Below are 140,000 nucleotides of genomic sequence, written 5' to 3'. Positions count from 1 at the left end.
GCTTTAACGCAACATTAAAACAGATGAAAGTTTAAACGTTCCAAAATGACGCAAACGAAACGCGTGAAAACGAAAGTCCAAAGTCTGCGCGGAAACGTCCAGGAAAACACATGACGTCACCGCCCAACCACGAGGAAAAACGCGTCTTTCCCCGGGACGTTCTTTTCACAGCGTCGCGTTAACGACCGCGGAGCACGACACGTAATAAACACGTAATACACATGTAATAAACACGTAATAGACAAAAAGAAGCCGCTTGTTCCGCGTTCAAGACGACACTCTTTGACGTCCCGCGCGCGCAAACCGCATTAACGTGACATTTCCCGCCGCGGCGCCGGTTCAAACGGCTCTTACCGTGACACGTTCACTCGTCCCGGGGGTTTTTGCCGCTGCGAAAGACGCGTTTTTGTTGAACCCAAACGTGACCCGAACACGGCTAGCAAAGACGGGCTAACGTGTCCGAGCTAACCACAACATGACGGGAAACGCGGGTTTAACGGCGAAAAGCCCCGCGGATCACGTGAAGGGCGCGTTGTCGCAGAGGAACGACCGTAAAACGTGCGCTAAAAGAGTCAAAGTGTGATAACAACAGTAATGTACAGATCTGTCAAGATCTGTCATCAGCCCGCAGCACTTTGTCCCGGGTTTAGTCTGTCAGGCTCACGGAACATGCTAATCCTGTGTTAGCATGTGCTGTAAACCTCTTATATGTTCTACTTTATCACGGGTTATGTTTAATCTATTGTATTAGTCTTTATAATTCGAATTTGAATCTATTTTATTAGTCTTTATTTTTAATCCACATTTTTTGTCTTTATTTTTCAGAATCAGAAAAGGTCATTGTCGATGAACAATATTCAAAAACATTAGAACTTGTCCTGGTGATTCAATGCAACACAAAACAATGAACAATGAATAAGTTATAAAAACAAGATAAAAATAGACTTAATATGTACCCAAATTTTTAATTACTTAAAGGCGGTATGGACGATTTTTCGGCGATTTGAGAACGCAGGCCGAAGTGCGCATGCGCCCTCCCCCGTGTGGACTGATACAACACACACGTGCGTTTGTTTATTAGCACAACGGAGCGCATCGCATCTCTCGTCTCCCGTAGATTTCTGTCCACTTCTGCGTCAGCTCGAACTGTCCTTCTCCGTCTTCATTTTGCCCCGTACACTGAGGGAACTATATTATGATAGATCCATGCGCTTAGGCACGCGGAAACGTGGGGACGAGCCTGACGCGGCTGCAGTTGAGCGGTAGGTGCGTTTTATGATTGATACGTGGCAGGACTAATGATTTATCCACGCCACGAGGAAATATGATAAAAAAAATTGCTGAAAAAAATCGTCCATACCACCTTTAATAAGGCTTTATTTTTAATCTACTTTGTTATTTTTTGTTTAATCTACTAAATTATTCTTTAATTTTAATCTAGTTTATTAGTCTTTATTTTTAGTCTACTTTATTTGTCTTCATTTCTAATTATCTTCTTTATGTTTAATCTACTTTATTAGTCTTTATTTTTAATCTAGTTTATTTTCAATCCGCATTATTATTATTATTATTATTATTTTTTAATCTAGTTTATTAGTCTTAATTTTTAATCTAGTCTATTAGCCTTTATTTTTAATCTAGTTTATTAGTCTTTATTTGCCGGTGCCTTTCAGTCAAACTCGCGGGAAAAGCGCGCGGGGCCTGAAGCCGGAAACCCCCCTGCCGTGTCCCGCACATGCGCAGTGACGTTTCCTCGCGGTGTTTTGGGGCGGACGAGCGGCAGAAATGATGCTCCGCGTGTTCGTGTCGCTCGTCATTCTCATCTTCGCGTGCGTTTCGCCCGCGCGCGGCTTGTACTTCCACATCGGGGAAACGGAGAAGAAATGCTTCATCGAGGAAATCCCGGACGAGACGATGGTGATCGGTGAGCCGGCTGTTAGCATTAGCATTAGCATCAGCAGCTGTTTCAGTCTGAGCCAGAGACAGCACAATATCTCCTTTAACATGTCATCACAACTGTCCAAAACTCCAGATTTACACGTCGTTATTACATTATTACACGTTATTATCAGAATATTACACATTATTACACGTTATTATCAGAATATTACACATTATTACACGTTATCAGAATATTACACATTATCAGATTATTACACATTATTACACGTTATTATCAGAATATTACACATTATTACACGTTATTATCAGAATATTACACATTATTACACGTTATCAGAATATTACACATTATCAGATTATTACACATTATTACACGTTATTATCAGAATATTACACGTTATTATCAGAATATTACACATTATTATCAGAATATTACACATTATTATCAGAATATTACACGTTATTACACGTTATTATCAGAATATTACACATTATTATCAGAATATTACACATTATTACACGTTATTATCAGAATATTACACGTTATTATCAGAATATTACACATTATTACACGTTAATATCAGATTACACATTATTACACGTTATCAGAATATTACACGTTATTATCAGAATATTACACGTTATTATCAGAATATTACACGTTATTATCAGAATATTACACATTATTACACATTATTATCAGAATATTACATGTTATTATCAGAATATTACACATTATTACACGTTATTACACATTATTATCAGAATATTACACGTTATTACACGTTATTATCAGAATATTACACGTTATTACACGTTATTATCAGAATATTACACATTATTATCAGATTATTACACATTATTACACGTTATTATCAGAATATTACACGTTATTACACGTTATTATCAGAATATTACACATTATCAGAATATTACACATTATTACACGTTATTATCAGAATATTACACGTTATTACACGTTATCAGAATATTACACATTATTACACGTTATTATCAGATTATTACACGTTATTACACATTATTATCAGAATATTACATGTTATTATCAGAATATTACACATTATTACACGTTATCAGATTATTACACATTATTACACGTTATTATCAGAATATTACACGTTATTACACGTTATTATCAGAATATTACACGTTATTATCAGAATATTACACGTTATTACACATTATCAGAATATTACACGTTATTACACATTATCAGAATATTACACATTATTATCAGAATATTACACATTATTACACGTTATTATCAGAATATTACACATTATTATCAGAATATTACACATTATTACACGTTATTATCAGAATATTACACGTTATTATCAGAATATTACACATTATTACACGTTAATATCAGATTACACATTATTACACGTTATCAGAATATTACACGTTATTATCAGAATATTACACGTTATTATCAGAATATTACACGTTATTATCAGAATATTACACATTACACATTATTATCAGAATATTACATGTTATTATCAGAATATTACACATTATTACACGTTATTATCAGATTATTACACGTTATTACACATTATTATCAGAATATTACACGTTATTACACGTTATTATCAGAATATTACACATTATTATCAGATTATTACACATTATTACACGTTATTATCAGAATATTACACATTATTATCAGATTATTACACATTATTACACGTTATTATCAGAATATTACACGTTATTACACGTTATTATCAGAATATTACACATTATCAGAATATTACACATTATTACACGTTATTATCAGAATATTACACGTTATTACACGTTATCAGAATATTACACATTATTACACGTTATTATCAGATTATTACACGTTATTACACATTATTATCAGAATATTACATGTTATTATCAGAATATTACACATTATTACACGTTATCAGATTATTACACATTATTACACGTTATTATCAGAATATTACACGTTATTACACGTTATTATCAGAATATTACACGTTATTATCAGAATATTACACGTTATTACACATTATCAGAATATTACACGTTATTACACATTATCAGAATATTACACATTATTATCAGAATATTACACATTACACGTTATTATCAGAATATTACACATTATTATCAGAATATTACACATTATTACACGTTATTATCAGAATATTACACGTTATTATCAGAATATTACACATTATTACACGTTAATATCAGATTACACATTATTACACGTTATCAGAATATTACACGTTATCAGAATATTACACGTTATTATCAGAATATTACACGTTATTATCAGAATATTACACATTATTACACATTATTATCAGAATATTACATGTTATTATCAGATTATTACACGTTATTACACATTATTATCAGAATATTACACGTTATTACACGTTATTATCAGAATATTACACATTATTATCAGATTATTACACATTATTACACGTTATTATCAGAATATTACACATTATTATCAGATTATTACACATTATTACACGTTATTATCAGAATATTACACGTTATTACACGTTATTATCAGAATATTACACATTATCAGAATATTACACATTATTACACGTTATTATCAGAATATTACACGTTATTACACGTTATCAGAATATTACACATTATTACACGTTATTATCAGATTATTACACGTTATTACACATTATTATCAGAATATTACATGTTATTATCAGAATATTACACATTATTACACGTTATCAGATTATTACACATTATTACACGTTATTATCAGAATATTACACGTTATTACACGTTATTATCAGAATATTACACGTTATTACACATTATCAGAATATTACACGTTATTACACATTATCAGAATATTACACATTATTATCAGAATATTACACATTATTACACGTTATTATCAGAATATTACACGTTATTATCAGAATATTACACGTTATTACACATTATCAGAATATTACACGTTATTACACATTATCAGAATATTACACATTATTATCAGAATATTACACATTATTACACGTTATTATCAGAATATTACACGTTATTATCAGAATATTACACGTTATTACACATTATCAGAATATTACATGTTATTATCAGAATATTACATGTTATCAGAATATTACATGTTATCAGATTATTACACATGATTACAAGTTATCAGAATATTACAAGTTATCAGAATATTACACATGATTACACATTATTCCACGTTATTACACTTTATTAAACGTTATAATCAGATTATTAAAATGCCAAAGTGTTTTAAAGCCATATCACTGCAAAAAATAACACATATAGAGTCACGTTCATTTGGAAGTTGATTGTCTCGTTTTGAGTGGTTTTATAGTTAATTACAGACATAATCTTGACTCATTTCTGCTCGATTCAGCTTCAACAACAGAACAAATGTTTGAATCTTACTCAGTTTGAGAAATATTTTGAACTAAAGTAAGTTTAGTTTATTTTGCAGCGCACAAATGTGAATCATATTTAGTCTTTTTCCACTTCTCCATCTGCTCATGTTGAAGAAACTCTTAGTTCAAGTCTTTTTAGAGTTATTTTAATATTTCTTCATTTACACAAACAAAAACACATTTAAACAGATGAAATGTTTTATTCACGTCCACAATTCAAAGTGAAAGACATTAATAAGATTTAAAAACACAACTTTCTTGAAGCTTCATGAACAGTGTCGTTCTTAAAGTTAAAGTGTGATATATTTGTAGATTAAAGTCTTGTGTTTAAATCATGTCCCACAAACCATCAAAGTCACATTATATACTTTATATTTATATTTAGGCCCGAGCCCCAGCAGGGCGGAGGGCCTATTGCTCCCGCAACGCTGCCTTTGGCAGCGTTGCAACTGTCTGACCAAACATGCGGGCGCAGCCCGCATGTTTGGTACCCCGTCGCCCCTGGCAAGTACAGTGAACTAGCCCATGCCGAAGGCATGGATCATGCATACTTACTCCTGCTATGACAGAAATAGTCAACAATTAGTGAATGGGCGTAGTCCATTCACTAATTGTTGACAACAGCAGCGCGAAGCGCTGCATTCCTCCAAAAACCCTCCTGGCATCGTCCCGTACGCGAGAATCCATGCCGCAGGCATGGGCCATGCTTGTATCTGCTCAAATCAATGGAAGTCTATGGGGAGTGGGCGGGGCATCCCGACGGAATAGGGAGTGACGACCGCGTAAGCGCTCGTAATGATGATTCCACCCCATGGCGGCATGGGGAAGGCTTAGAGCTTTCAAATGATGTATAATTTGTTGTTATAGTGGAAACGGCTATATTGTTTTTGCTAAAAATATTATTAGGCCCGAGCGCCACAAGCTGGCGAGAGGCCTATTAATCTCGTAAGGCCGTGCGAAGCACGGCTGCGAAAGTGCGCACGTAGTGCGCACGAAATCGAGCGCGAAGCGCTCGCCCACTTCCAAACACTCACTAACGCACTCCTCCACTCATGCACGCCCCGTGCATACTAATTAGTTGTAGGAAAATGGAACATTACCGTTGTAAACGGGCGAAGCCCGTGCAAAAGTTCGCACTAAACGAGCACTTTACATTGGGATGACGACCCCATATAAAGCACTCATTTGCGCTAAGTAGCTCACGAATACGTTCCCCATCTCTTGCATGTTCCGTGCATATAAGCATGTAATGCAAAAATTGAACATTATTACTGTATAGAGGGCCAAAAACACAAAGTGGGCGGAGCCCACTCAAAATTATCGAAAGTACCCGTCAGTGACCAGGGACCCACACCATGAGGTAGGAAAGCGCGAGCGCTTTCCGAAAATGTATAGTTTATGATATTTGAAAAATGGGAAACATTGTTTTCGCATCGGAATATTATTCTTTCTTTCTTTCTTTCTTTCTTTCTTCTTCTTCTCGGGACCAACCCCCCTATTTTTCACCCAGTGAACATTGACGAAAAGTCACAAAAATTTGCACACCTCTAAAAATCGTGCCTCTCTACATTCTGGCTATTTCCCTTTTCTAAAATAAAAAAAATTGGCGCGTCAGCGCCACCAAATGTACCAAAAATGCATTGAGAGATGGGAAATGACCCAAAAAAAATCTGATCGTAGAATCATGAAATTTGGCGCAGAGGTAGATGGTGACAAGAGAAGTAAAAAATATTATTACGGCAACGCCGTCCCCCGAACCAAATGTCGGCCATATTGCTTCAAAAATGGCTAAACATGACTTCGGAGTTTTTCCAAACGTCGTACTTTTACGAACTCCTCCCAGGGCGTTGGCCCTAAAAAGCTGAAATTTGGTGAAAATGCTACTGAGGAGTGGGACATCAAAAGTTATCCAAATTACATTGATACCTGTCACGGTCTCTGTGCGGCGAAGCCGCAAACTGTAGCTAAAATTTCAGAAATCTCCCATATTTAAAATTTCTGCCGTTTGTGCAGATAAAGTCCGAATTGCGTCAAATTAGAATCAGTTGTTAAACTCTTTGCCCTAAACCTACTTGAAGTGAAATAAATTCATTTGGCGCCACAGCGCCCCCTACAGATTTTATATGGAGGTTAAATGTTTAGTTTTGCGAAATTATATGAAATTTGACACACAACTCAATTTTAGCATCCCCATCAAAAAAGTCAATGAGACCCATGTCATAATTGTTATGGCGTTGCCGTAACGATGACCGAAACCTCCCATGTTATTCCAATGGGGCCAGAACATGTTTACACTTTAGACTTTCACAAACTCCTCCCAGGGCGTCAGCCCTATTAACCTGAAATTTGGTGAGACTCATCTTCAGGACCATCAAAAGTTATCCACATTTTCATTCAAAGAGTCACGGTGTCTGTGCGGCAAAGCCGCACATTTTGCCAAGAATTCAAAATAAAATTGCTTTTTGATGGTAAAACAAAGGGGAGAAGATGTGACAGCGTCACAGATTCAGCAGTAGGCGTGATAAAAGGACAATTGGGGCGCGTTAGCGCCCCCTCCTCTTGCGGCGTGGCGGCGGTGTGGCGGCGGCGTGGCGAGGGCCGATCATTGCCGCTTGCGGCTATATTTATTTTTATTATTATTTTTCTTGTTCTTCTGCTTTTTGAGCTCTAATTTGACCCCCTGAACATGCTCAAAAACTCACCAAACTTTGCCCAAAATTCAGAATCGGCGAAAAATTTGATTTTTTCTGGGCCATTTTTTTTTCCGTTTAAAAATGGCGCGACAGCGCCACCGACAAAAGTCAAAATATATTGCGCCTATGGGAGACGCCCCGAGGTCAACTTTGTCGTAGAGCTACGAAATTCGGGACACACATTCCTCTCGTGAGGACAAAAAAAAAATATTACTGTGGCCACGCCTCCAGACTTACCCTATGCCCGCCATCTTCCTTTGAAAATGAAAACACGCTGTGTTAGCCATTTTGTTCACGTCAAACTTTGACGAACTCCTCCTAGGGCGTTTTGCCCACCGACTTCAAAATCGGCGTACGTCCTCTGGACAAGTGGGGCATCTAAAGTTATTCAATTTTTTGAGATACCTTTTACGGTCTGTGTGCGGCGCGGCCGCAAAGTTGGACAACTTATTTTGGAATATTGCAGATCTAAAAATTGCTCCCTTTTGATCAAAACCAGTCCGATTAGGACCAAATTTGAATCAGTTGTTAAACTTTCTAGTTTGGACCAGTTTATGATGACAAAATTGAAATGGCCGCGATAGCGCCCCCTACAGAGTGACCTTTAAATTAACATTGAAGGTCAAAAATTAGTTTTACCAAAATTGTCTAAACTTTACCCAAAATTCTATTTTGCCATCCCGATCAAAAAAGCCAATCAGACAAATGCCTTATTTTTTACGGCGTAGTCGTAGCGATGACAGAAACCTCCCATGTTATCCCTATGGGAAAACAGCTAAATCTCTCAAATATCCACATTTTTATGTTTCACACTTTAACGAACTCCTCCTAGTGCGTTTTGCCCACCGACCTCAAAATCGGTGTACGTCCTCTAGACAAGTGGGGCATCTAAAGTTATCAAAATTTTAAGGATAGCTTTTACGGTCTCTGTGCGACGGAGCCGCAAACGTTTCCCAGAATTCTGACTATTTGGCCTTCAGAGTGGCCTATAAACAATAGAGTTTTTCCAAATGACATGATATTTTGAACAAAATTCTAATTTGCCATCCTGATCATAAAAGTATGAGAGCCAAAGTCATATTTTGTACGGCGTAACCGTAGCGATGACAGAAACATCCCATGTTATCCTTATGGGAAAATCGCAGAATCGCTCAAATCACCACATTTTTACGCTTCACACTTTAACGAACTCCTCCTAGGGCGATTGTCCGATCAAGTTCATATTTGGAGAATATCATCTACACAAGCGGGGCATCAAAACTTATACATATTTTGATTTTAAGTGCTACGGTCTCTGTGTGGCGGACCCGCAAATATATGTCAGAAATGGGAAAACAGCGAAATCTCTAAAATCACCACATTTTTACGCTTCACACTTTAACAAACTCCTCCTAGGGCGATTGCCCGATCAAGCTCATATTTGGGGAAAATCATCTACACAAGCGGGGCATCAAAAGTTAGTCATATTTTGATTTTAAGTGGTACGGTCTCTGTGCCGTGGAGCTGCAAATATACTGTCACAAATGGGAAAACGCCAAATCTTTGAAATGTTCAAATTTACGCTTCACACTTTAACAAACTCCTCCGTGGGCAATAGCTCGATCAAGCTTTACTTTGGGAAATATCATCTACACAAGCGCGGCATCAAAAGTTATCCATATTTATATTCTAAGTGCTAAGGTCTCTGTGCGGCGGCGCAGCAAATTTGACTGACACTTGTGTTCATTTGCACTGGATTGGCCATGTCCAATGTGTCGCCGTCTGTCAAGTTCTTTTTTAATTCAACACACAATAAGGGCGCCATCTTTATCAAGTCGAAAGCGCAGAGTCGGAAGGCCAGCGGCCCGCGAGGGCCGTTGGATGCCGCTTGCGGCTTTAATTATTATTATATTTGTCTTTGTCTTTGTGACGGTTAAAGAAGCGATAAACGAGTCGTAGAAGGTTTCATTCAGAACACAACGTTTATCAAAGAACAAAGACCTGGACCAGAACCTGGACCAGAACCTGGACCAGAACCTGGACCTGGACCTGGACCAGGACCTGGACCAGGACCTGGACCAGGACCTGGACCTGGACCAGGACCTGGACCTGGACCAGGACCGGTCCAGGTCCAGGTCCAGGTTCTGGTCCAGGGCCTAAGGCTAAATGAGGCTCAGAGCCATAACAGTGTGTGTCCCTCAGGTAAATACAGGACTCAGCTCTGGGACAAACAGTCCAGCTCCTTCTTGCCGTCCACTCCAGGTCTGGGGATGCACGTGGAGATAAAGGACCCGGACACAAAGGTCAGATGCCCTTCCTTCTGTAGCTCTAGAGTTTATGCTGACCACGTCACCACACGCAGGGGTGACGTGGTCAAACCTTCTCACATTTCTGACCCCTCTGTGACCGCTCTGTGACCGAGCTCCTGACCCCTCTGTGACCGCTCTGTGACCGAGCTCCTGACCCCTCTGTGACCGCTCTGTGACCGAGCTCCTGACCCCTCTGTGACCGCTCTGTGACCGAGCTCATGACCCCTCTGTGACCGCTCTGTGACCGAGCTCCTGACCCCTCTGTGACCGCTCTGTGACCGAGCTCCTGACCCCTCTGTGACCGCTCTGTCTCCTTCAGATGATTCTGTCCCGTCAGTACGGGTCAGACGGCCGCTTCACCTTCACGTCTCACACTCCTGGAGAACATCAGATCTGTCTTCACTCCAACTCCACCAAGATGGCGCTGTTCGCCGGAGGAAAACTGGTACGTCCTGAATGTCTGTCCCGTCCCTCTGTCTCTCTGTCCTGTCCCTCTGTCCCGTCCCTCTGTCTCTCTGTCCCGTCCCTCTGTCTCTCTGTCCTGTCCCTCTGTCCCGTCCCTCTGTCTCTCTGTCCCGTCCCTCTGTCTCTCTGTCCTGTCCCTCTGTCCCGTCCCTCTGTCTCTCTGTCCTGTCCCTCTGTCCCGTCCCTCTGTCTCTCTGTCCCGTCCCTCTGTCTCTCTGTCCCGTCCCTCTGTCCCGTCCCTCTTTCTCTCTGTCCCGTCCCTCTGTCTCTCTGTCCTGTCTCTCTGTCCTGTCCCTCTGTCCCGTCCCTCTGTCTCTCTGTCCCGTCCCTCTGTCTCTCTGTCCTGTCCCTCTGTCCCGTCCCTCTGTCTCTCTGTCCTGTCCCTCTGTCCCGTCCCTCTGTCTCTCTGTCCCGTCCCTCTGTCCCGTCCCTCTTTCTCTCTGTCCCGTCCCTCTGTCTCTCTGTCCTGTCTCTCTGTCCTGTCCCTCTGTCCCGTCCCTCTGTCCCGTCCCTCTGTCTCTCTGTCCCGTCCCTCTGTCTCTCTGTCCTGTCTCTCTGTCCTGTCCCTCTGTCCCGTCCCTCTGTCTCTCTGTCCCGTCCCTCTGTCTCTCTGTCCCGTCTCTGTCGTGACATGAGGACATTATGTGTCCTTGACTCTGTTGCATGTGTCTTTTGGGTGCAGAGAGTGCATCTGGACATTCAGGTGGGCGAACACACCAATAATTACCCTGAGATCGCGGCCAAAGACAAACTGACGGAGCTGCAGCTGCGAGTGAGACAGCTCCTGGACCAAGTGGAGCAGATCCAGAAGGAGCAGAACTACCAGAGGGTCAGAGACTAGATCCACCTGCACCATGGCTCTTTAAGCCTCCCTAAAGCCGCTCTAAAGCCGCTCTAAAGCCGCTCTCTGGCCTCCCTAAAGCCGCTCTAAAGCCGCTCTCTGGCCTCTCTAAAGCCGCTCTCTGGCCGCTCTAAAGCCGCTCTCTGGCCTCTCTAAAGCCGCTCTAAAGCTGCTCTCTGGCCTCTCTAAAGCCGCTCTCTGGCCGCTCTAAAGCCGCTCTCTGGCCTCTCTAAAGCTGCTCTCTGGCCTCTCTAAAGCCGCTCTAAAGCCGCTCTCTGGCCTCTCTAAAGCCGCTCTAAAGCTGCTCTCTGGCCTCTCTAAAGCCGCTCTCTGGCCGCTCTAAAACCGCTCTCTGGCCTCTCTAAAGCCGCTCTCTAAAGCCTCCCTAAAGCCGCTCTAAAGCCGCTCTCTGGCCTCTCTAAAGCCGCTCTCTGGCCTCTCTAAAGCCGCTCTCTGGCCTCTCTAAAGCCGCTCTCTTGCCTCTCTAAAGCCACTCCCTGGCCTCTCTAAAGCCTCCCTAAAGCCGCTCTAAAGCCGCTCTCTGGCCTCTCTAAAGCCGCTCTCTGGCCTCTCTAAAGCCGCTCTCTGGCCTCTCTAAAGCCTCTCTAAAGCCGCTCTCTGGCCTCTCTAAAGCCGCTCTAAAGCCGCTCTCTGGCCTCTCTAAAGCCGCTCTCTGGCCTCTCTAAAGCCGCTCTAAAGCCGCTCTCTGGCCTCTCTAAAGCCGCTCTCTGGCCTCTCTAAAGCCGCTCTCTGGCCTCTCTAAAGCCGCTCTCTGGCCTCTCTAAAGCCGCTCTCTGGCCGCTCTAAAGCCGCTCTCTGGCCTCTCTAAAGCCGCTCTCTGGCCTCTCTAAAGCCGCTCTCTGGCCTCTCTAAAGCCGCTCTAAAGCCGCTCTCTGGCCTCTCTAAAGCCGCTCTCTGGCCGCTCTAAAGCCGCTCTCTGGCCGCTCTAAAGCCGCTCTCTGGCCTCTCTAAAGCCGCTCTCTGGCCTCTCTAAAGCCGCTCTCTGGCCTCTCTAAAGCCGCTCTAAAGCCGCTCTCTGGCCTCTCTAAAGCCGCTCTCTGGCCTCTCTAAAGCCGCTCTAAAGCCGCTCTCTGGCCTCTCTAAAGCCGCTCTCTGGCCTCTCTAAAGCCGCTCTAAAGCCGCTCTCTGGCCTCTCTAAAGCCGCTCTCTGGCCTCTCTAAAGCCGCTCTCTGGCCTCTCTAAAGCCGCTCTAAAGCCGCTCTCTGGCCTCTCTAAAGCCGCTCTAAAGCCGCTCTCTGGCCTCTCTAAAGCCGCTCTCTGGCCTCTCTAAAGCCGCTCTCTGGCCGCTCTAAAGCCGCTCTCTGGCCTCTCTAAAGCCGCTCTCTAAAGCCTCCCTAAAGCCGCTCTAAAGCCGCTCTCTGGCCTCTCTAAAGCCGCTCTCTGGCCTCTCTAAAGCCGCTCTCTGGCCTCTCTAAAGCCGCTCTCTTGCCTCTCTAAAGCCACTCCCTGGCCTCTCTAAAGCCTCCCTAAAGCCGCTCTCTGGCCTCTCTAAAGCCGCTCTCTGGCCTCTCTAAAGCCGCTCTCTGGCCGCTCTAAAGCCGCTCTCTGGCCTCTCTAAAGCCGCTCTCTAAAGCCTCCCTAAAGCCGCTCTAAAGCCGCTCTCTGGCCTCTCTAAAGCCGCTCTCTGGCCTCTCTAAAGCCGCTCTCTGGCCTCTCTAAAGCCTCTCTAAAGCCGCTCTCTGGCCTCTCTAAAGCCGCTCTAAAGCCGCTCTCTGGCCTCTCTAAAGCCGCTCTCTGGCCTCTCTAAAGCCGCTCTAAAGCCGCTCTCTGGCCTCTCTAAAGCCGCTCTCTGGCCTCTCTAAAGCCGCTCTCTGGCCTCTCTAAAGCCGCTCTCTGGCCTCTCTAAAGCCTCTCTAAAGCCGCTCTCTGGCCGCTCTAAAGCCGCTCTCTGGCCTCTCTAAAGCCGCTCTCTGGCCTCTCTAAAGCCGCTCTCTGGCCTCTCTAAAGCCGCTCTAAAGCCGCTCTCTGGCCTCTCTAAAGCCGCTCTCTGGCCGCTCTAAAGCCGCTCTCTGGCCGCTCTAAAGCCGCTCTCTGGCCTCTCTAAAGCCGCTCTAAAGCCGCTCTCTGGCCTCTCTAAAGCCGCTCTCTGGCCTCTCTAAAGCCGCTCTAAAGCCGCTCTCTGGCCTCTCTAAAGCCGCTCTCTGGCCTCTCTAAAGCCGCTCTCTGGCCTCTCTAAAGCCGCTCTAAAGCCGCTCTCTGGCCTCTCTAAAGCCGCTCTCTGGCCTCTCTAAAGCCGCTCTCTGGCCTCTCTAAAGCCTCTCTAAAGCCGCTCTCTGGCCGCTCTAAAGCCGCTCTCTGGCCTCTCTAAAGCCGCTCTCTGGCCTCTCTAAAGCCGCTCTCTGGCCTCTCTAAAGCCGCTCTAAAGCCGCTCTCTGGCCTCTCTAAAGCCGCTCTCTGGCCTCTCTAAAGCCGCTCTAAAGCCGCTCTCTGGCCTCTCTAAAGCCGCTCTCTGGCCGCTCTAAAGCCGCTCTCTGGCCGCTCTAAAGCCGCTCTCTGGCCGCTCTAAAGCCGCTCTCTGGCCTCTCTAAAGCCGCTCTCTGGCCTCTCTAAAGCCGCTCTCTGGCCTCTCTAAAGCCGCTCTAAAGCCGCTCTCTGGCCTCTCTAAAGCCGCTCTCTGGCCTCTCTAAAGCCGCTCTAAAGCCGCTCTCTGGCCTCTCTAAAGCCGCTCTCTGGCCTCTCTAAAGCCGCTCTCTGGCCTCTCTAAAGCCGCTCTAAAGCCGCTCTCTGGCCTCTCTAAAGCCGCTCTAAAGCCGCTCTCTGGCCTCTCTAAAGCCACTCTCTGGCCTCTCTAAAGCCGCTCTCTGGCCTCTCTAAAGCCGCTCTCTGGCCTCTCTAAAGCCGCTCTCTGGCCTCTCAAGCCGCTCTAAAGCCGCTCTCTCCCCTCAGTACCGGGAGGAGCGCTTCAGGATGACCAGCGAGAGCACCAATCAGAGGGTCCTGTGGTGGTCCATCGCTCAGACGCTCATCCTCCTCCTCACTGGGATCTGGCAGATGAAACATCTCAAGAGCTTCTTCGAGGCCAAGAAACTCGTCTAGAGGCTCCAGCTGCCGAGGCCGCAGAGGTGGTGGAGGTCGTGAAGGTCGTGGAGGTCGTGAAGGTCGTGGAGGTGGTGGTCGTTGAGGTGGTGGAGGTCGTGAAGGTCGTGGAGGTGGTGGTCGTTGAGGTGGTGGAGGTCGTGAAGGTCGTGGAGGTGGTGGTCGTTGAGGTGGTGGAGGTCGTGAAGGTCGTGGAGGTGGTGGTCGTTGAGGTGGTGGAGGTCGTGAAGGTCGTGGAGGTGGTGGTCGTTGAGGTGGTGGAGGTCGTGAAGGTCGTGGAGGTGGTGGAGGTCGTGAAGGTCGTGGAGGTGGTGGAGGTCGTGAAGGTCGTGGAGGTGGTGGTCGTTGAGGTGGTGGAGGTCGTGGAGGTGGTGGAGGTCGTGAAGGTCGTGGAGGTGGTGGAGGTCGTGAAGGTCGTGGAGGTGGTGGTCGTTGAGGTGGTGGTCGTGGAGGTGGTGGAGGTCGTGAAGGTCGTGGAGGTGGTGGAGGTCGTGAAGGTCGTGGAGGTGGTGGAGGTCGTGGAGGTGGTGGTCGTTGAGGTGGTGGAGGTCGTGGAGGTGGTGGAGGTCGTGAAGGTCGTGGAGGTCGTGAAGGTCGTGGAGGTGGTGGTCGTTGAGGTGGTGGAGGTCGTGGAGGTCGTGAAGGTCGTGGAGGTCGTGAAGGTCGTGGAGGTGGTGGAGGTCGTGAAGGTCGTGGAGGTGGTGGTCGTTGAGGTGGTGGAGGTCGTGGAGGTGGTGGAGGTCGTGAAGGTCGTGGAGGTCGTGAAGGTGGTGGAGGTGGTGGAGGTCGTGAAGGTCGTGGAGGCGGTCTCGCTCTGGAACGGGTCAGATCTGTTTTGGCCTCATTTCAGACACTGAGGCCAAAACGTCTCACATTTGGGCCGTTTCAGGGTGAAAAATGGGCGGAGCCGGGTCAAAGGTCGAGCTCTGAAAAGTGTTAAATTCCCTGTTTTTTGTCGAACACTGAACGTCCTCGATATTTATATTTATTCTGATTGTGAAGCTGGTTAACGCCGCGTCATGAACTCATATTTCACACTTTGATGCATTTGTCACTTTCTCATCATTTCAACTTCTTTTGTTTCATGAAGTCGTTTTAGGACCAATAAAAACATCATTCCTGAAAAAAGTCTTCGTTCTGTTTCTCACTTTGGTCAGAAAAGGATGAAATTTGACCAAATAAACTCAAAACGCTCTGTTCCAGCATCTCCTCTGTGTTTTTAACGCTCACCTCAGTCCTACACTCAGCTACTGTGTTTAGCCTCGTTTGAACTGACTCACATCGAGTCGTACCATCTGCGTTCTGATTGGACGATAGGCACAATACAGACAAAGTGAAAGTACTTTTACCACTCCAAATGGGCAGAGGGTCCTTGTTCTCTCCAGGTGGGTGGGGGTCATTGTTCTCTCCAGGTGGGTGGAGGGTCCTTGTTCTCTCCAGGTGGGTGGAGGGTCCTTGTTCTCTCCAGGTGGGTGGAGGGTCCTTGTTCTCTCCAGGTGGGTGGGGGTCATTGTTCTCTCCAGGTGGGTGGGGGGTCCTTGTTCTCTCCAGGTGGGTGGGGGGTCATTGTTCTCTCCAGGTGGGTGGGGGGTCATTGTTCTCTCCAGGTGGGTGGAGGGTCCTTGTTCTCTCCAGGTGGGTGGAGGGTCCTTGTTCTCTGCAGGTGGGTGGGGGGTCATTGTTCTCTCCAGGTGGGTGGGGGGTCATTGTTCTCTCCAGGTGGGTGGGGGGTCATTGTTCTCTCCAGGTGGGTGGGGGGTCATTGTTCTCTCCAGGTGGGTGGGGGGTCCTTGTTCTCTCCAGGTGGGTGGGGGGTCATTGTTCTCTCCAGGTGGGTGGGGGGTCATTGTTCTCTCCAGGTGGGTGGGGGGTCATTGTTCTCTCCAGGTGGGTGGGGGGTCCTTGTTCTCTCCAGGTGGGTGGGGGGTCCTTGTTCTCTCCAGGTGGGTGGGGGGTCATTGTTCTCTCCAGGTGGGTGGGGGGTCATTGTTCTCTCCAGGTGGGTGGGGGGTCATTGTTCTCTCCAGGTGGGTGGGGGGTCCTTGTTCTCTGCAGGTGGGTGGGGGGTCCTTGTTCTCTCCAGGTGGGTGGGGGGTCCTTCAAATATCTCGGGGTCTTGTTCACGAGTGAGTGAAGGATGGAGCGTGTGATTGACAGTTGGACTGAGTCCAAAGACAAAGCTCTGGATTTACTGGTCACTCACGTTCTGACCTCACCTATGGTCATGAGCTTTAATGACCCAAAGGACAAGATCACGATAAAAGCAGTTGAAATGAGTTTCCTCCGCCGGGGGCGGGGCGCTCCCTTAGAGATAGGGGGAGGAGCTCAGTCACACGAGCTCGGAGTAGAGCCCCTGCTCCTCCTGGGCTCCTCCCTGGGGAGGAGTTTCGGGCGTGTCCCACCAGGAAGACCCAGGACACGCTGGAGGGACTGTCTCTGGCCTGGGAACGCTTCGGGAGGAGGAGGAGCTGGAGGAAGTGTCTGGGGAGGGGTAAGTCTGGGAGTCCCTGCTCAGACTGCTGCTCCTGCGACTGGAGGAGAAGAAGGTTCTGAAGCTCCAGATCCTTCTAGAACTTGTATTTTTTATATTGTGAAACTGAACCTGAACATCTGAACACGTCCTGAACATCTGAACACGTCCTGAACATCTGAACATGTCCAGAACATCTGAACACGTCCTGAACATCTGAACATGTCCTGAACATCTGAACACGTCCTGAACATCTGAACATGTCCTGAACATCTTAACATGTCCTGAACATCTGAACACGTCCTGAACATCTGAACACGTCCTGAACATCTGAACACGTCCTGAACATCTGAACATGTCCTGAACATCTGAACATGTCCTGAACATCTGAACACGTCCTGAACATCTGAACATGTCCTGAACATCTGAACATGTCCTGAACATCTGAACACGTCCTGAACATCTGAACATGTCCTGAACATCTGAACATGTCCTGAACACGTCCTGAACACCTGAACATGTCCTGAACACGTCCTGAACACGTCCTGAACACGTCCTGAACACGTCCTGAACATCAAAGACAAAGAAAAGAACGAGCCGTCAAAGACCTTAAAATCTTTTATTTTGACACGAGTTGAGACGGTGTTGAGTTCTGGACGATCGTGTCCATCTTTGCATAAGCTCAACACCGCGGACAGAACCACTGAACACCGGACACTTCCACTGCACGGCTCCTTTTCATATCAAGAATAGAGATTTGACCACAAGACTTTACAAAAGAAACACTAAAGGGATTTGTTTGTGACGGAAGTGGAAGACGTGACGTTTATTCAGACTTTAAGACGCTGTCGGCCAATCAGAACACAGCGTTCGAAACACACAAACAGAACCTTGAGTCGTGTTTTCAGTGTCGGAAAAGTCTGGTGTTTGTAAGTGTAACGCCTCATTCGTCCAGCAGAGGGACAAACATGAACCCTGCAGCTGTTAAACTGAAGTCGCGGTCTCCTCTCGATCAAAGTCGCGGTCTCCTCTCGCTCAAAGTCGCGGTCTCCTCTCGATCAAAGTCGCGGTCTCCTCTCGATCAAAGTCGCGGTCTCCTCTCGATCAAAGTCGCGGTCTCCTCTCGCTCAAAGTCGCGGTCTCCTCTCGATCAAAGTCGCGGTCTCCTCTAGATCAGTCGCGGTCTCCTCTCGCTCAAAGTTGCGGTCTCCTCTCGCTCAAAGTCGCGGTCTCCTCTCGATCAAAGTCGCGGTCTCCTCTCGCTCAAAGTCGCGGTCTCCTCTCGCTCAAAGTCGCGGTCTCCTCTCGATCAAAGTCGCGGTCTCCTCTCGATCAAAGTCGCGGTCTCCTCTCGATCAAAGTCGCGGTCTCCTCTAGATCAGTCGCGGTCTCCTCTCGCTCAAAGTCGCGGTCTCCTCTCGATCAAAGTCGCGGTCTCCTCTCGATCAAAGTCGCGGTCTCCTCTCGCTCAAAGTCGCGGTCTCCTCTCGCTCAAAGTCGCGGTCTCCTCTCGATCAAAGTCGCGGTCTCCTCTCGATCAAAGTCGCGGTCTCCTCTCGCTCAAAGTCGCGGTCTCCTCTCGCTCAAAGTCGCGGTCTCCTCTCGATCAAAGTCGCGGTCTCCTCTAGATCAGTCGCGGTCTCCTCTCGCTCAAAGTCGCGGTCTCCTCTCGCTCAAAGTCGCGGTCTCCTCTCGATCAAAGTCGCGGTCTCCTCTCGCTCAAAGTCGCGGTCTCCTCTCGATCAAAGTCGCGGTCTCCTCTCGATCAAAGTCGCGGTCTCCTCTCGATCAAAGTCGCGGTCTCCTCTCGATCAAAGTCGCGGTCTCCTCTCGATCAAAGTCGCGGTCTCCTCTCGATCAAAGTCGCGGTCTCCTCTCGATCAAAGTCGCGGTCTCCTCTCGATCAAAGTCGCGGTCTCCTCTCGATCAAAGTCGCGGTCTCCTCTCGATCAAAGTCGCGGTCTCCTCTCGATCAAAGTCGCGGTCTCCTCTAGATCAGTCGCGGTCTCCTCTCGCTCAAAGTCGCGGTCTCCTCTCGATCAAAGTCGCGGTCTCCTCTCGATCAAAGTCGCGGTCTCCTCTCGATCAAAGTCGCGGTCTCCTCTCGCTCAAAGTCGCGGTCTCCTCTAGATCAGTCGCGGTCTCCTCTCGCTCAAAGTCGCGGTCTCCTCTCGATCAAAGTCGCGGTCTCCTCTCGATCAAAGTCGCGGTCTCCTCTCGATCAAAGTCGCGGTCTCCTCTAGATCAGTCGCGGTCTCCTCTCGCTCAAAGTCGCGGTCTCCTCTAGATCAGTCGCGGTCTCCTCTCGCTCAAAGTCGCGGTCTCCTCTCGATCAAAGTCGCGGTCTCCTCTCGATCAAAGTCGCGGTCTCCTCTCGCTCAAAGTCGCGGTCTCCTCTCGATCAAAGATGAGAAATATTGTCACATCTTCCACTTCGGAGCTGCACAACAAAGTACTTTATCGATATCGCAATAACACAAATGTCTGACTCAAATGTGCAGTTTTAATTTAAAAACGTGGGGGATCTTTTCAGTCTAAATCAGCCTCGGGTTTTGTAAAGTTTTTATTTCGACTAAAACAAAGACATGAACATGAAATATATTCAAATATCGCCCTATCGATAAATCTACACGTTTCATGTCCCATATTGTGCAGCCCGAGCCACGCCCACGTATAAAACTCACACATTACGTTAAATCAGACGAGTGCGTGAGTCGGATGCCCTCCCGCCCTATCACAAAGTCTGATGGACCATCGTAACGGAGCCTTTCAGGCTCTTTTACTGCTGTACAACAAAAACAGAGCTCTGGTTCAAATCCAGCCGACTCCCAACATTTGACACCAGGACGTTTCTTTTACACCATCTACAAAACGCAGCGTCTCCACGGCGACGGAACACAACAGAGCACTTCCTGCTTTTCTGCTCAAAGTCCAGAGTCTTCAGGTGGTTTGACCTTAAACTAGAAAAGTCACTCGTTAAGTCAAGTCACTCGTTGGCTTTAGGTAAATCTAGACAAATTTAAGGTGGAAGATTTCAGCCGTAAAGAAAAGCTTTAGTTGCGGGTCAGAAGAGGTGAAACGAGCTGGACGGGTCAGAAGAGGTGAAACGAGCTGGACGGGTCAGAAGAGGTGAAACGAGCTGGACGGGTCAGAAGAGGTGAAACGAGCTGGACGGGTCAGAGACGTCATGAGTTTATTTAGTGAAAAGAACGAGTTAAGATTCTATGACTGACATAAAAACGTTCATAATGTCGTGAAAAGCGATTATTCGTGGCTTTGAAATGTAAATATAATCTTCAGAAGGGCAAAGGTCGTTTGCCTGAAAACACAAACTCATGAATTCAAATGTGAATTATTCATATTAAAATGTGTTGTTGTTGTTGTTGTTGTTGTTGTTGTTGTTGTTGTTAGACGATCAGATTGTTTAAATAAATGAGAAAAATGACAATTGTATCAATTCTTTTCAAAACGATAACATAAAAATGTAAATCGTGACCTCACTGAACCTCCTGCAGGCTCCGCCCCCTCCTGCAGGCTCCGCCCAGTGGCTTCAGTCAAGTTATGTTTAGTTTGTGTTTATATACAGGGTCAGTGGCCGGGTCAGTGGCCGGGTCAGTGGCCGGGTCAGTGGCCGGGTCAGTGGCCGGGTCAGTGGCCGGGTCAGTGGCCGGGTCAGTGGCCGGGTCAGTGGTCAGACACGGTCAGGTGCTGTCTCATCTTCTGAGCTGCTTCTTCACACAGAACGTTGGAGGTTTTCTCCGGGCTGGGCGTGGGCGTGTTCGCCGCGCTGTTCGGATAATCTCTGTTTCCAAAGATGACGCTCCCGACGCGAACGTTTGTGGAGCCGACTTCAATCTGAGGAAAGAGTAATACATGTCAGTACACAGAGTCCACAGAGTACACACAGTGTACAGAGTACACAGAGTACACACAGTGTACAGAGTACACAGAGTACACAGAGTACACACAGTGTACAGAGTACACACAGTACACAGAGTCCACAGAGTACACACAGTGTACAGAGTACACAGAGTACACACAGTGTACAGAGTACACAGAGTCCACAGAGTACACACAGTGTACAGAGTACACAGAGTACACACAGTGTACAGAGTACACAGAGTACACACAGTGTACAGAGTACACAGAGTACACAGAGTACACACAGTACACAGAGTACACACAGTACACACAGTACACAGAGTACACACAGTACACACAGTACACAGAGTACACACAGTACACACAGTACACAGAGTACACACAGTACACACAGTACACAGAGTACACACAGTACACAGAGTACAGAGTACACACAGTACACAGAGTACACAGAGTACACAGAGTACACACAGTACACAGAGTACACAGTACACAGAGTACACAGAGTACAGAGTACACACAGTACACAGAGTACACACAGTACACAGAGTACACAGAGTACACACAGTACACAGAGTACACACAGTACACAGAGTACACACAGTACACAGAGTACACAGAAAAGTGAGTTCACGCTGCAGCGTCCAGTTTATATTGAAACTCCACCAGGAGAACAACGAAAACAGCAGCACCATGTTCTGACCGCCGCACTGGACGCGGTGGTCAGAACTCGGACACTGGACGCGGCGGTCAGAACTCGGACACTGGACGCGGCGGTCAGAACTCGGACACTGGACGCGGCGGTCAGAACTCGGACACTGGACGCGGCGGTCAGAAGTGGTTCATGGAGCTGGACTCACTGCGTGCTCGAAGTCGGTGGACATGCCCATGCTGAGCTCCACCTGGTCCACAGGAAGCTTCAGACTCTCACACAGCTCCTGCCGACGACTCAGCAGCATCTGGAAGCACACGCACACTCAGATGCCCTCCCATCCTGCTCAGGTCCAGCTCCAGCTCCTGTGTCTTACCTCGAAGTCGGGGTTTGGTCCCAGGTCCAGGTCGTAGCCGTAGCGACCGATGGTCATGAGGCCGGTGAAGTGAAGCGCGCTGCAGCGAGACGAGATGTGCTTGACCGCGAGAACCGTTTCCTCAGGAGGAAGTCCATGTTTACCTGAAACAAACACACGTGAGGCTCAAACCTCTCATCATACTATACGTATTAGTGTATTTATATACATATATTCATACAGTTTTAGTATTTATATGGTTCATATCGTTATTAGTATTTATATAGTTGATATATAGTTAGTATAAAGTTTGTCAGAACATGAGTGACACTCACTTGGGCCAAATTAGGGCCGGGTTTGGCCCGCGGGCCACACTTTGTGCACCCCTGCTCTAGCCTGACTCCTGGAGGCCGATCGGTGCCACTGCAGCTTCAACACGAGAAGCTGAGGGTTCTTTACTCACTCTGTTCTCCGCTGGTGGAACATGTTCCGGAGGGTTCTTTACTCACTCTGTTCTCCGCTGGTGGAACATGTTCCGGAGGGTTCTTTACTCACTCTGTTCTCCGCTGGTGGAACATGTTCCGGAGGGTTCTTTACTCACTCTGTTCTCCGCTGGTGGAACATGTTCCGGAGGGTTCTTTACTCACTCTGTTCTCCGCTGGTGGAACATGTTCCGGAGGGTTCTTTACTCACTCTGTTCTCCGCTGGTGGAACATGTTCCGGAGGGTTCTTTACTCACTCTGTTCTCCGCTGGTGGAACATGTTCCGGAGGGTTCTTTACTCACTCTGTTCTCCGCTGGTGGAACATGTTCCGGAGGGTTCTTTACTCACTCTGTTCTCCGCTGGTGGAACATGTTCCGGAGGGTTCTTTACTCACTCTGTTCTCCGCTGGTGGAACATGTTCCGGAGGGTTCTTTACTCACTCTGTTCTCCGCTGGTGGAACATGTTCCGGAGGGTTCTTTACTCACTCTGTTCTCCGCTGGTGTTGATCTGGACCATGATCTGGAGCTTTCGGGCGTTCCCTCCTCGGATTCTCTCCCATGAACTGTTGACTTTGTCGGCGAGCTTCACTGAGTCGACCGTCTCCACCAGGAACAGGTTCGGAACGCCTGAAACAGACACAGGAGTGAGACAGGGCTGTGCTCGGTCCCCTCCATTGTTTGCTTCAGAATCCTCGGGTCAAATCTGTGCTCACAACATGGAAGGAGCTGAAGCTTTGATGGAGTTTACTCACCTAAGAGTTTGTTGACATTGTTCTTCTGCAGATGTCCAATAAAGTGCCATTTAATGTCCGGACACGATTCCAAAATCTGAAACAAAGAAATGCAAATGACGTCATGTGTCAAAACAAGACCAAAGGTAAAGGTCATTAAAGGTCAACGTCTCAAACTTACGAGAGGATCTGACGCTTTGTCCACAAGTTCATTCACCTGGAATCACACGCAAAGGACACAATGAGTGACCACTGAGAGTGACCGCTGTGTTCAGAGTGACCACTGAGAGTGACCGCTGTGTTCAGAGTGACCACTGAGAGTGACCGCTGTGTTCAGAGTGACCACTGTGTTCAGAGTGACCACTGAGAGTGACCGCTGTGTTCAGAGTGACCACTGTGTTCAGAGTGACCGCTGTGTTCAGAGTGACCACTGTGTTCAGAGTGACCACTGTGTTCAGAGTGACCGCTGTGTTCAGAGTGACCGCTGTGTTCAGAGTGACCACTGTGTTCAGAGTGACCACTGAGAGTGACCGCTGTGTTCAGAGTGACCGCTGTGTTCAGAGTGACCACTGTGTTCAGAGTGACCACTGAGAGTGACCGCTGTGTTCAGAGTGACCGCTGTGTTCAGAGTGACCACTGTGTTCAGAGTGACCACTGAGAGTGACCGCTGTGTTCAGAGTGACCGCTGTGTTCAGAGTGACCACTGAGAGTGACCGCTGTGTTCAGAGTGACCACTGAATAACATCAGGAGCTGTGGAGGATCATCTTGAGCCCGACCCACTGACCCACTGACCCACTGACCCACTGACCCACTGACCAAGAGCCAGTTTTAACACTAAAGCTTTGGTGGAGTTTTGCCTAGAACAGTTAGTTTAGTGAAAAATAAATCTAGGGCGGGGCAGACGAGACTGGGCGTGTCGTTAAAGATACAAAGCTCCACCCATAAGGAGGAGGCGTGGTCAAAGATACAGACGTGTGCAGAGGCCATGGATGTATTATAATATCTGGATAGGCCACGCCCCCTCTGCCTCTGGCTCCAAATTGAGTAGTGGCCACTTCGCAGAATGCAGCCTTTTGGTCGGACCATTTCAAGAGTTCGGCCTCTAAAATTACCAAACATGCGAAATTGTTTTTTGTCTAAAAATAAAATAGAAGGAATTTCACTCTTCAACTGTTTCTAAAATACTTAAAAAATACATTTTTAACCTTCCGGTGAACGGTGTACGCGCACCGAGCGCGCACGTGACCCTCATGAACGAGCCTCGGGAGAACACGTGACGGAAACTAAACACAAACAGAAGAACACGTGACGAGACGAGACACGTAAGTTGTTTGTATGTCATTCCTCACGTTTCACACATCGTTCCATATGAAGTGTAAAACAACGATTACACAGTTAACACAAGTTAACACAAGTTAACACGAGCTAACACGAGCTAACGTAAGCTAAAGTTTAGCTACACAAAGATGCAACAACACGTCACGATGGCTCGTGCTTCTGCAAATAAATAACTAATTATTTCTCTTACTAAATGTTCTAAGAGACAAAAGGTTAAGCACAGATCAAGGAAAACTAGAGAAAGAAGGAAATAAAGTGATGTTTGTATTATGTGCTATAAAAAACAACCAATAATTCAAATATAACCTGCTATAATGACCGCGGTGAAGTTAGTTTCACGTTGGACGTTGGACATTCGCCTCCGCAACTAGAGCGGGAGCTTCCTCTGAGTGTGCCCCGCCTGCAGTAGCTCGACGCGGGGAGCTGCGCGCTGAAGTGCCGCTTGGTGCGCCAGTTAGGGACCAACTCTAAAGTACCGTTTGTTTAAAAATGTGTTGTCTTAAAAAATATCAAACGTATTTATATTTAAAAAAAAAAACAATATTGAGCATGAATCCAAGTTGCTAATATTAGATGCAATAGTCCTTTTGGGCTGAAAAATTAACCCTTTGTAGATTTTTAAAGAATATTTTTTGTCAAAAATCAAGGATTCTTATCAATAGCTCCTAAGTCAGCTAGCCTAGATAGTAAACGCTAAGTGATTATAATAGTTTGAGTCTCCAGGTATCACGCACACCTTTTACTTTTTCAAATTAACCCTTTATAGATTTTTAAAGATTTTTTTTCCGTCAAAAATCAAGGATTCTTTTCAATAGCTCCTAAGTCAGCTGACCTAGAAAGTGAAACCCAAGTTATTATAGTAGTTGTGGTCTCCAGGTATCACGCACACCTTTTACTTTTTCAAATTAACCCTTTATAGATTTTTAAGGAATATTTTTCGTCAAAAAACAAGGATTCTTTTCAATAGCTCCTAAGTTGGCAAACCTAGATAGTAAACGCTAAGTGAATAGTAGTTGTGGTCTCCAGGTATCACGCACACCTTTTACTTTTTCAAATTAACCCTTTGTAGATTTTTAAGGAATATTTTTCGTCAAAAAACAAGAATTCTTTTCAATAGCTCCTAAGTTGTCGGTGTAATCCCTCATTCGTCCAGGCGTGTTCCATAGTAGAAAAAGCTTCAGTTGTAGTCATCTGGACTCAGTTTGAAAAAATAGACGTTTCGACTCTCATCCAAGAGTCATTGTCAATAAAAGAATTTAGATCGAGAACTCCGATATTGAAGCTTTTTCTACTATGGAACACGCCTGGACGAATGAGGGATTACACCGACATATTTCCAAGAATTTTGGGCCTAAAACCTTGGATTTAGTTCGGGAACTCGAATCTGTAGCCAGGAAACTAGCAGACAACAGGAATCACTTGAGGTTCAATCTTAGATGCAGACAGAACAACATGATCCCGAAGAGCCTGCAGATCAAATCACCGGTCAGAGGACACAGAGCAGAGAAGATTTGGAGAAGGAGCCTTATGCAGATGCTCAGTGAAAGGATCCAGGAAAACAACGTCAGAATTGATAAATTGAAAGACAGAACAGGAACTTTACAGGAGAAATTAACCAGCATTCTCCCTGAAGAAGCTTTCAAAAGAGTGCTGGAGTTTACACAGACAGCACAAGAAGCACAGCACAGGAAGAGCAAAGAACGCCAAATCAAGAAGTTCAACATTCTTTTGAACAAAAAGAATGCAGGTGAGGTCGAGCTAGACATTAGGACTGAGACAGACAAATTAGCGACCAGCAAAAACAATTGGATTAAGAACCTATCAGATCGTGTTCTGACACAGGCAGAAAAGGAGGTGCTCTCTAAAGGTCTCAACTTTTCTGTCACCTCTAAACACATCCCTACAGAGGACTACATCACAGCCACTGAAACAGCAATTAGGAACAACAAAATGACTGAATCGGAGGCTACAGACCTGAGGTTACGTGTCACAGCGACCCTGAAGAGTGCCAAACCACCGCCTTCAAATATCACAGCTGAAGAGAGGAAAGCACTTTCAGCACTGGAAAAAGATCATAGCATCAACATCCTCCCAGCAGACAGGGGGCGCTGCACTGTGATTCTCAACGCAGCTGATTACGAAGCCAAAGTCCACACCCTCCTCGAGGACACGACCACATACGAGCGCTTGAAAAGAGATCCGACCAGTGGCTACAAGAAGAAAGTGATAGACTGTTTACAAAGGCTGGAAAAAGAGGAAGTGATAGACCGGCCTCTGTATTACAGACTGTATCCTGGTGAAGCCATGCCTTGCATTTATGGCCTTCCAAAAATACACAAAAAGGATGTTCCACTCAGACCCATAGTGTGCAGCACAGATTCCATCACTTACAATGTGGCCAAGCATTTAACAACTATATTGGCTCCGCTTGTGGGGAATTCGGAACATCATGTGGAAAACACGCACAACTTTGTGGATAAAGTGAAACATCTCCAACTGGACCCAGATGACCTCATGGTTTCATATGATGTTGTGTCCCTGTTCACCTGCATCCCGACCTCTGATGCAGTAGCAGCAGTGAGGATCAGACTGCAGGAAGACGCCACCCTACAGGAAAGGACCAAACTGACACCTGAACACATATGCAAACTGTTGGACATCTGTCTGAACACCACTTACTTTCAATTCCGGGGACAATTTTACAGACAGATTCATGGCTGTGCCATGGGCTCGCCCGTCTCTCCCATAGTGGCCAACCTGTACATGGAGCACTTTGAGAAGAAGGCACTGTCCTCATTCTCAGGCATAGCTCCAAAACTGTGGCTCCGCTATGTCGATGATACTTTTGTAACAATTAAGAAACAAGAGCTGGAAACCTTCTCTGATCACATCAATGCTGTGGTCCCACATATCAGGTTTACAAGAGAAGACGCTAAGGAGAATCGCTTGGCCTTTCTTGATTGTTCCACGATCAGAGGAGAGGACGGAAAACTCCAAATAGAAGTATATAGGAAACCTACACACACGGACCAGTATCTGCTCTTTGGTTCCAACCACCCACTACAGCACAAGCTGGGTGTGATCAGAACCTTACAACACAGAGCTCAAGGTGTGCCCACCAGCTCAGAGGGCAAGAAGAAAGAGGAAAAACATGTCCGTAATGCCCTCTCAGCCTGTGGTTACCCCGCTTGGGCTCTCAACAGAGTGAAGAGAACCAAGAAGCAGGACAAAAGGGAAACTGAACAGAGAAGGAAGGGTGTTTCTATCCCTTATGTGTCTGGCCTGTCGGAAAAACTGCAGAGAATTTTTAGACAACACGAAGTCCCTGTTTATTTTAAACCAGGAAACACTTTAAGACAAAAACTGGTTCACCCAAAGGACAAATTGCCGACTCAAAAACAGAGCAATGTAGTTTATTCGATCCAATGCAGTGAAGAAAGCTGTAAAGAACGGTACATAGGTGAGACAAAACAGCCTCTACATAAGAGGCTCTATCAGCACAGAAGAAATACTAGTTCAGGACCTCAGAGCGCCGTGCATCTCCATCTTGAAGCCTCTAATCACTCGTTTGAAGACGGTGAGGTGAAGGTTTTAAGCAGGGAGAAAAGATGGTTTGAAAGAGGAGTTAAGGAAGCTATTTTTGTTAAAAAAGAAAGACCTTCTTTAAACAGAAATGGAGGGCTAAGGTTTAATCTTCCTGTTATTTATAATGGAATACTGAACCCCTGGAAAGGTAGAGGACCAAGGAATTTAGATGCTAATCAGGTCCTCAGGGTGGTTGAGCCAGGGTCTCACAAAGACAAAGAGGATTCTAATAGCCCATTAAAATTCTGAATAGGCTCTGTAGATACAAGGGGGGAGTTTCTGTTGAAACAAACAACTCTTTCTACTTCAGGAAGGCTCCTCCCAATGGGCGGGTCTTACCACAGAACAGTATTAATATCGGAGTTCTCGATCTAAATTCTTTTATTGACAATGACTCTTGGATGAGAGTCAAAACGTCTATTTTTTCAAACTGAGTCCAGATGACTACAACTGAAGCTTTTTCTACTAAAGCTCCTAAGTTAGCAAACCTAGATACTAAACGCTAAGTGATTATAGTAGTTGTGGTCTCCAGGTATCACGCACACCTTTTACTTTTTCAATTTAACCCTTTGTTGATTTTTAAGGAATATTTTTCGTCAAAAAACAAGGATTCTTTTCAATAGCTTCTAAATCAGCTGACCTAGAAAGTCAAACCCAAGTTATTATAATAGTAGGCGAAATAAGATCAAAATAGGGACAAAACAGGAACAAAACGGGACGGCAAAATAGGCACAATACAGGATCAGAACAGAGCAGGAACAAAACAAAAAGAAGCCAAGAAGGAACTAAACAGCAGAGGGGGGCGTGCCCAAGCCGCTGCGGACCACCACAGGAGACCTGCAATATTACCAGTGGAATTACTACATTCAATCGAAACTGATCAAAATAAATTCTCGGCACATACCGGGCATGGTTGACGGAGTAGCACACGATACTTCCTTAGCTGCTCAATGGGATCGCTCCACACCACAGGCTGCATCCAAACTGAGTGGACCAGCGCATGCAACGTTGGCCAGCTGTTGCCGCACAACAGCGCCTTCGCCGCAATCTGCGGCACGTGGTCATGGACAAGGCGTTAAAAGCCAAACGGGTGTACTTGACCGGTGTATCTGGGGCAAACCGGGATTTAGGAGCGTTGAAACTGAATGACTGAGGAGAATTGGGAGTTCATTACCTGCTAGGTGATTTGCCAGAGCCCCGGACCGGATTATGGGTGCCTGTGGCACTGCAGCGGCACTACCGGAAGAATTTAATTCATGAATTTGTGAAATGAATCGAAGCCGCGGGATTGTCATTACCTTGAATGGAGGACGGAGTGGCCAACAACCAAGGCCCGGAAGAGCGTGTGGGTGAAACGAGAGGCGGATGAGGAGGGCGCGCTTAAAGTGTCTGCCAGCTGAGCGCCACGGAGCGGCAGGTAAGTGTACCCTCAGCACAGGCCTCTACAGCCCATATTGCCACATTCCACCCCCCCCCCGAAATGCATCGTCGCCCCGACGATGAAACACAACTTAACACCAAGGCCTAAAAACTACTTGTGTCAGCCTGGAGGATGACACAGGAGCACCTTGGCCGGATGGTTGTTCAACTAGGGACCTTGGAATACGGTGGGGATTTAGGTATTGGCCAGCGGTCGTGCGAGTGGACCGGCGTACAGATGCCTCGCTGAAGCCAGGATTGGCCACAGCGTCAATTGCTGGCGGAGCCTGGTCAGTGACCACGGTGGGGAGAGCAACTAATGGTTCTTGAGCACTCGGCACGTGTAATGGGACGTGGGAGGAGTTTTGGGGCACAACTGTTGGCTGCCGCACCGGCGGCTGTAAAAACAAATCATCCTCAAATGACTCTACGATTGGTGCTACAGGTGCATCCGGAGGATTCACACCAGGGACAGTGGCAGGGGAGTCACTGCAAAGCAGGGCCTTCAACGGGGATCGGTGGACCCTTTTTACCTTGGTTTGTTGATCCACAGGAGCCACCGTGTACACCACACCATCTTCCCTTGGGGCTTGCAGGACAACATAGGTTGAGGACCCCACAGGTCTTGGGTCTTCCGACAACCCCTAGCACTGTATTCGCGAAGTAGCACCAGCTGGCCTTCCTTAAATGGCACATCTATGACCCGTTGGTCATGATTTGCCTTTCTGCGTGAGGCCGCCAGACGCAATCTTTCTCTTGCCCCGTTGAAAGCCACCTGAAGACGCGTCTGGTGCTCTTTTCACCCACTGTTACGAACCTAGGGATTCTGTAGGGGTGTCAGCTCCCTGGGCAGTGGGAGTCAGCACCCTCTCCTGGTTGCCAGGTGATTCTCTCCACTGCAGGTCCCTCCTAACACACCTTAGGATCGTTTGGCTTGAGTGGAGCCAGCCTGGATATAAGGGAGGCTGGTGGGAGCGGTCTCTCTCTCTCGCCGCGCCCCAAGACTGGTTGCTGTACTGTGTGGCAGCACAGTTTAATTCTGTTTATTTTTGCACATTTTCATTGCAACGATACATATCACACTACACTTATTTAGTTGCCATCTACACAGATACATTAGTTTCTTTTGCAGGGCCTGATTATTTATAATAAAAATATACTATTAATTATTGTGAGTGCTGTGTGGACTCCCCTCTTTGTTTGGCTGCCGTTGAGCCGGGTGGTCGTAACACCCACTCATGCACACTTCCCCCCCCCCCGGGGTCTTGCACCCTACCCAACAAGCAATCAATAGGCAGACGTGGTTCTTGCCCAAACATCAGGAAGAATGGAGACTCACCAGTGGACTGGTGGAGAGTGGTGTTATATGCGTAGAGCACCTGGGGTAAGCAACCACTCCAGTCCCCCTTACGGGATGCAGGAAGAGCACGCAACATATTGTGAAGTGTTCGATTGAACCGCTCACACTGCCCATTTCCTGCTGGGTGGTACGGAGTAAGATAAGACAAGATAAGATATTCCTTTATTGTCCCACATGGGGAAATTTCATTGATGCAACGCAGGTAGATACAGAGGTAGATACAGAAGAAAAGAACAGATCACTTATAGGAAGTTTGAAAAACACTTTCAGTAGAAGATCTCTTATAAACAAAAACTCACATTACCCAACAAGGGATGGAGGGGAAAAATAATAAAGATAAAAATAAATACATAAATACATAAATACCATTGCACGTGATCACGACAGTAATTGCACATGAATATGTGTCATGACGGCACATATTGCACATATGACGGAATTGCACATTGTTAAGTCAGTATTGCGAGTGTTCAGGACTAACAGTGTTTGTTATAAAGTCTGATAGCAACAGGAAGGAAAGACCTGCGAAACCTCTCCTTCACACAGCGAGGGTGGATCAGTCTCTCACTGAAGCTGCTCTCCAGAGCGGAGAGAGTGTCCTGCAGGGGGTGGCACTCATGGTCCAGCATAGATGTGAATCCAGCCAGGACCCTTCTGTCCCCCACCTCCTGCACCGAGTCCAGAGCGCAGCCCAGGACGGAGCTGGACTTCTTGATGACTTTGTCCAGCCTCCTCCTCTCCCTCTCTGCGATGCTGCTGCTCCAGCAGGCCACACCGTTCAGGAGGGCTGATGCCACCACAGAGTCATAGAAGGTCTTCAGGAGTGGCCCTGTCACTCCAAAAGACCTGAGTCTCCTCAGGAGGTAGAGCCAACTCTGGCTCTTCCTGTACAGTGCGTCTGTGTTATGAGTCCAGTCCAGTTTGTGGTTCAGATGAACACCCAGGTACTTGTATGAGTCCACTCTCTCAATGTCCCTTCCCTGGATGTTCACTGGTGAGGGGGCAGTGGGGTGGCGTCTGCGGAAATCCACCACCATCTTCTTGGTCTTCCCCGCGTTGATGAGGAGCTGGTTCCGCTAACACCAGTCCACAAAGTCCTGCGCCAGTCCCCTGTACTCTGCATCATCATCGTCCGTGATGAGTCCGATGATGGCAGAGTCGTCAGAGAACTTCTGCAGTGTCGTGTCTGAAGTCTGCAGTGTAAAGGGTGAAGAGAAAGGGTGCGAGGACAGTGCCCTGGGGCGCCCCCACACTGCAGGTCCGAGTGTCAGACACACAGTCCCGTGCTCTCACAAACTGGGGTTGGTCCGTGAGGTAGTCCAGGATCCACTCTGCCAGGTCATACTCCACACCAGCCGTCTCCAGCTTGTCCCTCAGGAGCTGATGGTGTTGAAGGCACTGGAAAGATCGAAGAACAGGAACCTCACAGAGCTGCCAGGCTTTTCCAGGTGAGAGAGAGCGGTGCAGCAGGGAGATGATGGCGACCTCCACTCCAATGCAAGGCCGGTATGCAAACTGCAGCGGGTCCATGACTGAGCTCACGGTGGAGCGGAGGTGGTCCAGGACCAGCCGCTCCAGTGTCTTCATCAGATGGGACGTGAGAGCCACCGGCCTGAAGCTGTTGAGGTCTTTGGCGCGCGGTGTCTTGGGCACAGGTACCAGACAGGAGGTCTTCCAGACCTGTGTTACCACCCTCAGCTTCAGGCTCATGTTGAAGACATGCTCCATAACTCCACACAGTTCATCTGCGCAGGACTTAAGGAGCCTGGGGCTGATGCCGTCAGGTCCTGCTGCCTTCCTCACTTTAATCCTCTTCCGCTCACTCCTCACCTGTGCTGCTGTGACAGTCAGTGGTTGGCAGGGGGACTGTGTGCTGGGGGGATGGGTGAATCCAGGCGAAGTGGGGAGCTGATGGTCCGGGGCGTAGAAATGAAGAGGAACGGATGCAGGGCATTGTCCAGCTGTGGAAGAGGGCGCATGCAGCTGTGCAGGGGGAGGGGCGGGTGACCAATCAAATCTCAAGAAGTGAGCATTTAAATCATTCACCCACTATAGATCCCCCTCTGTCTGGGCAGGGGAGATTTTGAAGCCCAAGATGGTTTTCAGGCTTCTCCACACTCCCTGAATGTTCTTCTGCTGCAGCTGCTCCTCCATCCTCCTCTTGTAGCCGGCTTCAGCCTGCCTGATCTTCCTCCTCAGCTTTTTCTGCACAGTCCTCAGCTCCTCCTTGTTCCCTGACCTGAAGGCTCTCTTCTTCTCCTTCAGCAGAGCCTTCAGTTCACGGGTAATCCATGGCTTGTTGTTTGGAAAACACCGCACCGTCCGGGAGGGAACAATGTTCTCAAAACAGAAGTTGATGTAGTCCGTGATGCACTCTCTGATGGTGTTGATGTCCTCCCCATGGCCGTAAAGCTCAGTCCAGACAGTGGTGCTGAAGCAGTCCCTCAGAGCCTCCTCGCTCTCAGCAGACCACATCCTCACCACACGGGACACCACAGGCTGCCTGCGCATGATGGGTTCATACACAGGCCTCAGATGTACAAGGTTGTGGTCCGAGCTGCCCAGGGGAGGGAGGGGGGAAGAAGAATAAGCCTCTTTGGTGTTGGCAAAAAACAAGTCCAATGTTCTATTGTTTCTGGTGGGGCAGGTGACATACTGGGTGTATGTTGGTAGAACAGAAGAGGGAGAAGCGTGGTTAAAGTCACCAGAGATGAGGAAGAGAGCCTGTGGATGCTGTGTTTGCAGCCTACAAGTGCAGGAGAGCAGTGCTTCACAAGCATATTCAGCATTGGCAGACGGGGCCACATAGACTACGATCAAAATCACATGCGAGAACTCCCGGGGCAGATAATATGGCCTCATGCCAATAGCCAATAGTTCAATATCCGAGACTTTGTAATCTCATACAGCTTACACAACTGCTGGATGAGAGGGCTCTCAAAGTTTCGTCCCTGGTCCGAGTGTATGCGTGCCGGAACACCAAACTTTGCAAACCACTCTGTGACCAGGACTTGCGCCACAGTGGAAGCGTGCTTGTTGCGGGTTGGAACTACAAGTGTGTATTTGCTAAAAACGTCAGTCATGAACAGCACGTTTTCCAGACCAGTGGAGGTCTGCTCTAACAGGGTAAAGTCGATAGCAAGGATCTCGTTTGGCTGTGAAGCCAGTAAGTGGCCCATAAAGGCGTGAGGAACCGATTGGTTGTCCTTTGCATGCTGACATCTCTCACAAGCCTGGCACCATTGGGCTACCTCCCGTGACATACCTGGCCAATAGCACCGGGAACACAGCAAGGCCAGAGTCCTCTCTATTCCTTGGTGTCCATGCTCCTGATGGACCTGGGTGAGGACATTCTGGACCAAGGCTTTAGGCAGAAGGAGTTGATACACAGCCCCACCACCGTCAGGACGAAACACCTGCCAATACAGCAGCCCCTCTAACTCTACCAGGCGGTCCCACTGGGCCAGCACTAAGAGGGCAGTCGAAGAGAGGGCTCGTCGCTCTTCACGAGTGGGCTGTCGATTTTGTTGCCAAAAGGTCAGGATCTCCGCTCGCGGAGGTCAGCAGGGGCAACTTGCGGTAGAAAAGTCACAAGGACTGTGTTGCCTGTGTAACCATTCCTTGTAGGGCTTGTTTTAACTGCCCAGGCAGACATGTGCCCCAAGTTCCCGGTGCCACTTCCTGTAAGGAAGTGCCAGGCTGGCGAGACAAAGTGTCAGCATTTTGGTTACACTTACCTGAACGATATTTTAATTCAAAATCAAAAGAGGCCAACTGGGCGGCCCAGCGCTGCTCAACAGCTCCCAGTGTGTCTGAGGAGGGATGACTCAGGGGATTGTTGTCCATATAGATCACGCATTTGTGTCCTAGCAGTTACTCCCTGAATTTCTCAGTCAGGGCCCACTTAAGGGCCAACAACTCTAGCTTCATGGAGCTGTAGTTGGACATGTTGCGCTCAGAATGAATGGGAGGGAGAAGTCAGCGTAGGCAAAGTACCGGGGCCGTGGTGAGCTTGGCTTTTAAGGCCTCAAAGCTCTGCTGACATTCTGTGGTCCAGGGTCCAGTAGCACAGGCCGTTTCCTTGACTGTTTACCAGTCAGTTCAGCAACTCTACGGTGTTTGCTAACTGCTAAAATAATCCTTGATTTTTGGCGGAAAACATTCCTTAAAATTCAAAAAGGGTTAAATTGAAAAAGTAAAAGGTGTTACCTGGAGACTCAATCTACTATAATCACTTGGGTTTGACTTTCTAGGTCAGCTGACTTAGGAGCTATTGAAAAGAATCCTGTTCTTTTGACAAAAAATATTCCTTAAAAATCTATAAAGGGTTAATTTGAAAAAGTAAAAGGTGTGCGTGATACCTGGAGACCACAACTACTATAATCACTTGGGTTTGACTTTCTAGGTCAGTTGACTTAGGAGCTATTGTAAAGAATCCTTGTTTTTTGACTAAAAATATTCTTTAAAAATCTACAAAGGGTTAATTTTTTAGCCCAAAAGGACTATGACATCTAGGATTAGCAACTTGGATTCATGCTCAATGTTGTTGTTTTTTTTTGTTTTTTTTATAAATATGTTTATATTTTTTAAGATAACAAACGGTACTTTAGAGACGGTCCCTAACTGGCGCACCAAGCGGCACTTCAGCGCGCAGCTCCCCGCGTCGAGCTACTGCAGGCGGGGCACACTCAGAGGAAGCTCCCGCTCTAGTTGCGGAGGCGAATATCCAACGTCCAACGTGAAACTAACTTCACCGCGGTCTATAATGGGTCATATCTTACATATATAAATGTAAAGGTGTTTAAAAGTGACAGTCCTGTACTTACAGGGGCTGAGACCACATTTGAGGTTTTATTACCCATTTAATAATGACGTGTGCTGTGTTTAAACAGCAAAGCACACGCTTGTTTTGTATAGGAATGTCATGGATTTACTTCCATGGAATATGTAGATTTAGCAAACATGTCAGTTATGTTCTAACTTCTAAGGTTTAAACTTATGCATAAGTAAATGACTTTTGGTTCTAGCTTTAAAAATTAATGTGAAAAGAGGAACTTTTGTGTTACAGAGCGAAATGTAAATCTGTCAATAACATATTCCAGCTTTTCTCTGTTAAATGTGCAGAATATATCAATGTTCTAATGAGTATCTTTCTCATCTTCAGAGCTGACCAGTGAGTTTAGTCTGTCTGTGCTGACCAGAGCTCTACAGGTCACTACAGGTCACTGCAGGTCACTACAGGTCACTGCAGGTCACTGCAGGTCACTACAGGTCACTACAGGTCACTGCAGGTCACTGCAGGTCACTACAGGTCACTACAGGTCACTACAGGTCACTACAGGTCACTACAGGTCACTACAGGTCACTGCAGGTCACTACAGGTCACTGCAGGTCACTACAGGTCACTACAGGTCACTACAGGTCACTGCAGGTCACTACAGGTCACTGCAGGTCACTGCAGGTCACTGCAGGTCACTACAGGTCACTACAGGTCACTACAGGTCACTGCAGGTCACTACTGGTCACTACAGGTCACTACAGGTCACTACAGGTCACTGCAGGTCACTACAGGTCACTACAGGTCACTGCAGGTCACTGCAGGTCACTGCAGGTCACTGCAGGTCACTGCAGGTCACTACAGGTCACTACAGGTCACTACAGGTCACTGCAGGTCACTACTGGTCACTACAGGTCACTACAGGTCACTACAGGTCACTACAGGTCACTGCAGACACAGAGTCATCTCAAGTAAACTCCTGACGACTCCAAAGCAAAAGGTATTTTAATAATAACTTCTGCCTCGACTAAAAGTAAACAGTAGAATCAGTATTTTGAATTTATAAAATGTCTGTTTTGTTATGACCAAAAAAACTAAATGATAATTGTTCTTCAAAAGAGCCACTGATGTGTCACATGTGTCTGTGAAGCAGCTTCAGGACAAACATATGAAGTGTATGTTATATGACTTTTATAATCTAAAACATGTGAAGTGTATGTTATATGACTTGTATAATCTAAACATGTGAAGTGTATGTTATATGACTTGTATAATCTAAACATATGAAGTGTATGTTATATGACTTGTATTAATCTAAACATATGAAGTGTATGTTATATGACTTGTATAATCTAAACATGTGAAGTGTATGTTATATGACTTGTATAATCTAAACATGTGAAGTGTATGTTATATGACTTGTATTAATCTAAACATATGAAGTGTATGTTATATGACTTGTATTAATCTAAACATATGAAGTGTATGTTATATGACTTGTATTAATCTAAACATGTGAAGTGTATGTTATATGACTTGTATTAATCTAAACATATGAAGTGTATGTTATATGACTTGTATTAATCTAAACATATGAAGTGTATGTTATATGACTTGTATAATCTAAACATGTGAAGTGTATGTTATATGACTTGTATTAATCTAAACATATGAAGTGTATGTTATATGACTTGTATAATCTAAAACATATGAAGTGTATGTTATATGACTTGTATCATCTAAACATATGAAGTGTATGTTATATGACTTGTATCATCTAAACATATGAAGTGTATGTTATATGACTTGTATAATCTAAACATGTGAAGTGTATGTTATATGACTTGTATAATCTAAACATATGAAGTGTGTGTTATATGACTTGTATAATCTAAACATATGAAGTGTATGTTATATGACTTGTATAATCTAAACATATGAAGTGTATGTTATATGACTTGTATAATCTAAACATGTGAAGTGTATGTTATATGACTTGTATAATCTAAACATGTGAAGTGTATGTTATATGACTTGTATTAATCTAAACATATGAAGTGTATGTTATATGACTTGTATTAATCTAAACATATGAAGTGTATGTTATATGACTTGTATTAATCTAAACATATGAAGTGTATGTTATATGACTTGTATTAATCTAAACATATGAAGTGTATGTTATATGACTTGTATTAATCTAAACATGTGAAGTGTATGTTATATGACTTGTATAATCTAAACATGTGAAGTGTATGTTATATGACTTGTATAATCTAAACATATGAAGTGTATGTTATATGACTTGTATAATCTAAACATGTGAAGTGTATGTTATATGACTTGTATAATCTAAACATATGAAGTGTATGTTATATGACTTGTATAATCTAAACATATGAAGTGTATGTTATATGACTTGTATTAATCTAAACATGTGAAGTGTATGTTATATGACTTGTATTAATCTAAACATATGAAGTGTATGTTATATGACTTGTATTAATATAAACATGTGAAGTGTATGTTATATGACTTGTATAATCTAAACATGTGAAGTGTATGTTATATGACTTGTATAATCTAAACATGTGAAGTGTATGTTATATGACTTGTATTAATCTAAACATATGAAGTGTATGTTATATGACTTGTATTAATCTAAACATGTGAAGTGTATGTTATATGACTTGTATTAATCTAAACATATGAAGTGTATGTTATATGACTTGTATTAATATAAACATGTGAAGTGTATGTTATATGACTTGTATAATCTAAACATGTGAAGTGTATGTTATATGACTTGTATAATCTAAACATGTGAAGTGTATGTTATATGACTTGTATAATCTAAACATGTGAAGTGTATGTTATATGACTTGTATTAATCTAAACATATGAAGTGTATGTTATATGACTTGTATTAATCTAAACATGTGAAGTGTATGTTATATGACTTGTATAATCTAAACATATGAAGTGTATGTTATATGACTTGTATAATCTAAACATATGAAGTGTATGTTATATGACTTGTATTAATCTAAACATGTGAAGTGTATGTTATATGACTTGTATCATCTAAACATGTGAAGTGTATGTTATATGACTTGTATCATCTAAACATGTGAAGTGTATGTTATATGACTTGTATAATCTAAACATGTGAAGTGTATGTTATATGACTTGTATAATCTAAACATGTGAAGTGTATGTTATATGACTTGTATAATCTAAACATATGAAGTGTATGTTATATGACTTGTATAATCTAAACATGTGAAGTGTATGTTATATGACTTGTATAATCTAAACATGTGAAGTGTATGTTATATGACTTGTATAATCTAAAGCTGTGACATGTTCTGTTTGTCTCAGTCATACGATGGAGCTGAACGGTGCAGTTACTGAAGTACAGAAGACTGCGTAGCCATGGAAACAAAGTCTTGTTAAATACTGAGATATTCAGTATTTAACGCAATAATGTCACATTCATGTGCATATAACTGATGTAAAAAGAGTGTTTATTTTACCATTATTATTAGTATTATTTTGTCTTATGCTGTTTTTATTTTATCTTTATCTTTATTTCCCCCTCCATTCTTTATTAAGGTGTGAGAGGTTCTGTCTAGAGGAGTTTTTGTTTATAAGAGTTCTTCTATTAAGATCGATCTATTAAGTTTTCTGTTCTTTTCCTCTGGATCTACTGTGTTGCAGCAACGAAATTTCCTCATGTGTGGACAATAAAAGAATATCTTATCTTATTCAGTTTGTTCTATTTGACTTATACAGGTTGTTTTATCATTGTTAATATTTTTATGTTGCACTGAATCACCAAAGCAAGTTCCACTGTTTGTGAATTCTGTTCTTTGACAATGGCAATACATTTTCTGATTCTATTAATGATGATAATAATAATGAACATTACACAGACTCAAACTCCTTAATAAGGGACTCCCACATTGTAGCTTTAAAACTCAACTAAAACTGGCTAAAATCAATTTATCATTTGTAGTTATAATCAGATTTGCATTTATTGAACAAGTTCATTCATGTTCATTATTCGTATTAAATACATTAATAAACAAATGTGTTTTGTATTTATTAAAGATTGACATGATACAAAAAACGACACAAAAGGAAACTGAATATAATTAAATACTGCTTAACTCAATTATGTAACAGAATCGATGATTATATTTTATATTTCTTCTCATCTGATTAAAAAAATGCATATTGGCCAAATTATATTATGTAAATTAATAACTGAAAAGTTAATAACAAAATAAATACCCAAACCAAAAACTACAGAAAATGATGAGGACGTTATTAAACCTCTAAATGTAATTCATTGTCATTAAACCAGACTTTTTTATCTTAACACTTCTTTATAATTCTCTTAAATATCAGAGCTTTACAACATGATACATGTATATTTATAGATGGATATAACAATTCATCATTATACGTTACGTAAACAGACTATTTCAAGCCGAATTATTCCAAAAGTCCGTGTTGACTCTTCTCAGTCTGTCGCGCTGCTGTGACGTGCGCGCTCCCGACGCCAAAGCCTCACGGCGATGACCTCACAAAAGTGGGAGGAGATATACCAGTATACAGGAAGTAATGCGGAACTAAAACACGTTTTTGGAACCATGAGCCAATGAGCAGCTCCATAGGCTTCAATGGCGGCCATCTTGGCTTCCGGGGGCTTGGCAGAGGCAGATAATGCGCTGATATGGGACAGAATCAATCTAAAAGTGATGTGTCCATCAGAGACGCCTGTCACCATGACAACGCCACATAAACATGGGAAAGAGTGTGTGTCATGTGTGTGTGTCATGTGTGTGTCATGTGTGTGTCATGTGTGTCATGTGTGTGTCATGTGTGTGTCATGTGTGTGTCATTTGTGTCATGTGTGTGTCATGTGTGTGTCATGTGTGTGTGTCATGTGTGTGTCATGTGTGTGTCATGTGTGTGTCATGTGTGTGTCATTTGTGTCATGTGTGTGTCATGTGTGTGTCATGTGTGTGTGTCATGTGTGTGTCATGTGTGTGTGTCATGTGTGTGTGTCATGTGTGTGTCATGTGTGTGTGTCATGTGTGTGTCATGTGTGTGTGTCATGTGTGTGTCATGTGTGTGTCATGTGTGTCATGTGTGTGTGTCATGTGTGTGTGTCATGTGTGTGCCATGTGTGTGTGTCATGTGTGTGTGTCATGTGTGTGTGTCATGTGTGTGTGTCATGTGTGTTTCATGTGTGTGTGTCATGTGTGTGTGTCATGTGTGTGTTTCATGTGTGTGTCATGTGTGTGTGTCATGTGTGTGTCATGTGTGTGTGTCATGTGTGTGTGTCATGTGTGTGCCATGTGTGTGTGTCATGTGTGTGTGTCATGTGTGTGTCATGTGTGTGTGTCATGTGTGTGTGTGTCATGTGTGTGTGTGTCATGTGTGTGTGTCATGTGTGTGTGTCATGTGTGTGTGTCATGTGTGTGTGTCATGTGTGTGTCATGTGTGTGTCATGTGTGTGTGTCATATGTGTGTGTCATGTGTGTGTGTCATGTGTGTGTGTCATGTGTGTGTGTCATGTGTGTGTGTCATGTGTGTGTGTCATGTGTGTGTCATGTGTGTGTCATGTGTGTGTGTCATGTGTGTGTGTCATGTGTGTGTGTCATGTGTGTGTGTCATGTGTGTGTCATGTGTGTGTGTCATATGTGTGTGTCATGTGTGTGTGTCATGTGTGTGTGTCATGTGTGTGTGTCATGTGTGTGTCATGTGTGTGTTTCATGTGTGTGTGTCATATGTGTGTCATGTGTGTGTGTCATGTGTGTGTGTCATGTGTGTGTGTCATGTGTGTGTGTCATGTGTGTGTTTCATGTGTGTGTGTCATATGTGTGTCATGTGTGTGTGTCATGTGTGTGTGTCATGTGTGTGTGTCATGTGTGTGTGTCATGTGTGTGTGTCATGTGTGTGTCATGTGTGTGTGTCATGTGTGTGTTTCATGTGTGTGTGTCATATGTGTCTCATGTGTGTGTGTCATATGTGTCTCATGTGTGTGTGTCATATGTGTGTCATGTGTGTGTTCTTCATGTTTATGAAAATGTGACTCACGTAGTTTTCTCCAAAGTTGCGTTGTCCGTGTCTGTACGCTTCCACCACCATCTCAGGAGGTTTGGTTTTACTGACGGCCACGAGGCGCGGCGCCACCGACGGCAGCGTCTGAGGGTCAAGAGAAGGTCAAGAGAGGGTCAAGAGAGGGTCAAGCAAGAGAGGGTCAAGAGAGGGTCAAGAGAGGGTCAAGCAAGAGAGGGTCAAAAGAGGGTCAAGAGAGGGTCAAGCAAGAGAGGGTCAAGAGAGGGTCAAGAGAGGGTCCATCGGTAAAACATGCTCCTGGCGATCAGAGTCGCCCGCTCTGCTGTCGCCTTGCACTAGTCTACTGACAGTTCCTCTGAGGTCTACTGACAGTTCCTCTGAGGTCTACTGACAGTTCCTCTGAGGTCTACTGACAGTTCCTCTGAGGTCTACTGACAGTTCCTCTGAGGTCTACTGACAGTTCCTCTGAGGTCTACTGACAGTTCCTGAGGTCTACTGACAGTTCCTCTGAGGTCTACTGACAGTTCCTGAGGTCTACTGACAGTTCCTCTGAGGTCTACTGACAGTTCCTGAGGTCTACTGACAGTTCCTCTGAGGTCTACTGACAGTTCCTGAGGTCTACTGACAGTTCCTGAGGTCTACAGACAGTTCCTCTGAGGTCTACTGACAGTTCCTGAGGTCTACTGACAGTTCCTGAGGTCTACTGACAGTTCCCCTGAGGTCTACTGACAGTTCCTCTGAGGTCTACAGACAGTTCCCCTGAGGTCTACTGACAGTTCCTCTGAGGTCTACTGACAGTTCCTCTGAGGTCTACAGACAGTTCCTCTGAGGTCTACTGACAGTTCCCCTGAGGTCTACTGACAGTTCCTCTGAGGTCTACTGACAGTTCCTCTGAGGTCTACTGACAGTTCCTCTGAGGTCTACTAACAGTTCCTCTGAGGTCTACTGACAGTTCCCCTGAGGTCTACTGACAGTTCCCCTGAGGTTTACTGACAGTTCCCCTGAGGTCTACAGACAGTTCCCCTGAGGTCTACTGACAGTTCCCCTGAGGTCTACTGACAGTTCCCCTGAGGTCTACTGACAGTTCCTCTGAGGTCTACTGACAGTTCCTCTGAGGTCTACTGACAGTTCCTCTGAGGTCTACTGACAGTTCCTGAGGTCTACTGACAGTTCCTCTGAGGTCTACTGACAGTTCCTGAGGTCTACTGACAGTTCCTGAGGTCTACTGACAGTTCCTCTGAGGTCTACTGACAGTTCCTGAGGTCTACTGACAGTTCCTGAGGTCTACTGACAGTTCCTGAGGTCTACTGACAGTTCATGAGGTCTACAGACAGTTCCCCTGAGGTCTACTGACAGTTCCTGAGGTCTACTGACAGTTCCTGAGGTCTACTGACAGTTCCTCTGAGGTCTACTGACAGTTCCTGAGGTCTACAGACAGTTCCCCTGAGGTCTACTGACAGTTCCTGAGGTCTACTGACAGTTCCTCTGAGGTCTACAGACAGTTCCCCTGAGGTCTACTGACAGTTCCCCTGAGGTCTACTGACAGTTCCTCTGAGGTCTACTGACAGTTCCCCTGAGGTCTACTGACAGTTCCCCTGAGGTCTACAGACAGTTCCCCTGAGGTCTACTGACAGTTCCTCTGAGGTCTACTGACAGTTCCTCTGAGGTCTACTGACAGTTCCCTTGAGGTCTACAGACAGTTCCCTTGAGGTCTACTGACAGTTCCCCTGAGGTCTACTGACAGTTCCCTTGAGGTCTACTGACAGTTCCCCTGAGGTTTACTGACAGTTCCCTTGAGGTCTACAGACAGTTCCCTTGAGGTCTACTGACAGTTCCCCTGAGGTTTACTGACAGTTCCCCTGAGGTCTACAGACAGTTCCCTTGAGGTCTACTGACAGTCCCCTTGAGGTCTACTGACAGTTCCCCTGAGGTCTACTGACAGTTCCTCTGAGGTCTACTGACAGTTCCTCTGAGGTCTACTGACAGTTCCCCTGAGGTCTACTGACAGTTCCTCTGAGGTCTACTGACAGTTCCCCTGAGGTCTACAGACAGTTCCCCTGAGGTCTACTGACAGTTCCCCTGAGGTCTACAGACAGTTCCCCTGAGGTCTACAGACAGTTCCTCTGAGGTCTACAGACAGTTCCTCTGAGGTCTACTGAAAGTTCCCCTGAGGTCTACTGACAGTTCCCCTGAGCTCTACAGACAGTTCCCCTGAGGTCTACTGACAGTTCCTCTGAGGTCTACAGACAGTTCCCCTGAGGTCTACTGACAGTTCCTCTGAGGTCTACAGAGTTCCCCTGAGGTCTACAGACAGTTCCCCTGAGGTCTACAGACAGTTCCTCTGAGGTCTACTGAAAGTTCCCCTGAGGTCTACTGACAGTTCCCCTGAGCTCTACAGACAGTTCCCCTGAGGTCTACTGACAGTTCCTCTGAGGTCTACAGACAGTTCCCCTGAGGTCTACAGACAGTTCCCCTGAGGTCTACAGAGTTCCCCTGAGGTCTACAGACAGTTCCTCTGAGGTCTACTGACAGTTCCCCTGAGCTCTACAGACAGTTCCTCTGAGGTCTACTGACAGTTCCCCTGAGGTTTACAGACAGTTCCTCTGAGGTCTACTGACAGTTCCTCTGAGGTCTACTGACAGTTCCTCTGAGGTCTACTGACAGTTCCTCTGAGGTCTACTGACAGTTCCTCTGAGGTCTACAGACAGTTCCTCTGAGGTCTACTGACAGTTCCCCTGAGGTCTACTGACAGTTCCCCTGAGGTTTACTGACAGTTCCCCTGAGGTCTACAGACAGTTCCCCTGAGGTCTACTGACAGTTCCCCTGAGGTCTACTGACAGTTCCCCTGAGGTCTACTGACAGTTCCTCTGAGGTCTACTGACAGTTCCTCTGAGGTCTACTGACAGTTCCCCTGAGGTCTACTGACAGTTCCCCTGAGGTCTACTGACAGTTCCTCTGAGGTCTACTGACAGTTCCTCTGAGGTCTACTGACAGTTCCTCTGAGGTCTACTGACAGTTCCCCTGAGGTCTACTGACAGTTCCCCTGAGGTCTACAGACAGTTCCCCTGAGGTCTACTGACAGTTCCCCTGAGGTCTACAGACAGTTCCTCTGAGGTCTATAGACAGTTCCTCTGAGGTCTACAGACAGTTCCTCTGAGGTCTACTGACAGTTCCTCTGAGGTCTACTGACAGTTCCTCTGAGGTCTACTGACAGTTCCTGAGGTCTACTGACAGTTCCTCTGAGGTCTACTGACAGTTCCTGAGGTCTACTGACAGTTCCTGAGGTCTACTGACAGTTCCTCTGAGGTCTACTGACAGTTCCTGAGGTCTACTGACAGTTCCTGAGGTCTACTGACAGTTCCTGAGGTCTACTGACAGTTCATGAGGTCTACAGACAGTTCCCCTGAGGTCTACTGACAGTTCCTGAGGTCTACTGACAGTTCCTGAGGTCTACTGACAGTTCCTCTGAGGTCTACTGACAGTTCCTGAGGTCTACAGACAGTTCCCCTGAGGTCTACTGACAGTTCCTGAGGTCTACTGACAGTTCCTCTGAGGTCTACAGACAGTTCCCCTGAGGTCTACTGACAGTTCCCCTGAGGTCTACTGACAGTTCCTCTGAGGTCTACTGACAGTTCCCCTGAGGTCTACTGACAGTTCCTCTGAGGTCTACTGACAGTTCCTCTGAGGTCTACTGACAGTTCCCCTGAGGTCTACAGACAGTTCCCCTGAGGTCTACTGACAGTTCCTCTGAGGTCTACTGACAGTTCCTCTGAGGTCTACTGACAGTTCCCTTGAGGTCTACAGACAGTTCCCTTGAGGTCTACTGACAGTTCCCCTGAGGTCTACTGACAGTTCCCTTGAGGTCTACTGACAGTTCCCCTGAGGTTTACTGACAGTTCCCTTGAGGTCTACAGACAGTTCCCTTGAGGTCTACTGACAGTTCCCCTGAGGTTTACTGACAGTTCCCCTGAGGTCTACAGACAGTTCCCTTGAGGTCTACTGACAGTCCCCTTGAGGTCTACTGACAGTTCCCCTGAGGTCTACTGACAGTTCCTCTGAGGTCTACTGACAGTTCCCCTGAGGTCTACTGACAGTTCCCCTGAGGTCTACTGACAGTTCCTCTGAGGTCTACTGACAGTTCCCCTGAGGTCTACAGACAGTTCCCCTGAGGTCTACTGACAGTTCCCCTGAGGTCTACAGACAGTTCCCCTGAGGTCTACAGACAGTTCCTCTGAGGTCTACAGACAGTTCCTCTGAGGTCTACTGAAAGTTCCCCTGAGGTCTACTGACAGTTCCCCTGAGCTCTACAGACAGTTCCCCTGAGCTCTACAGACAGTTCCCCTGAGGTCTACTGACAGTTCCTCTGAGGTCTACAGACAGTTCCCCTGAGGTCTACTGACAGTTCCTCTGAGGTCTACAGAGTTCCCCTGAGGTCTACAGACAGTTCCCCTGAGGTCTACAGACAGTTCCTCTGAGGTCTACTGAAAGTTCCCCTGAGGTCTACTGACAGTTCCCCTGAGCTCTACAGACAGTTCCCCTGAGGTCTACTGACAGTTCCTCTGAGGTCTACAGACAGTTCCCCTGAGGTCTACAGACAGTTCCCCTGAGGTCTACAGAGTTCCCCTGAGGTCTACAGACAGTTCCTCTGAGGTCTACTGACAGTTCCCCTGAGCTCTACAGACAGTTCCTCTGAGGTCTACTGACAGTTCCCCTGAGGTTTACAGACAGTTCCTCTGAGGTCTACTGACAGTTCCTCTGAGGTCTACTGACAGTTCCTCTGAGGTCTACTGACAGTTCCTCTGAGGTCTACTGACAGTTCCTCTGAGGTCTACTGACAGTTCCTCTGAGGTCTACTGACAGTTCCTCTGAGGTCTACAGACAGTTCCTCTGAGGTCTACTGACAGTTCCCCTGAGGTCTACTGACAGTTCCCCTGAGGTTTACTGACAGTTCCCCTGAGGTCTACAGACAGTTCCCCTGAGGTCTACTGACAGTTCCCCTGAGGTCTACTGACAGTTCCCCTGAGGTCTACTGACAGTTCCTCTGAGGTCTACTGACAGTTCCTCTGAGGTCTACTGACAGTTCCCCTGAGGTCTACTGACAGTTCCCCTGAGGTCTACTGACAGTTCCTCTGAGGTCTACTGACAGTTCCTCTGAGGTCTACTGACAGTTCCTCTGAGGTCTACTGACAGTTCCCCTGAGGTCTACTGACAGTTCCCCTGAGGTCTACAGACAGTTCCCCTGAGGTCTACTGACAGTTCCTGAGCTCTACAGACAGTTCCCCTGAGGTCTACTGACAGTTCCTCTGAGGTCTACAGACAGTTCCCCTGAGGTCTACAGACAGTTCCCCTGAGGTCTACAGAGTTCCCCTGAGGTCTACAGACAGTTCCTCTGAGGTCTACTGACAGTTCCCCTGAGGTTTACAGACAGTTCCTCTGAGGTTTACAGACAGTTCCTCTGAGGTCTACTGACAGTTCCTCTGAGGTCTACAGACAGTTCCTCTGAGGTCTACTGACAGTTCCCCTGAGGTCTACTGACAGTTCCCCTGAGGTCTACAGACAGTTCCTCTGAGGTCTACAGACAGTTCCTCTGAGGTCTACAGACAGTTCCCCTGAGGTCTACTGACAGTTCCCCTGAGGTCTACTGACAGTTCCCCTGAGCTCTACAGACAGTTCCCCTGAGGTCTACTGACAGTTCCTCTGAGGTCTACAGACAGTTCCCCTGAGGTCTACAGACAGTTCCCCTGAGGTCTACAGAGTTCCCCTGAGGTCTACAGACAGTTCCTCTGAGGTCTACTGACAGTTCCCCTGAGGTTTACAGACAGTTCCTCTGAGGTCTACTGACAGTTCCTCTGAGGTCTACAGACAGTTCCCCTGAGGTCTACAGACAGTTCCCCTGAGGTCTACAGACAGTTCCTCTGAGGTCTACTGACAGTTCCCCTGAGGTTTACAGACAGTTCCTCTGAGGTCTACAGACAGTTCCTCTGAGGTCTACTGACAGTTCCTCTGAGGTCTACTGACAGTTCCCCTGAGGTCTACTGACAGTTCCCCTGAGGTCTACAGACAGTTCCTCTGAGCTCTACAGACAGTTCCTCTGAGCTCTACTGACAGTTCCCCTGAGGTCTACTGACAGTTCCCCTGAGGTCTACAGACAGTTCCTCTGAGGTCTACTGACAGTTCCCCTGAGGTTTACAGACAGTTCCTCTGAGGTCTACTGACAGTTCCTCTGAGGTCTACTGACAGTTCCTCTGAGGTCTACAGACAGTTCCTCTGAGGTCTACTGACAGTTCCCCTGAGGTCTACAGACAGTTCCTCTGAGGTCTACAGACAGTTCCTCTGAGGTCTACAGACAGTTCCTCTGAGCTCTACAGACAGTTCCTCTGAGGTCTATCGTGTTCTCAGAATAATCATGAATAATGGTTACATCGTGACACTCACAGGACAAACTACAGTCTGAGCTTCACAAACATCTCCAGCTTCACAAACATCTCCAGCACAAACATCTCCAGCTTCACAAACATCTCCAGCACAAACATCTCCAGCTTCACAAACATCTCCAGCTTCACAAACATCTCCAGCTTCACAAACATCTCCAGCTTCACAAACATCTCCAGCACAAACATCTCCAGCACAAACATCTCCAGCTTCACAAACATCTCCAGCTTCACAAACATCTCCAGCTTCACAAACATCTCCAGCTTCACAAACATCTCCAGCTTCACAAACATCTCCAGCTTCACAAACATCTCGTTTGTCGCGTGTAAATGTCATACATAAGCGGCGTGAGTGAAGCCGCGTGCAGCCGCGTCTTCCCCGGCAAAGGGTGAAGTGTTCCCGGGCTTATGTAACGCCTCGTGCCGCCGGAGCCGCTCCAGGATCAGCGGGACGCGGTGCTGTCGCTGCCCGGGCCACACTCACCTTGAGCCGGCGAGCCGCTGCCTGTTTCACCCGCTCGGACACGGACTGGAGCGCCTTTCCAACCTCCTCCGACATTGTCACGGCTCTCCACATAACGTCTGACGTCAGCGCACGCGACAAGTGACGTAAAGCGACGTGCGCAGTGACATCGTGCGCCTTCAAAATAAAAGGTTTAGTCCGTTTATTTTGGGACAATAAGAGCACAAATTAGAGTATTTATATTCTGAATGAGTCTGGAATAAAAGTGCAATATCACTTAACAGTTCGACTAATGAGACTATAATAAAAAACTTAATTCATAAAGCTTCAGTCAGACTTAAAGTTTTACTTGTTTAAAATGTGTTTGACAGGAAAGATACTGCAGAAGACTATACATAATGTGTATATATATATACACATTATGTATATAATGTATATATATACACATGTATATAATGTATATATATACACATATATATATATAATGTATATATAAATATATATACACACATACATATTATATAAACTACAGAATGAATGTATTTCATCACAGATCTGACCTTTAATACTGTAGAACATTTCAGGCAGATTGTGACATAGTGAATCTTTAACTTTAGTCTTAAATATGTGTAAATGTTTTATATTAATCCCTATATTTTAGTATCGTTTCCTGAGCAACATGCTAAATACAACATGATAAAGAGTTTAAAGTTTAAACTCAGACGTCACTAAAACACGTTCAATAAACGATTCTTTTACAAAAAAAAGATTTATTCAAGAAAAACACATTATTCAAATTATTCAAAGTACAAGTAAGTAAAAAACAAAAACATGGTCTTTTGTCAGACGCGTTCCAGAGCCTCCACCATGATGATGCTGTTCCCCCGGATCACCTGTAGTACAAGTACAAGTACTTCAGACACACACCAGTACTTCAGACACACACCAGTACTTCAGACACACACCAGTACTTCAGACACACACCAGTACTTCAGACACACACCAGTACTTCAGACACACACCAGTACTTCAGACACACACCAGTACTTCAGACACACACCAGTACTTCAGACACACACCAGTACTTCAGACACACACCAGTACTTCAGACACACACCAGTACTTCAGACACACACCAGTACTTCAGACACACACCAGTACTTCAGACACACACCAGTACTTCAGACACACACCAGTACTTCAGACACACCAGTACTTCAGACACACACCAGTACTTCAGACACACACCAGTACTTCAGACACACACCAGTACTTCAGACACACACCAGTACTTCAGACACACACCAGTACTTCAGACACACACCAGTACTTCAGACACACACCAGTACTTCAGACACACACCAGTACTTCAGACACACACCAGTACTTCAGACACACACCAGTACTTCAGACACACACTCCCCAGGCCCCGCCCTCACACTGACCACCATCCCGACGGTGTTCTGCTGTCCTCCTGGTCCCATCTCCACAGAGTCGTCCACCACCAGGTTCATGAAGGGGTCAAAGCCACGAAGGATTCCCTGGACGTGACGACCGCCGTTCAGCTTCACTGAGACGAACACGCAACAGTCGGAACACGCAACAGTCGGAACACGCAACAGTCGGAACACGCAACAGTCGGAACACGCAACAGTCGGAACACGCAACAGTCGGAACACGCAACAGTCGGAACACGCAACAGTCGGAACACGCAACAGTCAGAACACGCAACAGTCAGAGCTCGTGTAGCGGTTACCCCCCACTGGTCTGAAGGTTCACTGGTCAGAAGGTTCACTGGTCTGAAGGTTCACTGGTCAGAAGGTTCACTGGTCTGAAGGTTCACTGGTCAGAAGGTTCACTGGTCAGAAGGTTCACTGGTCAGAAGGTTCACTGGTCAGAAGGTTCACTGGTCTGAAGGTTCACTGGTCTGAAGGTTCACTGGTCTGAAGGTTCACTGGTCAGAAGGTTCACTGGTCAGAAGGTTCACTGGTCTGAAGGTTCACTGGTCAGAAGGTTCACTGGTCAGAAGGTTCACTGGTCTGAAGGTTCACTGGTCAGAAGGTTCACTGGTCTGAAGGTTCACTGGTCAGAAGGTTCACTGGTCAGAAGGTTCACTGGTCAGAAGGTTCACTGGTCTGAAGGTTCACTGGTCAGAAGGTTCACTGGTCAGAAGGTTCACTGGTCAGAAGGTTCACTGGTCTGAAGGTTCACTGGTCTGAAGGTTCACTGGTCTGAAGGTTCACTGGTCTGAAGGTTCACTGGTCAGAAGGTTCACTGGTCAGAGCTCTCCTCCTGAAACTGCTGTTATTTGAGTTCATTCAGTAAAAACAGGATGAGAAGCTCATTCACAGAAACAAGTCTGTTCTGGAAAATACGTGAGTTTAATCATAAAGTTCATCAACACTAGAACATGAGTCTTAAAAGTGTGTGGAGCAAAGGGAGGAGGAGCCAACTGAGGACGCAACTTCAAACTTAACAACCAAGGACTTACTTTAGAGCCTCAGCAGTACTTTACAGCCTCAGCAGTACTTTAGAGCTGTACTTTAGAGCCTCAGCAGTACTTTAGAGCCTCAGCAGTACTTTAGAGCCTCAGCAGTACTTTAGAGCTGTACTTTAGAGCCTCAGCAGTACTTTAGAGCTGTACTTTAGAGCCTCAGCAGTACTTTAGAGCCTCAGCAGTACTTTACAGCCTCAGCAGTACTTTAGAGCTGTACTTTAGAGCCTCAGCAGTACTTTAGAGCCTCAGCAGTAGTTTACAGCCTCAGCAGTACTTTAGAGCTGTACTTTAGAGCCTCAGCAGTACTTTAGAGCCTCAGCAGTAGTTTACAGCCTCAGCAGTACTTTAGAGCTGTACTTTAGAGCCTCACTTTAGAGCCTCCACATCTTTAAGTATTAATATTATACAACATTAGATTCAGGTTATGACAGAATCTGCAAAATTTTACACTAAATCTTATGGTTGTTTGGGCCAGAGCCTGAGGGCCACATTTGGCCCCCGGGCCACACTTTGGACCTGCTGGTTTTAGAAGCTGGACTTTAGTGACGTCAAGAGGAGTTTAAAGTGCGTTTGTTTGACTCACGTGACAGCTTCTTGTCCATGAACCTGCAACAGAAACACACGTTAGCTCGTAGTGAATGAGGCTAATGCTAACAGCGGCTCCGGGCTCGTGATTCCCGCACTCTCACGCGCGGTCACGCTCTCTCACGCGCGGTCACTCACTTCTTCAGCTCCGGGGGATGCGCTTTACTCATGATTTTCTTCGTTCAGAGACACAAACGCGACACAAACGCGAACACAACGGATTCACAAAGTCGCGGAAGGAAAGCGTGCAGCGGAGCCGGAAGTGACGTGAGGCTGGGGGCATGCGCAGTGTCGCCCTCTGTCTGCGGGGAGCGGAAGTGCGCGGACTAAAAGCACTGACGTCATCAAGAAATTAATAGAACCATTTGAACCAGAAGAATATGATGTAAAATAATAATACAAAATAAATAAATAAAAAGAAGCGGAAACTGGACCAAATGTTTGTGATGTAGAGAATATCAGAACATTTAACTGTACATTTTGTGTACATTATATTTAAATAGATGTCTGTTTTATGTTGTTTGTGAATTGTGACATTCAGATCTGTAATAAACTAAATGGTGTTAGCGTTAGCATACGTCATGTAGCTGAAGGTGTTCGCGTTAGCATACGTCATGTAGCTGAAGTTGCTAGCGATAGCATACGTCGTGTAGCTGAAGGTGCTAGCGTTAGCATACGTCATGTAGCTGAAGGTGCTAGCGTTAGCATACGTCATGTAGCTGAAGGTGCTAGTGTTAGCATACGTCATGTAGCTGAAGGTGTTAGCGTTACCATACGTCATGTAGCTGAAGGTGCTAGTGTTAGCATACGTCGTGTAGCTGAAGGTGCTAGCGTTAGCATACGTCATGTAGCTGAATGTGCTAGCGTTAGCATACATCATGTAGCTGAAAGTGTTAGCGTTAGCATACGTCATGTAGATGAAGGTGCTAGCGATAGCATACGTCGTGTAGCTGAAGGTGCTAGCGTTAGCATACATCATGTAGCTGAAAGTGTTAGCGTTAGCATACGTCATGTAGCTGAATGTGCTAGCGTTAGCATGTCATGTAGCTGAAGGTGTTAGCGTTAGCATACGTCATGTAGCTGAAGGTGCTAGCGTTAGCATACGTTGTGTACCTGAAGGTGCTAGCGTTAGCATACGTCATGTAGCTGAAGGTGCTAGCATTAGCATACGTCATGTAGCTGATGGTGCTAGTGTTAGCATACGTCGTGTAGCTGAAGGTGCTAGCGTTAGCATACGTCATGTAGCTAAAGGTGCTAGCGTTAGCATGTCATGTAGCTGAAGGTGTTAGCGTTAGCGTACATCATGTAGCTGAAGGTGCTAGTGTTAGCATAGGTCGTGTAGCTGAAGGTGCTAGCGTTAGCATACATCGTGTAGCTGAAGGTACTGGCGTTAGCATACGTCATGTAGCTGAAGGTGCTAGCGTTAGCATACGTCGTGTAGCTGAAGGTGCTAGCGTTAGCATACGTCGTGTAGCTGAAGGTGCTAGCGTTAGCATTTGTTGTGTAGCTGAAGGTGCTAGCGTTAGCATACGTACACCTGTTCATGTTCTCTCATCTGTTATTTTAAACTGCATTTGGCTCGTGCGACTTAATCATTTTTTTAAATAAAAAAAAAGGAAACTCGAGAACAACTGCGACAGAAACAAGTTCAAATTCACTTTTAATAAAACAAATGTAAAAATCCAGAGAAGTCAAGAACATCACATCATCGGTTGTTTTTCAGTCGTTTCTCGCCTCTTGTTCTTTCCGCAGACGTTTCCCGTAAAAGTCAGAGCGTCAAACTCTAAAGTTCAGAAACACGAGCTCAGATCCTCGTTCAAGCTGGAGTTTAAGTGATAAACGCGGGAGCAGCGGCTGACACGACGAGCGCCAGGCCACGCCCCCTTCAGGACGTTCCATTTACAGGTGGAAAAAGCATACAAATTCACCGTGTTTTCATTCCATTTCGTCTCGTTTTACACTCGCACGACTTTAAACTTCATCCAAAACGACGGCAGCCATCTCAGATTTTGCTGAATGTCTCACTTTATTCGCTAACCTTCTGCTTCAGTCACTAAGTTCACACTTTGATATAGAACGTTCTTAAGCAGACGTTTGTTAAGAGAAAAGCCCTGATAAAGTCGCTCCGCCTCCACGGCCCCGCCCCCACGCGGCCCCGCCTCCGCTCAAGCGTCCGGCGCCGCCTCCTCGTCCACCTTGGCCTTCAGGTGGCCCTGGCAGTGCGACAGGAAGAGGTCGAGCGTGGTGAAGCCGCGTTGGCAGAGAGCGCAGTGGTACAGCCTGGGACGCTTGGCCCCGCCCCAGTTGGACGAGTCCATGTCGCAGGAGCAGACGCCGCACTTGCCCCGCGTCGCCGCCGTCTGGTGCAGCTCCGAGTGCGTCACCAGGTCGGCGAGCTGGGAGAAGACCTCGGGACACGAGGGGCACGGGAACTCCGCCTCCTCCTCCTCGTTCTCCTCGGGCGCCGTCTCACGTTCCGACGGTTTCAAGGTCGTCGCGAATTTGGGGATTTTGTGCAGCTTGAGCACGACGTCTTTCTTGCCCAACGACACTTCTTTGGTCCAAACGCTTTTCCGAATCGTTATTTTGAGCGGCGCCACTTTCTTTTCCGTGGCGGGCGTGTCCGACTTGCCCGTGGCGTTTGCAGCGGCGCCGGCGTCTTCCCCGTTGATCCTCGCCGGATGCTTCCGTGAATGCGCCCAGAGCGATAAGTGATGCAGGAAGACGGCGCTGCAGATCTGGCAGGTGTAGTTCCTGTTCGGGCGCTTGTGCTTCCTCTTGGCGAGCGGCGGCGCCTCCATGAACTGCACGCCGCGGCTGTGCGTCTCTTTGCGGTGGTGGTACAGTTTGGCGGTGCAGTTGAAGACCATGTCGCACGAGCGGCAGCTGAAGCCGTCTCTCTTGGACTTCCGGGGTCGGGGGTCGGCGCTGTTCAGACCCGTTTCCTTCTTATCGCAGCGTTTCATCTGTTTGTGTCGGTGAAACGCCGCCACGTCCTGAAACGTCCTGGAGCAGAACTTACACACGCTCTCCAGAGCGCACGACGAGTTGGAAGACGACGAGGACGACTCGCCTTCGGAAACGACAGCGTCGGCGGTGCCGGGGCGGTCCGAGCGGCGCGGCGAGCGCGTCGCGTCGCACCCGGCCTGCTGGTGGTGCAAGAGAGCCTGCTTGTGAGTGAAGCCCCTCCCACACGGCGCACAGGCGTAAGCGGCGGCGTCCACCGCACCGGGAAACGCCGAGGAGTGCGTGGGGTTTGGGCCGATGTTTGTCAGCGACGTGGCGTAAGTGGGACCGTCACTCGCTCGCCCTGGGAAGGCGTGGCAGTTGTGCATTTGTAATGACGACTTGAGCGAGAACTCGTGGCGACAGCGAGCGCATCGGTGAGGTTTGGGCAGCTGGGCGTGCTGAGCGTCCTGGTGCAGCAGCAGCTCCGTGCCAAAGGTGAAGCTCAGGCCGCACTCGCTGCAGCTGAAGGGCGGCGGCGAGGGCGGCGAGTGCAGCGGCGAGTGCAGCGGCGCCGGCTGGTGGGTCCGGCTCAGGCCCGGCTTGGACTCGGCGCGGGCGATGAAGCTGGCGAGGCGCGTCAGGGTGTCGGCGGCGGTGCTCGGGCGCTTGAAGGCCTCAGGACACGGCGTCGGGCTCCAGCTCACGTCCATCACGCCCCCTCTGTCCTGGACAGGAAGTGCAACAGCAGCGTTATAATCGACTCATTATGACGAGAATGAACAATGAAAACACAAAATAAACACTTGGTTCATAATTCTTCTCGACGCTTCAGGTCATGTGACTCTAAAGCAGGTCATGTGACTCTAAAGCAGGTCATGTGACTCTAAAGCAGGTCATGTGACTCTAAAGCAGGTCATGTGACTCTAAAGGTTCAATAGAAATAATCACAAAGAAGTCGATGAGTAAAATAATAATAATTTGCAGCTTTAAAACAAACTATTGCATAAAAGCTAAAACAAAGTTTATTCATGTTGATCAAACCTGGTTTAGGGGAATAAAAGCTGTCAAACCCGAGACAAACGTCACAGTTTATATTTTATAAAGAGAAAAAACCTGGAATTTCAAACATTGATTTGTTTTTATTGTTAAATCTTCTTCTTTGGTGTTTTACGTGTCTGTACGTCACTGTAAAGACTTGATTCTAAACGTAATGTAACTTTATTGTTCTAATGTGTTTACGCGAGTTTGATTCCGTGTCGTCATCACGTCATGACGTCACGATGTAACGCTGACTTTAAAACATTTCTAATTAAAACATGAAATAAAAGCCGCGCGGCTGAAGTTTGTGACTGAAAAACACAATTTTGATATTTTCGAGTTTGATAAAGAGTCTGAAATATAAAGCTCTAAACACGTTAGTTTCCCGTCCTGACCTCTGACCCTCGCTGACCCTCGCTGACCCTCGCTGACCCTCGCTGACCACCGCCACTGGCGCTTAAAAGGCTCAAATAAACAGATAAAATAACTCTGGTGTGAACTCCTGCTGTGGCTAACGTTAGCTCGGTGCTAAGCATGCTAGCTGCAGGCTAACCCTCCAGAGCCGCGCGGAGCTCACCTGGAGCCGCTCTCTCCGCGGCGCTGCGGCGGCGTCATGCGGGGAAAAGGCGGCGCTGTCCCGGGGAGAAATCCACGATGTTCCGCAGAGATTCAGGGCGTGAAAGTGAAGTGACTGTGAAGTTCATGGAGCTTCCATCATTCACACTGAACTACTTCCGCCGCGTCTTCTTCACTTCCGGCAGAGTAGAGCCCGCTTGGCGCAGTGCTGCCCCCTCTGCAAAGACCAGGAACTGCACCAACAACTGAAGGACAAACGTTTGATTTATGATTCAGAAGCAGCTCGAGGTCATGACGTCATGACGGCCCTGACAAAACAACTCTTTTACGTCTTTAACTGTGATTTGACTTTGAACTGTTTTGTGTTCGAACTGTGCTCTACAAATGAGCCTAAGCATGACCCTTGACCCACATGTCTGAGTCTGGCGTGAGTCGGGCGTGAATCCGACGTGAGTTTGTGTAATAAAGAAAAAACAGGAGAAACAAATGAAATCAGTTTATTTGTAACTGACTTGGACAAAAACAGCGTCTGGAGCTGAAACGTCTCAGCTTTTGGCTCCGACTGAAACTCTTTCATTTACAATCGTCAAAAGAATAAAAACAATTAAGGCTAAAAAAAAAAGACTAAAAACAGTTTAAGGCTCAGTTACATTCATCAAAATAAACTCACACACAGATCCACACTCCAATGTCTGCGATTATCGTCTTCACTTGAAACAAACCAAACGCAGAACTAATAAGACTGTAAAACAATTAAAACACAGAAGAGACTTTATGAGTCAGAGATTATATTGAATGATTATTTATATTGAATTTTGAGACTTTTTAAAACAGATTTTAACCAAATAAAAGGTGTAAATCTGAAGCTTTTGGAAAGAATTAAAGTTTTAAAACCGTTTTTGATTGTTTTAGACTCAGTTTAGTCCAGATAAAGATGATCAAATGACTTATCATTTTAACAGTCGATTGATCAAAAATGAAGCAAAGGATCATGGTCTATGTAGTTTCCTCTGCTCTAACGCTTCACCTCATTTGCATCTCATTTGCATCTCATTTGCATACACATGACTATTTAAATGTCATGTTGAAAGTCAGAAGCTGGAGTCACGTTTCAAACACAAACGTCACAAATAAAAACACACATTTGGTTTGTTTTGACAGAAATATGACAAATTATGAACCGTTCAAAACCGTTTAAAGTGAAACAAAGTCGTCGAGCGGCAGAATCTTCTCAAATATCATGTTTTTAGTCCTTTTGATTGTGACTGAATGTGTTTTTATGGAGTATTTTGAATTGAACATGTCACTTTGGTCTTTTCTTTAAACTAATATTACTTTGTGTTTGAGTTTTAATGCGTTTTTGTTGTGTTAAAAATTAGTCTAAAAACTCTATAACTAATAACGTCTGACTTTGAGCAAATTCTGAAAAGACTGAAAATAAATCCTTCGATAGAAAATGTACAACAAAATATTCTTACCACAGCGTTATTTTCACAAACGAGTCTAAACGTGTCACAGTCGAAGAAACGATGCTACTTTATACCACACTTTCCCTTTTGTGCTTTTCTAACACCTTTATTCCAGTGTTTTCTCCTTTTTCTCTTTTCCAGACAAACTGATTGTTCTCTGCAGGTTTGAAACACACGCGTGTTTGTGAGCGCTTTAGCGTGTTTGTGAGCGCTTTAGCGTGTTCGAGAGAGCTTTAGCGTGTTCAGAGCGCTCGCTTTAGTGTGTTCGTGTGCGCTTTAGCGTGTTCGGGGAGCGCTTTAGCGTGTTCGAGAGTGCTTTAGCGTGTTCAGAGCGCTCGCTTTAGCGTGTTTGTGAGCGCTTTAGCGTGTTTGTGAGCGCTTTAGCGTGTTTGTGAGCGCTTTAGCGTGTTCAGAGCGCTTTAGTGTGTTCAGAATGAGCGCTTTAGCGTGTTCAGAACGCTTTAGCGTGTTCAGAGCGCTTTAGCGTGTTCGTGAGCGTTTTAGCGTCTTCAGAGCGCTTTAGCGTGTTTTTGAGCGCTTTAGCGTGTTGGTGAGCGCTTTAGCGTGTTGGAGAGCGTTTTAGCGTGTTGGAGAGCGTTTTAGCGTGTTGGAGAGCGCTTTGGCGTGTTCGAGAGCGCTTTTGGGTGTTTGTGAGCGCTTTAGCATGTTCGTGAGCGTTTTAGCGTGTTTGTGAGTATTCAAGAGCGCTATAGCGTGTTTGTGAGCGCTTTAGCGTGTTTGTGAGTATTCAAGAGCGTTATAGCGTGTTCGTGAGCGCTTTAGCGTGTTTGTGAGTATTCAAGAGCGCTATAGCGTGTTCGTGAGCGTTTTAGCGTGTTTGTGAGTGTTCGAGAGCGCTATAGCGTGTTCGTGAGCGCTTTAGCGTGTTTGTGAGTATTCAAGAGCGCTATAGCGTGTTCGTGAGCGCTTTAGCGTGTTTGTGAGTATTCAAGAGCGCTATAGCGTGTTCGTGAGCGTTTTAGCGTGTTTGTGAGTGTTCGAGAGCGCTATAGCGTGTTCGTGAGCGCTTTAGCGTGTTTGTGAGTGTTCGAGAGCGCTATAGCGTGTTCGTGAGCGCTTTAGCGTGTTTGTGAGTGTTCGAGAGCGCTATAGCGTGTTTGTGAGTGTTCAAGAGCGCTATAGCGTGTTCGTGAGCGCTTTAGCGTGTTTGTGAGTGTTCGAGAGTGCTATAGCGTGTTCGTGAGCGCTTTAGCGTGTTTGTGAGTGTTCGAGAGCGCTATAGCGTGTTCGTGAGCGCTTTAGCGTGTTTGTGAGTATTCAAGAGCGCTATAGCGTGTTCGTGAGCGCTTTAGCATGTTTGTGAGTATTCAAGAGCGCTATAGCGTGTTCGTGAGCGTTTTAGCGTGTTTGTGAGTGTTCGAGAGCGCTATAGCGTGTTCGTGAGCGCTTTAGCGTGTTTGTGAGTGTTCGAGAGCGCTATAGCGTGTTCGTGAGCGCTTTAGCGTGTTTGTGAGTGTTCGAGAGCGCTATAGCGTGTTCGTGAGCGCTTTAGCGTGTTTGTGAGTGTTCGAGAGCGCTATAGCGTGTTCGTGAGCGCTATAGCGTGTTCGTGAGCGCTATAGCGTGTTCGTGAGCGCTTTAGCGTGTTCGAGAGCGCTTTAGCGTGTTCGAGAGCGCTTTAGCGTGTTCGAGAGCGCTTTAGCGTGTTCAGAGCGCTTTAGCGTGTTCCTGGTCACGTGAGCAGACAGTTTTCACGTGTTTAAACTTGCAGCGCGCGAACAGAGTCTGAGTTCCACTTTATATTTATGAGATTCAAACTAAGAAAGGAGGAAAACAACATATTTAAACGGTCCAAATGTGTCAGAATAAAGCAGTTGGAGCGGCGTTTCCAGGACGATCTGAGACTGTGGGACACGCGTGTGCATAATATGTCACTTTGTGGAGTTTGATCGTTACATTTGGGTTTCAAACGTCACTGAATCTGTGAGAAAAACAGAAAACTCGTGTGTGGATTGACCTTGTGAAAAAAGAAGGTTTAATCTCATGTTATTCTTCAGACTTTAGAATAAGTGAGATAATGAGTCGCTCGGTCAAAGCCGATGGAACGAGCAAAACAAATGGTGTTTTAGACGAGGATAAAATCAGATAAATATGATTCAAACACGTCAGAATCTTGTGTTTTTTGTCTTCTTCATCAGCGGCTGTGAGACGTTTGCTTTAAACTCTGGGACGTGAGCCAGACTGAGAAAAAAGAAGCAAACACGAACTAAATGTAGTTTTCTCACATTTTTGCTACTTTTTTCAGGCAAATTTTCATTTACAAAATATTGCACATTTTTACTCACACTTTTTTCTGGCAGATTTGCACGTTTAAAGTCATAAAAAGGCGTTTCTATTTCCCCTTTATCTAAGAGTGTCCCTAAAACGCCGCCGTGAGAGAAAAGGCTCAGAGTCTGTGGTCGTCATGGAGACAAACACTCATGTCTCCATGTGTTTTCGTGAGGCTCAGAGACGACGAGCAACTCCAGAAGAACTTAAATCTGCATCATTTAAGTCGTAGTGGTCAAAGAGAAACAAATAACAAAGTAAAATGAGAGTTAATAAAAACTAGAGCTCAACATTATTGTGTTAAACGTTCAGCCGTTAGAACAAACCCGAGAAAAACCTGCAAAATGTGGTTATGACTTTGTGGTTTACATGTATAATTCCATTGTTTAATATATTGGGCCAAGTGCAAAGCAAACAGGAGGAGGGACGAGGCACAGCCCTGTCTCACCCCTGTAATCAGGAGGAGGGACGAGGCACAGCCCTGTCTCACCCCTGTAAACAGGAGGAGGGACCAGGCACAGCCCTGTCGCACCCCTGTAAACAGGAGGAGGGACCAGGCACAGCCCTGTCTCTCTAGCGTCATGTGACCATAGGTTATAATTCTCGGTCCATCATAAAGAGTCATAAATATTCTTTATTCTCAAGTCGTTGAGTTGAAATCTTTAAAAGTTTGTTTTGTTGGTTGAACCGCCTCCAACAGCGAGGTGGAATCCTCTCTGCCTCACGTGTGCTTCACGTGTGCTTCACGTGTGCTTCACGTGTGCTTCACGTGTGCTTCACGTGTGGCTTCACGTGTGCTTCACGTGTGCCTCACGTGTGGCTCACGTGTTCTTCACGTGTGGCTCACGTGTGCTTCACATGTGGCTCACGTGTGGCTCACGTGTGCTTCACGTGTGGCTCACGTGTGCTTCACATGTGGCTCACGTGTGGCCCACGTGTGCTTCACGTGTGACTCACGTGTGCTTCACGTGTGACTCACGTGTGCTTCACGTGTGGCTCACGTGAGCCACACGTGTGCTTCACGTGTGGCTCACGTGAGCCACACGTGTGCTTCACGTGTGGCTTCACGTGTGGCTTAAGTGAGCCACACGTGTGCTTCACGTGTGGCTCACGTGAGCCACACGTGTGCTTCACGTGTGGCTTCACGTGTGGCTTACGTGAGCCACACGTGTGCTTCACGTGTGGCTCACGTGAGCCACACGTGTGCTTCACGTGTGGCTCACGTGAGCCACACGTGTGCTTCACGTGTGGCTTCTCGTGTGCATCACGTGTGCTTCACGTGTGACTCACGTGTGCTTCACGTTTGGCTCACGTGAGCCACACGTGTGCTTCACGTGTGGCTCACGTGTGCTTCACGTGTGGCTTCTCGTGTGCTTCACGTGTGCTTCACGTGTTCATCTCTTGTAGTGACTCGGAGCGTCTGCAAACATGTACTTCAGTCTGTAAGCCTCAGCCAATAGCAGCCCCACTTCCTCGTTGCCCCAGTGGATTGTGGGAAGGTTCTGCAGCAGCATCAGGAGACCCTGAAACACCCACACTCAAGGTCAGAGAAACGTTCAAGGTCAAGTAACAGACAAAGTTAAGGATTTATGATGTTTAAAGCCGCTCTGACATCACAGCGCCTCCTGGAGGACACGCCCCCTGGAGGACACGCCCCCTGGAGGACGCTCACATGTGTCTGAGGACACGCCCCCTGGAGGACACGCCCCCTGGAGGACGCTCACATGTGTCTGAGGACACGCCCCCTGGAGGACACGCCCCCTGGAGGACGCTCACATGTGTCTGAGGACACGCCCCCTGGAGGACACGCCCCCTGGAGGACGCTCACATGTGTCTGTGGACACGCCCCCTGGAGGACACGCCCCCTGGAGGACATGCCCCCTGGAGGACGCTCACATGTGTCTGAGGACACGCCCCCTGGAGGACACGCCCCCTGGAGGACATGCCCCCTGGAGGACGCTCACATGTGTCTGAGGACACGCCCCCTGGAGGACATGCCCCCTGGAGGACGCTCACATGTGTCTGAGGACACGCCCCCTGGAGGACATGCCCCCTGGAGGACGCTCACATGTGTCTGAGGACACGCCCCCTGGAGGACATGCCCCCTGGAGGACGCTCACATGTGTCTGAGGACACGCCCCCTGGAGGACATGCCCCCTGGAGGACGCTCACATGTGTCTGAGGACACGCCCCCTGGAGGACATGCCCCCTGGAGGACGCTCACATGTGTCTGAGGACACGCCCCCTGGAGGACACGCCCCCTGGAGGACATGCCCCCTGGAGGACGCTCACATGTGTCTGAGGACACGCCCCCTGGAGGACATGCCCCCTGGAGGACGCTCACATGTGTCTGAGGACACGCCCCCTGGAGGACATGCCCCCTGGAGGACGCTCACATGTGTCTGAGGACACGCCCCCTGGAGGACATGCCCCCTGGAGGACGCTCACATGTGTCTGAGGACACGCCCCCTGGAGGACATGCCCCCTGGAGGACGCTCACATGTGTCTGAGGACACGCCCCCTGGAGGACACGCCCCCTGGAGGACATGCCCCCTGGAGGACGCTCACATGTGTCTGAGGACACGCCCCCTGGAGGACATGCCCCCTGGAGGACGCTCACATGTGTCTGAGGACACGCCCCCTGGAGGACATGCCCCCTGGAGGACGCTCACATGTGTCTGAGGACACGCCCCCTGGAGGACGCTCTCATAGGTTTGTACCTGGAAGTCTGCGATGGAGAGGATTTCTTTCCGCCATTTGATGAGGAAGGCGGCGCAGACGTACAAGTGGAAGTGTGAGAAGCCCTCGGACTCGGCCTGGACACAAACAACAACAAGGGTCACAAAGAAGATCATCCTAACGACTTGAACATAGTTTCATAAGCTTCAACAATATTCACAGATGTATGTACTATCAGAGTGTCATTGTTCCTCACACAGATCTTCAGAGTGTCATTGTTCCTCACACAGATCTTCAGTGTGTCATTGTTCCTCACACAGATCTTCAGAGTGTCATTGTTCCTCACACAGATCTTCAGCATGTCATTGTTCCTCACACAGATCTTCGGAGTGTCATTGTTCCTCACACAGATCTTCAGGGTGTCATTGTTCCTCACACAGATCTTCAGTGTCATTGTTCCTCACACAGATCTTCAGTGTCATTGTTCCTCACACAGATCTTCAGTGTCATTGTTCCTCACACAGATCTTCAGGGTGTCATTGTTCCTCACACAGATCTTCAGGGTGTCATTGTTCCTCACACAGATGTCATTGTTCCTCACACAGATCTTCAGAGTGTCATTGTTCCTCACACAGATCTTCAGTGTCATTGTTCCTCACACAGATCTTCAGGGTGTCATTGTTCCTCACACAGATGTCATTGTTCCCCCTGTGTTTTACCTGGTAAGTGTCCCAGAGGCGGATGGTGCAGCGCAGAGGAAGTTCTCGCATCAGCAGATTATTCATCCAGCGAAACGCAAACTGTAAATACTCCACTTCGTATCGACGGAAGTGAACGTGGACTTCCTCTGCAGCAGGAGAACATGAGAACATGAGGAGAACATGAGGAGAACATGAGAACATGAGAAGAACATGAGAACATGAGGAGAACATGAGGAGAACATGAGGAGAACATGAGGAGAACATGAGAACATGAGGAGAACATGAGAACATGAGGAGAACATGAGAACATGATGAGAACATGAGAACATGAGAACATGAGAACATGAGGTGAACATGAGGAGAACATGAGAACATGAGGAGAACATGAGGAGAACATGAGAACATGAGGAGAACATGAGAACATGAGGAGAACATGAGGAGAACATGAGAACATGAGGAGAACATGAGAACATGAGGAGAACATGAGAACATGAGAACATGAGGAGAACATGAGGAGAACATGAGAACATGAGGAGAACATGAGGAGAACATGAGGAGAACATGAGAACATGAGGAGAACATGAGAACATGAGAAGAACATGAGAACATGAGAAGAACATGAGAACATGAGTAGAACATGAGGAGAACATGAGAACATGATGAGAACATGAGGAGAACATGAGAAGAACATGAGAACATGAGGAGAACATGAGAACATGAGGAGAACATGAGGAGAACATGAGGAGAACATGAGAACATGAGGAGAACATGAGAACATGAGAACATGAGGAGAACATGAGAACATGAGGAGAACATGAGGAGAATATGAGAACATGAGGAGAACATGAGAATATGAGAACATGAGAACATGAGGAGAACATGAGAACATGAGGAGAACATGAGGAGAACATGAGAATATGAGAACATGAGGAGAACATGAGAACATGAGGAGAACATGAGGAGAACATGAGAACATGATGAGAACATGAGGAGAACATGAGAACATGAGGAGAACATGAGGAGAACATGATTATGAAGAGAACATGAGGAAAACATGATTATGAAGAGAACATGAGGAGAACATGTTTATGAAGAGAACATGAGGAGAACATGTTTATGAAGAGAACATGAGGAGAACATGTTTATGAAGAGAACATGAGAACATGTTTATGAAGAGAACATGGAGAACATGAGGAGAACATTATTATGAAGAGAACATGAGGAGAACATGAGAACATGAGGAGAACATGTTTATGAAGAGAACATGAGGAGAACATGATTATGAAGAGAACATGAGGAGAACATGAGAACATGAGGAGAACATGTTCATGAAGAGAACATGAGGAGAACATGAGGAGAACATGTTTATGAAGAGAACATGAGGAGAACATGTTTATGAAGAGAACATGAGGAGAACATGATTATGAAGAGAACATGAGGAGAACATGATTATGAAGAGAACATGGGGAGAACATGATTATGAAGAGAACATGAGGAGAACATGATTATGAAGAGAACATGATTATGAAGAGAACATGAGGAGAACATGATTATGAAGAGAACATGAGAACATGTTTATGAAGAGAACATGGGGAGAACATGATTATGAAGAGAACATGAGGAGAACATGATTATGAAGAGAACATGAGGAGAACATGATTATGAAGAGAACATGAGAACATGAGAAGATGTTCATGAAGAGAACATGAGGAGAACATGTTTATGAAGAGAACATGTTTATGAAGAGAACATGAGGAGAACATGAGGAGAACATGAGGAGAACATGTTCATGAAGAGAACATGAGGAGAACATGTTTATGAAGAGAACATGAGGAGAACATGATTATGAAGAGAACATGAGAACATGTTTATGAAGAGAACATGGAGAACATGAGGAGAACATGAGGAGAACATGAGGAGAACATGAGATCATGATTATGAAGAGAACATGAGAACATGTTTATGAAGAGAACATGAGAACATGTTTATGAAGAGAACATGAGGAGAACATGAGGAGAACATGATTATGAAGAGAACATGGGGAGAACATGATTATGAAGAGAACATGAGGAGAACATGATTATGAAGAGAACATGAGGAGAACATGATTATGAAGAGAACATGAGAACATGAGAAGATGTTCATGAAGAGAACATGAGGAGAACATGTTTATGAAGAGAACATGTTTATGAAGAGAACATGAGGAGAACATGAGGAGAACATGTTTATGAAGAGAACATGTTTATGAAGAGAACATGATTATGAAGAGAACATGAGGAGAACATGATTATGAAGAGAACATGATTATGAAGAGAACATGAGGAGAACATGTTCATGAAGAGAACATGAGGAGAACATGAAGAGAACATGAGGAGAACATGTTTATGAAGAGAACATGATTATGAAGAGAACATGAGGAGAACATGATTATGAAGAGAACATGAGGAGAACATGAGGAGAACATGAGGAGAACATGAGGAGAACATGAGATCATGATTATGAAGAGAACATGAGAACATGTTTATGAAGAGAACATGAGAACATGTTTATGAAGAGAACATGAGAACATGAGGAGAACATGAGGAGAACATGTTTATGAAGAGAACATGAGAACATGTTTATGAAGAGAACATGAGAACATGAGGAGAACATGATTATGAAGAGAACATGAGGAGAACATGTTTATGAAGAGAACATGATTATGAAGAGAACATGAGGAGAACATGTTTATGAAGAGAACATGATTATGAAGAGAACATGAGGAGAACATGTTTATGAAGAGAACATGATTATGAAGAGAACATGAGGAGAACATGATTATGAAGAGAACATGAGGAGAACATGATTATGAAGAGAACATGAGAACATGTTTATGAAGAGAACATGAGAACATGAGGAGAACATGATTATGAAGAGAACATGAGGAGAACATGATTATGAAGAGAACATGAGGAGAACATGTTTATGAAGAGAACATGATTATGAAGAGAACATGAGGAGAACATGATTATGAAGAGAACATGAGGAGAACATGATTATGAAGAGAACATGAGGAGAACATGATTATGAAGAGAACATGATTATGAAGAGAACATGATTATGAAGAGAACATGAGGAGAACATGATTATGAAGAGAACATGAGGAGAACATGTTTATGAAGAGAACATGAGGAGAACATGATTATGAAGAGAACATGAGGAGAACATGAGAACATGAGGAGAACATGTTTATGAAGAGAACATGAGGAGAACATGATTATGAAGAGAACGTGGAGAAGAATATATTCACGAGGAGGTTCGATCACAGAAACAAAGCTCAGAACAAACCGTCGATTCTGCCAACGAGCTCCTCCAGAGCCTTCACTTTGTTTTGGATTCCCGGCTGAGCGAAAGTGTAGTTGTCCTGAAAAAGATCAAAAAGACTTCTTCAGCGTCGTGTTCGAGTCTGGAGGATTCAGCAGAAGCAACGGACCAGCCACACGTCACAGACATGCTCCTCGAAACGTCCCTCCAGGTCCTCCAGAGGACCTCATCCAGAGGACCTCCTCCAGAAGACCTCCTCCAGAGGACCTTCTCCAGAGGACCTTCTCCAGAGGACCTCATCAAGAGGACCTCATCTAGAAGACCTCCTCCAGAAGACCTTCTCCAGAGGACCTCCTCCAGAGGGCCTTCTCCAGAGGGCCTTCTCCAGAGGGCCTTCTCCAGAGGGCCTCCTCCAGAGGGCCTTCTCCAGAGGGCCTCCTCCAGAGGGCCTTCTCCAGAGGGCCTTCTCCAGAGGGCCTTCTCCAGAGGACCTCCTTCAGAGGCCCTCCTCCAGAGGGCCTTCTCCAGAATACAAGGTCTTCCAGAGGACCTTTTCCAGAGGACCTTCTCCAGGAGGCTTCTTCTGTCCACCACAAGTACAAACCTGCTGCATCTACCAGAGCGTTTGAGCAGCAGAAGTGTGAGAATAAAAGGGCGTGTCAGACCTGGATCCCGTCCAGTAACTTGCTCATGCACCAGAAGCTGTCGGCCTCGATGTTCCTCCGCGTCTCAAGGGGAAGAGCCGCCACGTCGAAGTTCTCCATGTCGTCCTCTGAAAGCACAGCAAAGGTTCAGGCTCGGGCTCAGGGTCAGGGTCAGGGTCAGGCTCAGGCTCAGGGTCAGGCTCAGGGTCAGGCTCAGGGTCAGGCTCAGGGTCAGGCTCAGGGTCAGGCTCAGGCTGGCGGTCATTCTCTTGACCGCTCAATCACAGTCGAGAACAAACGGGACGGACGTGAAGATGAAACACGCCATCGAGTTACGAGCTACATACGGACGTGAGGACCATGTGACGGGTTCTTCTGTTTGTCACATTAAAGGGCCCATGACTGTCACATTAAAGGGCCCATGATTGTCACATTAAAGGGCCCATGATTGTCACATTAAAGGGCCCATGACTGTCACATTAAAGGGCCCATGATTGTCACATTAAAGGGCCCATGATTGTCACATTAAAGGGCCCATGATTGTCACATTAAAGGGCCCATGACTGTCACATTAAAGGGCCCATGATTGTCACATTAAAGGGCCCATGATTGTCACATTAAAGGGCCCGTGACTGTCACATTAAAGGGCCCATGATTGTCACATTAAAGGGCCCATGACTGTCACATTAAAGGGCCCATGATTGTCACATTAAAGGGCCCATGACTGTCACATTAAAGGGCCCATGATTGTCACATTAAAGGGCCCATGACTGTCACATTAAAGGGCCCATGATTGTCACATTAAAGGGCCCATGATTGTCACATTAAAGGGCCCATGACTGTCACATTAAAGGGCCCATGATTGTCACATTAAAGGGCCCATGACTGTTACATTAAAGGGCCCATGATTGTCACATTAAAGGGCCCATGATTGTCACATTAAAGGGCCCATGACTGTCACATTAAAGGGCCCGTGATTGTCACATTAAAGGGCCCGTGATTGTCACATTAAAGGGCCCGTGATTGTCACTTTCAGGGCCCGTGACTGTCACATTAAAGGGCCCGTGACTGTCACATTAAAGGGCCCATGATTGTCACATTAAAGGGCCCGTGATTGTCACTTTAAGGGCCCGTGACTGTAACATTAAAGGGCCCGTGATTGTCACATTAAAGGGCCCGTGACTGTCACATTAAAGGGCCCGTGACTGTCAGATTAAAGGGCCCGTGACTGTCACATTAAAGGGTCCATGATTGTCACATTAAAGGGCCCGTGACTGTCACATTAAAGGGCCCGTGACTGTCACATTAAAGGGCCCGTGACTGTCACATTAAAGGGCCCGTGACTGTCACATTAAAGGGCCCATGACTGTCACATTAAAGGGCCCATGACTGTCACATTAAAGGGCCCATGACTGTCACATTAAAGGGCCCATGATTGTCACATTAAAGGGCCCACGACTGTCACATTAAAGGGCCCACGATTGTCACATTAAAGGGCCCATGATTGTCACATTAAAGGGCCCATGATTGTCACATTAAAGGGCCCATGATTGTCACATTAAAGGGCCCACGACTGTCACATTAAAGGGCCCACGACTGTCACATTAAAAGGGCCCACGACTGTCACATTAAAGGGCCCATGACTGTCACATTAAAGGGCCCATGACTGTCACATTAAAGGGCCCATGACTGTCACATTAAAGGGCCCATGACTGTCACATTAAAGGGCCCATGACTGTCACATTAAAGGGCCCATGATTGTCACATTAAAGGGCCCACGACTGTCACATTAAAGGGCCCACGATTGTCACATTAAAGGGCCCATGATTGTCACATTAAAGGGCCCATGATTGTCACATTAAAGGGCCCATGATTGTCACATTAAAGGGCCCACGACTGTCACATTAAAGGGCCCACGACTGTCACATTAAAAGGGCCCACGACTGTCACATTAAAGGGCCCATGACTGTCACCTTAAAGGGCCCATGATTGTCACATTAAAGGGCCCATGACTGTCACATTAAAGGGCCCATGACTGTCACATTAAAGGGCCCATGACTGTCACATTAAAGGGCCCATGACTGTCACCTTAAAGGGCCCATGATTGTCACATTAAAGGGCCCATGACTGTCACATTAAAGGGCCCATGACTGTCACATTAAAGGGCCCATGACTGTCACATTAAAGGGCCCATGACTGTCACATTAAAGGGCCCATGACTGTCACATTAAAGGGCCCATGATTGTCACATTAAAGGGCCCATGACAGGTTTTTACGATTGTCTAATTTTGACTTTATTTGGTGTAATAGTGACATTAGATGAGTTTTGGCCCAGTGTTTTCTGGGTAATTAACTAGTGTGATGTCATCAATTACAAACAGGAAGTGAAATTATAAAACTAAAACATTTGCTATTCTGGAATGAAATGTTTATCATTTTTAGCAAAAATTCTAAATATATTTACCGTATTTTACTATAAGCACATTTTGACATAGTTTTGGCCGAGGTGCGACTTATACTTATATTTATACTTATATACTTATACTCTGGAGCGACTTATATGGGATATTATTTGTTATCACACTTGTAACTGCATTTCATACTCCAGTGCCACTTGAATATGTTTTTTTCTTCTCTATTATGCATTTTTTGACTTATACTCTATCTTCACTACATTTTAGTTCAGTCATTCGACCTGTAGGGGGCGCTTTACGCTTTCGCCATTTCTCGTTGCGTCGACTGTTGAAAACACAAACGGAGCGAGCGGACGTGTTCTCCGAGCGCCGCATCGACTCACCCACGAACTCGGACAGGAACACCACGAAGAAGGGCGTGACCAGGTCGTTGATGCCCTGCACGTACCCGGACGCCGGGTGGCGAATGGCCCAGATGAACAGGATCCGCTCGAACACCTGCGCGGCCGTTTGGACACGTGTTAGTCCAGAGTTTATCAGGCACTTTTACCTCAGAATATAAACACAATCTGATCGTTCGAATGACCCGCAGACAGAGCCACGCACACTTCCTCTTTCGCTTCCTCTTTTACTTCCTCTTTCATCCTTCACTTCCTCCAAGAAAAACAGAACTTCATAAAAAGGAAACGTGACTTTGGAATGTATATTTAGCTCTAGAATACGTGTGAAATACTCTTGGATACTCGTGAAATACTCTAGAATACGTGTGAAATACTCTTGGATACTCGTGAAATACTCTAGAATACGCGTGAAATACTCTACAATACGCGTGAAATACTCTACAATACGCGTGAAATACTCTTGGAGACGCGTGAAATACTCTAGAATACGTGTGAAATACTCTTGGATACTCGTGAAATACTCTAGAATACGCGTGAAATACTCTACAATACGCGTGAAATACTCTACAATACGCGTGAAATACTCTTGGAGACGCGTGAAATACTCTAGAATACGTGTGAAATACTCTTGGATACTCGTGAAATACTCTAGAATACGCGTGAAATACTCTACAATACGCGTGAAATACTCTACAATACGCGTGAAATACTCTACAATACGCGTGAAATACTCTTGGAGACGCGTGAAATACTCTTGAATATGCGTGGAATACTCTTGAATACGCGTGGAATACTCTTAAATACTCTTGAATACGCGTGGAATACTCTTGAATACGCGTGGAATACTCTTGAATACGCGTGGAATACTCTTGAATACGCGTGGAACACTCTTGAATACGCGTGGAACACTCTTGAATACGCGTGGAGTACTCTTGTACCTCTTGCACGGCCGGCTGCTGGAACAGAGGGATCAGGGGGTTGGTCCGTGGGATGTCGATGTGAATCTGGCAACAACAACGTGAAGAACTCAGGACAAAATAAACATAATTACACAAACTGAATTTTGCTTAAAATGATAAAACATTATCCCAGAATAGCACGTTTTTAGGTTTATAATATCACTTCCTGTTTGTAATTGATGACATCACACTAGGGAATTACCCAGCAAAAACTGGGCCAAAACTCATCTAATGCCATAATATTTTTTTTATTTGACAAATAAAAATTATATGAGCGACTTTATTTTGTTGAATTAACTTCCTGTTTGAGTGTCCCTGGTGTGATGTCACTTCCTGTATGAGTGTCCCTGGTGTGATGTCACTTCCTGTATGAGTGTCCCTGGTGTGATGTCACTTCCTGTATGAGTGTCCCTGGTGTGATGTCACTTCCTGTCATTTTCCACAGATTTTTTTAAGTTTTCTGCACAAATACCTGCTCGATCGGTGTAAAACTATCATTTACATGTACGACAGGTATAAATACACCAAATAAAGTCAAAGTAAGGTAAAAATCTGTCACAGACCTTTTAAAAAGGTGTAAATCTGAAGCTTTTTGAGTGTTTTATTGATAATTTATTCTTCTTAGAGTCATTAATGTCCCGGTCTTTGTGATAAAAGATCTTTCCATGTGTTTTAGAGTCTGTAGAGTCTAGATTATGTTTTAAAGTCCACTAATCGCTGCAGCTCTACACATTATCACATGATGCTATGGAAACGGGTAAAACGACTAAAGACATGCTCTTCCTCCGAGTCACATGTCCTGGTCACGAGCCAATCAGCACTCACCTGTCTGTACGTGTCTCTGTGCGGCTCCTCGCTCCGGGAGTCGTAATACTGCTCGATGAAGCCAAAGTACTCCTCACGTTTCCTCTGCAGAACGTGCTCGCGCCGCTCTTTGTTCGCCGGTAGGTAACCCTGGAAACAAGGCACACGCAGCGCCGCCTTCAGCTTCGGAGAGGAACTACAAAGACCATGATCCTTTGCTCCATTTCAACTGCTCCAAACTAGAGACTTATTCCAAGCACTTATTAGACCATCATCGTGCACCGTATACCGTCTATCCTTTATCGTAATATGTATCTTACATCGTTCGTTGTGTATCGTGTACCATAGTGTGAGATTGCAGTATTGTGTATCGTGTATCGTAGTATGAGATTGCAGTATTGTGTATTGTGTATCGTGTATCGCAGTGTGAGATTGCAGTATCGAGTATCGTGTATCGTGTATGGCAGTGTGAGATTGCAGTATCGAGTATCGTGTATCGTGTATGGCAGTGTGAGATTGCAGTATCGAGTATCGTGTATCGTGTATGGCAGTGTGAGATTGCAGTATCGAGTATCGTGTATCGTGTATGGCAGTGTGAGATTGCAGTATCGAGTATCGTGTATCGTGTATGGCAGTGTGAGATTGCAGTATCGAGTATCGTGTATCGTGTATGGCAGTGTGAGATTGCAGTATCGTGTATCGTGTATATGGCAGTGTGAGATTGCAGTATCGAGTATCGTGTATCGTGTATGGCAGTGTGAGATTGCAGTATCGAGTATCGTGTATCGTGTATGGCAGTGTGAGATTGCAGTATCGAGTATCGTGTATCGTGTATGGCAGTGTGAGATTGCAGTATCGAGTATCGTGTATCGTGTATGGCAGTGTGAGATTGCAGTATCGAGTATCGTGTATCGTGTATGGCAGTGTGAGATTGCAGTATCGAGTATCGTGTATCGTGTATGGCAGTGTGAGATTGCAGTATCGAGTATCGTGTATCGTGTATGGCAGTGTGAGATTGCAGTATCGTGTATCGTGTATGGCAGTGTGAGATTGCAGTATCGAGTATCGTGTATCGTGTATGGCAGTGTGAGATTGCAGTATCGTGTATCGTGTATGGCAGTGTGAGATTGCAGTATCGAGTATCGTGTATCGTGTATGGCAGTGTGAGATTGCAGTATCGAGTATCGTGTATCGTGTATGGCAGTGTGAGATTGCAGTATCGAGTATCGTGTATCGTGTATGGCAGTGTGAGATTGCAGTATCGTGTATCGTGTATGGCAGTGTGAGATTGCAGTATCGAGTATCGTGTATCGTGTATGGCAGTGTGAGATTGCAGTATCGAGTATCGTGTATCGTGTATCGTGTATGGCAGTGTGAGATTGCAGTATCGAGTATCGTGTATCGTGTATGGCAGTGTGAGATTGCAGTATCGAGTATCGTGTATCGTGTATGGCAGTGTGAGATTGCAGTATCGAGTATCGTGTATCGTGTATGGCAGTGTGAGATTGCAGTATTGTGTATCGTGTATGGCAGTGTGAGATTGCAGTATCGAGTATCGTGTATCGTGTATGGCAGTGTGAGATTGCAGTATCGTGTATCGTGTATGGCAGTGTGAGATTGCAGTATCGAGTATCGTGTATCGTGTATGGCAGTGTGAGATTGCAGTATCGAGTATCGTGTATCGTGTATGGCAGTGTGAGATTGCAGTATTGAGTATCGTGTATCGTGTATGGCAGTGTGAGATTGCAGTATCGAGTATCGTGTATCGTGTATGGCAGTGTGAGATTGCAGTATCGTGTATCGTGTATGGCAGTGTGAGATTGCAGTATCGAGTATCGTGTATCGTGTATGGCAGTGTGAGATTGCAGTATCGAGTATCGTGTATCGTGTATGGCAGTGTGAGATTGCAGTATCGAGTATCGTGTATCGTGTATGGCAGTGTGAGATTGCAGTATCGAGTATCGTGTATCGTGTATGGCAGTGTGAGATTGCAGTATCGAGTATCGTGTATCGTGTATGGCAGTGTGAGATTGCAGTATCGAGTATCGTGTATCGTGTATGGCAGTGTGAGATTGCAGTGGTGAAGTGCGTGATGCTGGACGCTGAAGAGAGACTGACCAGGAGCAGTCTCCAGGTGACCGGCCGGACCTCCCGTGGAATCCCTGACCAGCTGTGCTTCCGGAGCTCGTCTGAAAACAGAGACGTTTCAGTCAGTTCAACATTTAGAGAATTCCAAAAGTATCGTGTCCTTTAATGACTGTGGGCGTGTTCATGTGGGCGTGTTCATGTGGGCCTGTTTATGTGTGGGCGTGTTCACGTGGGCCTGTTTATGTGTGGGCGTGTTCGTGTGTGGGCGTGTTCGTGTGGGCGTGTTCGTGTGGGCGTGTTCGTGTGGGCGTGTTCGTGTGGGCGTGTTCGTGTGGGCGTGTTCATGTGTGGGCGTGTTCATGTGTGGGCGTGTTCATGTGTGGGCGTGTTCATGTGTGGGCGTGTTCGTGTGGGCGTGTTCGTGTGGGCGTGTTCGTGTGGGCGTGTTCGTGTGGGCGTGTTCATGTGTGGGCGTGTTCATGTGTGGGCGTGTTCGTGTGGGCGTGTTCGTGTGGGCGTGTTCGTGTGGGCGTGTTTATGTGGGCGTGTTTATGTGGGCGTGTTTATGTGGGCGTGTTTATGGTGTGTTTATGTGTGGGCGTGTTCATGTGGGCGTGTTCATGTGGGCGTGTTTATGTGTGGGCGTGTTCATGTGGGCCTGTTTATGTGTGGGCGTGTTCATGTGTGGGCGTGTTCGTGTGGGCGTGTTCATGTGGGCCTGTTCATGTGTGGGCGTGTTCGTGTGGGTGTGTTCATGTGTGGGCGTGTTCGTGTGGGTGTGTTCATGTGGGCCTGTTTATGTGTGGGCGTGTTCATGTGTGGGCGTGTTCGTGTGGGCGTGTTTATGTGGGCGTATTTATGTGGGCGTGTTTATGGCGTGTTTATGTGGCGTGTTTATGGCGTGTTTATGTGGCGTGTTTATGTGTGGGCGTGTTCATGTGGGCGTGTTCATGTGGGCCTGTTTATGTGTGGGCGTGTTCATGTGGGCTTGTTTATGTGTGGGCGTGTTCATGTGTGGGCGTGTTCGTGTGGGTGTGTTCGTGTGGGTGTGTTCATGTGGGCGTGTTCATGTGTGGGCGTGTTCGTGTGGGCGTGTTCATGTGGGCCTGTTTATGTGTGGGTGTGTTTGTGTGGGCGTGTTCATGTGGCGTGTTCATGTGTGGGCGTGTTCGTGTGGGCGTGTTCGTGTGGGCGTGTTCATGTGGGCGTGTTTATGGCGTGTTTATGTGGTGTGTTTATGTGGCGTGTTTATGTGGCGTGTTTATGTGGGCGTGTTTATGGTGTGTTTATGTGGCGTGTTCATGTGGGCCTGTTTATGTGTGGGCGTGTTCGTGTGGGCGTGTTCGTGTGGGCGTGTTTATGTGGGCGTATTTATGTGGGCGTGTTTATGGCGTGTTTATGTGGCGTGTTTATGTGGCGTGTTTATGTGGGCCTGTTTATGTGTGGGCGTGTTCGTGTGGGCGTGTTCGTGTGGGCGTGTTCGTGTGGGCGTGTTTATGTGGGCGTATTTATGTGGGCGTGTTTATGGCGTGTTTATGTGGCGTGTTTATGTGGCGTGTTCATGTGGGCGTGTTCATGTGGGCCTGTTTATGTGTGGGCGTGTTCATGTGGGCTTGTTTATGTGTGGGCGTGTTCATGTGTGGGCGTGTTCGTGTGGGTGTGTTCATGTGGGCGTGTTCATGTGTGGGCGTGTTCGTGTGGGCGTGTTCATGTGGGCCTGTTTATGTGTGGGCGTGTTCATGTGGCGTGTTCATGTGTGGGCGTGTTCGTGTGGGCGTGTTCGTGTGGGCGTGTTCATGTGGGCGTGTTTATGGCGTGTTTATGTGGCGTGTTTATGTGGCGTGTTTATGTGGGCGTGTTTATGTGGCGTGTTTATGTGGCGTGTTTATGTGGGCGTGTTTATGTGGCGTGTTTATGTGGCGTGTTTATGTGGGCGTGTTTATGGCGTGTTTATGTGGCGTGTTTATGTGGGCTTGTTTATGTGGGCGTGTTTATGTGGGCGTGTTTATGTGGCGTGTTTATGTGGGCTTGTTTATGTGGGCGTGTTTATGTGGCGTGTTTATGTGGGCGTGTTTATGTGGGCGTGTTTATGTGGCGTGTTTATGTGGGCGTGTTTATGTGGCGTGTTTATGTGGGCTTGTTTATGTGGGCGTGTTTATGTGGGCGTGTTTATGTGGGCGTGTTTATGTGGGCGTGTTTATGTGGGCGTGTTTATGTGGGCTTGTTTATGTGGGCACTCTCTCTCAGTGACCTGCAGGGGCGCTCTCACAGTGACCTGCAGGGGGCGCTCTCTCTCAGTGACCTGCAGGGGCGCTCTCACAGTGACCTGCAGGGGGCGCTCTCACAGTGACCTGCAGGGGCGCTCTCACAGTGACCTGCAGGGGCGCTCTCACAGGGGGCGCTCTCACAGTGACTTGCAGGGGCGCTCTCTCACAGTGACCTGCAGGGGCGCTCTCACAGTGACCTGCAGGGGGCGCTCTCTCTCAGTGACCTGCAGGGGGCGCTCTCTCTCAGTGACCTGCAGGGGCGCTCTCTCTCAGTGACCTGCAGGGGCGCTCTCGCAGGGGGCGCTCTCTCACAGTGACCTGCAGGGGGCGCTCTCTCTCAGTGACCTGCAGGGGCGCTCTCGCAGGGGGCGCTCTCTCACAGTGACCTGCAGGGGGCGCTCTCTCACAGTGACCTGCAGGGGGCGCTCTCTCACAGTGACCTGCAGGGGCGCTCTCTCACAGTGACCTGCAGGGGGCGCTCTCACAGTGACCTGCAGGGGGCGCTCTCTGGCGTGTCGTACCCAGCTCGGTGTTGGCCGCACACAGCAGCGTTCTGAACTTGTCGAGGCGGCTCTTCTCGCGGACCGTCATGGGCGGAGCTCCGGACGAGTTCTGGTCCGAGATCCGAGCGACGAGAGGAATGATTGGTCGGCACGGCAACGGCCTCGGGGGCGAGGGGCGCTCTGGACCTGAAGGAGCACAAAGAACATCTGAAAACATGACACCTGAGGTCCTGCAGGTTACCGACCCGAGTACCCGAGTCCTGCAGGTCACCGACCCGAGTCCTGCAGGTCGTGACCTGAGTACCCGATTCCCGCAGGTTGCTGACCCGAGTACCTGATTCCTGCAGGTCGCTGACCCGAGTACCCAAGTCCTGCAGGTCACCGACCCGAGTACCCAAGTCCTGCAGGTCGTGACCCGAGTACCCGAGTCCTGCAGGTCGTGACCCGAGTCCTGCAGGTCGTGACCCGAGTACCCGAGTCCTGCAGGTCGTGACCCGAGTACCCGATTCCCGCAGGTCGCTGACCCGAGTCCTGCAGGTCGTGACCCGAGTACCCGAGTCCTGCAGGTCGTGACCTGAGTACCCGATTCCCGCAGGTCGCTGACCCGAGTACCCGAGTCCTGCAGGTCGTGACCTGAGTACCCAATTCCCGCAGGTCGCTGACCCGAGTACCTGATTCCTGCAGGTCGCTGACCCGAGTACCCAAGTCCTGCAGGTCGCCGACCCGAGTACCCGAGTCCTGCAGGTCGTGACCCGAGTACCCGAGTCCTGCAGGTCGTGACCCGAGTACCCGATTCCCGCAGGTCACTAACCCGAGTACCTGATACCTGCAGGTTGCTGACCCGAGTACCCAAGTCCTGCAGGTCGCCGACCCGAGTACCCGAGTCCTGCAGGTCGTGACCCGAGTACCCGAGTCCTGCAGGTCGTGACCGGAGTCCTGCAGGTCGTGACCCGAGTACCCGATTCCCGCAGGTCGCTGACCCGAGTACCTGATTCCTGCAGGTCGCTGACCCGAGTACCCGAGTCCTGCAGGTCGCCAACCCGAGTACCCGAGTCCTGCAGGTCGCCAACCCGAGTACCCGAGTCCTGCAGGTCGTTGAACCGAGTACTCGAGTCCTGCAAGTCACCGACCCGAGTACCCGTGTCCTGCAGGTCGTCGAACCGAGTACCCGAGTCCTGCAGGTCGTGACCCGAGTACCCGAGTCCTGCAGGTCGTGACCCGAGTACCCGATTCCCGCAGGTCGCTAACCCGAGTACCTGATACCTGCAGGTCGCCGACCCGAGTACCCGAGTCCTGCAGGTCGCCGACCCGAGTACCCGAGTCCTGCAGGTCGTGACCCGAGTACCCGAGTCCTGCAGGTCGTGACCGGAGTCCTGCAGGTCGTGACCCGAGTACCCGATTCCCGCAGGTCGCTGACCCGAGTACCTGATTCCTGCAGGTCGCTGAACCGAGTACCCGAGTCCTGCAGGTCGCCAACCCGAGTACCCGAGTCCTGCAGGTCGCCAACCCGAGTATCCGAGTCCTGCAGGTCGTTGAACCGAGTACTCGAGTCCTGCAAGTCACCGATCCGAGTACCCGTGTCCTGCAGGTCGTGACCCGAGTACCTGAGTCCTGCAGGTCGTACCCGAGTACCTGAGTCCTGCAGGTCGTGAGTACCTGAGTCCTGCAGGTCGTGAGTACCCAAGTCCTGCAGGTCGTCACCCGAGTACTTGAGTCCTGCAAGTCGTGAGTCCAGCAGGTCGTGAGTACCCGAGTCCTGCAGGTCGTCACCCGAGTACCCGAGTCCTGCAGGTCGTCACCCGAGTACCTGAGTCCTGTAGGTCGTGAGTACCTGAGTCCTGTAGGTCGTGAGTACCTGAGTCCTGCAGGTACCTGAGTCCTGCAGGTCGTGAGTACCTGAGTCCTGCAGGTCATGAGTACCTGAGTCCTGCAGGTCGTGAGTACCTGAGTCCTGCAGGTCGTGAGTACCTGAGTCCTGTAGGTCGTGAGTACCCGAGTCCTGCAGGTCGTGAATACCCGAGTCCTGCAGGTCGTGAGTACCCGAGTCCTGCAGGTGGTGAGTACCCGAGTCCTGCAGGTCGTGAGTACCCGAGTCCTGCAGGTCGTGAGTACCCGAGTCCTGCAGGTCATGAGTACCCGAGTCCTGCAGGTCATGAGTACCCGAGTCCTGCAGGTCATGAGTACCCGAGTCCTGCAGGTCGTGAGTACCCGAGTCCTGCAGGTCGTGAGTACCCGAGTCCTGTAGGTCGTGAGTACCCGAGTCCTGCAGGTCGTGAATACCCGAGTCCTGCAGGTCGTGAGTACCCGAGTCCTGTAGGTCGTGAGTACCTGAGTCCTGCAGGTACCTGAGTCCTGCAGGTCGTGAGTACCTGAGTCCTGCAGGTCATGAGTACCTGAGTCCTGCAGGTCGTGAGTACCTGAGTCCTGCAGGTCGTGAGTACCTGAGTCCTGTAGGTCGTGAGTACCCGAGTCCTGCAGGTCGTGAATACCCGAGTCCTGCAGGTCGTGAGTACCCGAGTCCTGCAGGTGGTGAGTACCCGAGTCCTGCAGGTCGTGAGTACCCGAGTCCTGCAGGTCGTGAGTACCCGAGTCCTGCAGGTCATGAGTACCCGAGTCCTGCAGGTCATGAGTACCCGAGTCCTGCAGGTCATGAGTACCCGAGTCCTGCAGGTCGTGAGTACCCGAGTCCTGCAGGTCGTGAGTACAGTCCTGCAGGTCATGAGTACCTGAGTCCTGCAGGTCATGAGTACCTGAGTCCTGCAGGTCGTGAGTACCTGAGTCCTGCAGGTTGTGAGTACCTGAGTCCTGCAGGTCGCTGTCACTGATGGTCCCGTTGTAAACCACATCGTCGTCTTCAGGAGAAACGCTCTGCGGCAGCGATGAGACCGTCGAGCTGCTCCGAGCCTGAACACAGACACAAGAAGCTGAACACACACTTGAACACAGACCTGAACACGGACCTGAACACACACCTGAACACAGACACAAGGACCTGAACACACACTTGAACACAGACCTGAACACGGACCTGAACACACACCTGAACACAGACACAAGGACCTGAACACACACTTGAACACAGACCTGAACACGGACCTGAACACACACCTGAACACAGACACAAGGACCTGAACACACACTTGAACACAGACCTGAACACGGACCTGAACACACACCTGAACACAGACACAAGGACCTGAACACACACTTGAACACGGACCTGAACACGGACCTGAACACACACCTGAACACAGACACAAGGACCTGAACACACACTTGAACACAGACCTGAACACGGACCTGAACACACACCTGAACACAGACACAAGGACCTGAACACACACTTGAACACGGACCTGAACACGGACCTGAACACAGACACAAGGACCTGAACACACACTGAACACGGACCTGAACACACACCTGAACACAGACCTGAACACGGACCTGAACACACACTTGAACACAGACCTGAACACGGACCTGAACACAGACCTGAACACGGACCTGAACACACACCTGAACACAGACACAAGGACCTGAACACACACTTGAACACGGACCTGAACACACACCTGAACACGGACCTGAACACACACCTGAACAGACAGGACCTGAACACACACCTGAACACAGACAGGACCTGAACACACACACACCTGAACACACACACACACACCTGAACACACAGGACCTGAACACAGACATGAACACGGACATGAACACACACACACCTGAACACACGCCTGAACACAGACAGGACCTGAACACATACCTGAACACACACCTGAACACAGACAGGACCTGAACACAGACATACCTGAACACACACCTGAACACAGACAGGACCTGAACACAGACAGGACCTGGACACACACCTGAACACAGACAGGACCTGAACACTGACAGACCTGAACACACACCTGAACACAGACAGGACCTGAACACACACCTGAACACAGACAGGACCTGAACACAGACAGGACCTGAACACACACCTGAACACAGACAGGACCTGAACACAGACAGGACCTGGACACACACCTGAACACAGACAGGACCTGAACACTGACAGACCTGAACACACACCTGAACACAGACAGGACCTGAACACACACCTGAACACAGACAGGACCTGAACACAGACAGGACCTGAACACACACCTGAACACAGACAGGACCTGAACACAGACAGGACCTGAACACTGACAGACCTGAACACACACCTGAACACAGACAGGACCTGAACACACACCTGAACACAGACAGGACCTGAACACAGACAGGACCTGAACACACACCTGAACACAGACAGGACCTGAACACAGACAGGACCTGAACACACACCTGAACACAGACAGGACCTGAACACTGACACACCTGAACACACACCTGAACACAGACAGGACCTGAACACTGACAGACCTGAACACACACCTGAACACAGACAGGACCTGAACACACACCTGAACACAGACAGGACCTGAACACACACCTGAACACACACCTGGCTCTGAGCGCACAGTGACGGCATGGCAGGAGGCCCCGCCTCCTCGTCCTCCTCGTCCTCGATGTCCCAGGCGTCGCTGGTGCTTCGGGCGAACTCGTGGAAACTCGAGGCCTTCTTCGTCTTCAGACTGTTCAGATTCAGCTTGGATTCCTTCAGATATCTGCACACAGATCACACGGCATGTCAGGGCGTGTCACGTCAGGGCGTGTCACGTGTGGACGACGCCCACGTGACATGATCATTAAAACAAGCCAAACTTAACGAGCAAACGAGACGGAAATGAACATTTAAAGGGGAAAATACAACAAAAGATGGTTCAAATCAGCACAAAAACAGTTACATATTGAACATGAATTTAAAGGTGCGTCATGTTATTTTTCTGTTGGAGGTTTAGCCACCTGCCGGTCTCCATGGAGATGAAAGTTCCACAGTGTGGCATTACACGGCACAAAAACACAGAAAACCGCACCTTTAATAAAGTCTAGGGCTGCAACATGTTTGTCTGGACCAAAGAAGATTAACTCTAAATGTGAAACAGAGAATAATCCGTTTGAATTGTCATCAATAATAAACTTTATTCATAAATATTCTCTGCTTCTTCACATATTTACAGCTTTAATTGATTAAAATGTAATTAAAATGACTCAATGTTCAGTAATAATCACAATTTGAGGAGTTGCAGCCCTAACGAGTCATGGTGAAAATGTAAAAAGTCAAACTTATTTAAAAAAAAAAGGTCAAATAAAACAAACAAGTCGGTTTTTCGTGCAAATGTTGAGATAAATTAAACAGAATCAATGCAGGTGAAGAAAAGGGCGGGGCTGAAGAAAAGGGCGGGGCTGACGCGGCGTTTCCAGGGCGACTCACGTGCGTCTGAGCTTTGGGTCGAGCGGCGGGTGCTGTGCTCCGTACACGGGCTGAACACTGCACAAACGTCACATAAACGTCACACAAACGTGGCACAAACATCACACAAACGTGGCACAAACGTCACACAAACGTGGCACAAACGTCACACAAACGTGGCACAAACGTCACACAAACGTGGCACAAACGTCACACAAACGTGGCACAAACGTGGCACAAACATAACTCAAACGTGGCACAAACGTCACACAAACGTCACACAAACGTGGCACAATCGTGGCACAAACGTCACACAAACGTGGCACAATCGTGGCACAAACGTCACACAAACGTCAAACAAACGTCACACAAACGTCACACAAACGTCTCACAAACGTGGCACAAACGTGGCACAAACGTCACACAAACGTGGCACAATCGTGGCACAAACGTCACACAAACGTCAAACAAACGTCACACAAACGTCACACAAACGTCTCACAAACGTGGCACAAACGTGGCACAAACGTCACACGAACGTGGCACAAACGTCACACGAACGTGGCACAAACGTCACACGAACGTCATACAAACGTGGCACAAACGTGGCACAAACGTCACACACGTGGCACAAACATCACACAAACGTGGCACAAACGTCACACAAACGTGGCACAAACGTCACACAAACGTGGCACAAACGTCACACAAACGTGGCACAAACGTCACACAAACGTGGCACAAACGTGGCACAAACATAACTCAAACGTGGCACAAACGTCACACAAACGTCACACAAACGTGGCACAATCGTGGCACAAACGTCACACAAACGTCAAACAAACGTCACACAAACGTCACACAAACGTCTCACAAACGTGGCACAAACGTCACACGAACGTGGCACAAACGTCATACAAACGTGGCACAAACGTCACACAAACGTGGCATAAACGTCACACAAACGTCGCACAAACGTCGCACCAACAGTTCAAACGTGCAACAGTCGTGGAGAGAAAGAAAGTCCCAGTGCGTCTTAGGGTTGTGTTCATAATATCGATACGGAGATATATCGTCACGGAGTCCGTATCGATACTGAGTCACAGTATCGATATTTTTTTATTTAAAAAAAATTAATAATAATTGTGTGGCCCATAGGCTTTAAACGAGGAGGAGCTGTGGACCTGATAAGTGTTTATGTTCCACGTCCTTCAAACACGACGTCATTAAACCTCGATCCCGACCTATTGTTAAACTACAGACCTGTTTATAATCTGCCCTTTGTCTCTAAAGTCCTTGAAAAAGTTGTAGTAAAAAAGCTTTGTCGCCCCCTACAGGACAGAGCCCACCACAGCAGGGTCCAGAGCCCACCACAGCAGGGTCCAGAGCCCACCACAGCAGGGTTCAGAGCCCACCACAGCAGGGTCCAGAGCCCACCACAGCAGGGTCCAGAGCCCACCACAGATGGACTGGTCTCACTCCTGGTTCTGACCTCAGTGTTTGACCATCAACCACAACATTCTACTGCAGAGTTAGAATGTGATGTAGGTGTCAGAGGCCCCGCCCTCAGAGGCCCCGCCCTCAGCTGCTTTACATCCTATTTATCTGATATGTACCAGTTTGTTTATATAAACCAGAACTCCTCCCCTTGCTCTAAAGTAACTTATGTTGTGCCTCAGGGGTCAGTACTGGGTCCAGTTCTGTTTCCTCTTTACATGCTGCCGTTAGGTCACATGATCAGGTCACATGGCATTAACTGCCACTGCTCTGCAGACGACACTCAGCTGTATTTATCAATGAACCTGATCAGAGCGATCAGACTAAAAGAAGGTAGCACATGACGCCGGTGCTGGAGTCTCTTCACTGGCTCCTGTCCACTTTAGAATCACATTTAAACTCCTCCTCCTGACATGGCCCCTCCCACCTGAAAGATGCCATAGAACCATCTCATCCAAACAGACTTATCGTATCGTGACCCTGTACCGGGATACGTATCGTATCGTGACCCTGTACCGGGATACGTATCGTATCGTGACCCTGTACAGGGATACGTATCGTATCGTGACCCTGTACCGGGATACGTATCGTATCGTGACCCTGTATCGGGATACGTATCGTATCGTGACCCTGTACCGGGATACGTATCGTATCGTGACCCTGTATCGGGATACGTATCGTATCGTGACCCTGTACCGGGATACGTATCGTATCGTGACCCTGTACCGGGATACGTATCGTATCGTGACCCTGTACCGGGATACGTATCGTATCGTGACCCTGTACCGGGATACGTATCGTATCGTGACCCTGTACCGGGATACGTATCGTATCGTGACCCTGTATCGGGATACGTATCGTATCGCGAGGGTCTTGGCGATGCCGCGCCTGAGTGTGTCTGACCACACGCGTGTTTAGAGTCATCTGGACATTTAAACACTGACCCGGTGCTGGTGTAAATGCACCGTATAAAAAATACAAAATACATTTTAAGCAAAGTTATTACAGTAAAAAGTCCATAAAGAATAAATGATTGGGTTAAGGTTAAAATCATAAATGCTGCTCGTTCTCATCTCTGGTCCCGTCGTCGCCTCCACAACAGGCCAGGCCGCGAAATAGACGGGGGGCCGGGGCCCGTAAGCAGTCAAATCTCCGGCGGACCCGCGGTTTGAATTAGGAGGGGCCCCGGGCCCCTGCATCGAAATTCCTCGAAAAAAAAAACAAGATTTAACTAGTAATTTGTCCATATTTGGGGCATTTTCATGGCTTAAGTTTCGTTTTGAGACATGCCCACTTCGCAGTCTTCTCGCTTCTCATTGGCCGAGCAGTGTCAGTGATCTAATTTCGATGAAAGCGGGCATCTGATTGGCCGCTGCGTTCGGTCGTGTTCGATTGAATTTTGCCCCAAAAGTGATCTCTAGGTCAGCGGCGTCAATCTCTCCTCAGTCCACCAATTCAGTCTTTTTAAAGTTGTTTGCAACAAAAGCTGTAATTTTGCACATTAGGGACAATGTCAATGTGGAAGTATCCAAGGGCCCCAAGGGCCCCGCCCCCTTTGGAGTTGTTAGCATCGGGGCAATGTATATATGTTATAGTTTATTTTGTAGGCTGTGATTTGATATATTCCACAAGATCTCCTTGTGTCAGATGTTGTAAACAGTATTTATTTTGTATCTAAGAAACATGATAATATTGAATTAAATAGTTTTAAACATCATGATCTCTGGTTTATGTGATGCAGTATTTGTGCTCTTCATGTCAAATAACAGATAAAAGTACTTTACATTGTTGTACATGCAAATGACCAGGTTTAAAACACTTTTATCTTGTTCTTATGACGCCGCAATGCCGCGCGCTTGTGGGCCCCTGAAATTGCTGGGCCAATAACTTTTTTAGGTAGGGGGCCCCCCTGGCCCCTAACTTTGAAAATCTATTTCTCAGCCTGCAGACGCCTCCACCACAGACGCCACAGACGCCACAGACGCCACAGACGCCTCCACCACAGACGCCTCCACCACAGACGCCTCCACCACAGACGCCTCCACCACAGACGCCTCCACCACAGACGCCACAGACGCCTCCACCACAGACGCCTCCACCACAGACGCCTCCACCACAGACGCCTCCACCACAGACGCCTCCACCACAGACGCCTCCACCACAGACGCCTCCACCACAGACGCCTCCACCACAGACTCGTGCGGTGGCCAGGGACAGACTTTTGTTCAGATGTGTTTGTTCAGACGGAGACACGCCTCTGGGCCACGCCCTGAGCTCAGGTTACACATCCATGACGAGAACGACACACAAACTGTCACAATATCTGTCACATCTTATCTAACACTAAAGTCTCTAAGGAATAAACAATATCTTCTAATATAGCCGCAAGCTGCAATGATCGGCCCTCGCCACGCCGCCGCCGCGCCGCAAGAGGAGGGGGCGCTAACGCGCCCCAATTGTCCTTTTATTACATCTACTGCTGAATCTGTGACGCTGTCACATCATCTCCCCTTTGTTTTAACATCAAAAAGACATTTTATTTTGAATTCTTGGTAAAATGTGCAGCTTTGCCGCACAGACACCGTGACTCTTTGAATAAAAATGTGGATAACTTTTGATGGTCCTGAAGATGAGTCTCACCAAATTTCAGGTTAATATGTCTAACGCCCTAAGAGGAGTTCGTGAAAGTCTAAAGTGTAAACATGTTCTGGCGATTTCCCCATTGGAATAACATGGAAGGTTTCGGTCATCGCTACGGCAACGCCATAACAATTATGACATGGGTCTCATTGACTTTTTTGATGGGGCTAAAATTGAGTTGTGTGTCAAATTTCATATAATTTCGCAAAACTAAACATTTAACCTCCATATAAACTCTGTAGGGGGCGCTGTGGCTCCAAATTAATTTATTTCACTTCAAGTAGGTTTAGGGCAAAGAGTTTAACAACTGATTCTAATTTGACGCAATTCGGACTTTATCTGCGCAAACGGCAGAAATGTTAAATTTGGGAGATTTCTGAAATTCTTGCTAAAGTTTGCGGCTTCGCCGCACAGAGACCGTGACAGGGTCAATGTCATTTGGATAACTTTTGATGTCCCACTCCTCAGTAGCATTTTCACCAAATTTCAGCTTTTTGAGCCAACGCCCTGAGGGGGAGTTTGTAAAAGTACGAGTCATGCTTAGGCATTTTTGAAGCAATATGGCCGACATTTGGTTGGGCGGACGGCGTTGCCGTAATAATATTTTTTACTTCTCTTGTCACCATCTACCTCTGCGCCAAATTTCATGATTCTACGATCAGATTTTTTTTGGGTCATTTCCCATCTCTCAATGCATTTTTGGTACATTTGGTGGCGCTGACGCGCCAATTTTTTTTATTTTAGAAAAGGGAAATAGCCAGAATGTAGAGAGGCACGATTTTTAGAGGTGTGCAAATTTTTGTGACTTTTCGTCAATGTTCACTGGGTGAAAAATAGGGGGGTTGGTCCCGAGAAGAAGAAGAAAGAAAGAAAGAAAGAAAGAAAGAATAATATTCCGATGCGAAAACAATGTTTCCCATTTTTCAAATATCATAAACTATACATTTTCGGAAAGCGCTCGCGCTTTCCTACCTCATGGTGTGGGTCCCTGGTCACTGACGGGTACTTTCGATAATTTTGAGTGGGCTCCGCCCACTTTGTGTTTTTGGCCCTCTATACAGTAATAATGTTACATTTTTGCATTACATGTTTATATGCACGGAACATACAAGAGATGGGGAACGTATTCGTGAGCTACTTAGGACAAATGAGTGCTTTATATGGGGATGACGACCGCTTCGCGGTCGTCATCTCAATGTAAAGTGCTCGTTTAGTGCGCACTTTTGCACGGGCTTCGCCCGTTTACAACGGTAATGTTCCATTTTCCTACTACTAATTAGTCTGCACGGGGCGTGCATGAGTGAAGGAGTGCGTTAGTGAGTGTTTGGAAGTGGGCGAGCGCTTCGCGCTTGATTTCGTGCCGATTTCGCAGCCGTGCTTCGTACGGCCTTACGAGATTAATAGGCCTCTTGCCAGCTTGTGGCGCTCGGGCCTAATAATGCACTTTATTCATAAATATTCTCCATCAAGAAGAATATTTATTTAGTTATTTTTATGAGTTTAAAAAGACTATATGTTCAATCGAAATAATCTTTTCAAGCTGTTCGTATCATTTTGAACCACTGACTGAATAATAATACTAATACTACTAATACTGATACTAATAATACTGATACTAATAATACTAATAATACTAATATTAATATTAATATTAATATTAATATTAATACTAATACTGCTGTAACTGTGTATTTACATTCACAGTGTAAGTTTCTTCTGGTCCGTTCTCTGCTCAGTGTGGGACAAATAAAGGTCTTTTATTTTGAAATAATTGCTGATTTACGTTGATATGTTTCACGTTTCTTCAGCGTCGTGTGGATTATGTTTGTTCCACTTCAGATAAACAACAGTTCATGTGACAATGTGTTGGTTACGTTTCCAATTAACATGATTGATTAACGGTCGGATTAGTTGGTAATTACACCGCCGACTTTGGAACAAATACATTCTAAATTATGAAATGGAACAAAAGTTTGAGTGGAACAAATTCACTGGAGAAACTGGGATTAAACTGTCACGTTCAAATACACAAAACTTACACACAAATGTTATTTTACTTTTATTTAGCAGTAAATTATGAATCACACTTCGACTTTTTGATGAAGGAAACGTCCAGATTTTAAGGTTTTACTGGACCAAAACTCACAGTTGAGCCCACGAAAGTTTAATATAGACTTTTACCACAAATATACTGAAATATACTTCGAAATGTTTGTTATAAAGACACAGATATTACAATATTCACTCATTTCACACTTTTTCTCACTTTTTCACTCTGGAAAAGAAAACTTGAGTCTAATTTATGTCTGAAAACGACAAGAATCATTATCATATTCATCTGTTTGTCATTTGATCCCTGAATCTTTATTAAAATGCACTTTATTTGACCTCATGACGTCAAATAAAGCGTCTTAATGTTGTTGTTGTTGTTGTTGTTGTTTTATGGCGGTTGGCATCCGAGTGTTGCATTACCGCCAGACTTTATTCCTCAGACGTTCGTCTTAATTCTGCTCAAAACACAAGACGTAGTTTGGATTGACACGTCTGACAGCTTTGATCACGTCATGGCATAAACACATATTCATCCGAGCCTTGTTATTACGTTATTATTACGTGATTATGACGCGGTTATTGCGGGAATAACGCTCTCACCTTCCGGGAACCTTGGCGCTTCTCCTCCAGAAGTTGACCCGGTTCTCGGTGGCCATGCTCGGATCCCGCAGCCCGCCTCAGACCGCGGCGCATCCAGGCTGTTCACGGCGCCGGAACACGCGGGGAAAGGCGTCCGTGTCGCGGCCAGGGGAGAGTGCGAGCCTCGGTGCGCCGGTGCCCGCTCGACACTCATGTGTTTCGAACGGCAGAAAAGACGCGTTTGTCGCGGTGAAAAGAGCGTTAAAAGCGCCGCGTCCGCAGAGGATGATGCGGGAAACTGAGCGTGCGAGCCGCCATCTTGGAGCGGGCGAGCGGCCACGTGATTGGTCCGTGCGGAACAGGTGCAGCGGAGGCAGCCAATCAGAACGCTGCTCATGATACGGAATAAACAAGAGACTTTATTTACGTCACAAACACAGACGCGGGGGTTAAAGCGCCCCCTGCAGGAACTAACACGCAGCGGAGAGAGATTAAGAATTTTGATAAAAAATTAAAAAAAAAAAAAAGTTTATCACAGAATTGCACGTTTTTAGGTTTATAATTTCACAGTAGGAAATTACCCAGCAACCACTGGGACAAAACTCATCTGATGTCACAATTATTTAAACAAAAATATACGAGAGTGACTTTATTTTGTTGAATTAATGTTTATAGTGTAAAAAAAAGTTGTTTCTTTGTGTAAATTCTGCAAAAACTTTGACAGGAACGAGTGTCCCTGGTGTGATGTCACTTCCTGTCCCTGGTGTGATGTCACTTCCTGCATGAGTGTGCCAGGTGTGATGTCACTTCCTGTCCCTGGTGTGATGTCCTTCCCTTCTGTCCTTACACCTCTAAAAGCACAGTAGGAGGTGGAGCCTTCTGGTGGTCCCAAGAGTCTCTAAAAGCACAGTAGGAGGTAGAGCCTTCTGGTGGTGCCAAGAGTCTCTAAAAGCACAGTAGGAGGTAGAGCCTTCTGGTGGTGCCAAGAGTCTCTAAAAGCACAGTAGGAGGTAGAGCCTTCTGGTGGTGCCAAGAGTCTCTAAAAGCACAGTAGGAGGTAGAGCCTTCTGGTGGTGCCAAGAGTCTCTAAAAGCACAGTAGGAGGTAGAGCCTTCTGGTGGTCCCAAGAGTCTCTAAAAGCACAGTAGGAGGTAGAGCCTTCTGGTGGTGCCAAGAGTCTCTAAAAGCACTGTAGGAGGTAGAGCCTTCTGGTGGTGCAAGAGTCTCTAAAAGCACAGTAGGAGGTAGAGCCTTCTGGTGGTGCCAAGAGTCTCTAAAAGCACAGTAGGAGGTAGAGCCTTCTGGTGGTCCCAAGAGTCTCTAAAAGCACAGTAGGAGGTAGAGCCTTCTGGTGGTGCCAAGAGTCTCTAAAAGCACTGTAGGAGGTAGAGCCTTCTGGTGGTGCAAGAGTCTCTAAAAGCACAGTAAGAGGTAGAGCCTTCTGGTGGTCTCAAGAGTCTCTAAAAGCACAGTAGGAGGTAGAGCCTTCTGGTGGTCCCAAGAGTCTCTAAAAGCACAGTAGGAGGTAGAGCCTTCTGGTGGTCCCAAGAGTCTCTAAAAGCACAGTAGGAGGTGGAGCCTTCTGGTGGTCCCAAGAGTCTCTAAAAGCACAGTAGGAGGTAGAGCCTTCTGGTGGTGCCAAGAGTCTCTAAAAGCACTGTAGGAGGTCGAGCCTTCTGGTGGTGCAAGAGTCTCTAAAAGCACAGTAAGAGGTAGAGCCTTCTGGTGGTCTCAAGAGTCTCTAAAAGCACAGTAGGAGGTAGAGCCTTCTGGTGGTCCCAAGAGTCTCTAAAAGCACAGTAGGAGGTAGAGCCTTCTGGTGGTCCCAAGAGTCTCTAAAAGCACAGTAAGAGGTAGAGCTCCTGTCCATGTTAAAGACTCGAGCTGCAGCACGTTTGCTTGATACATTTCTCTTGGATTTCTTGGAGACTTTTGACACATGTACTTTCTGCTTTAGTAACATTTATATTGAAGTAACAGTCTCTTATTTGTTTCTCTTAAAATCACTTAAATTCGTTTTTTTTTACTCTTGAGTAATTTCTTACTTGTACTTCTTATTCTGAAGTAACTCTCATGCAGTACTTTGTCTGGCTCCATTTGTCCACTAGAGGGCAGAACGTCACTGCGCAAATAAGCAAACCAGTTTGTCCACTTTGTGTTTCCTGTCCATGTTTGACTGTTGAAACTGTTGAAACTGTTTTAACTGTGGACGAAACACAGACAAAGGATAAACAAAAGCCGCCTCAGCCTCGTGTGAGAAGAACCGTCTCATTCAGTCCAAAAGAGAAAACAGAGACTTTTAAGATACAGACAAAACATTAAAATATATATTCAACAATATGAGGCTGGATCCCTTGGTATCTACGTTTTACTTCAACATGAGCTGAAGCCAACTCTGAAGGAGTGTTTAGTGTTCCCTCTTTAGTGGGACTAAAAGACCTGGTTTAGTCCTGGTTTAGTCCTGGTTTAGTCCTGGTTTAGACCTGGTTCAATCCTGGTTTAGACCTGGTTCAGTCCTGGTTTAGTCCTGGTTTAGTCCTGGTTTAGTCCTGGTTTAGACCTGGTTTAGTCCTGGTTTAGACCTGGTTTAGTCCTGGTTTAGACCTGGTTTAGTCCTGGTTTAGTCCTGGTTTAGACCTGGTTTAGTCCTGGTTTAGACCTGGTTTAGTCCTGGTTTAGACCTGGTTTAGTCCTGGTTTAGTCCTGGTTTAGTTCCAGTGGAGGCCTGGAGTAACTGGTGTTTAAAGTACCTGAGTTACACCGTTTGCCCTTGATGTTGTTTCCCAGTTGCCTCTAAAAAGCAGAAATTTTATTCTGTTTAGTTTCCATAGTTTGCAATGCATCATGGGGAATGTGCTTTTTTTGCAATAAGTTACAACAAAAAACTTCAAGTCCCCCCCTGGACCCCTGATGGACTCCCTGATGGACCCCCTGATGGACCCCCTGATGGACCCTCTGATGGACCCCCTGATGGACCCCCTGATGGACCCCCTGATGGACCCCCTGATGAACACTCTGCTGGACCCCCTGATGGACCCTCTGATGAACACTCTGCTGGACCCCCTGATGGACCCCCTGATGGACCCCCTGATGGACCCCCTGATGGACCCCCTGATGGACCCTCTGATGGACCCCCTGATGGACCCCCTGATGGAACCCCTGATGGACCCCCTGATGGACCCCCTAATGGAACCCCTGATGGAACCCCTGATGGACCCCTTGATGGACCCTCTGAACGACCCTCTGCTGGACCCTCTGATGAACACTCTGCTGGACCCCCTGATGGACCCCCTGATGGAACCCCTGATGGACGACCCTGATGGACCCTCTGATGGACCCCCTGATGGACCCCCTGATGGAACCCCTGATGGAACCCCTGATGGAACCCCTGATGGACCCTCTGATGGACCCCCTGATGGACCCCTGATGGACCCCCTGATGGAACCCCTGATGGAACCCCTGATGGACCCTCTGATGGACTCCCTGATGGACCCCCTGATGGACCCCCTGATGGACCCCCTGATGGAACCCCTGATGGACCCTCTGATGGACTCCCTGATGGACCCCCTGATGGAACCCCTGATGGAACCCCTGATGGACCCTCTGATGGACCCCCTGATGGACCCCCTGATGGACCCCCTGATGGAACCCCTGATGGAACCCCTGATGGACCCCCTGATGGAACCCCTGATGGACGACCCTGATGGACCCTCTGATGGACCCTCTGATGGACCCCCTGATGGAACCCCTGATGGACCCTCTGATGGACCCCCTGATGGACCCCCTGATGGAACCCCTGATGGACGACCCTGATGGACCCTCTGATGGACCCCCTGATGGACCCCCTGATGGAACCCCTGATGGAACCCCTGATGGACCCCCTGATGGAACCCCTGATGGACGACCCTGATGGACCCTCTGATGGACCCTCTGATGGACCCCCTGATGGAACCCCTGATGGACCCTCTGATGGACCCCCTGATGGAACCCCTGATGGAACCCCTGATGGACCCCTGGACTGTGCGTCTTGTCGTTGACTCCACCCTGTTTTATGCAAATTAATTCAAATGCAGGGGCGTGGCTTGTGTGTTAGTTCAGGGAAATCACTGCAGCTGCAACGACGTCCAGAGGAGCACGACAGGTCAGACCTTTGTCCAGAGGAGCACGACAGGTCAGACCTTTGTCCAGAGGAGCACGACAGGTCAGACCTTTGTCCAGAGGAGCACGACAGGTCAGACCTTTGTCCAGAGGAGCACGACAGGTCAGACCTTCGTCATACTTTATATGTGGGTTTTTTTCTTCAGACGCTGCACCTGGCCACGCCCACTCTTCTGTTCTAAAAATGTCTTAATATTAATTTTTATTTCAAACTTCTCCAGCTCCAGAAAAGATTTGATGTTACAGTTTTTCTCTTGAATATTAAACTCCATGTTCAAATGCTGTATGTCTCATGCTCTTCAGTTCTTTCGCCTCTGGATTCTACATCTGCTGAAATAACTCTGTTTCCATGGTTTCCAGATGTTTGGTCTCCAGCGTAAACTCTCCACGTTCAGACCGTGAGCAACCGGGCGGCGGCTCCAAAAGGTAAGACACGCCCCCGTTTATGTTTGTGTGACATTTTACACACAAAGAACACGCTATTCTGGCAGTTGCTGATGTTTGATGGTTTGTTCGCGGCTTCACATCGTGTTTCACTGCGATGACGTTTGAGATCATCAGAAAAAGACTTTGTGTTTTTGATCCTGATTTTTCCTTCTTCTACTTTATTTATGTCACGGGTTTGTTTTATCTTCCGTGAAAAATTGAAGAATTTGTGGTGATTTTTATTTAGACTCCAAAAACAGAAGAATATTTACAGTGAATAAAACCACGACGATCAAACAAAGTATTTACAGGTCACGTGACACTAATGTTTGACTTACACTTAGAAGTCCAGATATTACTACAACTAGTTTGGAAACCTTGGCCCTCGTGCCCCTCGTGGCCCCTTGTGGCCCCTTGTGGCCCCCTGGTGTTCAAAAGTGGAAGCGTTGTTGTTTTGTACTTTCATTGCAGTTGAATTGTGTTTAAGGTGAATATTCAGTTCAAATGCAGCAGTGACGTGTGTAAAGTACTCGTAAGTACTTCATAAAACACACCAGAACATCAGGTGTGATATTTACACGTGATATTTACACGTGATATATATATATATATATATATATATATATATATATATTAAACTGAGGTCAAATTAAAATCTTAACAGATAAAATCAGCCTTTTTTCCACATTCTATTTTTAAAACCGTAAATTTCTGTCAAACGTTATTGACCTCGTGTTATTGCGATATATTATTATACTAGTCACTAATGTTGTACTTTTGCAGTCCTGCTTCAGTCTGTGTACTTGTACTTCAGTATCCGCAGTATATTTATGTTGAAGTCTGTGTACTTGTACCTCAGTATCCGCAGTATATCTATGTTGAAGTCTGTGTACTTGTACCTCAGTATCTGCAGTATCCGCAGTATATTTATGTTGAAGTCTGTGTACTTGTACCTCAGTATCCGCAGTATCCGCAGTATATTTATGTTGAAGTCTGTGTACTTGTACCTCAGTATCCGCAGTACATTTATGTTGAAGTCTGTGTACTTGTACCTCAGTATCCGCAGTATCCGCAGTATCCGCAGTATATTTATGTTGAAGTCTGTGTACTTGTACCTCAGTATCCGCAGTATCCGCAGTACTTTTATGTTGAAGTCTGTGTACTTGTACCTCAGTATCCGCAGTATCCGCAGTACATTTATGTTGAAGTCTGTGTACTTGTACCTCAGTATCCGCAGTATCCGCAGTATCCGCAGTATATTTATGTTGAAGTCTGTGTACTTGTACCTCAGTATCTGCAGTATCCACAGTATATTTATGTTGAAGTCTGTGTACTTGTACCTCAGTATCCGCAGTATCCGCAGTATATTTATGTTGAAGTCTGTGTACTTGTACCTCAGTATCCGCAGTATCCGCAGTATATTTATGTTGAAGTCTGTGTACTTGTACCTCAGTATCTGCAGTATCCGCAGTACATTTATGTTGAAGTCTGTGTACTTGTACCTCAGTGTCTGCAGTACATTTATGTTGAAGTCTGTGTACTTGTACCTCAGTATCTGCAGTATCCGCAGTACTTTTATGTTGAAGTCTGTGTACTTGTACCTCAGTATCTGCAGTATATTTATGTTGAAGTCTGTGTACTTGTACCTCAGTATCCGCAGTATCCGTGGTATATTTATGTTGAAGTCTGTGTACTTGTACCTCAGTATCTGCAGTATATTTATGTTAAAGTCTGTGTACTTGTACCTCAGTATCTGCAGTATCCACAGTATATTTATGTTGAAGTCTGTGTACTTGTACCTCAGTATCTGCAGTATCCACAGTATATTTATGTTGAAGTCTGTGTACTTGTACCTCAGTATCTGCAGTATATTTATGTTGAAGTCTGTGTACTTGTACCTCAGTATCCGCAGTATCCGCAGTATATTTATGTTGAAGTCTGTGTACTTGTACCTCAGTATCCGCAATATATTTATGTTGAAGTCTGTGTACTTGTACCTCAGTATCCGCAGTATCCGCAGTATATTTATGTTGAAGTCTGTGTACTTGTACCTCAGTATCCGCAGTATCCGCAGTATATTTATGTTGAAGTCTGTGTACTTGTACCTCAGTATCCGCAGTATCCGCAGTATATTTATGTTGAAGTCTGTGTACTTGTACCTCAGTATCCGCAGTATATTTATGTTGAAGTCTGTGTACTTGTACCTCAGTATCTGCAGTATCCGCAGTATATTTATGTTGAAGTCTGTGTACTTGTACCTCAGTATCCGCAATATATTTATGTTGAAGTCTGTGTACTTGTACCTCAGTATCCGCAGTATCCGCAGTATATTTATGTTGAAGTCTGTGTACTTGTACCTCAGTATCCGCAGTATCCGCAGTATATTTATGTTGAAGTCTGTGTACTTGTACCTCAGTATCTGCAGTATCCGCAGTATATTTATGTTGAAGTCTGTGTACTTGTACCTGAGTATCTGCAGCATCCGCAGTATATTTATGTTGAAGTCTGTGTACTTGTACCTCAGTATCTGCAGTATATTTATGTTGAAGTCTGTGTACTTGTACCTCAGTATCCGCAGTATATTTATGTTGAAGTCTGTGTACTTGTACCTCAGTATCTGCAGTACATTTATGTTGAAGTCTGTGTACTTGTACCTCAGTATCCGCAGTATCCGCAGTACATTTATGTTGAAGTCTGTGTACTTGTACCTCAGTATCCGCAGTATATTTATGTTGAAGTCTGTGTACTTGTACCTCAGTATCCGCAGTATCCGCAGTATATTTATGTTGAAGTCTGTGTACTTGTACCTCAGTATCTGCAGTATCCGCAGTATATCTATGTTGAAGTCTGTGTACTTGTACCTCAGTATCCGCAGTACATTTATGTTGAAGTCTGTTTACTTGTACCTCAGTATCCGCAGTACATTTATGTTGAAGTCTGTGTACTTGTACCTCAGTATCCGCAGTATCCACAGTACTTTTATGTTGAAGTCTGTGTACTTGTACCTCAGTATCCGCAGTACATTTATGTTGAAGTCTGTGTACTTGTACCTCAGTATCTGCAGTATCCACAGTATATTTATGTTGAAGTCTGTGTACTTGTACCTCAGTATCCGCAATACATTTATGTTGAAGTCTGTGTACTTGTACCTCAGTATCCGCAGTATATTTATGTTGAAGTCTGTGTACTTGTACCTCAGTATCCGCAGTATCCGCAGTATATTTATGTTGAAGTCTGTGTACTTGTACCTCAGTATCTGCAGTATATTTATGTTGAAGTCTGTGTACTTGTACGTCAGTATCCGCAATACATTTATGTTGAAGTCTGTGTACTTGAACCTCAGTATCTGCAGTATCCGCAGTATATTTATGTTGAAGTCTGTGTACTTGTACCTCAGTATCCGCAGTATCCGCAGTACATTTATGTTGAAGTCTGTGTACTTGTACCTCAGTATCCGCAGTATATTTATGTTGAAGTCTGTGTACTTGTACCTCAGTATCTGCAGTATATTTATGTTGAAGTCTGTGTACTTGTACCTCAGTATCCGCAGTATCCGCAGTATATTTATGTTGAAGTCTGTGTACTTGTACCTCAGTATCCGCAGTATCCGCAGTATATTTATGTTGAAGTCTGTGTACTTGTACCTCAGTATCCGCAGTATCCGCAGTATATTTATGTTGAAGTCTGTGTACTTGTACCTCAGTATCCGCAGTATATCTATGTTGAAGTCTGTGTACTTGTACCTCAGTATCTGCAGTATCCACAGTATATTTATGTTGAAGTCTGTGTACTTGTACCTCAGTATCTGCAGTATATTTATGTTGAAGTCTGTGTACTTGTTCGTCAGTATCCGCAATACATTTATGTTGAAGTCTGTGTACTTGAACCTCAGTATCTGCAGTATCCGCAGTATATTTATGTTGAAGTCTGTGTACTTGTACCTCAGTATCCGCAGTATCCGCAGTACATTTATGTTGAAGTCTGTGTACTTGTACCTCAGTATCCGCAGTATATTTATGTTGAAGTCTGTGTACTTGTACCTCAGTATCTGCAGTATATTTATGTTGAAGTCTGTGTACTTGTACCTCAGTATCCGCAGTATCCGCAGTATATTTATGTTGAAGTCTGTGTACTTGTACCTCAGTATCCGCAGTACATTTATGTTGAAGTCTGTGTACTTGTACCTCAGTATCCGCAGTATCCGCAGTACTTTTATGTTGAAGTCTGTGTACTTGTACCTCAGTATCCGCAGTACATTTATGTTGAAGTCTGTGTACTTGTACCTCAGTATCTGCAGTATCCGCAGTACTTTTATGTTGAAGTCTGTGTACTTGTACCTCAGTATCCGCAGTATCCGCAGTATCCGCAGTATATTTATGTTGAAGTCTGTGTACTTGTACCTCAGTATCCGCAGTATCCGCAGTATATTTATGTTGAAGTCTGTGTACTTGTACCTCAGTATCCGCAGTATATTTATGTTGAAGTCTGTGTACTTGTACCTCAGTATCCGCAGTATCCGCAGTATATTTATGTTGAAGTCTGTGTACTTGTACCTCAGTATCTGCAGTATCCGCAGTATATTTATGTTGAAGTCTGTGTACTTGTACCTCAGTATCCGCAGTATCCGCAGTATATTTATGTTGAAGTCTGTGTACTTGTACCTCAGTATCCGCAGTATATTTATGTTGAAGTCTGTGTACTTGTACCTCAGTATCTGCAGTATCCGCAGTATATTTATGTTGAAGTCTGTGTACTTGTACCTCAGTATCCGCAATATATTTATGTTGAAGTCTGTGTACTTGTACCTCAGTATCCGCAGTATCCGCAGTATATTTATGTTGAAGTCTGTGTACTTGTACCTCAGTATCCGCAGTATCCGCAGTATATTTATGTTGAAGTCTGTGTACTTGTACCTCAGTATCTGCAGTATCCGCAGTATATTAATGTTGAAGTCTGTGTACTTGTACCTGAGTATCTGCAGCATCCGCAGTATATTTATGTTGAAGTCTGTGTACTTGTACCTCAGTATCCGCAATATATTTATGTTGAAGTCTGTGTACTTGTACCTCAGTATCTGCAGTACATTTATGTTGAAGTCTGTTTACTTGTACCTCAGTATCCGCAGTATCCGCAGTACATTTATGTTGAAGTCTGTGTACTTGTACCTCAGTATCCGCAGTATATTTATGTTGAAGTCTGTGTACTTGTACCTCAGTATCCGCAGTATCCGCATTATATTTATGTTGAAGTCTGTGTACTTGTACCTCAGTATCTGCAGTATCCGCAGTATATTTATGTTGAAGTCTGTGTACTTGTACCTCAGTATCCGCAGTACATTTATGTTGAAGTCTGTATACTTGTACCTCAGTATCCGCAGTACATTTATGTTGAAGTCTGTGTACTTGTACCTCAGTATCCGCAGTATCCACAGTACTTTTATGTTGAAGTCTGTGTACTTGTACCTCAGTATCCGCAGTACATTTATGTTGAAGTCTGTGTACTTGTACCTCAGTATCTGCAGTATCCGCAGTACTTTTATGTTGAAGTCTGTGTACTTGTACCTCAGTATCCGCAGTATCCGCAGTATCCGCAGTATATTTATGTTGAAGTCTGTGTACTTGTACCTCAGTATCCGCAGTATCCGCAGTATATTTATGTTGAAGTCTGTGTACTTGTACCTCAGTATCCGCAGTATATTTATGTTGAAGTCTGTGTACTTGTACCTCAGTATCTGCAGTATCCACAGTATATTTATGTTGAAGTCTGTGTACTTGTACCTCAGTATCCGCAGTATCCGCAGTATATTTATGTTGAAGTCTGTGTACTTGTACCTCAGTATCCGCAGTATATTTATGTTGAAGTTTGTGTACTTGTACCTCAGTATCCGCAGTATCCGCAGTATATTTATGTTGAAGTCTGTGTACTTGTACCTCAGTATCCGCAGTATGTTTATGTTGAAGTCTGTGTACTTGTACCTCAGTATCCGCAGTATCCGCAGTATATTTATGTTGAAGTCTGTGTACTTGTACCTCAGTATCCGCAGTATATCTATGTTGAAGTCTGTGTACTTGTACCTCAGTATCTGCAGTAACCGCAGTATATTTATGTTGAAGTCTGTGTACTTGTACCTCAGTATCTGCAGTATATTTATGTTGAAGTCTGTGTACTTGTACCTCAGTATCCGCAGTATCCGCAGTATATTTATGTTGAAGTCTGTGTACTTGTACCTCAGTATCTGCAGTATCCGCAGTATATTTTTGTTGAAGTCTGTGTACTTGTACCTCAGTATCCGCAGTATATCTATGTTGAAGTCTGTGTACTTGTACCTCAGTATCTGCAGTATCCACAGTATATTTATGTTGAAGTCTGTGTACTTGTACCTCAGTATCTGCAGTATCCGCAGTATATTTATGTTGAAGTCTGTGTACTTGTACCTCAGTATCCGCAGTATCCGCAGTATATTTATGTTGAAGTCTGTGTACTTGTACCTCAGTATCTGCAGTATATTTATGTTGAAGTCTGTGTACTTGTACCTCAGTATCTGCAGTATATTTATGTTAAAGTCTGTGTACTTGTACCTCAGTATCCGCAGTATATTTATGTTGAAGTCTGTGTACTTGTACCTCAGTATCCGCAGTATCCGCAGTATATTTATGTTGAAGTCTGTGTACTTGTACCTCAGTATCCGCAGTACATTTATGTTGAAGTCTGTGTACTTGTACCTCAGTATCCGCAGTATCCGCAGTATATTTATGTTGAAGTCTGTGTACTTGTACCTCAGCATCCGCAGTATCCGCAGTATATTTATGTTGAAGTCTGTGTACTTGTACCTCAGTATCTGCAGTATCCACAGTATATTTATGTTGAAGTCTGTGTACTTGTACCTCAGTATCCGCAATACATTTATGTTGAAGTCTGTGTACTTGTACCTCAGTATCCGCAGTATATTTATGTTGAAGTCTGTGTACTTGTACCTCAGTATCCGCAGTATCCGCAATATATTTATGTTGAAGTCTGTGTACTTGTACCTCAGTATCCGCAGTATCCGCAGTACATTTATGTTGAAGTCTGTGTACTTGTACCTCAGTATCCGCAGTATCCGCAGTATATCTATGTTGAAGTCTGTGTACTTGTACCTCAGTATCCGCAGTATATCTATGTTGAAGTCTGTGTACTTGTACCTCAGTATCTGCAGTATCCACAGTATATTTATGTTGAAGTCTGTGTACTTGTACCTCAGTATCCGCAGTATCCGCAGTACATTTATGTTGAAGTCTGTGTACTTGTACCTCAGTATCCGCAGTATATTTATGTTGAAGTCTGTGTACTTGTACCTCAGTATCTGCAGTATATTTATGTTGAAGTCTGTGTACTTGTACCTCAGTATCCGCAGTATCCGCAGTACATTTATGTTGAAGTCTGTGTACTTGTACCTCAGTATCTGCAGTATCCGCAGTACATTTATGTTGAAGTCTGTGTACTTGTACCTCAGTATCTGCAGTATATTTATGTTGAAGTCTGTGTACTTGTACCTCAGTATCCGCAGTATATTTATGTTGAAGTCTTTGTACTTGTACCTCAGTATCCGGAGTATCCGCAGTATATTTATGTTGAAGTCTGTGTACTTGTACCTCAGTATCCGCAGTATCCGCAGTATATTTATGTTGAAGTCTGTGTACTTGTACCTCAGTGTCTGCAGTATATTTATGTTGAAGTCTGTGTACTTGTACCTCAGTATCCGCAGTATCCGCAGTATATTTATGTTGAAGTCTGTGTACTTGTACCTCAGTATCTGCAGTATCCACAGTATATTTATGTTGAAGTCTGTGTACTTGTACCTCAGTGTCTGCAGTATATTTATGTTGAAGTCTGTGTACTTTTACCTCAGTATCCGCAGTATCCGCAGTATATTTATGTTGAAGTCTGTGTACTTGTACCTCAGTATCTGCAGTATCCGCAGTATATTTATGTTGAAGTCTGTGTACTTTTACCTCAGTATCCGCAGTATCCGCAGTATATTTATGTTGAAGTCTGTGTACTTGTACCTCAGTATCCGCAGTATATTTATGTTGAAGTCTGCGTACTTGTACCTCAGTATCTGCAGTATATTTATGTTGAAGTCTGTGTACTTGTACCTCAGTATCCGCAGTATCCGCAGTACATTTATGTTGAAGTCTGTGTACTTGTACCTCAGTATCTGCAGTATCCGCAGTACATTTATGTTGAAGTCTGTGTACTTGTACCTCAGTATCTGCAGTATATTTATGTTGAAGTCTGTGTACTTGTACCTCAGTATCCGCAGTATATTTATGTTGAAGTCTTTGTACTTGTACCTCAGTATCCGCAGTATCCGCAGTATATTTATGTTGAAGTCTGTGTACTTGTACCTCAGTATCCGCAGTATCCGCAGTATATTTATGTTGAAGTCTGTGTACTTGTACCTCAGTGTCTGCAGTATATTTATGTTGAAGTCTGTGTACTTGTACCTCAGTATCCGCAGTATCCGCAGTATATTTATGTTGAAGTCTGTGTACTTGTACCTCAGTATCTGCAGTATCCACAGTATATTTATGTTGAAGTCTGTGTACTTGTACCTCAGTGTCTGCAGTATATTTATGTTGAAGTCTGTGTACTTTTACCTCAGTATCCGCAGTATCCGCAGTATATTTATGTTGAAGTCTGTGTACTTGTACCTCAGTATCTGCAGTATCCGCAGTATATTTATGTTGAAGTCTGTGTACTTTTACCTCAGTATCCGCAGTATCCGCAGTATATTTATGTTGAAGTCTGTGCACTTGTACCTCAGTATCCGCAGTATCCGCAGTATATTTATGTTGAAGTCTGTGTACTTGTACCTCAGTATCTGCAGTATATTTATGTTGAAGTCTGTGTACTTGTACCTCAGTATCTGCAGTATATTTATGTTAAAGTCTGTGTACTTGTACCTCAGTATCCGCAGTATATTTATGTTGAAGTCTGTGTACTTGTACCTCAGTATCCGCAGTATCCGCAGTATATTTATGTTGAAGTCTGTGTACTTGTACCTCAGTATCCGCAGTACATTTATGTTGAAGTCTGTGTACTTGTACCTCAGTATCCGCAGTATCCGCAGTATATTTATGTTGAAGTCTGTGTACTTGTACCTCAGTATCCGCAGTATCCGCAGTATATTTATGTTGAAGTCTGTGTACTTGTACCTCAGTATCCGCAGTATCCGCAGTATATTTATGTTGAAGTCTGTGTACTTGTACCTCAGTATCCGCAATACATTTATGTTGAAGTCTGTGTACTTGTACCTCAGTATCCGCAGTATATTTATGTTGAAGTCTGTGTACTTGTACCTCAGTATCCGCAGTATCCGCAGTACATTTATGTTGAAGTCTGTGTACTTGTACCTCAGTATCCGCAGTATCCGCAGTATATTTATGTTGAAGTCTGTGTACTTGTACCTCAGTATCCGCAGTATCCGCAGTACATTTATGTTGAAGTCTGTGTACTTGTACCTCAGTATCCGCAGTATCCGCAGTATATCTATGTTGAAGTCTGTGTACTTGTACCTCAGTATCCGAAGTATATCTATGTTGAAGTCTGTGTACTTGTACCTCAGTATCTGCAGTATCCACAGTATATTTATGTTGAAGTCTGTGTACTTGTACCTCAGTATCCGCAGTATCCGCAGTACATTTATGTTGAAGTCTGTGTACTTGTACCTCAGTATCCGCAGTATATTTATGTTGAAGTCTGTGTACTTGTACCTCAGTATCTGCAGTATATTTATGTTGAAGTCTGTGTACTTGTACCTCAGTATCCGCAGTATCCGCAGTACATTTATGTTGAAGTCTGTGTACTTGTACCTCAGTATCTGCAGTATCCGCAGTACATTTATGTTGAAGTCTGTGTACTTGTACCTCAGTATCTGCAGTATATTTATGTTGAAGTCTGTGTACTTGTACCTCAGTATCCGCAGTATATTTATGTTGAAGTCTTTGTACTTGTACCTCAGTATCCGCAGTATCCGCAGTATATTTATGTTGAAGTCTGTGTACTTGTACCTCAGTATCCGCAGTATCCGCAGTATATTTATGTTGAAGTCTGTGTACTTGTACCTCAGTGTCTGCAGTATATTTATGTTGAAGTCTGTGTACTTTTACCTCAGTATCTGCAGTATCCGCAGTATCCGCAGTATATTTATGTTGAAGTCTGTGTACTTTTACCTCAGTATCCGCAGTATCCGCAGTATATTTATGTTGAAGTCTGTGTACTTGTACCTCAGTATCCGCAGTATCCGCAGTATGTTTATGTTGAAGTCTGTGTACTTGTACCTCAGTATCTGCAGTATCCGAAGTATATTTATGTTGAAGTCTGTGTACTTGTACCTCAGTATCCGCAGTATCCGCAGTATATTTATGTTGAAGTCTGTGTACTTGTACCTCAGTATCCGCAGTATCCGCAGTACATTTATGTTGAAGTCTGTGTACTTGTACCTCAGTATCCGCAGTATCCGCAGTATATCTATGTTGAAGTCTGTGTACTTGTGCCTCAGTATCCGCAGTATATCTATGTTGAAGTCTGTGTACTTGTACCTCAGTATCTGCAGTATCCACAGTATATTTATGTTGAAGTCTGTGTACTTGTACCTCAGTATCCGCAGTACATTTATGTTGAAGTCTGTGTACTTGTACCTCAGTATCTGCAGTATCCGCAGTACATTTATGTTGAAGTCTGTGTACTTGTACCTCAGTATCCGCAGTATATTTATGTTGAAGTCTTTGTACTTGTACCTCAGTATCCGCAGTATCCGCAGTATATTTATGTTGAAGTCTGTGTACTTGTACCTCAGTATCCGCAGTGTCCGCAGTATATTTATGTTGAAGTCTGTGTACTTGTACCTTAGTGTCTGCAGTATCCGCAGTATATTTATGTTGAAGTCTGTGTACTTGTACCTCAGTGTCTGCAGTATATTTATGTTGAAGTCTGTGTACTTGTACCTCAGTATCCGCAGTATCCGCAGTATATTTATGTTGAAGTCTGTGTACTTGTACCTCAGTATCCGCAGTATCCGCAGTACATTTATGTTGAAGTCTGTGTACTTGTACCTCAGTATCCGCAGTATCCGCAGTACATTTATGTTGAAGTTTGTGTACTTGTGCCTCAGTATCCGCAGTATCCGCAGTATATTTATGTTGAAGTCTGTGTACTTGTACCTCAGTATCCGCAGTATATTTATGTTGAAGTCTTTGTACTTGTACCTCAGTATCCGCAGTATCCGCAGTATATTTATGTTGAAGTCTGTGTACTTGTACCTCAGTATCCGCAGTATCCGCAGTATATTTATGTTGAAGTCTGTGTACTTGTACCTCAGTGTCTGCAGTATATTTATGTTGAAGTCTGTGTACTTTTACCTCAGTATCTGCAGTATCCGCAGTATCCGCAGTATATTTATGTTGAAGTCTGTGTACTTGTACCTCAGTATCCGCAGTATCCGCAGTATATTTATGTTGAAGTCTGTGTACTTGTACCTCAGTATCTGCAGTATCCGAAGTATATTTATGTTGAAGTCTGTGTACTTGTACCTCAGTATCCGCAGTATCCGCAGTATATTTATGTTGAAGTCTGTGTACTTGTACCTCAGTATCCGCAGTATCCGCAGTACATTTATGTTGAAGTCTGTGTACTTGTACCTCAGTATCCGCAGTATCCGCAGTATATCTATGTTGAAGTCTGTGTACTTGTGCCTCAGTATCCGCAGTATATCTATGTTGAAGTCTGTGTACTTGTACCTCAGTATCTGCAGTATCCACAGTATATTTATGTTGAAGTCTGTGTACTTGTACCTCAGTATCCGCAGTATATTTATGTTGAAGTCTGTGTACTTGTACCTCAGTATCCGCAGTATCCGCAGTATATTTATGTTGAAGTCTGTGTACTTGTACCTCAGTATCCGCAGTATCCGCAGTACATTTATGTTGAAGTCTGTGTACTTGTACCTCAGTATCCGCAGTATCCGCAGTATATTTATGTTGAAGTCTGTGTACTTGTACCTCAGTATCCGCAGTATCCGCAGTATATTTATGTTGAAGTCTGTGTACTTGTACCTTAGTGTCTGCAGTATCCGCAGTATATTTATGTTGAAGTCTGTGTACTTGTACCTCAGTGTCTGCAGTATATTTATGTTGAAGTCTGTGTACTTGTACCTCAGTATCCGCAGTATCCGCAGTACATTTATGTTGAAGTCTGTGTACTTGTACCTCAGTATCCGCAGTATATTTATGTTGAAGTCTGTGTACTTGTACCTCAGTATCCGCAGTATATCTATGTTGAAGTCTGTGTACTTGTACCTCAGTATCCGCAGTATCCGCAGTATATCTATGTTGAAGTCTGTGTACTTGTACCTCAGTATCCGCAGTATATCTATGTTGAAGTCTGTGTACTTGTACCTCAGTATCTGCAGTATCCGCAGTATATTTATGTTGAAGTCTGTGTACTTGTACCTCAGTATCCGCAGTATCCGCAGTACATTTATGTTGAAGTCTGTGTACTTGTACCTCAGTATCCGCAGTATCCGCAGTATATCTATGTTGAAGTCTGTGTACTTGTACCTCAGTGTCTGCAGTATATTTATGTTGAAGTCTGTGTACTTTTACCTCAGTATCCGCAGTATCCGCAGTATATTTATGTTGAAGTCTGTGTACTTGTACCTCAGTATCTGCAGTATCCGCAGTATCCGCAGTATATTTATGTTGAAGTCTGTGTACTTTTACCTCAGTATCCGCAGTATTCGCAGTATATTTATGTTGAAGTCTGTGTACTTGTACCTCAGTATCCGCAGTATCCGCAGTATATTTATGTTGAAGTCTGTGTACTTGTACCTCAGTATCTGCAGTATCCGCAGTATATTTATGTTGAAGTTTGTGTACTTGTACCTCAGTATCCGCAGTATCCGCAGTACATTTATGTTGAAGTCTGTGTACTTGTACCTCAGTATCCGCAGTATATTTATGTTGAAGTCTTTGTACTTGTACCTCAGTGTCTGCAGTATCCGCAGTATATTTATGTTGAAGTCTGTGTACTTGTACCTCAGTATCTGCAGTATCCGCAGTATATTTATGTTGAAGTCTGTGTACTTGTACCTCAGTGTCTGCAGTATATTTATGTTGAAGTCTGTGTACTTGTACCTCAGTGTCTGCAGTATCCGCAGTATATTTATGTTGAAGTCTGTGTACTTGTACCTCAGTATCCGCAGTATCCGCAGTACATTTATGTTGAAGTCTGTGTACTTGTACCTCAGTATCCGCAGTATCCGCAGTATATTTATGTTGAAGTCTGTGTACTTGTACCTCAGTATCCGCAGTATCCGCAGTACATTTATGTTGAAGTCTGTGTACTTGTACCTCAGTATCCGCAGTATCCGCAGTATATCTATGTTGAAGTCTGTGTACTTGTACCTCAGTATCCGCAGTATATCTATGTTGAAGTCTGTGTACTTGTACCTCAGTATCTGCAGTATCCACAGTATATTTATGTTGAAGTCTGTGTACTTGTACCTCAGTATCCGCAGTATCCGCAGTACATTTATGTTGAAGTCTGTGTACTTGTACCTCAGTATCCGCAGTATATTTATGTTGAAGTCTGTGTACTTGTACCTCAGTATCTGCAGTATATTTATGTTGAAGTCTGTGTACTTGTACCTCAGTATCCGCAGTATCCGCAGTACATTTATGTTGAAGTCTGTGTACTTGTACCTCAGTATCTGCAGTATCCGCAGTACATTTATGTTGAAGTCTGTGTACTTGTACCTCAGTATCTGCAGTATATTTATGTTGAAGTCTGTGTACTTGTACCTCAGTATCCGCAGTATATTTATGTTGAAGTCTTTGTACTTGTACCTCAGTATCCGCAGTATCCGCAGTATATTTATGTTGAAGTCTGTGTACTTGTACCTCAGTATCCGCAGTATCCGCAGTATATTTATGTTGAAGTCTGTGTACTTGTACCTCAGTGTCTGCAGTATATTTATGTTGAAGTCTGTGTACTTTTACCTCAGTATCTGCAGTATCCGCAGTATCCGCAGTATATTTATGTTGAAGTCTGTGTACTTTTACCTCAGTATCCGCAGTATCCGCAGTATATTTATGTTGAAGTCTGTGTACTTGTACCTCAGTATCCGCAGTATCCGCAGTATGTTTATGTTGAAGTCTGTGTACTTGTACCTCAGTATCTGCAGTATCCGAAGTATATTTATGTTGAAGTCTGTGTACTTGTACCTCAGTATCCGCAGTATCCGCAGTATATTTTTGTTGAAGTCTGTGTACTTGTACCTCAGTATCCGCAGTATCCGCAGTACATTTATGTTGAAGTCTGTGTACTTGTACCTCAGTATCCGCAGTATCCGCAGTATATCTATGTTGAAGTCTGTGTACTTGTGCCTCAGTATCCGCAGTATATCTATGTTGAAGTCTGTGTACTTGTACCTCAGTATCTGCAGTATCCACAGTATATTTATGTTGAAGTCTGTGTACTTGTACCTCAGTATCCGCAGTATATTTATGTTGAAGTCTGTGTACTTGTACCTCAGTATCCGCAGTATCCGCAGTATATTTATGTTGAAGTCTGTGTACTTGTACCTCAGTATCCGCAGTATCCGCAGTACATTTATGTTGAAGTCTGTGTACTTGTACCTCAGTATCTGCAGTATCCGCAGTACATTTATGTTGAAGTCTGTGTACTTGTACCTCAGTATCCGCAGTATATTTATGTTGAAGTCTTTGTACTTGTACCTCAGTATCCGCAGTATCCGCAGTATATTTATGTTGAAGTCTGTGTACTTGTACCTCAGTATCCGCGGTATCCGCAGTATATTTATGTTGAAGTCTGTGTACTTGTACCTTAGTGTCTGCAGTATCCGCAGTATATTTATGTTGAAGTCTGTGTACTTGTACCTCAGTGTCTGCAGTATATTTATGTTGAAGTCTGTGTACTTGTACCTCAGTATCCGCAGTATCCGCAGTATATTTATGTTGAAGTCTGTGTACTTGTACCTCAGTATCCGCAGTATCCGCAGTACATTTATGTTGAAGTCTGTGTACTTGTACCTCAGTATCCGCAGTATCCGCAGTACATTTATGTTGAAGTCTGTGTACTTGTGCCTCAGTATCCGCAGTATCCGCAGTATATTTATGTTGAAGTCTGTGTACTTGTACCTCAGTATCCGCAGTATATTTATGTTGAAGTCTTTGTACTTGTACCTCAGTATCCGCAGTATCCGCAGTATATTTATGTTGAAGTCTGTGTACTTGTTCCTCAGTATCCGCAGTATCCGCAGTATATTTATGTTGAAGTCTGTGTACTTGTACCTCAGTATCTGCAGTATCCGCAGTATCCGCAGTATATTTATGTTGAAGTCTGTGTACTTTTACCTCAGTATCCGCAGTATCCGCAGTATATTTATGTTGAAGTCTGTGTACTTGTACCTCAGTATCCGCAGTATCCGCAGTATATTTATGTTGAAGTCTGTGTACTTGTACCTCAGTATCTGCAGTATCCGAAGTATATTTATGTTGAAGTCTGTGTACTTGTACCTCAGTATCCGCAGTATCCGCAGTATATTTATGTTGAAGTCTGTGTACTTGTACCTCAGTATCCGCAGTATCCGCAGTACATTTATGTTGAAGTCTGTGTACTTGTACCTCAGTATCCGCAGTATCCGCAGTATATCTATGTTGAAGTCTGTGTACTTGTGCCTCAGTATCTGCAGTATCCACAGTATATTTATGTTGAAGTCTGTGTACTTGTACCTCAGTATCCGCAGTATATTTATGTTGAAGTCTGTGTACTTGTACCTCAGTATCCGCAGTATCCGCAGTATATTTATGTTGAAGTCTGTGTACTTGTACCTCAGTATCCGCAGTATCCGCAGTACATTTATGTTGAAGTCTGTGTACTTGTACCTCAGTATCCGCAGTATCCGCAGTATATTTATGTTGAAGTCTGTGTACTTGTACCTCAGTATCCGCAGTATCCGCAGTATATTTATGTTGAAGTCTGTGTACTTGTACCTTAGTGTCTGCAGTATCCGCAGTATATTTATGTTGAAGTCTGTGTACTTGTACCTCAGTGTCTGCAGTATATTTATGTTGAAGTCTGTGTACTTGTACCTCAGTATCCGCAGTATCCGCAGTACATTTATGTTGAAGTCTGTGTACTTGTACCTCAGTATCCGCAGTATATTTATGTTGAAGTCTGTGTACTTGTACCTCAGTATCCGCAGTATATCTATGTTGAAGTCTGTGTACTTGTACCTCAGTATCCGCAGTATCCGCAGTATATTTATGTTGAAGTCTGTGTACTTGTACCTCAGTATCCGCAGTATCCGCAGTACATTTATGTTGAAGTCTGTGTACTTGTACCTCAGTATCCGCAGTATCCGCAGTATATCTATGTTGAAGTCTGTGTACTTGTACCTCAGTGTCTGCAGTATATTTATGTTGAAGTCTGTGTACTTTTACCTCAGTATCCGCAGTATCCGCAGTATATTTATGTTGAAGTCTGTGTACTTGTACCTCAGTATCTGCAGTATCCGCAGTATCCGCAGTATATTTATGTTGAAGTCTGTGTACTTTTACCTCAGTATCCGCAGTATTCGCAGTATATTTATGTTGAAGTCTGTGTACTTGTACCTCAGTATCCGCAGTATCCGCAGTATATTTATGTTGAAGTCTGTGTACTTGTACCTCAGTATCTGCAGTATCCGCAGTATATTTATGTTGAAGTTTGTGTACTTGTACCTCAGTATCCGCAGTATCCGCAGTACATTTATGTTGAAGTCTGTGTACTTGTACCTCAGTATCCGCAGTATATTTATGTTGAAGTCTTTGTACTTGTACCTCAGTGTCTGCAGTATCCGCAGTATATTTATGTTGAAGTCTGTGTACTTGTACCTCAGTATCTGCAGTATCCGCAGTATATTTATGTTGAAGTCTGTGTACTTGTACCTCAGTGTCTGCAGTATATTTATGTTGAAGTCTGTGTACTTGTACCTCAGTATCCGCAGTATCCGCAGTATATTTATGTTGAAGTCTGTGTACTTGTACCTCAGTATCCGCAGTATCCGCAGTATATTTATGTTGAAGTCTGTGTACTTGTACCTCAGTATCCGCAGTATATCTATGTTGAAGTCTGTGTACTTGTACCTCAGTATCCGCAGTACATTTATGTTGAAGTCTGTGTACTTGTACCTCAGTATCCGCAGTATCCGCAGTACTTTTATGTTGAAGTCTGTGTACTTGTACCTCAGTATCCGCAGTACATTTATGTTGAAGTCTGTGTACTTGTACCTCAGTATCTGCAGTATCCGCAGTACTTTTATGTTGAAGTCTGTGTACTTGTACCTCAGTATCCGCAGTGTCCGCAGTATCCGCAGTATATTTATGTTGAAGTCTGTGTACTTGTACCTCAGTATCCGCAGTATCCGCAGTATATTTATGTTGAAGTCTGTGTACTTGTACCTCAGTATCTGCAGTATCCGCAGTATATTTATGTTGAAGTCTGTGTACTTGTACCTCAGTATCCGCAGTATCCGCAGTATATTTATGTTGAAGTCTGTGTACTTGTACCTCAGTATCCGCAGTATCCGCAGTATATTTATGTTGAAGTCTGTGTACTTGTACCTCAGTATCCGCAGTATATTTATGTTGAAGTCTGTGTACTTGTACCTCAGTATCCGCAATATATTTATGTTGAAGTCTGTGTACTTGTACCTCAGTATCCGCAGTATATTTATGTTGAAGTCTGTGTACTTGTACCTCAGTATCTGCAGTATCCGCAGTATATTTATGTTGAAGTCTGTGTACTTGTACCTCAGTATCCGCAGTATATTTATGTTGAAGTCTGTGTACTTGTACCTCAGTATCCGCAGTATTCGCAGTATATTTATGTTGAAGTCTGTGTACTTGTACCTCAGTATCTGCAGTATATTTATGTTGAAGTCTGTGTACTTGTACCTCAGTATCCGCAGTATATTTATGTTGAAGTCTGTGTACTTGTACCTCAGTATCTGCAGTATATTTATGTTGAAGTCTGTGTACTTGTACCTCAGTATCCGCAGTATCCGCAGTATATTTATGCTGAAGTCTGTGTACTTGTACCTCAGTATCCGCAGTATATTTATGTTGAAGTCTGTGTACTTGTACCTCAGTATCCGCAGTATATCTATGTTGAAGTCTGTGTACTTGTACCTCAGTATCCGCATTACATTTATGTTGAAGTCTGTGTACTTGTACCTCAGTATCCGCAGTATCCGCAGTACTTTTATGTTGAAGTCTGTGTACTTGTACCTCAGTATCCGCAGTACATTTATGTTGAAGTCTGTGTACTTGTACCTCAGTATCTGCAGTATCCGCAGTACTTTTATGTTGAAGTCTGTGTACTTGTACCTCAGTATCCGCAGTATCCGCAGTATCCGCAGTATATTTATGTTGAAGTCTGTGTACTTGTACCTCAGTATCCGTAGTATCCGCAGTATATTTATGTTGAAGTCTGTGTACTTGTACCTCAGTATCCGCAGTATATTTATGTTGAAGTCTGTGTACTTGTACCTCAGTATCCGCAGTATCCGCAGTATATTTATGTTGAAGTCTGTGTACTTGTACCTCAGTATCTGCAGTATCCGCAGTATATTTATGTTGAAGTCTGTGTACTTGTACCTCAGTATCCGCAGTATCCGCAGTATATTTATGTTGAAGTCTGTGTACTTGTACCTCAGTATCCGCAGTATCCGCAGTATATTTATGTTGAAGTCTGTGTACTTGTACCTCAGTATCCGCAGTATATTTATGTTGAAGTCTGTGTACTTGTACCTCAGTATCTGCAGTATCCGCAGTATATTTATGTTGAAGTCTGTGTACTTGTACCTCAGTATCCGCAATATATTTATGTTGAAGTCTGTGTACTTGTACCTCAGTATCCGCAGTATCCGCAGTATATTTATGTTGAAGTCTGTGTACTTGTACCTCAGTATCTGCAGTATCCGCAGTATATTTATGTTGAAGTCTGTGTACTTGTACCTGAGTATCTGCAGCATTCGCAGTATATTTATGTTGAAGTCTGTGTACTTGTACCTCAGTATCTGCAGTATATTTATGTTGAAGTCTGTGTACTTGTACCTCAGTATCCGCAGTATATTTATGTTGAAGTCTGTGTACTTGTACCTCAGTATCTGCAGTACATTTATGTTGAAGTCTGTGTACTTGTACCTCAGTATCCGCAGTATCCGCAGTACATTTATGTTGAAGTCTGTGTACTTGTACCTCAGTATCCGCAGTATATTTATGTTGAAGTCTGTGTACTTGTACCTCAGTATCCGCAGTATCCGCAGTATATTTATGTTGAAGTCTGTGTACTTGTACCTCAGTATCTGCAGTATCCGCAGTATATCTATGTTGAAGTCTGTGTACTTGTACCTCAGTATCCGCAGTACATTTATGTTGAAGTCTGTTTACTTGTACCTCAGTATCCGCAGTACATTTATGTTGAAGTCTGTGTACTTGTACCTCAGTATCCGCAGTATCCACAGTACTTTTATGTTGAAGTCTGTGTACTTGTACCTCAGTATCCGCAGTACATTTATGTTGAACTCTGTGTACTTGTACCTCAGTATCTGCAGTATCCACAGTATATTTATGTTGAAGTCTGTGTACTTGTACCTCAGTATCCGCAATACATTTATGTTGAAGTCTGTGTACTTGTACCTCAGTATCCGCAGTATATTTATGTTGAAGTCTGTGTACTTGTACCTCAGTATCCGCAGTATCCGCAGTATATTTATGTTGAAGTCTGTGTACTTGTACCTCAGTATCCGCAGTATCCGCAGTACATTTATGTTGAAGTCTGTGTACTTGTACCTCAGTATCCGCAGTATCCGCAGTATATCTATGTTGAAGTCTGTGTACTTGTACCTCAGTATCCGCAGTATATCTATGTTGAAGTCTGTGTACTTGTACCTCAGTATCTGCAGTATCCACAGTATATTTATGTTGAAGTCTGTGTACTTGTACCTCAGTATCTGCAGTATATTTATGTTGAAGTCTGTGTACTTGTACGTCAGTATCCGCAATACATTTATGTTGAAGTCTGTGTACTTGATCCTCAGTATCTGCAGTATCCGCAATATATTTATGTTGAAGTCTGTGTACTTGTACCTCAGTATCCGCAGTATCCGCAGTATATTTATGTTGAAGTCTGTGTACTTGTACCTCAGTATCCGCAGTATCCGCAGTATATTTATGTTGAAGTCTGTGTACTTGTACCTCAGTATCCGCAGTATATTTATGTTGAAGTCTGTTTACTTGTACCTCAGTATCCGCAGTATATCTATGTTGAAGTCTGTGTACTTGTACCTCAGTATCCGCAGTACATTTATGTTGAAGTCTGTGTACTTGTACCTCAGTATCCGCAGTATCCGCAGTACTTTTATGTTGAAGTCTGTGTACTTGTACCTCAGTATCCGCAGTACATTTATGTTGAAGTCTGTGTACTTGTACCTCAGTATCTGCAGTATCCGCAGTACTTTTATGTTGAAGTCTGTGTACTTGTACCTCAGTATCCGCAGTATCCGCAGTATCCGCAGTATCCGCAGTATATTTATGTTGAAGTCTGTGTACTTGTACCTCAGTATCCGCAGTATCCGCAGTATATTTATGTTGAAGTCTGTGTACTTGTACCTCAGTATCCGCAGTATATTTATGTTGAAGTCTGTGTACTTGTACCTCAGTATCCGCAGTATCCGCAGTATATTTATGTTGAAGTCTGTGTACTTGTACCTCAGTATCTGCAGTATCCGCAGTATATTTATGTTGAAGTCTGTGTACTTGTACCTCAGTATCCGCAGTATCCGCAGTATATTTATGTTGAAGTCTGTGTACTTGTACCTCAGTATCCGCAGTATCCGCAGTATATTTATGTTGAAGTCTGTGTACTTGTACCTCAGTATCCGCAGTATATTTATGTTGAAGTCTGTGTACTTGTACCTCAGTATCTGCAGTATCCGCAGTATATTTATGTTGAAGTCTGTGTACTTGTACCTCAGTATCCGCAATATATTTATGTTGAAGTCTGTGTACTTGTACCTCAGTATCCGCAGTATCCGCAGTATATTTATGTTGAAGTCTGTGTACTTGTACCTCAGTATCCGCAGTATCCGCAGTATATTTATGTTGAAGTCTGTGTACTTGTACCTCAGTATCCGCAGTATCCGCAGTATATTTATGTTGAAGTCTGTGTACTTGTACCTCAGTGTCTGCAGTATATTTATGTTGAAGTCTGTGTACTTGTACCTCAGTATCCGCAGTATCCGCAGTATATTTATGTTGAAGTCTGTGTACTTGTACCTCAGTATCTGCAGTATCCACAGTATATTTATGTTGAAGTCTGTGTACTTGTACCTCAGTGTCTGCAGTATATTTATGTTGAAGTCTGTGTACTTTTACCTCAGTATCCGCAGTATCCGCAGTATATTTATGTTGAAGTCTGTGTACTTGTACCTCAGTATCTGCAGTATCCGCAGTATATTTATGTTGAAGTCTGTGTACTTTTACCTCAGTATCCGCAGTATCCGCAGTATATTTATGTTGAAGTCTGTGTACTTGTACCTCAGTATCCGCAGTATCCGCAGTATATTTATGTTGAAGTCTGTGTACTTGTACCTCAGTATCTGCAGTATATTTATGTTGAAGTCTGTGTACTTGTACCTCAGTATCTGCAGTATATTTATGTTAAAGTCTGTGTACTTGTACCTCAGTATCCGCAGTATATTTATGTTGAAGTCTGTGTACTTGTACCTCAGTATCCGCAGTATCCGCAGTATATTTATGTTGAAGTCTGTGTACTTGTACCTCAGTATCCGCAGTACATTTATGTTGAAGTCTGTGTACTTGTACCTCAGTATCCGCAGTATCCGCAGTATATTTATGTTGAAGTCTGTGTACTTGTACCTCAGTATCCGCAGTATCCGCAGTATATTTATGTTGAAGTCTGTGTACTTGTACCTCAGTATCCGCAGTATCCGCAGTACATTTATGTTGAAGTCTGTGTACTTGTACCTCAGTATCCGCAATACATTTATGTTGAAGTCTGTGTACTTGTACCTCAGTATCCGCAGTATATTTATGTTGAAGTCTGTGTACTTGTACCTCAGTATCCGCAGTATCCGCAGTATATTTATGTTGAAGTCTGTGTACTTGTACCTCAGTATCCGCAGTATCCGCAGTACATTTTAGTTGAAGTCTGTGTACTTGTACCTCAGTATCCGCAGTATCCGCAGTATATCTATGTTGAAGTCTGTGTACTTGTACCTCAGTATCCGCAGTATATCTATGTTGAAGTCTGTGTACTTGTACCTCAGTATCTGCAGTATCCACAGTATATTTATGTTGAAGTCTGTGTACTTGTACCTCAGTATCCGCAGTATCCGCAGTACATTTATGTTGAAGTCTGTGTACTTGTACCTCAGTATTCGCAGTATATTTATGTTGAAGTCTGTGTACTTGTACCTCAGTATCCGCAGTATATTTATGTTGAAGTCTGTGTACTTGTACCTCAGTATCCGCAGTATCCGCAGTATATTTATGTTGAAGTCTGTGTACTTGTACCTCAGTATCCGCAGTATCCGCAGTACATTTATGTTGAAGTCTGTGTACTTGTACCTCAGTATCTGCAGTATCCGCAGTACATTTATGTTGAAGTCTGTGTACTTGTACCTCAGTATCCGCAGTATATTTATGTTGAAGTCTTTGTACTTGTACCTCAGTATCCGCAGTATCCGCAGTATATTTATGTTGAAGTCTGTGTACTTGTACCTCAGTATCCGCAGTATCCGCAGTATATTTATGTTGAAGTCTGTGTACTTGTACCTCAGTATCTGCAGTATCCGCAGTATATTTATGTTGAAGTCTGTGTACTTGTACCTCAGTATCCGCAGTATCCGCAGTATATTTATGTTGAAGTCTGTGTACTTGTACCCCAGTATCTGCAGTATATTTATGTTGAAGTCTGTGTACTTGTACCTCAGTATCTGCAGTATATTTATGTTAAAGTCTGTGTACTTGTACCTCAGTATCCGCAGTATATTTATGTTGAAGTCTGTGTACTTGTACCTCAGTATCCGCAGTATCCGCAGTATATTTATGTTGAAGTCTGTGTACTTGTACCTCAGTATCCGCAGTACATTTATGTTGAAGTCTGTGTACTTGTACCTCAGTATCCGCAGTATCCGCAGTATATTTATGTTGAAGTCTGTGTACTTGTACCTCAGCATCCGCAGTATCCGCAGTATATTTATGTTGAAGTCTGTGTACTTGTACCTCAGTATCCGCAGTATCCGCAGTATATTTATGTTGAAGTCTGTGTACTTGTACCTCAGTATCTGCAGTATCCACAGTATATTTATGTTGAAGTCTGTGTACTTGTACCTCAGTATCCGCAATACATTTATGTTGAAGTCTGTGTACTTGTACCTCAGTATCCGCAGTATATTTATGTTGAAGTCTGTGTACTTGTACCTCAGTATCCGCAGTATCCGCAATATATTTATGTTGAAGTCTGTGTACTTGTACCTCAGTATCCGCAGTATCCGCAGTACATTTATGTTGAAGTCTGTGTACTTGTACCTCAGTATCCGCAGTATCCGCAGTATATCTATGTTGAAGTCTGTGTACTTGTACCTCAGTATCTGCAGTATCCACAGTATATTTATGTTGAAGTCTGTGTACTTGTACCTCAGTATCCGCAGTATCCGCAGTACATTTATGTTGAAGTCTGTGTACTTGTACCTCAGTATTCGCAGTATATTTATGTTGAAGTCTGTGTACTTGTACCTCAGTATCTGCAGTATATTTATGTTGAAGTCTGTGTACTTGTACCTCAGTATCCGCAGTATCCGCAGTATATTTATGTTGAAGTCTGTGTACTTGTACCTCAGTATCCGCAGTATCCGCAGTACATTTATGTTGAAGTCTGTGTACTTGTACCTCAGTATTCGCAGTATATTTATGTTGAAGTCTGTGTACTTGTACCTCAGTATCCGCAGTATCCGCAGTACATTTATGTTGAAGTCTGTGTACTTGTACCTCAGTATTCGCAGTATATTTATGTTGAAGTCTGTGTACTTGTACCTCAGTATCTGCAGTATATTTATGTTGAAGTCTGTGTACTTGTACCTCAGTATCCGCAGTATCCGCAGTACATTTATGTTGAAGTCTGTGTACTTGTACCTCAGTATCTGCAGTATCCGCAGTACATTTATGTTGAAGTCTGTGTACTTGTACCTCAGTATCTGCAGTATATTTATGTTGAAGTCTGTGTACTTGTACCTCAGTATCCGCAGTATATTTATGTTGAAGTCTTTGTACTTGTACCTCAGTATCCGCAGTATCCGCAGTATATTTATGTTGAAGTCTGTGTACTTGTACCTCAGTATCCGCAGTATCCGCAGTATATTTATGTTGAAGTCTGTGTACTTGTACCTCAGTGTCTGCAGTATATTTATGTTGAAGTCTGTGTACTTGTACCTCAGTATCCGCAGTATCCGCAGTATATTTATGTTGAAGTCTGTGTACTTGTACCTCAGTATCTGCAGTATCCACAGTATATTTATGTTGAAGTCTGTGTACTTGTACCTCAGTGTCTGCAGTATATTTATGTTGAAGTCTGTGTACTTTTACCTCAGTATCCGCAGTATCCGCAGTATATTTATGTTGAAGTCTGTGTACTTGTACCTCAGTATCTGCAGTATCCGCAGTATATTTATGTTGAAGTCTGTGTACTTTTACCTCAGTATCCGCAGTATCCGCAGTATATTTATGTTGAAGTCTGTGTACTTGTACCTCAGTATCCGCAGTATACGCAGTATATTTATGTTGAAGTTTGTGTACTTGTACCTCAGTATCTGCAGTATATTTATGTTGAAGTCTGTGTACTTGTACCTCAGTATCTGCAGTATATTTATGTTAAAGTCTGTGTACTTGTACCTCAGTATCCGCAGTATATTTATGTTGAAGTCTGTGTACTTGTACCTCAGTATCCGCAGTATCCGCAGTATATTTATGTTGAAGTCTGTGTACTTGTACCTCAGTATCCGCAGTACATTTATGTTGAAGTCTGTGTACTTGTACCTCAGTATCCGCAGTATCCGCAGTATATTTATGTTGAAGTCTGTGTACTTGTACCTCAGTATCCGCAGTATCCGCAGTATATTTATGTTGAAGTCTGTGTACTTGTACCTCAGTATCCGCAGTATCCGCAGTACATTTATGTTGAAGTCTGTGTACTTGTACCTCAGTATCCGCAATACATTTATGTTGAAGTCTGTGTACTTGTACCTCAGTATCCGCAGTATATTTATGTTGAAGTCTGTGTACTTGTACCTCAGTATCCGCAGTATCCGCAGTATATTTATGTTGAAGTCTGTGTACTTGTACCTCAGTATCCGCAGTATCCGCAGTACATTTTAGTTGAAGTCTGTGTACTTGTACCTCAGTATCCGCAGTATCCGCAGTATATCTATGTTGAAGTCTGTGTACTTGTACCTCAGTATCCGCAGTATATCTATGTTGAAGTCTGTGTACTTGTACCTCAGTATCTGCAGTATCCACAGTATATTTATGTTGAAGTCTGTGTACTTGTACCTCAGTATCCGCAGTATCCGCAGTACATTTATGTTGAAGTCTGTGTACTTGTACCTCAGTATTCGCAGTATATTTATGTTGAAGTCTGTGTACTTGTACCTCAGTATCTGCAGTATATTTATGTTGAAGTCTGTGTACTTGTACCTCAGTATCCGCAGTACATTTATGTTGAAGTCTGTGTACTTGTACCTCAGTATCCGCAGTATCCGCAGTATATTTATGTTGAAGTCTGTGTACTTGTACCTCAGTATCCGCAGTATCCGCAGTATATTTATGTTGAAGTCTGTGTACTTGTACCTCAGTATCCGCAGTATCCGCAGTACATTTATGTTGAAGTCTGTGTACTTGTACCTCAGTATCCGCAATACATTTATGTTGAAGTCTGTGTACTTGTACCTCAGTATCCGCAGTATATTTATGTTGAAGTCTGTGTACTTGTACCTCAGTATCCGCAGTATCCGCAGTATATTTATGTTGAAGTCTGTGTACTTGTACCTCAGTATCCGCAGTATCCGCAGTACATTTTAGTTGAAGTCTGTGTACTTGTACCTCAGTATCCGCAGTATCCGCAGTATATCTATGTTGAAGTCTGTGTACTTGTACCTCAGTATCCGCAGTATATCTATGTTGAAGTCTGTGTACTTGTACCTCAGTATCCGCAGTATCCGCAGTACATTTATGTTGAAGTCTGTGTACTTGTACCTCAGTATCCGCAGTATATTTATGTTGAAGTCTGTGTACTTGTACCTCAGTATCTGCAGTATATTTATGTTGAAGTCTGTGTACTTGTACCTCAGTATCCGCAGTATCCGCAGTACATTTATGTTGAAGTCTGTGTACTTGTACCTCAGTATCTGCAGTATCCGCAGTACATTTATGTTGAAGTCTGTGTACTTGTACCTCAGTATCTGCAGTATATTTATGTTGAAGTCTGTGTACTTGTACCTCAGTATCCGCAGTATATTTATGTTGAAGTCTTTGTACTTGTACCTCAGTATCCGCAGTATCCGCAGTATATTTATGTTGAAGTCTGTGTACTTGTACCTCAGTATCCGCAGTATCCGCAGTATATTTATGTTGAAGTCTGTGTACTTGTACCTCAGTGTCTGCAGTATATTTATGTTGAAGTCTGTGTACTTTTACCTCAGTATCCGCAGTATCCGCAGTATATTTATGTTGAAGTCTGTGTACTTGTACCTCAGTATCTGCAGTATCCGCAGTATATTTATCTTGAAGTCTGTGTACTTTTACCTCAGTATCCGCAGTATCCGCAGTATATTTATGTTGAAGTCTGTGTACTTGTACCTCAGTATCCGCAGTATCCGCAGTATATTTATGTTGAAGTCTGTGTACTTGTACCTCAGTATCTGCAGTATCCGCAGTATATTTATGTTGAAGTCTGTGTACTTGTACCTCAGTATCCGCAGTATCCGCAGTATATCTATGTTGAAGTCTGTGTACTTGTGCCTCAGTATCCGCAGTATATCTATGTTGAAGTCTGTGTACTTGTACCTCAGTATCTGCAGTATCCACAGTATATTTATGTTGAAGTCTGTGTACTTGTACCTCAGTATCCGCAGTATCCGCAGTACATTTATGTTGAAGTCTGTGTACTTGTACCTCAGTATCCGCAGTATATTTATGTTGAAGTCTGTGTACTTGTACCTCAGTATCCGCAGTATCCGCAGTATATTTATGTTGAAGTCTGTGTACTTGTACCTCAGTATCCGCAGTATCCGCAGTATATTTATGTTGAAGTCTGTGTACTTGTACCTTAGTGTCTGCAGTATCCGCAGTATATTTATGTTGAAGTCTGTGTACTTGTACCTCAGTGTCTGCAGTATATTTATGTTGAAGTCTGTGTACTTGTACCTCAGTATCCGCAGTATCCGCAGTACATTTATGTTGAAGTCTGTGTACTTGTACCTCAGTATCCGCAGTATCCGCAGTATATTTATGTTGAAGTCTGTGTACTTGTACCTCAGTATCCGCAGTATCCGCAGTACATTTATGTTGAAGTCTGTGTACTTGTACCTCAGTATCCGCAGTATCCGCAGTATATCTATGTTGAAGTCTGTGTACTTGTGCCTCAGTATCCGCAGTATATCTATGTTGAAGTCTGTGTACTTGTACCTCAGTATCTGCAGTATCCACAGTATATTTATGTTGAAGTCTGTGTACTTGTACCTCAGTATCCGCAGTATCCGCAGTACATTTATGTTGAAGTCTGTGTACTTGTACCTCAGTATCCGCAGTATATTTATGTTGAAGTCTGTGTACTTGTACCTCAGTATCCGCAGTATCCGCAGTATATTTATGTTGAAGTCTGTGTACTTGTACCTCAGTATCCGCAGTATCCGCAGTACATTTACGTTGAAGTCTGTGTACTTGTACCTCAGTATCTGCAGTATCCGCAGTACATTTATGTTGAAGTCTGTGTACTTGTACCTCAGTATCCGCAGTATATTTATGTTGAAGTCTTTGTACTTGTACCTCAGTATCCGCAGTATCCGCAGTATATTTATGTTGAAGTCTGTGTACTTGTACCTCAGTATCCGCAGTATCCGCAGTATATTTATGTTGAAGTCTGTGTACTTGTACCTCAGTGTCTGCAGTATCCGCAGTATATTTATGTTGAAGTCTGTGTACTTGTACCTCAGTGTCTGCAGTATATTTATGTTGAAGTCTGTGTACTTTTACCTCAGTATCCGCAGTATCCGCAGTATATTTATGTTGAAGTCTGTGTACTTGTACCTCAGTATCCGCAGTATATTTATGTTGAAGTCTGTGTACTTGTACCTCACTATCCGCAGTATCCGCAGTACATTTATGTTGAAGTCTGTGTACTTGTACCTCAGTATCTGCAGTATCCGCAGTATATTTATGTTGAAGTCTGTGTACTTGTACCTCAGTATCCGCAGTATCTGCAGTATCCGCAGTACATGTATGTTGAGAACGACCTTGTCAGAGTGGCTGACCCCAGATCAGATCAGGCGCTTCACTCGAACATTAACTTCATTCATCAAATATAAATATGACGACGACACGAGACAATAATGTGACAATGTGGATTTAACCAAATACTGAGTCATATTCTAGAAATAATGTCTCTGGGCCTGTTTCTTAACCCAAAGTGGCCCCTGAGAGGTTCTAGCGGCCCCTGAGAGGTTCTAACTCCCAAAGTGGCCCCTGAGAGGTTCTAGCGGCCCCTGAGAGGTTTTAGCTCCCAAAGTGGCCCCTTAGAGGTTCTAGATCCCAAAGCGGCCCCTGAGAGGTTCTAGCTCCCAAAGTGGCCCCTGAGAGGTTCTAGCGGCCCCTGAGAGGTTTTAGCTCCCAAAGTGGCCCCTTAGAGGTTCTAGCTCCCAAAGTGGCCCCTGAGAGGTTCTAGATCCCAAAGCGGCCCCTGAGAGGTTCTAGCTCCCAAAGCGGCCCCTGAGACAAATCAGAGTCCATTTACGGTGACGGGGCCATTACCCGGGGGCCCGTCTCGTAAAACGGAGCGAGCCGGTGGATACGTGCTGATGCGTCTACTGAGCATGTGCGGACTAACGGCCTGTCGCGGCTCTGTAACGACCGCACGAGGACGATAAAGCCACGTGCTCTGGGTTTAGCTTTAATACATCGTTTTTACACATTTTAATTTGTACTAAATCCATTTTTAGTGAATTGATGTGAAACATTCCAAACAGCATCGCTTTGGTTTGAGGGATAATTTATTCATTTCCAGCCATTTTTTTAAATTCATTAATTATGGTGCTTCCTGGTTAAAGAGTTAAATATGACTTGAGATATGCTGAAATATTTTGTACTTTTACGTTTTATAATTGAACAGTTTTATTGGGTTTTATTGTTTATAACAGTGAGTGTGACCCACTCCTCTGGTGGTGGATCTGTGATGCTTTAAAGGGGTTTTAAAGGGTTTTCAAAGGGTTTAAAGAGTTTTTAGAGGGTTTAAAGGGTTATTAGAGGGTTTAAAGGGTTTTTAGAGGGTTTGAAGGGTTTTTAGAGGGTTTGAAGGGTTTTTAGAGGGTTTGAAGGGTTTTTAGAGGGTGGATTTAAAGGCAGCGTTCACACTTATGTCGACGCGCATCTCAGGAGAGAGGGGGAGGGGCCAGTCCTGTTTTTACTGATGGATCCAGGACCCGATGAACTGAAAAGTGGGGTTTGATCAAAGGTTAGCACAGCCCCATGTGGATGTGACGTGCTTTAGCTTTGGTTTAGCATGTGGACATTAGCTTTGGTTTAGCATGTGGACATTAGCTCTAGTTTAGCGTGTGGACATTAGCTCTAGTTTAGCGTGTGGACATTAGCTCTAGTTTAGCTTGTGGATATTAGCTTTGGTTTACCGTGTGGACATTAGCTAGCGTGTGGACATTAGCTTTAGTTTAGCGTGTGAACATGAGCTTTAGTTTAGCGTGTGGACATTAGCTTTAGTTTAGCGTGTGGACATTAGCTTTAGTTTAGCGTGTGGACATGAGCTTTAGTTTAGCGTGTGGACATTAGCTAGCGTGTGGACATGACATGAGCTTTAGTTTAGCGTGTGGACATTAGCTAGCGTGTGGACATGACATTAGCTTTAGTTTAGCGTGTGGACATGAGCTTCAATTTAGCGTGTGGACATTAGCTAGCGTGTGGACATTAGCTATCGTGTGGACATGAGCTCTAGTTTAGCGTGTTGACATTAGCTAGCGTGTGTACATTAGCTAGTGTGTAGACATGAGCTCTAGTTTAGCGTGTGGACATTAGCTAGCGTGTGGACATGAGCTCTAGTTTAGCGTGTGGACATTAGCTATCGTGTGGACATGAGCTCTAGTTTACCGTGTTGACATTAGCTAGCGTGTGGACATTAGCTAGTGTGTAGACATGAGCTCTAGTTTAGCGTGTGGACATTAGCTAGCGTGTGGACATGAGCTCTAGTTTAGCGTGTGGACATTAGCTAGCGTGTGGACATGAGCTCTAGTTTAGCGTGTGGACATTAGCTAGCGTGTGGACATTAGCTGCATCTGTGTGAGCCTTTATGGTTCCATTTGAGAGGCTTCATAAGTGATAATGAGGATGTGATGAGCAGAGTCACTGCTAATGGCACAAATGTGATAAACACGGCACAAATGTGGTAAACACGGATAAACTGGAGTATTTGAAGGTTTTACTCAGAGCTGATGTTAATTCTATTTTAGATCCAAAACTTCATTGAAACTGGCTTACTTTTACTTTATCATTACTTGTTTTATTATTCAAAATGTACAGTACACATAAATACAACTTGAGCCTTAAGATCTTGTTTCTGAGCCTCACAAACAACTTCAAAAAATCCATAAAAAGTCCATAAACCATCACTGGACTTCGGTCGTCAAATTATGTCCATTGTAGGTCACGTTGCCTAAGGGCGTCATTTATTTGGTCATTGTTCTTTCCCTCTTTCAACTGTGGATCTATTAAAATATCTGGATCGGGTGTTGCTGCTTATCGCCTGGTGTACACCTGTACCTGGTGTACACCTGTACTACATCTGTACTACACCAGGTACAGGTATATACCTGTACTACACCAGGTACAGGTATATACCTGTACTACACCAGGTACAGGTATATACCTGTACCTGGTGTAGTACAGGTGTAGTACAGGTGTACACCTGTACCTGGTGTACACCTGTACTACATCTGTACTACACCAGGTACAGGTATATACCTGTACTACACCAGGTACAGGTATATACCTGTACTACACCAGGTACAGGTGTACACCTGTACTACACCTGTACTACACCAGGTACAGGTATATACCTGTACTACACCAGGTACAGGTGTACACCTGTACTACACCTGTACTACACCAGGTACAGGTATATACCTGTACTACACCAGGTACAGGTGTACACCTGTACTACACCTGTACTACACCAGGTACAGGTATATACCTGTACTACACCAGGTACAGGTGTACACCTGCACCTGGTGTAGTACAGGTGTAGTAAAGGTGTAGTACAGGTGTAGTATAGGTGTACACCTGTACCTGGTGTAGTACAGATGTAGTACAGGTGTACACCAGGTACAGGTGTACACCTATACTACACCTGTACTACACCTGTACTACACCTGTACTACACCTGTACTACACCAGGTACAGGTATATACCTGTACTACACCAGGTACAGGTGTACACCTGCACCTGGTGTAGTACAGGTGTAGTACAGGTGTAGTATAGGTGTACACCTGTACCTGGTGTACACCTGTACTACATCTGTACTACACCAGGTACAGGTGTACACCTGTAACACGCCCTGTAACACGCCCTGTTACATGCCCTGATACACGCCCTGTAACACGCCCTAATACACGCCCTGGTACACGCCCTGTAACACGCCCTAATACACGCCCTGGTACACGCCCTGTAACACGCCCTAATACACGCCCTGATACACGCCCTGATACACGCCCTGTAACACGCCCTGTAGCACGCCCTGTAACACGCCCTAATACACGCCCTGGTACACGCCCTGTAACACGCCCTAATACACGCCCTGGTACACGCCCTGATTCACGCCCTGGTACACGCCCTGATTCACACCCTGGTACACGCCCTGATACACGCCCTGTAACACGCCCTGTAACACGCCCTGGTACACACCCTGTAACACGCCCTGATACACGTCCTGGTACACGCCCTGTTACACACTCTGATACACGCCCTGATACACGCCCTGTAACACGCCCTGATACACGCCCTGTAACATGCCCTGATACACACCCTGTAACACGCCCTGATACACACCCTATAACACGCCCTGATACACACCCTGTAACACGCCCTGATACACACCCTGATACACACCCTGTAACACGCCCTGATACACACCCTATAACACGCCCTGATACACACCCTGTAACACGCCCTGATACACACCCTGATACACACCCTGTAACACGCCCTGGTACACGCCCTGTAGTACGCCCTGTAGCACGTCCTGTGACACGCCCTGGTACACGCCCTGTTACACACTCTGATACACGCCCTGGTACACGCCCTGTTTCACGCCTTGATACACGTCCTGTAACACGCCCTGGTACACGCCCTGTAGCACGCCCTGTAACACGCCCTGATACACGCCCTGATACACGCCCTGTAACACGCCCTGTAGCACACCCTGTAACACGCCCTGGTACACGCCCTGATACACGCCCTGATACACGCCCTGTAACACGCCCTGATACACGCCCTGTAGCACGCCCTGTAACACGCCCTGGTACACACCCTGTAACACGCCCTGATACACGCCCTGTAACACGCCCTGATACACGCCCTGTAGCACGCCCTGTAACACGCCCTGGTACACACCCTGAAACACGCCCTGATACACGCCCTGTAACACGCCCTGATACACGCCCTGTAACACGCCCTGATACACGCCCTGTAACACGCCCTGATACACGCCCTGTAACACGCCCTGTAACACGCCCTGGTACACACCCTGTAACACGCCCTGATACACGCCCTGTAACACGCCCTGATACACGACCTGTAACACGCCCTGGTACACGCTCTGTAGCACGCCCTGTAACACGCCCTGGTACACACCCTGTAACACGCCCTGATACACGCCCTGATACACGCCCTGATACAGGCCCTGATACACACCCTGATACACACCCTATAACACGCCCTGATACATGCCCTGTAACACGCCCTGATACACGCCCTGATACACGCCCTGATACACGCCCTGATACACGCCCTGATACAGGCCCTGATACACGCCCTGATACACACCCTATAACACGCCCTGATACACACCCTGTAACACGCCCTGATACACGCCCTGATACACGCCCTGATACACGCCCTGTAACACGCCCTGTAACACACCCTGTAACACGCCCTGATACACGCCCTGTAACACGCCCTGTAACACGCCTTGATACACGCCCTGGTACACGCCCTGTAACACACTCTGATACACGCCCTGATACACGCCCTGTAACACGCCTTGATACACGCCCTGGTACACGCCCTGGTACACGCCCTGGTACACGCCCTGTAGTACGCCCTGTAGCACGTCCTGTAACACGCCCTGGTACACGCCCTGGTACACGCCCTGATACACACCCTGTAACACGCCCTGATACACGCCCTGTAACACGCCGTGTAACACACTCTGATACACGCCCTGTAACACACCCTGTAACACGCCCTGTTACACGCCCTGTAACACGCCCTGTAACACGCCTTGATACACGCCCTGATACACGCCCTGTAACACACCCTGTAACACGCCCTGTTACACGCCCTGTAACACACCCTGTAACACGCCCTGTTACACGCCCTGTAACACGCCCTAATACACGCCCTGATACACGCCCTGATACACGCCCTGTAACACGCCCTGTAGCACGCCCTGTAACACGCCCTAATACACGCCCTGGTACACGCCCTGTAACACGCCCTAATACACGCCCTGGTACACGCCCTGATTCACGCCCTGGTACATGCCCTGATTCACGCCCTGGTACACGCCCTGATACACGCCCTGTAACACGCCCTGTAACACACCCTGGTACACACCCTGTAACACGCCCTGATACACGCCCTGGTACACGCCCTGTTACACACTCTGATACACGCCCTGATACACGCCCTGTAACACGCCCTGATACACGCCCTGTAACATGCCCTGATACACACCCTGTAACACGCCCTGATACACACCCTATAACACGCCCTGATACACACCCTGTAACACGCCCTGATACACACCCTGATACACACCCTGTAACACGCCCTGATACACACCCTATAACACGCCCTGATACACACCCTGTAACACGCCCTGATACACACCCTGATACACACCCTGTAACATGCCCTGGTACACGCCCTGTAGTACGCCCTGTAGCACGTCCTGTGACACGCCCTGGTACACGCCCTGTTACACACTCTGATACACGCCCTGGTACACGCCCTGTTTCACGCCTTGATACACGTCCTGTAACACGCCCTGGTACACGCCCTGTAACACGCCCTGGTACACGCCCTGTAGCACGCCCTGTTACACGCCCTGATACACGCCCTGATACACGCCCTGTAACACGCCCTGTAGCACGCCCTGTAACACGCCCTGGTACACGCCCTGATACACGCCCTGATACACGCCCTGTAACACGCCCTGATACACGCCCTGTAGCACGCCCTGTAACACGCCCTGGTACACACCCTGTAACACGCCCTGATACACGCCCTGTAACACGCCCTGATACACGCCCTGTAACACGCCCTGTAACACGCCCTGGTACACACCCTGTAACACGCCCTGATACACGCCCTGTAACACGCCCTGATACACGCCCTGTAACACGCCCTGATACACGCCCTGTAACACGCCCTGGTACACGCTCTGTAGCACGCCCTGTAACACGCCCTGGTACACACCCTGTAACACACCCTGTAACATGCCCTGGTACACGCCCTGTAGTACGCCCTGTAGCACGTCCTGTGACACGCCCTGGTACACGCCCTGTTACACACTCTGATACACGCCCTGGTACACGCCCTGTTTCACGCCTTGATACACGTCCTGTAACACGCCCTGGTACACGCCCTGTAACACGCCCTGGTACACGCCCTGTAGCACGCCCTGTTACACGCCCTGATACACGCCCTGATACACGCCCTGTAACACGCCCTGTAGCACGCCCTGTAACACGCCCTGGTACACGCCCTGATACACGCCCTGATACACGCCCTGTAACACGCCCTGATACACGCCCTGTAGCACGCCCTGTAACACGCCCTGGTACACACCCTGTAACACGCCCTGATACACGCCCTGTAACACGCCCTGATACACGCCCTGTAGCACGCCCTGTAACACGCCCTGGTACACACCCTGAAACACGCCCTGATACACGCCCTGTAACACGCCCTGATACACGCCCTGTAACACGCCCTGATACACGCCCTGTAACACGCCCTGATACACGCCCTGTAACACGCCCTGTAACACGCCCTGGTACACACCCTGTAACACGCCCTGATACACGCCCTGTAACACGCCCTGATACACGCCCTGTAACACGCCCTGATACACGCCCTGTAACACGCCCTGGTACACGCTCTGTAGCACGCCCTGTAACACGCCCTGGTACACACCCTGTAACACGCCCTGATACACGCCCTGATACACGCCCTGATACAGGCCCTGATACACGCCCTGATACACACCCTGTAACACGCCCTGATACACGCCCTGTAACACGCCCTGATACACACCCTGTAACACGCCCTGATACACGCCCTGATACACGCCCTGTAACACGCCCTGATACACGCCCTGTAGCACGCCCTGTAACACGCCCTGGTACACACCCTGTAACACGCCCTGATACACGCCCTGTAACACGCCCTGATACACGCCCTGTAACACGCCCTGATACACGCCCTGTAACACGCCCTGATACACGCCCTGTAACACGCCCTGTAACACGCCCTGGTACACACCCTGTAACACGCCCTGATACACGCCCTGTAACACGCCCTGATACACGCCCTGTAACACGCCCTGATACACGCCCTGTAACACGCCCTGGTACACGCTCTGTAGCACGCCCTGTAACACGCCCTGGTACACACCCTGTAACACGCCCTGATACACGCCCTGATACACGCCCTGATACAGGCCCTGATACACGCCCTGATACACACCCTATAACACGCCCTGATACACACCCTGTAACACGCCCTGATACACACCCTGTAACACGCCCTGATACACGCCCTGATACACGCCCTGATACACGCCCTGTAACACGCCCTGATACACGCCCTGTAACACGCCCTGATACACGCCCTGTAACACGCCCTGATACACGCCCTGTAACACGCCCTGGTACACGCTCTGTAGCACGCCCTGTAACACGCCCTGGTACACACCCTGTAACACGCCCTGATACACGCCCTGATACACGCCCTGATACAGGCCCTGATACACGCCCTGATACACACCCTATAACACGCCCTGATACACACCCTGTAACACGCCCTGATACACACCCTGTAACACGCCCTGATACACGCCCTGATACACGCCCTGATACACGCCCTGTAACACGCCCTGTAACACACCCTGTAACACGCCCTGATACACGCCCTGTAACACGCCCTGTAACACGCCCTGATACACGCCCTGTAACATGCCCTGATACACACCCTGTAACACGCCCTGATACACACCCTATAACACGCCCTGATACACACCCTGTAACACGCCCTGATACACACCCTGATACACACCCTGTAACACGCCCTGATACACACCCTATAACACGCCCTGATACACACCCTGTAACACGCCCTGATACACACCCTATAACACGCCCTGATACACACCCTGTAACACGCCCTGATACACACCCTGATACACACCCTGTAACATGCCCTGGTACACGCCCTGTAGTACGCCCTGTAGCACGTCCTGTGACACGCCCTGGTACACGCCCTGTTACACACTCTGATACACGCCCTGGTACACGCCCTGTTTCACGCCTTGATACACGTCCTGTAACACGCCCTGGTACACGCCCTGTAACACGCCCTGGTACACGCCCTGTAGCACGCCCTGTTACACGCCCTGATACACCCCCTGATACACGCCCTGTAACACGCCCTGTAGCACGCCCTGTAACACGCCCTGGTACACGCCCTGATACACGCCCTGATACACGCCCTGTAACACGCCCTGATACACGCCCTGTAGCACGCCCTGTAACACGCCCTGGTACACACCCTGTAACACGCCCTGATACACGCCCTGTAACACGCCCTGATACACGCCCTGTAGCACGCCCTGTAACACGCCCTGGTACACACCCTGAAACACGCCCTGATACACGCCCTGTAACACGCCCTGATACACGCCCTGTAACACGCCCTGATACACGCCCTGTAACACGCCCTGATACACGCCCTGTAACACGCCCTGTAACACGCCCTGGTACACACCCTGTAACACGCCCTGATACACGCCCTGTAACACGCCCTGATACACGCCCTGTAACACGCCCTGATACACGCCCTGTAACACGCCCTGGTACACGCTCTGTAGCACGCCCTGTAACACGCCCTGGTACACACCCTGTAACACGCCCTGATACACGCCCTGATACACGCCCTGATACAGGCCCTGATACACGCCCTGATACACACCCTGTAACACGCCCTGATACACGCCCTGTAACACGCCCTGATACACACCCTGTAACACGCCCTGATACACGCCCTGATACACGCCCTGTAACACGCCCTGATACACGCCCTGTAGCACGCCCTGTAACACGCCCTGGTACACACCCTGTAACACGCCCTGATACACGCCCTGTAACACGCCCTGATACACGCCCTGTAACACGCCCTGATACACGCCCTGTAACACGCCCTGTAACACGCCCTGGTACACACCCTGTAACACGCCCTGATACACGCCCTGTAACACGCCCTGATACACGCCCTGTAACACGCCCTGATACACGCCCTGTAACACGCCCTGGTACACGCTCTGTAGCACGCCCTGTAACACGCCCTGGTACACACCCTGTAACACGCCCTGATACACGCCCTGATACACGCCCTGATACAGGCCCTGATACACGCCCTGATACACACCCTATAACACGCCCTGATACACACCCTGTAACACGCCCTGATACACACCCTGTAACACGCCCTGATACACGCCCTGATACACGCCCTGATACACGCCCTGTAACACGCCCTGATACACGCCCTGTAACACGCCCTGATACACGCCCTGTAACACGCCCTGATACACGCCCTGTAACACGCCCTGGTACACGCTCTGTAGCACGCCCTGTAACACGCCCTGGTACACACCCTGTAACACGCCCTGATACACGCCCTGATACACGCCCTGATACAGGCCCTGATACACGCCCTGATACACACCCTATAACACGCCCTGATACACACCCTGTAACACGCCCTGATACACACCCTGTAACACGCCCTGATACACGCCCTGATACATGCCCTGATACACACCCTGTAACACGCCCTGATACACACCCTATAACACGCCCTGATACACACCCTGTAACACGCCCTGATACACACCCTGATACACACCCTGTAACACGCCCTGATACACACCCTATAACACGCCCTGATACACACCCTGTAACACGCCCTGATACACACCCTATAACACGCCCTGATACACACCCTGTAACACGCCCTGATACACACCCTGATACACACCCTGTAACATGCCCTGGTACACGCCCTGTAGTACGCCCTGTAGCACGTCCTGTGACACGCCCTGGTACACGCCCTGTTACACACTCTGATACACGCCCTGGTACACGCCCTGTTTCACGCCTTGATACACGTCCTGTAACACGCCCTGGTACACGCCCTGTAACACGCCCTGGTACACGCCCTGTAGCACGCCCTGTTACACGCCCTGATACACCCCCTGATACACGCCCTGTAACACGCCCTGTAGCACGCCCTGTAACACGCCCTGGTACACGCCCTGATACACGCCCTGATACACGCCCTGTAACACGCCCTGATACACGCCCTGTAGCACGCCCTGTAACACGCCCTGGTACACACCCTGTAACACGCCCTGATACACGCCCTGTAACACGCCCTGATACACGCCCTGTAGCACGCCCTGTAACACGCCCTGGTACACACCCTGAAACACGCCCTGATACACGCCCTGTAACACGCCCTGATACACGCCCTGTAACACGCCCTGATACACGCCCTGTAACACGCCCTGATACACGCCCTGTAACACGCCCTGTAACACGCCCTGGTACACACCCTGTAACACGCCCTGATACACGCCCTGTAACACGCCCTGATACACGCCCTGTAACACGCCCTGATACACGCCCTGTAACACGCCCTGGTACACGCTCTGTAGCACGCCCTGTAACACGCCCTGGTACACACCCTGTAACACGCCCTGATACACGCCCTGATACACGCCCTGATACAGGCCCTGATACACGCCCTGATACACACCCTGTAACACGCCCTGATACACGCCCTGTAACACGCCCTGATACACACCCTGTAACACGCCCTGATACACGCCCTGATACACGCCCTGTAACACGCCCTGATACACGCCCTGTAGCACGCCCTGTAACACGCCCTGGTACACACCCTGTAACACGCCCTGATACACGCCCTGTAACACGCCCTGATACACGCCCTGTAACACGCCCTGATACACGCCCTGTAACACGCCCTGTAACACGCCCTGGTACACACCCTGTAACACGCCCTGATACACGCCCTGTAACACGCCCTGATACACGCCCTGTAACACGCCCTGATACACGCCCTGTAACACGCCCTGGTACACGCTCTGTAGCACGCCCTGTAACACGCCCTGGTACACACCCTGTAACACGCCCTGATACACGCCCTGATACACGCCCTGATACAGGCCCTGATACACGCCCTGATACACACCCTATAACACGCCCTGATACACACCCTGTAACACGCCCTGATACACACCCTGTAACACGCCCTGATACACGCCCTGATACACGCCCTGATACACGCCCTGTAACACGCCCTGATACACGCCCTGTAACACGCCCTGATACACGCCCTGTAACACGCCCTGATACACGCCCTGTAACACGCCCTGGTACACGCTCTGTAGCACGCCCTGTAACACGCCCTGGTACACACCCTGTAACACGCCCTGATACACGCCCTGATACACGCCCTGATACAGGCCCTGATACACGCCCTGATACACACCCTATAACACGCCCTGATACACACCCTGTAACACGCCCTGATACACACCCTGTAACACGCCCTGATACACGCCCTGATACACGCCCTGATACACGCCCTGTAACACGCCCTGTAACACACCTTGTAACACGCCCTGATACACGCCCTGTAACACGCCCTGTAACACGCCTTGATACACGCCCTGGTACACGCCCTGTAACACACTCTGATACACGCCCTGATACACGCCCTGTAACACGCCCTGTAACACGCCCTGGTACACGCCCTGGTACACGCCCTGGTACACGCCCTGTAGTACGCCCTGTAGCACGTCCTGGTACACACCCTGTAACACGCCCTGATACACGCCCTGATACACGCCCTGATACAGGCCCTGATACACGCCCTGATACACACCCTATAACACGCCCTGATACACACCCTGTAACACGCCCTGATACACACCCTGTAACACGCCCTGATACACGCCCTGATACACGCCCTGATACACACCCTGTAACACGCCCTGATACACGCCCTGTAACACGCCCTGATACACGCCCTGTAACACGCCCTGGTACACGCTCTGTAGCACGCCCTGTAACACGCCCTGGTACACACCCTGTAACACGCCCTGATACACGCCCTGATACACGCCCTGATACAGGCCCTGATACACGCCCTGATACATACCCTATAACACGCCCTGATACACACCCTGTAACACGCCCTGATACACACCCTGTAACACGCCCTGATACACGCCCTGATACACGCCCTGATACACGCCCTGTAACACGCCCTGTAACACACCCTGTAACACGCCCTGATACACGCCCTGTAACACGCCCTGTAACACGCCTTGATACACGCCCTGGTACACGCCCTGTAACACACTCTGATACACGCCCTGATACACGCCCTGTAACACGCCCTGTAACACGCCCTGGTACACGCCCTGGTACACGCCCTGGTACACGCCCTGTAGTACGCCCTGTAGCACGTCCTGTAACACGCCCTGGTACACGCCCTGGTACACGCCCTGGTACACGCCCTGTAGCACGCCCTGTAACACGCCGTGTAACACACTCTGATACACGCCCTGTTACACGCCCTGTTACACGCCCTGTTACACGCCCTGTTTCACGCCCTGTAACATGCCCTGATACACGCCCTGGTACACGCCCTGTTTCACGACCTGATACACGCCCTGTTTCACGCCCTGACACACGCCCTGTAACACGCCCTGGTACACGCCCTGTAGCACGCCCTGTAGCACGCCCTGTTACACGCCCTGTTACACGCCCTGTTTCACGCCCTGTTTCACACCCTGGTACACGCCCTGTTACACGCCCTGATACACGCCCTGGTACACACCTCAGATATCGCTCTATCTTTTCAGATAGAGCGTTGTAAACAGAACTGGACCCAGTACTGACCCCTGAGGCACACCGTAAAGTTAATTTAGAACAAGGGGAGGTGCCTCTGAGGGCGGGGCCTCTGAGGGCGGGGCCTCTGACACCTACATCACATTCTAACTCTGCAGTAGAATGTTGTGGTTCATGGTCAAACGCTGAGGTCAGAACCAGGAGTGAGACCAGTCCATCTGTGGTGGGCTCTGGACCCTGCTGTGGTGGGCTCTGAACCCTGCTGTGGTGGGCTCTGAACCCTGCTGTGGTGGGCTCTGGACCCTGTTGTGGTGGGCTCTGAACACTGCTGTGGTGGGCTCTGAACCCTGCTGTGGTGGGCTCTGAACCCTGCTGTGATGGGCTTTGGACCCTGCTGTGGTGGGCTCTGAACCCTGCTGTGATGGGCTTTGGACCCTGCTGTGGTGGGCTCTGAACCCTGGTGTGGTGGGCTATGAACCCTGTTGTGGTGGGCTCTGAACCCTGCTGTGGTGGGCTCTGAACCCTGCTGTGGGGGGCTCTGGACCCTGCTGTGGTGGGCTCTGAACCCTGCTGTGGTGGGCTCTGAACCCTGCTGTGGTGGGCTCTGAACCCTGCTGTGGTGGGCTCTGAACCCTGCTGTGGTGGGCTCTGAACCCTGCTGTTATAGAGTGTATAATTAGGGGGAGAATGTTCTTGAGGAGCTTGGAATGGGGTCTAAGACACAAGTGGAGCTTTTAGAGGACATAAGGGCTGAAGTTCTCTCTCGATCGACAGCTGAACATTTCTACATTTAGTGATGGATTTATATGTGACACTAGTTTTACTGCTAATGACAACAAAAGCAGTCCTGAGATGGGTCAGCAGGTCAGCAGGTCAGCAGGTCAGCAGGTCAGCAGGTCAGCAGATCAGCAGGTCAGCAGGTCTGGACGACATAAATGAACTTGATTGGATCCATATTTAGTTTAATTTGAGTTGTTACAGTCGCAAACTGTCACGTGTTTTTCGTAGGTTTTTCCTCAGCATGAGACAAACCGGATGTAGCTAAAGGCTAAAGGCTAACGTTAAACTAGTGACACAACCAACTAAAAAACAAAGTAAAGATGGTCTGACTTCAGTTTGAAACGTTATGTGCCCAGTGTTGGTCTCCTCCAGTAGAGGTCAGTGTTGGTCTCCTCCAGTAGAGGTCAGTGTTGGTCTCCTCCAGTAGAGGTCAGTGTTGGTCTCCTCCAGTAGAGGTCAGTGTTGGTCTCCTCCAGTAGAGGTCAGTGTTGGTCTCCTCCAGTAGAGGTCAGTGTTGGTCTCCTCCAGTAGAGGTCAGTGTTGGTCTCCTCCAGTAGAGGTCAGTGTTGGTCTCTTGTGTGATTGAATAGTCTATTCTGTGCACTTCCCCCAACACTTAATGTGCAGCCACCTCGCCCCCTCGCCCTCCTCGCCTCCCTCGTCCCCCTCGCCCCCCCCGTCCCCCTCGCCCTCCTCACCCCCCCGTCCCCCCGTCCCCCTCGCCCCCTCGCCCCCCTCGTCCCCCTCGCCCTCCTCGCCCCCTCGCCCTCCTCGCCCCCTCGTCCCCCTCGCCCCCCTCGCCCCCCCGTCCCCCCGTCCCCCTCGCCCTCCTCGCCCCCCTCGCCTCCCTCGTCCCCCTCGTCCCCCTCGCCCCCCCATCCCCCTCGCCCTCCTCTCCCCCTCGCCCCCCTCGCCCCTCGCCGTCCACCGTCCCCCTCGCCCCCTCGCCCTCCTCGCCCCCTCGCCTCGTCCCCCTCGTCCCCCTCGCCCCCCACCCTCTCGCCCCCTCGCCCCCCCCGTCCCCCTCGTCCCCCTCGCGCCCCCTCGCCCCCTCGCCCCCCTCGCCCCCCCGTCCCCCCCGTCCCCCTCGCCCTCCCTCGCCCCCCATCGCCTCCCTCGTCCCCTCGTCCCCCTCGCCCCCCCTCCCCTCCCCTCGCCCCTCTCGCCCCTTCGCCCCCTCCTCGCCCCCCTCCTCGTCCCCCTCGCCTCCCTCGCCCTCCCTCGCCCCCCTCGTCCCCCTCGCCCCCCTCGTCCCCCTCGCCCCTCCGCCTCCCCCGTCCCCCTCGTCCCCCTCGCCCCCCTCGCCCCCCTCGCCCTCCTCGCCCCCTCGCCCTCCTCGTCCCCGCTCGCCCCCTCGCCCCTCCTCGCCCCCCTCGTCCCCCTCGCCCCCCTCGTCCCCTCGCCCCCTCGCCCCCCCTGTCCCCCTCGCCCCCCTCGCCCTCCCTCGCCCCCCTCGCCCCTCGCCCCCCTCGCCCTCCTCGCCCCCCCCTCGCCCTCCTCGCCTCCTCGCCTCCTCGTCCCCCCTCGTCCCCCTCGCCCCCCTCGTCCCCCTCACCCCTCGCCCCCCCGTCCCCCTCGTCCCCCTCGCCCTCCTCGCCCTCCTCGCCCCCCCCTCGCCCTCCTTGCCCCCTCGCCCTCCTCGCCTCCCTCGTCCCCCTCGCCCCCCCGTCCCCCTCGTCCCCCTCGCCCCCCTCGCCCCCCTCGCGCCCTCCTCGCCCCCTCGCCCTCCTCGTCCCCCTCGCCCCCTCGCCCTCCTCGCCCCCTCGTCCCCCTCGCCCCCTCGTCCCCCTCGCCCCCCTCGCCCCCCCCGTCCCCCTCGCCCCCCCTCGCCCTCCTCGCCCCCCTCGCCCCCTCGCCCCCCTCGCCCTCGCTCGCCCCCCTCGCCCTCCTCGCCCCTCTCGCCTCCCTCGTCCCCCTCGTCCCCCTCGCCCCCCCCTCGTCCCCCTCACCCCTCGCCCCCCGTCCCCCTCGTCCCCCTCGCCCTCCTCGCCTCCTCGCCCCCCCTCGCCCCTCCTTGCCCCCTCGCCCTCCTCGCCTCCCTCGTCCCCCTCGCCCCCTCGTCCCCCTCGCCCCCCTCGCCCCCCTCGCCCCCCTCGCCCTCTCGCTGGCGTGGCTGGCCTGGCTCGTTTCACCTTGTTGATTCCAGCTTCATTAAGGCCAAATGAATATGACGAGTTGTGACATTACGGCAGCAGCTGGAACAAATGTGGCGAACCGCTGCTTCTCCTCCTCGTTCTGCCAATTTACGCCCGAGCCCTGGTCGTTTAGCGGGGGACACGGGGGGTGAGGGGGGGTGATGGAGGGGGGCGTTATTGCAGATGTAGGTGGAGGTGGAGGTGGAGGAGGTGGAGGTGGAGGTGGTGTTATGAATTGGATCTCACGCTCAGATGCAGAAGCAGATTGTAAACTGTGCTTTTTATTAAATCCTTCATTAGGATTCATCAGAGAGATTGGATCAGAGAAAGGTCACTCCTCCCCCTCCCCCCTCACATCTCCTCTCCTCCCTCTCCTCCCCCTCCTCCCCCTCTCCTCCTCCTCCCCCTCTCCCCCTCTCCTCCCCCTCCTCCCCTCTTCTCCCTCCTCCCCCTCCTCCCCCTCTCCTCCCTCCTCCTCCCCCTCTCCTCCCTCTCCTCCCTCCTCCTCCCCCTCTCCTCCCTCCTCCCCCTCTCCTCCCTCCTCCCCCCTCCTCCCCCTCTCCTCCCTCCTCCTCCCCCTCGCCTCCCTCCTCCCCCTCTCCTCCCTCTCCTCCCTCCTCCCCCTCTCCTCCCTCCTCCCCCCTCCTCCCCCTCTCCTCCCTCCTCCTCCCCCTCGCCTCCCTCCTCCCCCTCTCCTCCCTCTCCTCCCTCCTCCCCCTCGTCTCACCCCTCTCCCTCCCTCCTCCCCCTCTCCTCCCTCTCCCCCCTCCTCCCCCCTCTCCTCCCTCCTCCTCCCCCTCGCCTCCCTCCTCCCCCTCTCCTCCCTCTCCTCCTCCTCCCCCTCTCCTACCCTCACCCCTCCTCCTCCCACCTCCCCCTCCACTCCCTCTCCTCCCCCCTCACATCTCCCTCTTCTTCTCTTCATTTATTTACTTTTATTTCAGGCAAAACCCTTGTTTTTCTCTCATTTGTATTTGGTCCGTTCGCTGTGGAAAAAAAAGTGTCCAATCTTCACTTGAAAGACGTGTTCTACAGAGACACGCTCCTCCCACAGAGACAGACTCCTCCCACAGAGACATGCTCCTCCCACAGAGACAGACTCCTCCCACAGAGACAGACTCCTCCCACAGAGACATGCTCCTCCCACAGAGACATGCTCCTCCCACAGAGACATTCTCCTCCCACAGAGACATGCTCCTCCCACAGAGACACGCTCCTCCCACAAGAGACATGCTCCTCCCACAGAGACATGCTCCTCCCACAGAGACAGGCTCCTCCCACAGAGACACGCTCCTCCCACAGAGACATAAACCACAGATTCGACAGATTCAGTGAGCTTCTTTAGGTCGTGACAGAGTTAAACTAAATCCATTGAGTTCTGCTGCTGTGGCTTTTCTTTTTTTACAGTGCACCCCCCCAGTGGCTCTTCCCCCGTAACAAATTTGCCTTGAAAATGGGTAAAAATTATCATCATGGGCCTTTTGGAGCGGCACAAGGTGAAAGTGTCATTACCTCCCCCGTCTCCCCCCCTCCCCCCTCTCTCTCCCCTCCCTCTCCTCCCCCTCCTCTCCTCCTCTCCCTTTCCCTCACTCGTCTCAGTGACACTGGTGATGCTGCATCCTCCACGAAGCAACTCA

At 46.8% G+C, this 140,000-nt stretch overlaps 6 protein-coding genes across 7 annotated transcripts in view; 1 reads left to right on the top strand and 5 right to left on the bottom strand.

Moving 5' to 3' along the window:
• Positions 1-574, bottom strand: part of LOC140355582 (NF-kappa-B essential modulator-like) — a 44,049-nt gene extending 43,475 nt beyond the window's left edge. The window contains exon 1 of the mRNA XM_072440222.1: positions 355-574. The gene's annotated coding sequence lies outside the window, so the exon portion shown is untranslated. The remainder of the gene's footprint in view (positions 1-354) is intronic.
• A 1,176-nt stretch (positions 575-1,750) lies between these two features.
• Positions 1,751-14,744, top strand: LOC140355581 (transmembrane emp24 domain-containing protein 4). The gene is made up of 5 exons (XM_072440221.1): positions 1,751-1,924; positions 10,223-10,323; positions 10,649-10,774; positions 11,477-11,623; positions 14,543-14,744. Exons 1-5 carry the CDS (start codon positions 1,786-1,788, stop codon positions 14,690-14,692), a joined length of 663 nt encoding a protein of 220 aa, XP_072296322.1. The 5' UTR covers positions 1,751-1,785; the 3' UTR covers positions 14,693-14,744.
• Positions 14,745-20,284: 5,540 nt separating this feature from the next.
• On the bottom strand, positions 20,285-48,876 carry LOC140355580 (pyridoxal phosphate homeostasis protein-like). Its single transcript, XM_072440220.1, has 8 exons — positions 48,754-48,876; positions 41,857-41,964; positions 23,447-23,482; positions 23,287-23,362; positions 23,021-23,161; positions 22,073-22,215; positions 21,905-22,003; positions 20,285-21,017 (listed from the first exon to the last, which is right to left on the bottom strand). The coding sequence occupies exons 1-8, from the start codon at positions 48,844-48,846 to the stop codon at positions 20,847-20,849; spliced, it is 867 nt and encodes a 288-aa protein (XP_072296321.1). The 5' UTR covers positions 48,847-48,876; the 3' UTR covers positions 20,285-20,846.
• A 639-nt stretch (positions 48,877-49,515) lies between these two features.
• On the bottom strand, positions 49,516-52,086 carry LOC140355578 (small nuclear ribonucleoprotein G). The gene is made up of 4 exons (XM_072440219.1): positions 51,953-52,086; positions 51,813-51,835; positions 50,178-50,302; positions 49,516-49,625 (listed from the first exon to the last, which is right to left on the bottom strand). Exons 1-4 carry the CDS (start codon positions 51,982-51,984, stop codon positions 49,575-49,577), a joined length of 231 nt encoding a protein of 76 aa, XP_072296320.1. The 5' UTR covers positions 51,985-52,086; the 3' UTR covers positions 49,516-49,574.
• Positions 52,087-53,505: 1,419 nt separating this feature from the next.
• LOC140355577 (uncharacterized) lies at positions 53,506-56,510 on the bottom strand. The gene is made up of 2 exons (XM_072440218.1): positions 56,379-56,510; positions 53,506-55,488 (listed from the first exon to the last, which is right to left on the bottom strand). Exon 2 carries the CDS (start codon positions 55,471-55,473, stop codon positions 53,980-53,982), a length of 1,494 nt encoding a protein of 497 aa, XP_072296319.1. The 5' UTR covers positions 55,474-55,488; positions 56,379-56,510; the 3' UTR covers positions 53,506-53,979.
• Positions 56,511-61,503: 4,993 nt separating this feature from the next.
• Positions 61,504-89,285, bottom strand: LOC140355576 (TBC1 domain family member 22B-like). 2 transcript variants are annotated; one of them, XM_072440216.1, is made up of 14 exons: positions 89,044-89,285; positions 82,276-82,332; positions 81,406-81,568; positions 79,697-79,802; positions 76,917-77,084; positions 74,159-74,229; positions 72,062-72,190; positions 71,216-71,281; positions 70,260-70,374; positions 67,484-67,590; positions 66,843-66,918; positions 63,534-63,661; positions 62,856-62,951; positions 61,504-61,658 (listed from the first exon to the last, which is right to left on the bottom strand). In XM_072440216.1, exons 1-14 carry the CDS (start codon positions 89,097-89,099, stop codon positions 61,530-61,532), a joined length of 1,467 nt encoding a protein of 488 aa, XP_072296317.1. In that variant the 5' UTR covers positions 89,100-89,285; the 3' UTR covers positions 61,504-61,529. The 2 variants fall into 2 exon arrangements, with proteins under 2 accessions (XP_072296317.1, XP_072296318.1); XM_072440217.1 differs by lacking the exon at positions 82,276-82,332 and having other exon boundaries at positions 61,505-61,658; positions 89,044-89,281.
• Between the last annotated feature and the right edge of the window lie 50,715 nt (positions 89,286-140,000).

The sequence above is a fragment of the Eucyclogobius newberryi genome, unplaced genomic scaffold, assembly GCF_026437365.1.
Source record: "Eucyclogobius newberryi isolate DKJ021-1_F unplaced genomic scaffold, fEucNew1.0.hap1 SCAF_116, whole genome shotgun sequence".
Taxonomy (NCBI): domain Eukaryota; kingdom Metazoa; phylum Chordata; class Actinopteri; order Gobiiformes; family Gobiidae; genus Eucyclogobius; species Eucyclogobius newberryi.
Note: the sequence above shows the minus strand (reverse complement) of the source record. Positions and strands in the feature narration are given on the sequence as shown.

What these genes read in the sequence shown, in the direction of transcription:
- LOC140355576 (XM_072440216.1), bottom strand. Translation starts at nt 89,099, where the DNA reads ATGGCCACCGAGAACCGGGTCAACTTCTGGAGGAGAAGCGCCAAGGTT. An exon ending in CACTGTGCGCTCAGAGCCAG is followed by an intron (nt 79,803 to 81,405) that starts GTGTGTGTTCAG and finishes GTCTGTGTTCAG; the next exon opens with GCTCGGAGCAGCTCGACGGT. An exon ending in TGCGGCCAACACCGAGCTGG is followed by an intron (nt 74,230 to 76,916) that starts GTACGACACGCC and finishes CTCTGTTTTCAG; the next exon opens with ACGAGCTCCGGAAGCACAGC.
- LOC140355580 (XM_072440220.1), bottom strand. Translation starts at nt 48,846, where the DNA reads ATGTGGAGAGCCGTGACAATGTCGGAGGAGGTTGGAAAGGCGCTCCAG. An exon ending in CAGCGGCTCGCCGGCTCAAG is followed by an intron (nt 41,965 to 48,753) that starts GTGAGTGTGGCC and finishes CTTGACCCTCAG; the next exon opens with ACGCTGCCGTCGGTGGCGCC. An exon ending in CAATGTCAACAAACTCTTAG is followed by an intron (nt 23,162 to 23,286) that starts GTGAGTAAACTC and finishes TGTCTGTTTCAG; the next exon opens with GCGTTCCGAACCTGTTCCTG.
- LOC140355577 (XM_072440218.1), bottom strand. Translation starts at nt 55,473, where the DNA reads ATGGACGTGAGCTGGAGCCCGACGCCGTGTCCTGAGGCCTTCAAGCGC.
- LOC140355581 (XM_072440221.1), top strand. Translation starts at nt 1,786, where the DNA reads ATGATGCTCCGCGTGTTCGTGTCGCTCGTCATTCTCATCTTCGCGTGC. An exon ending in TGTTCGCCGGAGGAAAACTG is followed by an intron (nt 10,775 to 11,476) that starts GTACGTCCTGAA and finishes TTTTGGGTGCAG; the next exon opens with AGAGTGCATCTGGACATTCA. An exon ending in AGGAGCAGAACTACCAGAGG is followed by an intron (nt 11,624 to 14,542) that starts GTCAGAGACTAG and finishes CTCTCCCCTCAG; the next exon opens with TACCGGGAGGAGCGCTTCAG.
- LOC140355578 (XM_072440219.1), bottom strand. Translation starts at nt 51,984, where the DNA reads ATGAGTAAAGCGCATCCCCCGGAGCTGAAGAA. An exon ending in CATGGACAAGAAGCTGTCAC is followed by an intron (nt 50,303 to 51,812) that starts GTGAGTCAAACA and finishes TGTTCGTCTCAG; the next exon opens with TGAAGCTGAACGGCGGTCGT. An exon ending in AGAACACCGTCGGGATGGTG is followed by an intron (nt 49,626 to 50,177) that starts GTCAGTGTGAGG and finishes CTTGTACTACAG; the next exon opens with GTGATCCGGGGGAACAGCAT.